At 35.2% G+C, this 121896-nt stretch overlaps 1 protein-coding gene and 1 pseudogene across 3 annotated transcripts; both read right to left on the minus strand.

The window, feature by feature from the left end:
* Positions 1-12200: 12200 nt before the first annotated feature.
* On the minus strand, positions 12201-29991 carry LOC128865748 (protein kinase C, eye isozyme-like; annotated as a pseudogene).
* On the minus strand, positions 29559-121527 carry LOC128865747 (protein kinase C, brain isozyme-like). Of its 3 annotated transcripts, none has more exons than XM_054106063.1 (14): positions 121506-121527; positions 98262-98293; positions 97721-97800; positions 57316-57427; positions 44856-44984; positions 42858-43014; positions 42074-42191; positions 39343-39453; positions 39114-39242; positions 38514-38779; positions 38044-38245; positions 34051-34239; positions 30436-30576; positions 29559-30219 (listed from the first exon to the last, which is right to left on the minus strand). In XM_054106063.1, coding segments are annotated over exons 1-14 (1821 nt in total). In that variant the 5' UTR covers positions 121508-121527; the 3' UTR covers positions 29559-30066. The 3 variants fall into 3 exon arrangements, with proteins under 3 accessions (XP_053962038.1, XP_053962039.1, XP_053962037.1); XM_054106064.1 differs by having other exon boundaries at positions 57316-57446; XM_054106062.1 differs by lacking the exon at positions 57316-57427 and adding an exon at positions 87231-87345.
* Between the last annotated feature and the right edge of the window lie 369 nt (positions 121528-121896).

Raw genomic sequence — 121896 nt, forward strand, 5'->3', positions numbered from 1 at the left:
GGGAGTTGTGAGACACCATGGTTTAAATCAATAAAAATGTCTTATTTTAGTTGTTAGTTCTTTATTAAGATGAAAAATAAAAAAGAAAAGATAATTGTTATAAAAAAGTGTATAAAAAATGCAATGCCATCAATCTGATGATTCGCAGTGAGAACATGTATAATAACCAGTTCGTAAATGGGCGCACTTTAGGTGCACAGCTCGATCGCATACATTGCAATGAATCGAGTTGTTTCTGCTTAACTTTTTCGGCATTGCACCAATAAAAACTCAAATTTAACCAAAAATTTCATGATATATATACAAACAATGCATGAATATTGCGAGGTACTTATGAAAGATGCGTTAAAACGTCGAAAAAAATGGTGTCTTACAACTCCCCAAATCGTTTTTTTATAAATGGCCGCGTAGTCATAAACACATCGAACGTTCATGCCCAAGTGAATGTGTAAATTCAAAGCTTAAAGGACAAGTAATAATTTGTATATATTAACATTTGCAATTCGCTTCAACAGCTGATCGAATGTATCGCAAAACAAATGATGAAAAAAACTTACCGAGAAGTTCCAAAACACAGTAACTGGAGAGACGCGTCGAATGCGTGTAAATATGACCAATGCTAGCTGAAAAGTGAGATCGCATCGAGAACACTTGTTGACACTTAAAATCGAATGTAAACAAATGAATAATGCCGAAAGGTAACAATGTCTCACAACTCCCTGTGTCTCACAACTCCCCATTTTCCCCTACTAACACATAAATTACAAATAGGCAGCTATAGCTTTGAAGTAGTCAATGAATTTAGGTAAAAATAAATGTTACTAAGCGCATACCAAACTGATGAAGTCGAGATCACTTTCGAGGAACCAGAAACTACGAATATATCATACAAAATTGTCATAAGACCAAGTCTATGTGCTGAAATCCAATGAAACCGATGAGTTAAATTGTTTTGAAAGAAGGGTTCTAAGTAAAATATATGGACATGTACTACTTGAAAATGGTACTTACCGCATTCGGTACAAGGAGACAATCCACAAGGTGACAGAAGAAGAGATCGGCCGAGCAAATGATGGAGGGATGACATTTAAGGCGATTTAGGAGCTATGGGCATATCTGGTATCAAACGAAAAGCTGATGACCGAGTGAGTTGGAGACGAATTCTAACGGAAACAATGCTTCACCCCGAACTGTGATGCTATGATGTTGATTATATTAGTACTCAAAATTTTAATTCCCATTCAAATTATTCGCTTTAAGCCTCTGTTAATAATAAATAATTAAATTCGCTCTAAAACTGCGGTTTGTTCTCCAAATGTTAAATTTAGAAAAAAACTTAAATCCATAATAAAAATGTATTTTAAAATAAAGTGATGGTAACCAAATATACATATGTATATAAAACTTTGTATTCTGATTCAATTTTATAATTAAGCTAAAAATCCGCATTTGATGTATATATGTACTAAAAAAATTAAAATAAAACTTAGTACTAAAATTTTGTACTAACATTTAGTTCGCAAACTTAATAATGATAATTTAGCACTAAACTTTTGCTTTAAATTTGATTTTGTATTCATTATTTACTCTTGTACTAAAAAACAAAACATATGCTTAAACATATTAAAATTGTAAACCTCGTTCTAAAACTTAATTTTAGTAAAAATTTTGTTTAATTTGCTATAAAAATATTCTTTAATGTGTAAAACTTGAAACATTAAAATTTAGCACATACACTTCAAGTCCATTCTAAAATATTAATTTTAAGTTAGAAACATATTGTTCGAATATCCGTGTTTGATGACAGAGGTCGTTCCTGAGGGAAATTGGTGTTAGCATCGTTTCCTGCCATCCATCAAACGACAGCAAAACAAACTTCAGATTGACTGATAGGTTGGTTTGGAATTGGAAGCTATTCGTGTAAGACATTTTGGAAAAAAGCAGTATCGTTCGGTAATTCGCTTTTTGTTTTTGGATGGGGAAAAATGCGAGGGGATCAAATCAAAATTGGATACTGCCTCTGGGGACGCTGCGCCATCTATGACAACAGTTAGATATTGGTTCAGCGAATTCAAACGTGGGCGAACATCCGATTTTGTTGAGAAGCAACCAAGACGCCCGGCAGACGTGGTTACCGAGGAAATCATTCAAAAAGTCCACGACATAATTCTCGATGATCGACAAAAGAAAGTGCGCGAAGTAACAGAGGTCAAAAGTGTTGAACGGCAATAAATATTTTACATGATAAGTTGGGGGTGAAAAAATTGTCTGCCTGTTGGGTGCCAGGAGTGCTCACAAGGAACCGTAAGCGGATGCGGCTGTTAACTGCAAAGCAGTGTTTGAAACAATTTAAGTGACATCCGAAGGAATTTTTGCGTTGAATCATGAAGCGTCGTGAATGAAACATGGATTCATCATTGCACACCAGAAACTAAGCAACGATCAAAACAAGGGATTTCTCCCGATAGCAGCTATGCGATTAAGCTTCATACTGTATATTGTATATACGTATACTGTAATTAATGATGAAAATGCGGCACTTAAACTTTACTTTATTCCAATATTTAACTAAGCACTAAAAATGAAATTTGTATTAAAATTTCTTCTTCCTTCTAAAATTTAGTTTTTGTCAAAAATTTTTTAATTTGTCTTAAAACTGTAGTTCGTTGAAAGAAATTTAATTGTGTGCAAAACTTTTAGGATTTTAATCAAATGTGACTTTTTTGTTATAATTTTTGCAAATGACGTCGTATGTCAATCATATTTGACACTTATGAACTTGACAGCTGCAGTATACAAACAGACAAGCAATGGAGCGCTGGAGGTCCAAGTAAAGATTTCCATCAGCCTAAGTAATTTTTTTAACTAGTAAAAATCTTACTAAAAGACAATTAAATGATTATGTAATTCTAAATACTTATGTACTTATTATATTATATACATAGGTGAAAAAAATGTAATTCCCTTCTTCCATATATGTTTAAAATAGAAAACTATTCTACCTTAAATTTAAAATATATATTTTTAACCATTTACACAGTACATATCATACACCCACACACAAACATAATTTCCATTTCAGTTCAGTCGATAGTGTCCGTTTTCCACTTCGTTGACATTTTTGCACACTTTTACAACAGCCTAACATCCGGACTAAACACATACACCGCTACAAAAAGTCCTCACACACAGCCTTCCATAAAAATGTGTCCGTAACCATTATACAAATTTATTTGCATGTGCCAGTGCCTGTGTATTCAGGGCATCACATCTATTAGGAAGAATTCGCGCTGTTGCCATTAACCGTTATATCGCATATACTTACACACATACATACTTATTCACTCGTTAGCACACGATCTAACTATTAATTTGCTGGTGTTGAACACTTGAGTGGGCAGCAAAATTTTCAATTTCCTTTTTGAAAAAAAAGTGGACTGGAATTTTATTTTTATACACAACGGGTTTTATGAGTGCTTTTTAATGAACATAATTGTTGGAAACTTACTTAAAGCGGTAGATGTAGGAGGACATAATTCTAAAAGTATTTAAATATTTCCACAGCATAGCGTAATTTTTGTGAGTACTTTGCACTTAAAAGTGCAGTGATGAAAGTGAATTAAAATGTTTGATGTTTGTTAGCATAGGCTGCTAGTTATAGAGTTGAAGTTTTAAAGTCATGCGAGTCAAGTCAAGCTTTTGATGCATACTTAAGAAACAAAAGTAGCCATTGATTTTGAAATTTTAAAGTTACCTTAGAAGCAGGCTGATTGCGCCATAATGTGACTGTGTACTATATTTAGGTAAAGGGTGATTTTTTAGCTAATATCTTTTTAAACAGTTGGTTTAAACAGCTAACGCACGTTTCGTGTTTTGTTTCACTGTCAAACATCTTCAGTTTGGACTATAATTTAACCAGGAATCGTCTACAAACGAACAACGCTTGCAAATCATTGAATTTTATTATAAAAATTCGTGTTCTGTTAAAAAAGTTTAAAGTCGAAAAATTGTGTTCAGCGACGAAGCTCATTTTTGGATCAATGGGTACGTAAATAAGCAGAATTGTCGATTTTGGAGTGAAGATCCGCCAGAAGAATTAGAAGAGCTACCAACGTATCCAGAAAAGGTCACAGTTTGATGCGGTTTATGGGCTGGAGGTATCATTGGACCGTACTTCTTCAAAGATGCTGCGAATCGTAAGCGCCACCGTGAATGGTGAGCGCCACCGTGAAATGATATCCAACTTTTTTTGACCAAAATGCAAGAGCTTGACTTGCATGACATTTTTTGTGGGGCTATGTTAAAGATCATGTCTATTCAGGCAAACCTGCTTCAATTAACGCATTGGAAGACAACATAAAAGCGTTTATATGTGAGATACCGGCCGAAACATTGGAAAGAGTATGCCAAAATTGGACTAAGCGGATGGACCATTTGAAGCGCAGTCGCGGTCAATATTTGCATGAAATAATCTTCAAACATTAAATTATATGGACTGTACTATCGACTTAAATAAAAATTTCATGGATTTTTCTGAATTTTACGTGTGTTTTTTTGAAAAACTTTCCTATAGCTCTTAAAAAATTACCCATTATGTATGCAGGTATATGCATATTGTATTGAAGGAATATAATCCATCAACTGCTTAAAACCGCTTTAAATTTAAAATGCGGTTTTTATCAAGACAAATTAAAAACAAATTTCAAGTATAATGTTGTACTAAAAGTAAGAAATATGTACTAAAAACACTTTTGTACTAAAAGAGTTTTGTACTAAAATTATACTTCTCACTAGAAACCAAATATTGTTAGGAGGCTTCTTGTACTAAAAATAAAAAATATGTATTACAAAACCGTTTGTACTAAAGGAATCTCGTACCAAAATTATATTTCTCACTAGAAACTAGAAATAAAAAATATGTACTATAAAAATTTTGTGCTAAAAGGGTTTCGTACTAAAATTATATTTCTCAGTAGAAAGAAAATATTGTATAGAAGGTTTTTGTACTAAAAATGGTTGTTGTATTAAAATAAAAAATCTGTACAAGAAAATTGTACTAAAAAAGTTTCGTACTAAAATTGCATTTTTCATTAGAAACTGTTGTACTAAAACTAAAAATATTTACTAAAAAACTTTTATACTAAAAGAGTTTCGCACTTAAATTATAATTCTCATTAGAAACAAAATATTGCTAAGACTTTTGTACTAAAAACGGCTGTTGTACTAAAAATAATATATAAAATTATATTTTTCACTAGAAACAAAATATTGTTAGGAGGCTTTTTGTACTAAAAACGGTTGTTGCACTAAAAATTTATTTTCAGCAAAGAAATGGTTCCCCTGCACTGTTCTACACTATTAAAAATTCCTGCTTATATCCATTCCTCATAATTCATTTTTTTGTTTTTGCTTTAGTTTTTTTTTAGTACTACTAAAAGCACCTGCTGACAAAAATCATTCATAATTATTATTTTTTTTATACAATATTTATTTAGTTTTAATAAAAATACTTACCTACATGAATTTGTCGCATTAAAATTTTGCGAAACCTAACCTTAAAAATTCCTAAATACCAAAAATTTTATCAAGAAGCAAAGGTATAGTTTAGATTATAGACTCAATCGTTCCTAATGGGATTCACTTAGGTTTAAACTCTCTTGTGATGGTTGACAGGTGGTCTAAAATTTCCCCTATCTTCAATAACTAATTTGCCCCTAAATCAATTTCATTAGGCTCTTTATATTAATAAAGCTGAAAACTTCAATTTTTGTTTTTAAGAAGTAAGGCGTTTGAGCGTCATTTGACTCTTTAACCACAAACAAGGTGGCGCAAAATTAATCATCCCATTTAGTTTTTGAATAGCTTACTAAGTAAAAAAAAAATATTTTGAGTGATACTAATCTGTATTTTGACCTCCACGCGCTCCTTTGCTTGTTTGCTTTGTACTGTAGCTGCATTCTTCACAAGTGTGAAATATGAGTGGCGTACGACGTCATTTGCAAAAAATATAAATCTTGATTCATTATGAGCCGGCTTGTAATTTGTTAAATTTTAGTGCAATGAAGTGTAAGTTTGAAGTTGCTGAGAAATGCCTTTGATTTTTTATATTTTTCCCCCTCTCGACTGTGTTGCGCATTTTCTCCATATAAAGAAGATTTCGTGCATTTGTGATCAAGATTCTGTGAAATTTTTCTAATTTTTGTACATATAATACTGGAAACTTGGATTTACCTATGCATTTGCAAAAATTATAAATCTTCCGATAGAGTGATTAATTCTTCTTTGCCACTTGTTGTGCCGAATAGTGACAGAGAAGTATTGTAGGATACAGAAGTCGGTCCTCAGGAATGTCTAATCAAGCAACATACATAGAGGGCGACGCTTGTTGGCCGAACGCCTTGCCTACTAAGAGTGAATAGAGTAATTTATATATGTATATGAGTATATTTTTTATCTATTTTCCTCAACTCGCAAAGTCTTCTCTTAAAGCTGAAGTCTTAAAGTCTTGTTATTTCTGTTTCCTGTTATTTCTGATAAATTTATGTGTTTAGTCTATAAATCAAGACCATCAGTTATATAAAAAGTATATTTTTTAATTAATATTCCGACCTGTATTGAATACCAAAACTTGTCTCCGAATTTCATTAATAAATAACTTTCATTTCGTCCCTACAACTTGTTGCGAATTGACATTGCAAGATTTACCCAATTTAAGCAGAGCAAGGCTGTACCTTCAATGGACAAGCGAGCACGCACTCTTATCCACACCACATCCATATATGTACAGATAACACATATATGGAGATAAACAAATACATACATATACTTGTACGTGTATATGAAAGCACTTACACACTTCCACAATTCCCAAAATGTATATTAGCTCACTGCAGTCTGATGACTTTGGCAGTTGTAGCCCTCACCAACTATCAATATTGCCTTCAACAATTTGCCCAGTTGACTTACAAACCCACAAACCGATATTGAATTTGCATACCAGTGCAGGCCAAGCCATGCTCGGCTGTGGTTTTGGCATTGCATTTGTGAAGTCCGCATTTCTTGCGTTTTCCCCCAATGCAGCTACAAGTTCATACATGCAACTAATTCACAAACAATAACTTGCGCCATAGCTCAAGCAGTCAGGGCGAGCAAGGGCAACCAGTCATCTTAAATTTTTCTCTCTATTTTTGTATACAAACTTCTACATTCTTTAATGGTTTTTAAACAGTTCTTGCTGCTTTAAGAGTTGTATGAAATATTTCTTTTAAAGCTTAGTTACTTTTAGGCTATGAAAAACAAGCTAAAGTTTTCGGCTGAGCTTTTTGGGGAAAACGCCATCGAAGGATGCTCAATAGAGCTTCGACTCTATTCAACTTCAACTTGATGCTCAATAGAGCTTCGACTCTGGTGAATAAATATAAATGTGTGAACTGTCGCGCTCTTTTTTAGTGGTTGGAGGAATTTATGCTTGGGCTTAGTGGGTGTATTTTTATGATGGGGCAATTCACAATTAAGTCGAAGTGGTGTGGATTTGTGGCACGCATTTGAATACATTTGTTATCTAATTTACAAATGTCTTAATGCCAAGAATTTTGACTTGCACCACGCGCTAAAACAAACTTTTGACCAGTTTTTATTTTTATTTTTATTTGTATTTACAATACATTTTTTAATTTTTATTTTTTATTTTATATATTTTTTTATTGTTCATTGAATTACATACAAGTATAATTTATTTTCTAACAAAAGCCACAAAATCTCAATTCCACAGCTTTTGATAAGGGTTTCTAGAAAGTTTTTTGATTTCTAGTTTTAGACGTAATTTTAATCAAATTACTCGTCCAATTTTGTTTTTTAACAACTATTTTCTAAGTAAAAACAATGATTTTGAGTGATGGTAATCTTTATTTTGATCTTTACGCGATCCATTGCTTCTCTGCTTGTATACTGCAGCAGTCTAACATAGCTCACAAATGTCAAATATGATTGACACACGACGCCACTTGCAGAAATTATAAATCTTCCGATAGGGTGATTAATTTTGCGTCACCTTATATTTTGTTAAATTTTAGTGCAAGTTTGAAGTTGCTAGGAACCGCAATTGATTTTGCATATTTTCCCCCCTCTTGACTGCGTTCCGCATCTTCTCCATATAAAAAAGACTTTGCGCTTTTTTGTATAACTTTCTAAACTGGCTTTCGTTAAACGATGAGCGCTACTTTTATAAAAAATAGTGAACATTCAAAGACACCGGAACGAAAATGTTCGTGTGCTATTCTTTTTCCGAGCTAGGATTACGAATTGCCCTATTTCTTTTACAATAAAAATGTCTGTACAAAATGTTTGCATTAAATTTTTTAATATATTTTCCATTTTCGCAAATATCGTAAAATGATTAAATTGGCTTCAAATAACTTCACCACTGCCCACAAAGTAAGACCATAGGTAATTTAAGTATTACTGTGAATGTTTTAGCTTTCCTACGTTTATACTAAAAAAATTTTAACTTGTTTAAAACTTATTGTGGTCACCAAAAAAACATTTTTAAAAGGTGGTTGACTTTCTTCTTCTTCTTAATTGGCGCTATAACCGCTTACGCGATTTTGGCCGAGTTTAACAAAGCCCGCCAGACGTTTCTTTCTCGTGCTAATCGGCGCCAGTTGGACACACCAAGTGAAACCAAGTCCTTCTCCACCTGATCTTTCCAACGCAGAGGAGGCCGCCCTCTTCCTCTGCTACCACCAGCTGGTACCGCATCGAATAGTTTCAAAGCCGGAGCGTTTGTATCCATTCGGACGACATGACCCAGCCAACGTAGCCGCCGGATCTTTATTCGCTGCGCTATGTCTATGTCGTCGTAAAGCTCATACAGCTCATCGTTCCATCGTCTGCGATATTCGCCGTTGCCAACGTGCAAAGGTCCAAAAATCTTACTCAGAATCTCTCTCTCGAACACTCCAAGCGTCGCTTCATCGGATGTTGTCATCGTCCAAGCTTCTGCGCCATACGTCAGGACGGGCATGATGAGAGTCTTGTAGAGTGTTAGTTTTGTTCGTCGAGAGAGGACTTTACTGCTTAGTTGCCTACTTAGTCCAAAGTAGCACTTGTTGGCAAGAGAGATTCTACGTTGGATTTCAAGGCTGATATTGTTATCGGTGTTAATGCTGGTTCCTAAATAAACGAAGTCTTTTACAACCTCGAAATGATAACTGTCTACAGTGACGTGGGTGCCGATACGCGAGTGCGCCGACTGTTTGTTTGAAGACAGGAGGTACTTCGTTTTGTCCTCGTTCACCACCAGACCCATTCGCTTTGCCTCTTTATCCAGTTTGGAGAAGGCAGAACTAACAGCGCGGTTGTTAAGGCCGATGATGTCAATATCATCGGCATACGCGAGCAATTGTACGCTCTTAAAAAAAATTGTGCCTGAGCGATTAAGTTCTGCGGCTCGTACGATGCTCTCCAACATCAGGCTAAAGAAGTCACACGACAGCGAGTCACCCTGTCTGAAACCTCGTTTGGTATCAAACGGCTCGGAGAGGTCCTTCCCAATTCTGACGGCGCTGCTGGTGTTGAGCAACGTCATCTTACATAGCCGTATTAGTTTTGCGGGGATACCAAATTCAGACATCGCGGCATACAGGTAACTCCTTTCCGTACTGTCGAATGCAGCTTTGAAGTCGACAAAAGGATGGTGTGTGTCGATTCTCCTTTCATGGGTCTTTTCCAAGATTTGGCGTATTAAGAATATTTGGTCGATGGTAGACTTTCCAGGTCTGAAGCCACACTGATAAGGTCCAATCAGTTGGTTGACGGTGGGCTTCAGCCTTTCACACAATACGCTCGCTAGAACCTTATAGGCGATATTTAGAAGATTAATCCCGCGGTAATTGGCACAAATTGCAGGATCGCCCTTCTTAGGGATTGGGCAGACCACACCTAAATTCCAATCGGCAGGCATGCTTTCATCCGACCATATTTTGCATAGGAGCTAATGCATGCACCTTACCAGCTCCTCGCCGTCATGTTTGAATAGCTCACCCGGTAGTCCGTCGGCGCCTGCGGCTTTGTTGTTCTTTAGCCATGATATTGCTATTCTCACCTCGTCATGGTCGGGTAACGGAACGATAATTCCGTCGCCAACGATTGGGGTATCGGGATCTTCACATTCTCTATGACATGCGCAGCTGTCACTGTTTAACAGGTTCGAGAAGTGTTCCCTCCATAATTTAAGATTGCTCTGTGCGTCAGTCACCAGATCTCCGTCTTTGTTCTTACAGGGAAATGCCCCGGTCTTAAAACCTTCTGTAAGCCGCCGAACTTTCTGGTAGAATTTTCGGGCGTTGTTCCTGTTGGCCAGCATCTCAAGCTCTTCGCACTCACGTATTTCGGCCTCAGGTTTCTTCTTTCGGATAATACGTCTCTCTTCCTTTTTCAGCTCTCTGTAGCGATCCCACATGGCTCGCGTTGCGCCCGATCGCAGCGTGGCTCTATAGACGGCATCCTTTCTTTCTGCGGCAGCATGACATTCCTCGTCGTATCAATTGTTTTTTCGGGCTTTCCGGAATCCGATTTCTTCTTCGGCGGCGGTACGTAGAGAACGAGAAATGTTGCTCCATTGTTCGTGGATGCGGTTTGTTGGGCAGTACTCTCTGAGAGCAGGAGTGAGAGTCGAGTGACGAATCTTCTGGCTGTCTGTTGTGATTGCAGCTTTTCAATGTCGAACATTCTTTGCGTAGGTAGATGTACGTTTTTTGCTGCACAGAGGCGTGTGCGCAGTTTGGCTGCAACAAGTTAGTGATCCGAGTCGATGTTGGGTCCTCGGATCGTACGTCCATCTAATACACTAGAAGCGTGTATTTCATCTATCACAACATGATCGATCTGGTTTCGTGTTTTTCGATCAGGAGACAGCCAGGTGACTTGCTGAATCTTCTTATGTTGGAATCTGGTGCTGCAGACTACCATGTTTCGGGCCCCGGCGAAGTCGATCAGCCTCTGTCCGTTACCGGATGTTTCGTTGTACAGGCTGAATTTTCCGACTGTGGGACCAAAAATTCCCTCCTTGCCCACCCTGGCGTTGAAGTCGCCAAGCACGATTTTTATGTCGTGGCGGGGGCAGCGCTCATAGGAACGTTCCAAGCGCTCATAGAAAGAATCTTTGGTCGCATCGTCCTTCTCTTCCGTCGGGGCGTGGGCGCAAATTAGCGAGATGTTAAAAAAACGGGCTTTGATGCGGATTGTTGCGAGACGCTCGTCCACCGGAGTGAACGACAGTACTTGGCGACGAAGTCTCTCTCCCACAACAAATCCGACACCGAATTTGCGCTCCTTTACATGGCAGCTGTAGTAGACGTCGCAAGGTCCTATGGTTTTCTTTCCTTGCCCCGTCCATCGCATCTCTTGGATGGCAGTGATGTCAGCCTTTACTCTCACGAGGACATCAACCAGCCGGGCAGATGCACCTTCCCCATTAAGGGACCGGACATTCCAGGTGCATGCCCTCAAATCATAGTCCTTAGTTCGTTTGCAGGAGTCGTCATCAGTATAGGGAGATCTCATCCGAGGCTTTTTCAAACTTTTCATTGGGGGGGATTTTTAAGTGGCGGGTCCCAAACCCAACGCACAACCAGCTTTCCTGGAATGTTTCACCTTCTCACGTTAGCTCACTTCCGAACGGGTGTTCGGAAGCTACCCAGAGGATACGTGGGCTAATCCCGGCCGTTGTGAACTGCTTGAACCATATGCAGAAGAATTGTCCTGGCCATCCCCAAGTGAATGGCGATCAGTATTTTTCCCCACTTGCGTGGGGACTTCTTCACATGGAACCATCCTCCTGGTTGACTTTACCGGGCAGGAAACAGAATTTAGTGCAAAATTGTATTTTAAGATAGTATCCAAGCTCCGATCCTTTAAAGTTCTCAAAAATTTCAGGAGATGCAAAAAGCTAAAGACGAGTTGAAAAGCTTTAAAGAGATGGTCACCTTACCCTACACTGAATAGCAAAATAAATTTAGTACAAAATAGCGAATTGGAAAATTAGCCAAACCCCCAACCCGTTTGAGTTTCCAAAAGTTGTATGAAGAAAGCGAGATATGAATTGAAAAACTGTGAAAGGAATGTCACTCATTAATATGCCACATACACTTTCGCAATTTATTAATAAAAAAACAAGTATTATTAATAACAGAGAACTTTTTTCTGTTTTTCCGCTAATTTTTCCAATATATTTTTGTATTTCATATTACAGAGTTCTCTAAATTTAGTACTTTAAGCATTTTATATGCATTTTAGATAATAGTGATAAACTCCGGATTCATATAGGAGAAGCCTATGAAGTCACTCTGATCCAAATTCATCATGAATAATTTGTCGGTTGGTGTCAAATCTGTTTTTTCACCAACGAAAGCTTTATCGAAGTTCGAGATATCCTTGCGATGTTTCTAAAATCAAAGAATATCACTGTGTTAACACCCAACTTTCCCACGAAAGACCTTTCAATGGGAACACTTACAATTTTCGGTACAATAGGCGGCTCCATTTCCTTCGCCTCAACCTTGTCCCAATCTATATTCCTGAAGAAAGGATGTGTGGTAATCTCAGAACGAGCATAGCGGCCAGCACCTAAGCGATTATTAGGCTTTTTGGCAAGGAACTGTAAAGCAGAAAAATTTATGTTCTATTGTTGAAAACTGTAAACTGTGCACTGCCCCACTTACGCTCGCCTCCTGAGAGAAGTGTTTCGGAAATACTGCTTTTTTCTCTTTGATATTTTTAAATGTGTTCTCCTCATCATCAACCTCGAAGGGGTTTTGTCCGGCTAACATTTCAAAGAGTAACACACCATAGGACCACCAATCGATGGTGTGGCTGTATGTTTCATAGGCGAGAATCTGCAATGATTTGCATTTATTGGAACGTTGAGCTGAAGAAAATTGTAAAAGAAATGCGCCAGTCCCACCTCGGGTGCCATATACACATTCGTGCCGCAGAAGGTTCTCGTAGTGTCGCGATCGGCAATACCATCCTTGCTGAGACGAAAATCAGCAAGCTGGACATGACCCTCACCATCCCGCAGCACATTTTCCAGCTTAAGGTCGCGATTGATAATGTGAAGCCCATGTAGAAAGAATAAAGTAATAGCGATCTCTGCGGCATAGAAGCTAGGGGATGAGAAAACAGAAGGTCAGAAAAGATCAAAAATATATAAAAATTCATTTACACCGCCACTGATTCCTTGAAATGTCCATAGACCTGCATAGATCACCGCCTTTGCAGTACTCCATGACAAAGAATAGACGATCCTGACAAAGATATTATAAAAATGCACACTTTTAGTGTTCACAACCACCCCTCCCTTGTAGCTATATACAAACAAACCGCTCACACTCACCATAGTCTGGAAGCACGAGTGTAGTGAGACCAAAAATGGCGGTTTGCCTGACAACGCCAACACTTGCTTCTCAGTCATGGGCAATTCCATGTCGTCGGTCAGGATGATGACATCCTTGCACAGCACTTTCACAGCATACAGCTCATCGGTACCACGGCGCTCGGCCAGCAGCACTTTACCGAACGAACCCTTGCCAAGTACTTTGATGAAATTGAAATCTGCTGCACGTATCATATCGCGTTTGCTCATATTGTGTGGCATATCTTTGTTGTCCATGCGGCGCCTATTATCGGTTTTTTTACCCATCTAAATGTAAGGCATGAATAAAGTAGGAATTAGAAAAATTGTCTAGGAAAACACTTTAAACACTCCACTCACTCGCACTTCATCGCGCAAGCGCGCTATGTCGTTGACCGGATCCGAGCACGGTATGTTGTAGTACTCGCCCTCAACTTGAGAGAGAAACTTGTACCAGCCGTCGATGGGTTCCTGGTTGGTAAATAAGATATACTTAGAAAAATATTACTCGTTTAGCAGTTTTATTACTTTTTCAGCTGACCTTCTGTATCTCTTCCAAGCTGAATGAAAATGAGCCCATGAAGTCATTACGTGATGTACGATCCCAATCCCAAACCTCAATCAGTAGACGTTTATCGCGATCTTGCGTTGTGAGGTCACTGGAAGAATAAATGAAGGTAAAAGTATATCCAACTGGGAGCATAAAATAGGTGTAAATTAAAGCTTAAGGGATATCTGGCCAGTAAGCAATTTTAATACATAGTTTTATAAACTGATAACCAAAGCGAATCTATTAAAGGTGATATCAGTAGAATAATTTTAAAAATTTATTAGACCAAAACTTATGCAAAAAAAAAGAGGTTGTCTGTAAAGTCGGTTTACTGACGTTAGTTTAACGTGACAACGTCATAAGAAAATATTGATGGAATGGTTGCAATTTTCAAAACAAAATTTTAATTTTATTTGTTTGATAGATATTTTGTATGGATATAGAGGAGGAGGTAAATGGAATTGCAATGGGTCAAGTTAAATTTACACAAACGTGAAAAGACGAAACATTTATCAAATTCATGAAAGATATGTTCAATTTCGATTGTGCATCAGACGTTAATAAGTCAATAACACTAAGAGGCACCATCATCGATTTGCCTTTTTCAAGACACTTTACACTCGAAACACCCCCTTTCATTTCCTACTTTTTCTATCATCGTCCTATTCTCAACAGAGAAATGGTTCATTACCATGCACACAGCAAGAAGGCATATGCAAATACCAGAATGTGAATTTATATACAAATGCGCAGTCACCGACTAACTCTCTTGCCGTACGGTTGTGCGTATCAAGTGATTACCTAAGTTGAGTAAACTCCGCGAGCATTTGTACTATTTCCACGTGCTTTTTGATAATTACATTCTTTTACATTCTTATTTTTATTCAAATTACCTGGTTTGTAAAATATTTAAAAGAATATCACTAAGTGCCTTATATGGGTAAAAGCCCCACGATTCCTTCGGGGAATCGATTTAGCATACTTACCGACGGTATGCTAATTTCCCCGAAGGCAAAACGTAAAAAGGTGAATAAAGAAGCATCTTTTCCACTACTATCAGACGTGACCCAAAATCATAATTGCAATGATCCAAAATTCATTATCATAAAATCTACCGATGTGTCCAACTCTTTATCAAAATACAGCGTTTTTGCTAAAAAGAAGGCTATTGATGGCATTAGTACCGAATACTTATCAGTACGCTTACTACGCGATGGAAGCCTGCTGATTCTAACAAAATCTCTCAAGGTTGCTGAGAAATTTATAAAATGCAAAAACTTTGGCGGCATATGTCCCGTGTCTGTTACTCTTCACGAAGCCCTTAACACTTGTAAAGGTACAATTTTCGACAAGAATTTGGCAAATACGGACGAAAAAGAAATTCTGGAGGCTTTAAATTCACAAGGAGTTGTGAGTATATTCAAATTTACTAAAACTATTAATAATGTAAAAGTTCCTACAGGCAGAATAGTTCTGTCGTTCAACTTGTACAAAGTTCCCCTCACTATTGACATAGCATGGTACTCAGTGAGAGTTGAGGAATACTTTCCTACTCCCATGAGATGCCGCTCATGCCAACTACTAGGTCACACCATAAAAAGATGCAATAATAACACCCCATGTGAAATTTGTAACTTTCCACCCCATTCCACACTGCCAAGTCAACGCACAATGTGTGCTAACTGCTAGAGACTGTCCAAAATACTTATAAGAGAAAGAGGTATTAAAAATAAAGACGCAGAACAAATGCAGTTATGCCGAAGCAAGACGCTTATACAAACAACAAAACCCCATCAACCTAAGCCAAATGCAATCTTACTCGACAGTTCTAAACTCAACACAAGTTTCTCACCACAATATCGCTCACAACTCCATGGATCATACCTCTTCAAACGGCACTGCAGTCGCCACTCAACCACTCAACACCACTAACCAATCCGACACATCTACGAACACGTCTCTTTCAAGCTCTCATTCAATCTCTCAACACTCATTGGATCATACTCATACTCCTTCAATTGCCATCACAACATCGACATCTCAATCTCAATATCTCTCAGCTAACTCAAACGATCAAAACAACATCCACTCAACAGCAAATATCCTCTCTACCTCTCTAATTCATTCTCCAACCACACCAACTATCAGTACCATGGACTGTATTCAAAACAATAACAACTACGAAACTAATGCATCAACAACTCACTCCAATCAATTTTCTCGTCACCACTCAAATCCTCTTACTACAGCCTACAATTCCTACAACACCGCAAACACTGAATCCACAACTCATTCCAACACAATCCCTCAATCTCTACTAACAACAATATCCGAAACGTCCAACACTACTACACCTTGGGAGCTTCAAGAACCAGAGCTATAGGTTATTTTCTCTTGAAAATAACACTAATAGCAAGCATAAAAAGGTATAATATTGATGGTTAACATTCTTCAGTGGAATATTAAAGGTTACCAAAATAATTACCTGGAACTAGAAACTCTAATCAAAGGTCGCAAGCCACATGTAATTTGTTTACAAGAAACTCATATTAAACCCAGTTACTCACCATATTGCCCCAAACTATATTCGCCGTATTTTCATAACTTCTCTAACATTAACTATTCTAAACAAGGCTGTGGAATTTTAATCCACAAAAATCTTCAACACAAAAGAGTCGACATAATTTCCAATTTATCAGCTGTTGCTGTTGAATTTAATGTTAAATATCCAATCACTGTTATTTCTGTTAACATCCCCCCAAGCCAGACATTCTTTCACTCAGACATATTGCAACTTACCTCCTCAATAAGTACTCCTATAATTATATGTGGCGATTTCAACGGCTGGAGTCCACTTTGGGGTTCACCAAACGCTAATCGTAGGGGTACTATAATTGAAGATTTTATTCTTACTTCCAACTTGTGTGTCCTCAACAATAATAGCCCAACACACTTCTCCACCCACAAATCATTCACACATGTTGACCTGACCATTTGTTCACCACAATTAGTCCCCATTGCATCCTGGCACACGCTTGAGGACCTGCATAACAGTGACCATTTTCCGATAGCTTGCTCTTTTTCCATCTGTACCCCAAATACCCCCAGCATTAAAATTACTTCTAGGTACACCACTACCAAAGCTAACTGGGAGAAATTTAATAATTTATTAAATGACAAGCATTTTCCTTACTTCGACAACACCAACCCTAATAAAGAAGCAGCTACAATTCATAAGGCTATAAGGATAGCAGCGAACCTAGCAATTCCTCGGAGTCATCCTCGTAAAGCCTCAAGAAATGTGCCCTGGTGGTCGCCAAAACTAGGTAAACTACGACTTGAGAAAATGGTAGCCTGGAGGGATTATCAAAGGTGCCTAACTCTCGATTCATTGATAATTTACAAAAAGCTGAACGCCCATTTTAACAGGGAGAAGAGAAAGGCTAAGTCCATAAGCTTTGAAGAATTTACGAAAAAACTAAACCCTAGCTCCCCTACTCGATATATATGGAAGGGTATACAAACTCTCACGGGGACATATCAGCCTCATTGTATTAATTCCATAACTGTAGATAACACTGTAATCACAAATCCACACTCTATTTCATTAGAATTTGCACAGAAAATTTCCATATCTTCGGAAACATCCAACTTTCCGCCCCAATTCATAGCCTCTTCCAACAATATGCCTTACATGCGTGCGACCGACGCCACGGACCACCTTGCTCTTTCCCTTGAAAATAATATCAGCATTGATGAAATAGATTCTGCTTTAAAACTATGTAAAGGTAAGACCCCAGGCTTTGATCAAATAAATTAAGATATGTTGCGCCATATACCCATGTCCGTTAAACATAGACTACTCCAACTCTACAACTCAATTCTTAATCTTGGCATGATTCCCCAGAGTTTTAAGACAGCCGTAGTAGTACGTATATTAAAACCACAGAAAAATCCATCGCTTATCGAAAGTTATCGGCCCATTTCCCTAATACCATGCATGTGCAAAATAATTCAGAAAATTATATCAAAAAGATTAATATGGTTTTTAAAGACCAAAAAGCATCTATCATCATTCCAAGTTGGATTCAAAGCCGGTTCCAGCACATTGGATGCCTTACTTTTTCTTGACCACCAATTATCTTCGAATTTTTCCAAAAAAGAACACTCATCTGTACTTGCAATCGACTTTGCTAATGCTTTTGACAAAATCGGATGTCACATAGTTCTCAGCTTCAAGGCTGGAAAGTTGGACCCAAAATCTTCAATTACATAAAATCTTTTCTGAGCAATCGCAAATTTCGTTGCAAGGCAAATAACAGCTTTTCTCCCATTTTTTCTCTTCACAATGGAATCCCTCAAGGATCTCCGCTCTCTGTGACTCTTTTCTTAATAGCTTTTGACGAAGTTAGCAAAATTATGAGCCTACAACCAAACATTAAGCATTGTCTCTATATTTTTAATATGCAATAATAAGAAAATAGCTGATATTGAAACTTCATTTTGTACAGCTTTAAGCACTTTGGAGAAATGCAAGCACCTGCATGTCTGCAGGAAACACAATTGTAATCAGCCTAACATTCAATATAACAATCACACCATAACCAATGTTAAGTTTATGAAAATACTAGGTGTTATTTTTGATAATAAACATAGTTTTAAGCATCATTGTATTAAATTAAGAAGTGATCTAGCTACCAGATTGAATATTGTAAAATATTTGTCATCAAAAAAAAGTTGTATACATACAAACACACTACTTACCGCAACTAAACTAATTATACAATCAAAAATTGACTATGGTCTGCAAATATATGGAAAATGTAGTAAGTCTACTATTAATAAAATCAAAGCACCATTTCATGCTGCGGTTCGGAGAAGTTTACGTGCTTTTAGGACAACACCTACTATAAATATGCTAAAGCAAGGTGGTTTTCAATCACTTGAAGATCGCGCGAAATATCTCAGAAGTCGCATAATATACAAATTATTCTGCGAATCCACTCATATTCTTCACCATGAAATTCGTTTACTGAACAAAAGAAGAAGACCACTTTCACATAAATCAACATTATGCGAGGTAAAAGAGCTCGCCGATAATTTAAACTTGAAGATATCGCCAATGAGAATACCTCAAACCAAGCTACCACCCTGGGCTCTAAACTCTGAAAGCTTTATCGAAGACTTATGCTATTTACGTAAACGGTGCACGAACAACACAACATATCAGCAAATTTTCTGGAGCATAGTGCACCCTCTGAAACGAAGTGGTTGGAATCTCCTTTTCACTGATGGCACCAAGCAAGTCAATGGCATCGCATTTGCTGTTACAAATGAAGCTGGGCAAACCTTTTCTCACGGACTACTACCGCAGGACGCCAATATCTTTGAAGCTGAATTAAAGGGCATAATTTCAGCATTAAATCTTGTTAAGATTAGACAAAAGGTTTTAATATGCACTGATAGCCAATCAGTGTTCAATGCTGCAAGAAACATTCGAATGGATGTAGGCCCAATATATCACATGCAACAATTGTTAATTAAGAAAGCGTCAAACACAAAACTAATGTGGATACCTGGACATTCGGGCATACTCGGCAATTATCATGCTGACTATGCCGCAAATCTTGCCTTAAAATCATGTTTGCACTTTTATAACCCATTTAGTACAACATCAATTAAAACCATATACTCCAGAGCTTTAAAGTCTCAGCTGGGTGCCAATTGGTATATCTACCAGCATGAATACAAAGAAGTAAATCCACACGGTTCCGCTACCATACTGCCAACTTCGACTACTACTTGGATGAACCGATGCTTTGTACGTTTAAGGCTAGGTCATACTCTTTTAACACACCAATACCATTTAACAAAGAGCCCACCGCCAATGTGTAACTTTTGCAACGCGAACCGCTTAACCGTACGCCACATTCTCCTACATTGTCCATCTATCTCCCCCTTACGCACCACAACACTGGATAACGCAGATCCAATCAACATTCTCTCCATCTCTTCTGAAGCAAATATAGCAAAAATGTCAAATTTTCTTAAAGCTATAAACATATTTCAACTTATTTAGTCTTATAATCTTTATTTAATTACATTTACTATCACTTGACTAAGCCAATAGCCCTGGTAGCTAGAGCTTTTATCTTAGATTAATCTATAATTTTAATTATATTTTAATAAATAATAATTATAATACAAATGCGCATATACATACATATACATACATATATACGCTCACTCAAGTAGGACAGAGCCAGATGTCGAACGTTGCCGAACGCGGGGACCGATTGTGCTCTTTGTCGTTCGTTCCGCTCTCTCGCTTGCAGTTCAAGCACATTAGCTTACATTTATACTCTAAATGTGCTGTGCGTTGATTCAGACGTGTTTTAATTTCGATCCGTATTAATAATAGCTTTTCTACTGTGTTTTGTATGCAATACTGCTTAAAAGAGACAGAGACTCACCCATAACAATTGCAAGTGTTACAAACATAACTACAAACAATTTCTTGCTAATAAACAAACTAAGAAATAAAAATAAAAAATAAAAAAATAAAAACAAAGTGTACAAGCAAATTATCAGAAGGCAAGATGAGTGTGCTGCACTCTCCCTCGCGGAGAGGAAAGCAACCCGCGAGTGACAATAACTATTGATACTGTGAGTACTCCGACAATTTCGCGCGCGAATTCAATGCAAAAGAAACCCAACGAAATAGAGACAGCCCTCTCTATTAACTCTGCAGGATTACCGCAAAGCGTAGGGAACGTCAACCTTCAAGCTCAGCCGTTTAATGGCAGTTTCCCAACGTGCGTGAACACAAACGGAATGCCAACAACAACCACAACCAACTCATCATCAACAAGGACATCAATTCTGTACACTAGTACTGCAACAACAACCGTATCAAACAAACCATTGCTTGCCATCTCCCCACCTTCTTATGTACAACCTCACGCTTTAAATGAGCAGCCTCCCATAAAGAGATCACGAAACTCACCTATAAAGTCCTCAACTTTGTCAACCACCAACAAAAAACAAAAAATAACAACGAACTTAAGCCAAAGCAAATTGCCAAACTACTGGCTAAGCGGCGATACAAAGTCCACAAACAAATTTGCATCTCTTGCTATTGAGGACGAAAATGAAAACAACGAAACAAATACACAAGCGAACAGTGGTCAGAACTCTGTTACTAATGCTCAAAATTTAAATAGTGATAAAAATAAAAATATTAATAATAAACCACCACCAATATATGTGCAAGGTGTGGAATGCATCAAGACACTAAAAAATGCTCTAAGTGCAATAGCAAATAGCAATTTTGTCCTAAAAATCCTAAGAAATAATGAAGTACGAGTACAAGCAAATGACATAGGGACGTACACTCAAATACATCAAATGCTAAAACAAAAAGGAACAAAACTGCATACTTTCAAACCAAAAAATGAGAGGGAGTTTAAAGTAGTATTACGCAACATGCATCCTTCTGTGGACCAGGAAGAAATAAAGAGTGAATTAAGAGAAAAAGGTCATAAAGTCACAAATATATTTAATATAACACAAAGAACAACAAAAAAACCATTACCACTATTTTTTATTGAACTGGAAACAAATACTAATAACAAAGACATTTACAACATAGACAAATTAATGCACTGCATCGTATCGTTTGAGGCGCCACATCATAAGTGGATAATTGCACAATGCACGAAATGCCAGAAGTATGGGCATACAAAGAATTATTGCACAAGAGACTCAGTATGTGTAAAATGTGCAGGAAAACATTTAACCAGCGAATGCAACAATCCAACCATTCAAGTGAAATGCGCACTATGTGGAGATAATCATACCGCCAATTACAAAGGCTGCGAAATATATAAAGCCATAAAAATTCAACGATTCCCACCTTTACGCAAAAAGGAAGTCATAACAAACCAAAACACAAACATCACAAAATCAACAGTAATACCAGGTATAAGTTATGCTGATGCAATAGCCTCATCAAATCCACAGGTAAACCTCAAAACAACAAGGATATTGATGAACTCAAAGACATGATAAAAACTTTAATCACCCAAATGACTAATATGATGAACATAATTATAATGTTAATAAATAACTCGAATGGACGAAAGTGATAACACAAAAATTCTTATCTGGAATGCAAATGGACTAACTCGGCAATATTTAGAGCTGAGGCGGTTTTTAATTGACAGAAAAATTGATATTGCGTTAATTGCAGAAACACATTTCACAGACAAAAGTTATTTAACTTTTCCCGGATATAAATTATATGCAACTAATCATCCCGACGGAAAAGCTCATGGAGGAATAGCCATTATCATCAAAACAAACATAAAGCATACTGAACGACTGCACTATGTGTCACCTCACATCCAAGCAACGTCTATACAAATTGTTGACAACAATGGACCCATATCAATATCTTCTATCTACTGTCCACCACGACACTTGATAAAGGCGGATCAATACGATGATTATTTTAAGACATTAGACAACAGATTCATTGCTGGAGGAGACTTAAACGCAAAGCATACTGACTGGGATTCAAGGTTGACTAATAAAAAAGGTATATATTTAATTAACGCAACCCATAAAAAAAATTGCAGGTTTATAAGTACGGGTGAACTAACTTACTGGCCTACGGATGTTAAAAAAATTCCAGATTTAATTGACTTCTGTATAACAAAAAATATTAACCATAACCAACTGAAGCTTAAACCAAGTTATGAACTATCTTCTGACCACTCGCCGATAATACTTAACTATACATCAAAAATTGACCCTATAGAGATAACACCCCAAATATTTACAAAGAAGACTGACTGGGATGAGTATAGAAAACACATCTCCCAACAACTCATTCTAAGTACACCTTTGAAAACACAACTTGACATTGAGCGTAGCATCATACATTTTAATGACATAGTTATTGACGCAAGATTCAGATTCACACCGCAGCAAAAATATAGCGCACAAAACACTTCAAATGACATTTCTATTAAGAAGCAAATCAAGGAAAAAAGAAAATTGAGAAAAAGATGGCAAACAACCAGATCTCCTGCAGACAAACAGAGGTTAAACTTAGCTACAAAAAATTTGAAGGCTTGTTTATGTGACATAAAAAATAAGGAAATTGAAAAATATCTAAAAAATGTAACTCCTACACATGACACAAATTATTCCTTGTGGAAATGTACAAAAAAACTCAAAAACCAGATAAAGCATCAACCCCCACTAAGAAAAGATGACAACACATGGGCTTTTACAAATGATGAAAAAGCAGCGACATTGGGAAATTATTTTGAAAATGTCCTATCGAACGATGAACATAAACAAATTGACACGATTTGTAATGTTAATACTGATACCATCACAAAAATAAGAAAAACAAGCACACAAGAAGTGATAGTATGCATCAAAACTCGAAGTAAACATAAAAAAGCACCCGGATATGATATGCTGACAGGCAAAGCACTTACGGAACTACCAATTGAGGCTTACCTATTTCTTAGAAACGTATTTAATGCAATGTTTCGCTTACAATACTTCCCAAAAGTATGGAAAGTCGCAGAAATCATTGCGCTACCAAAACCGGGTAAAAACCCAACAGCTTTAACTTCATGTCGACCTATAAGCCTACTTCCGACTATATCTAAAATTGCAGAAAAACTTTTACATGACAGAATTACCCCAATACTTGACACGAAAAACATCATTCCAAACCATCAATTCGGTTTTCGAAAAAAACACTCAACTATCCAACAAATACATCGAGTTACACAAAAAATAATTTCAGACATGGAAAATAAACGATACTGCGTTGCTGTATTTTTGGACGTCGCAAAAGCTTTTGACAAAGTTTGGCACAAAGGCCTCTTGCATAAAATTAGGACAATATTACCACTCGACTTTTATTTAATTATCAAGAGCTACATTACTGACCGATGCTTCTACATTAAATACAATGACAAATACTCACATATACATCCAATAACAGCAGGAGTTCCTCAAGGTAGCGTTCTAGGACCACTGCTATATGTCTTATTCACCTCTGACATACCACTACCAGACGAAACTAATTCTACTATAGCAACATTCGCAGACGACACAATTTTATTGTCATCTGACAAACACCTCTCAACCGCAACAACAAAATTACAGATGTACACCAACAATGTAAAGAAGTGGTTTGACAAATGGAGTTTAAAAGTAAACGAGGACAAATCTGATTAAGCTCAACAATAAAAATATACAAATTGAAACACTTGCAAAATATCTTGGAATCCATCTGGACTCAAAACTAAATTGGAAAGATCATATCGAAAAGAAAATAAAACAAATAAAGGAAAAATTCCGACAATTGCATTGGCTAATAGGCAGAAATTCTAAGCTCAATATTTCCAACAAACTTTTAGTTTACAAGGCGGTCATTAAACCAATCTGGACCTACGGACTTCAAGTGTGGGGAACTGCAAAAATAACTCACAAAAACAAAGTACAGCGACAACAATCAAAAATCTTACGTATAATAACAATGTCCGACAGGTACACAAAAAATGATGACATCCATACAACGTTCAATATACCATTAATCGACGAAGAAATAAAAGCGATATCAACAAGGTATTTTAACGAAATAAACCAGCACAAAAATAGAGAAGTCAATACACTCTCACAACTTGAAAGAAGAATTTTACGACGTCTGAAGAGAAACCGACCAATTGACCTATTAAATTAAATATTAATTCTCGTATACTAAAATAACTGTATATATGTATAAAATGTAATTCTTTTCCTAAAAAGTAATCGCTGTATTCGTCTTGGCACTGGCCATGATGAAATATATTTAATAATTTTCCTAACAAATTGTCAAAAAATGTACTAGATGTCAGTATGACAGATGTATGATTAATGTAGGAATAATAAAAAAAAAAAAAAAAGCTTACATTTGCTTGCGTACGGAATAGATTCGTATATTTGATATGTCCATATGACTTGTATGCATCTTTACATATACATTTGTTCGTTTTGAAAATTGCGCGAAATTGTGTATGTATATGCATGTTTATATACAATATATAAGTATACAACATATCTTATAAGGTATATGGTAAATATTACCATACATTTTTTCCTTCATATATAATAAAAAAATAATAATAATAACATTAAAACAACAGGTATTATTAACAAACTTGGTTTTATTTTAAATTCTTCAAGTGAATCAAATTAATAATAATCAATAAGAAGGCATATGCAAATACAAATACGTGAATTTATATATGTGCATTTGCGCATATACATACATATATACGCTCACTTAAATAGGAGAGAGCAAGATGTCGAACGTTGCCGTTCGTTTGCTTTGTTCGTTCCGCGCTTTCGCTTGCAGTTCATTTAAGGTAACGGCAATGAGCAAGGTAACTACAAATGAGCAAGGTAACGACCCATTTTTTCGTGCGTGCAGCCGGCTAAATCGAATTATAAGACGTTATCACGTCAAAAGCTTAAATTTCCCTACAGGCATTTTATTAAAAAAATGCAAAAAACTCTCCAAGCGTGAACACTTTTCAAGCTTTTCGGATCGAAGCGCTCAAGTATTTCAATAAAATCTTCTAGTAAACTCGGCTCGAATGAATTAAGCTGAGAAACTTAAAACTCAAAAGCACTTCTATCAAAGTGAGCAACTTTGGAAAACAGCTTGACAGCTCTATGTTCGATTTCAAACAAAAAAAGAAAATTCAAAGCTCTACATACAATAACTTTCCAAAAAATTTAAAAGTACCTCAATCTTAAATTACTGCAATCACAAAAGGCTTTAAAATTCTATGCTCAAGTCGAAAATTTTCAATGCAAAGGCAAATCAGTGTGAACTCGGAGCGCTTTAGAACTTTCTAATTTTATTTAAAATTTACTACTTTAACACTTAATATTTGTAATTTAATTTCGGGTTCCTGAAATACCAAACTAAATATCTGAAGGTTAAGTCTGCAATATTAAGTGTTACGCGTTTGAATCCATTCGGTGCTAAGCTTCAAAACTCTGTGCTCGAAATATGAGGGCTTGATATGTTAACCCCAAATTGGTATGCAGCTCAAAGTATGTACGCCTCTGAGGTTAAGAACTGCAAAGCTCGTTTGGAAGCTTTCGCAATGTAATGTAAAGCTCCCGCCCTTATAATTTCAAGTTTCAAACTTTAAAGGTTATTTTTTCAATTGCTTTTCCCCAACTCTATCTTTTTTCTTACTACTCTCAAAATTCAAGTTTTAATCTAAGGTCCGCTGCTTCGGAAGACCTGGAAGCTTGGACTTTAAGTTTAGAGGTTAGATTCACAACCAAAACAGGCCGAAAGCTTAATCTATTTGATTCATATAAAGGGGTTTTCAATTGGCGCGGGTCGATTTTGGCGCCCTGTGGCAGCCATTTAGTTTTGGCGCCTTCTGTCAAATCTTTGGTTTATTATTCAGTTGTTTATGCCAAATCATCATGTCAAGTTACACGATTGAACAGCACGTTCAAATGATGAAACTTTATTATCACAATGAATGTTCATTAACGCAAACGTTGCGCGCATTGCGCCCATTTTTCGGTAGACGTGGCGGCACTTCCAATTCCTTATGGCCCATGTTGAACCATACGGACCTAGTCAACATGTGGTTCCAGCAGGACGGCGCTACGTGCCACACAGCAAACGCCATTTTATTCCATTTCAACATCTACCCGCCCTTATTGAAAACCCCTTTATATAACCATCAGAGAGCTGGCAGAACACTTGAACATTATTTATGGATCCGTCAGGACTTTGTGCCGTGTGGCTTCAAAGTTGGTCCCAAAGGATTTGAATTTCATGCAAAAAGTGGGTGGCGTTGATATCGTCACCGCGTTCAAGATTGAATGCGACCCAACATTCAGCAAATCCATAATTACTGGGGACGAGACGTGGATTTATGGGTACGACACGCAAACCAGATATCAGGTGAGTGAGCAAAATAGTACCTTACAAAAGTAATTGTACACATTTTATGATTATCATTATTACACTGTGCGACAGTGATATTATACTTTTAGGGAGACCTAGCACAACTAGTAGGTATAGAAAAACTAAGAAAAATGGTATAGGAGAAATTTCCAATACACCCCCAAAATCTCGTTTTATGGCCAAAAAATCGTTTTTCAGTAGGTTGATGTGAAGAATCACTCCTAACTTCGCCAATTTCCGACCGATTTCAAATTTTTTTTTTAGTACGTAAGAACAAAAACAAGCCTTTCTGACAGTGTGTTGACAATTTTACTGAAATGGTAACTGACGAGGCTGTATACGGAAGTATTTGGAAATTTTTTATTTTTTCTCTATTTTTTCAACTTTGACATAATTTTTACGATATTATCCGATATTGAGGATTTTTTTAGTAAATTATTATTATAGTAAATTTAATTTTGCATCGAATAAGTTATATTTTATTGTAATTGGATGAAAATTCATAGAATTGTGTGAGTTTAAAGATTTTATTTTTTTTACTAATTTTGTATGTACGTATAGCTGACGCTAAATGGGAATAAGGGCGCGTTTGGAAGCATGAAAATGATAACTAGTGTCAGTATGAACACATAATATTTATTGGAGTATATATATACAGTACAGTGCAGCACTGTACGGTATGGTACGGTGCGGTATTGTGCAGGAACTCCTAAGAGAAAAAAGTACATAATATTACTTAACCGGAATAGAACAGTACGAAACAGTATAGGTTTAAAATTTTAAAAGATGTCTGGAAAAGCTAATCTTGATTTCAAAAATGTTTGCTAGACTCTGTTCCGTTTGTAAGAGAACCAGCAATAATCAGCAAGGGTTTCTTAACAGTTGCAACATCAGCATACTTTTTACAATGATGACCGTTTACGTCCGTTTTATAAAAATAACAGTCATCTGGTTTATGATAAGGCTGATGATGATGATGCATCGGAGAATATAAGGAAATTCGACTTTTCTGGCAACATTTTGATTTATATCTCTTGAATTTCAATGAAAACTCAGTACAAGCAAATTCCGGTTCATACCAGCTATCAGAAGTAGTATATGTAAGCTTAAAGAAATCGATGTAGCCATCAACCAGAGCTTTATTATTCTGTAACTTCAAACGATGCTTTTGATCCACCAACAAACCACATATGAAACAAAACTTTTTGCGGTTATTGCACATTTCTTTTTCATAAATTAAAGCAAAACAATAAAATTTTGACGTTTTAATAAGTTTAAATTATAATAACAGACTTCACTGTACAGTGTGAACTTAGGTACACTTGGGAGCTTTTTCATATTTCCATTGAAAAAAAAATGTGTGATAATATGTCAGATATTTTTGAAAGTTCTAACCAGTTCTGTTGTATGCAGTACAGTGTACTCTTATGTATACATATATACTTCAATAAATATTATGTATCTATAATCTATACATATCTATATATATCGGCCGCCGTAGCTGAATGGGTTGGTGCGTGATTACCATTTGGAATTCACAGAGAGGTCGTTGGTTCGAATCTCGGGGAAAGCAAAATTAATAAAAACATTTTTCTAATAACGGTCGCCCCTCGGCAGGCAGTGGCAAACCTCCGAGTGTATTTCTGCCATGAAAAAGCTCCTCATAAAAATATCTGCCGTTCGGAGTCGGCTTGAAACTGTAGGTCCCTCCATTTGCGGAACAACATCAAGACGCACACCACAAATAAGAGGAGGAGCTCGGCCAAACACCTAACAGAAGTGTACGTGCCAATTATTTATTTTATGTATCTATAATAACCCATCAAAACACGCCATAATTCCTATTCAGTGTCAGTTATACCAAATTAGTAAAAACAAAACAATCGAAAAACTCTCACAACTCTATGAATTTTAATTCAATTACAGTCAAATTTAGCTCATTCGACGCAAAATTAAATTTGCTATAACAGTAGTTTACTAAAAAAAATCCTCAATATCGGATAATATCGTAAAAATGATGTCAAAGTTGAAAAAATAGAGAAAAAATAAAAAAATTCCAAATACTTCCGTCTACAGTCTCGTCAGTTGTCATTTCAGAAAAATTGTCAACACACTGTCAACACACTGTCAAAAAGGTTTTGTATTTGTTAATTCCAACTAAAAAAACAAATTCGTAATTGGGTGGAAATTGGCGAAGTTAGGAGTGATTCTTCACATAAGTCTACTGAAAAACGGTTTTATGGCCATAAAAAGAGATTTTGGGGGGTGTATTGGAAATTTCTCCTATACCACTTTTTTAGTTTTTCTATACCCACAAGTTGTGCTAGGTCTCCATAAAGGTATATTTAATTTTTTTTTTCCCACACAGTGTAATATTACGCAGGTATAATACATTTGCTTTCAAAACGACAGTATTGCTTTCCATAAAGTTTTTCTTTAAATGATAAATTAAAAAACAGTAAGTTTTGTAAACGCACAATAACTTTCAATAAAAAATAGTTAATAGAGTTTGAACAAAAAGATTTTTAAAGTATATATATTTTACTTGTCTTTCTTTCAATCTTTCTATGTAGCATTTTTTCAACCTTAAAGCAGAAAAACAGAAAAAAAGGACTAAAAACGTTTGAAAAAAATTTGCATTTCACATTTTTTTCTCAAATTTTCCATTTGCAATATGGATTTCCAAACTCCCTGCAATGACGCTTTAAATTGCGCAAAAATTTATAAACTACTCAATATTCGCACAAACACACACACACGCCTGCAAGTATGCATCTCTCCTGAGAGTATGTGCGCGTGTGTGTGCTTCTTCGCTTTTTTTTGGGAAATTCTTCTGAAAATGTTTATAATGGCACGCGGTTCACACGTTCGCACAGTGCGGTTGAAAAAAAAAACCATCTATACCAACACTCACACGTCCAACAACATCGCAGCAAGTAGACGCTTCATTTTCTGCTTCCCTTCTTTGCTCCTTTCACACGGCGTTCCGTACCTCTCTTTCTCTCTTGTACCCTTCATCTATCAGTTCCTGTGCCACTCCCACGCTGCTGCGCTTACCCAATGCTGGCATGTGTTTGTTTATTTTAACTGTACTTAAACAGGCACTGCATAGTCCGGATTCACGTAGGAGAAGCCAACAAAGTCCGCTTGATCCAAATTCATCATGAATACTTTATCCGTTGGTGTCAGATCCGTTTTCTCCGACGTGAATTGCTTATCGAAGTTCGAGACATCCTTACGATGTCTCTGCACGCATGTACGAGTATGTGTTCATGTGCGTGAGAATTTTAATTACGCATACATTAAAAGTATTTCCATATTAATTTGACACAAGTGTGCAGCAGCAGTTGATGAGAGCATATGAAAGAAAAAAAATTGAGGGAAATAAATAAAAATAATAATAATTAAATATGCATATTTTAAAAAATTTCCATTTATATGCTTTTGGTTGAGTTTACTCACAATCTTCGGCTTAAATGGTGGCTGCACTTCACGATTCTCAATTTTCTCCCAATCGATTCGTCGGAAGAATGGATGAATGCGCACATCCGCTTCACCGGTGGGACCACAGCCGAGCCGTTTGGTAGGCTGTTTGGTGAGGAACTGCAAGGAGAAAATGGTAAAAAAGTGAATTATATAAAAATGCATAAAACGCAGCTAGGTAGGTGTAGTTGCCAGCACTTTTTGCGGCGCATAAAGTAATAAGGAATCAGGTATAAACTGAGTATAATGCAAGTCCCTGCAGATTAGAGGTTTGACCGCAACAAACACGCAGGTAATATGGCCAGAGTCTGTATGATGTTGCCTAGTGATATGAATTTTATATGTCTTTCAGAGTTTCTGTTTAATCTAGTAGTGGTTCAATTATCGATTAGCATCAGAGGATGTCTTCGAAATGTTGCGGTGACATCAGGGTATGAAAGCTAGTGGAAAAAACCTTTATATAACCACAGGAAATACTTAGAGGAAGGAGCTAGTAAGAAATTTGAAAGTGTCCTATAAACCGTCTATCATAAGGTAATATGATTTGGTAAAGTAATAACAAATAAGGATCCTCTGAAATTAAAAAACCAAACTGATTTCGTTAAAGTAATGTTAAATCTAGTAATTAATCGAAGGAATAAGCAAAATAAATTTTTTTGACAAAATGGCGGTTTCTCAAAAAAAAAAAACGATTTTTGACCAGTATTTCGGCCTTAAATTGTTTACAAAAAAAAAATATTTATCGGTGAGAAAAAATCTTCGATTAATTACTAAAAAATATATTTAAGAAGCTCGTTTTAAAATTTAAGACTAATCGGTTTAGCCGTTTTTAGTAATGTTGGTCACCGACTTTCAAAATATCATTTTGAGAAAAACGCATTTAAAGTTCCAAGTAAGCGCTGCCCCTCGGGCCTTGTACTTTCAAGCACTCTGAAACGCCTTTTCAAATTTGCGTGTAACTTAGAAAATATTCACCGGATATTAAACTTTCTGTGTGTATTCTTAAATCTAAGTGCATTAAAAAAAAAATCGATTTTTTTAATTCTAACTGAGTATAACCCCTTAATCAGAATTTGAGAAAATCTTCAAGTATGCAGATTAACGTTTTGCTCCTATTACTAGAGTTGGCATTGAGTTTAAGGGGTTAGGTGGGTTTCAGAGGTTGCAAAAAAGGAGGTTTTGACTATTTTTTTTTAGTATATAGAATCATATATTTTATTTAAGCAATTCACTATATCTAAGATACATATATAGACAGTATTTTGTGAAATTTTTATTTAAAAATTTCGAAAACTCAGCCGGTGGTACCTCATCTTCCTTAACGTCTCAAAAAAAAAATCTCTTGCTGTGGACAGCATAACTCAGTATTGGTTCATCTAAAATCAGAAAACCAAACGGATTTCGTTAGTACATGGATAAATCTCGTTGCTGTACGAAGGAAAAAAAATAATCAAAATTTGAATTTTTGACAGGCTTTGAACCAAAAAACACATTTTTTAGTGAAATTTTCGACATACATTGGCTCAAAAAAAAAAGTTGTAATTAAAAAAAACAAATCCTTCGTTCAATAACTAGATAATGTTATTTCAAAGATTTGTACAAAATTTGAATTAAATCTCTTCATAACTTTTCGAGATATCGTGTCCACCGACTTAAAAAATGGAGTTTTGAGATAAACACGTATACCTGCGAAGCGTTCAACTGACGTGGCCTAATGGGCGGAACTTCTGAAGCGTCTATCTCTTAGAATTTTACTCGGATTGACTTAAAATTTTAGGAGAGTTTTTTAAGCGTACTGTACTATTTAATGAGATAAAAAAAAATTTTGATTTTTTGAAATTTTCAAACCCACCTAACCCCTTAATAAAATCTTTAAAATTATTGAGATAGATTTTACTGCTTAATTGCTTTCACAAACCATCGGCACGCATGTTTTAGTTACTTTGTGAATGAAAAAAATATATATGGGTATATTGGCGGATTGAAAATTATCGCGTTCGAGAGTAAGGGATATGCGCACTGTTTCTGGGCACCTTGCTTCCATTCTTATGATTTAGGAATTTCCAGATGAACACCACGCTGGATATTTAGCACACTAAGCAAGCATGGATTGAAATTTACAACCACTTAATTTTGCTCATCGCATTTGAAATAATAAAGGATTGTAATGGATAAATAAATGCCGGTAAAATATTTATCTTTTATTCGAATTTTTATTAAGGGATTTTGCGATTTCGGTACAAAGCGGATACAATTTTTTTTTAGTTATTAACATTTTAGCGAACATCTGCTTTTGTGTGACTATACATATGAGATTTACAACTCACAGGGAGACTCAAAGGTCAATATTTTTTAAATATATTTTTATGAAATTACGATTGTATGACATCTTGTGAACTATATTATTTAGATATTTTATTTTATTTATATTAATATATTATTTTATTATTTTTTATTTTAGTTTTCCTTAGTTTTTAGAATCATTCACTAAAATATAAACCAAGGTAAAAAGTATACCCCCAACTAACTGTGTTTGTGTTTGTGTTTTATATAGTATACATATATATATATACTAATATATAATATATGTATGAGGTAGAGCCTTCACAGGGTTAAGCTCTCTACTCTCTAAACTTTGTGTTTATAATTATGGAATTTTAGGAGTTATTAAGTCTATTTATTTTAAAATATTTAGTGTTTTTGAAAAAAATTTGCTATTTAAAAATATTATTTCTTTCACTGCAAACAAAATTATTTGCAAGTAAATAAATGACCGCGATTGGTATACATTTTACTTTTTTGCATTTTTCTGGAGTGAGTTATTATCATCGTGTTGTCGAAGAAATGCTTTTTATTTTCAAATTGCGGCCGCAAAATTTTATTTAAATTAATGTAATTTGATTGTTTAAATTTTCTGTTTCGTTCTGAAAAAAAATTGTATACCAAAAAACTAGTTAGAAATTCTCTGGATTATGGTCATTCTCTTTTCATACAGTAAGCCGCTAAATCTATGACCAAGCGACGCGTGAATTATTTCGAAACTTAATTTTGCATCAGCATTAAATTTGTGGCCAATAATTTCTTAATCTACATACATATAACGAAAAAAAAACACAAAAACAAAAAAACAAAAAAACACACACACAAATACTATACTTAACAGCTACTAAACCTACGCTTAACCTTGCAAATTCTCTATATCCGTAACATGCAAATTTTGGGACTTACATTTTAGTGAACTGAAAAGTATACAAAGAGGATATAAAAAAAAGAACAATGAATATCTGGTACACACTTCCCATGTGTAAATTTTATATTGTGTCTATATAATGCATTATTTATTTACGCCCGTGTGTGTGCGTAACTTTGCAGGACATTTAAAATTAATTTATGCCCAACAACACATGTATGCATAATTAAGGATGCCCAGCTTCAGCAACAGACTTCAGAACAAAACCAAAAAAAACAACAAAAAATGCATAAAAGAGCATTTGACAGCTTAAGGCCGTACACTTGAGTGTGCCAGCTACTTCTTGCACAAAATAAAGGTTGGTGTTAATTCAGAAAATTTTATTTTAAATAAATTCAACTCACCCCTTTGCACGCCTCCTTTGCCTCCTTGCTCAGACTCTTCGGATAGGAGACATTGTGATCGGTGATGGCAGCAAACAATTCCTCTTCATCTTCACCATCGAAAGGCGGCTGACCGACGAGCATTTCGTAAAGTAAAACGCCATAGGCCCACCAATCAACCGATTTACCATAGGGCTGATACAGGATGATCTGTTGAGGGGCGATGAAAATATACAAATTATTATGTTAAAGAGAGTAAGAAAAGAGAAACGAGTAAACTTTTGTATTGCATTTTACTCATGAAGTAGGTATTGAATTAGGAGGATGTGTAATTTAGGAAAATATGTATGAGTGAGTGGTGCTTAAACACTTGCAATTTCATTTGGCGAGCACAAGTCTGGACTTCTCAAAAGGCTTATGAAACGGTAAATTGCAAGCGTATACTGCGTACGCACGCCATTTTGTCTTGTACGAATTTGAGAATTGGAATGGAGGGACCTACAATTCTATGCTTTTTCAGGATGGAAATATACTAGGAGGTTTGCTATTGCCTTCCGAGGTTAGATCGCTACTAGAAAAAACTTTTCCAATCACTTCGTGTTTCATGCCTACAGTGGGACCCGAACCGGAACCCTACCCAATGGTAGCCACGCGCTAACCTCTCGGCTATGGCGGCCGCCAGTGAGTTCAGTATTCAGCTGCAGATCTTGGCGAGAAGAAATAACGCTATTCGAATATTTCTTGCCATTCCTAAAACTCTTTATGTTTAACCGTCAGCTGAACTTTTCCTTGAACCAGAGTAAAAAAAGTTCCAAATTTCACTTCTTTTAAATATCCGAGACTTGTTCTGCGACAAATTAATCTAATACTGAAACAGAAAGTAATCTAGGCTTTCCTATAGTTATCCAGAGGTTAGCTTAATCTGGCCGGCTTGAAGCCACACATAGACTTTTTGACACCAGGTGACATACATGGATTAGTAGTTATTTTTATTGATTACTTAGGAGTTTTGTATAACTCGCTCTTATCTGTTTGGCTAACTACTTGCAGCTCGCAACAAATGATAGCACATCAATATTTTGCTATATTTTCACAATTTTTCTTTTTTTAATTTTCATTACTTTTGTAACATTAAAATATATTTCTTTATTTCACAAAAGCCATATAAAATCAATTTTTAAATTTCATGCAAATATTAGAAAAAAACCCACAATTGATTTTTTTAGGTTTTTTAAAAAGGTATTAATTTTTTTATTTTTTTATATATTGTAGAAAGGATGTACAACATAGCCTAGAAAAAAAAAAATATAAAAAATCAACGGGAATTTTTATCAACTACAACCTTGCGATTTATTGTACTAAAATTTAATAAGCTTTAGAGTTGCTTACCAAAAAACCTATCTAGAAATTTTAATTAAAACTGATTTTTATATGGAGAAAATGCGCAACATCGCAAAACGGAGAAATTATAAAAAAAAGTATCAGTAAATTTTAAGGGGTTGGGGTAGACAGAATTTTCAAAAAATTGATTTTTTTTGTAATTTTCTTAAAGTATAATACCCTAAAAAAATTGTGAGAAAATTTGAAGTGAATCCGACAAATACTTTTGCGAGTTATTCAACAATTAGCAAAGGGCGCTCGGGCTCTACATAAATCGTTAGCAAAACTTTAAATGCGTTTTTCTCAAAACTATGTTTTTTGAACTGGTGATCACTGTAACTTAAAAACCGCTTGGTAGATTTCAATAAAATGTATACTGCTTCTGGAAAACATAAAAAACTCGTGCCTGATCGAAGGATTTTTCTCAAAAATTTTGATTTTTTTTTAACAATTAATTGTCGGTTTTTTCTTAAAAATCATAAAAATATTTCCTGAGACCGCCATATTGTTAATTAAAAGCAAAACATCGATCAGGCACAAAGTTATCTATTAATAAAGCTGATTTCCCTTGTCCGATTGATTTTAGATGAATCTCCAAGGGCTTGTAATGATCACTGTAAGGGGCTGCTGGAGAAACGGGATCCACATAAAAAGCGATAACTTTTACTCACGATGGAGAGAATAATGAGCTGGCGCCTATCGTGGTCCCGTTACTTTGCTCTCAGCGAATTTGACAACTAGTTACGTGATTTTAGCTCTAGTTTGGCCAGATTACCATTTTCGTAACTTGATTTAGCATTTTTTTTTGTTATTTAGTCTCGGAGTTTTTCATGACATTTTTCTAGCTGTTCTAATTAAAATGTAATGCTTATAATTTTGTAAAATATACATTTTTTAATAAATATTTAAATAATTCACCCAGTTTTATTTATCTTTACTTTTTTTTAACATCTGGTGGCATTGCCCGCCATTGCAGGTGTTGTTGGTGTTCTTCTGCTTTCGGCAGTCAAATCTCTCTCTCACTACTGCAGTGTTGCCTAGCTTTGGATATACAAACGCACTAAAATGCCCATTCAAAGAAAATAACCCAACAAATTTTTATTGAATCACTTAAAGAACTTTGTATGCGTGACAAATTGTCTTTAAAATGTGAGTTTTTTTTTAATAGATGTGTTATGCTTATGTACAATTTAATTTTTGAGTTTTTTTGTTAAGCGAGACTCTTTTGTTAAGGGAACGACTTTTTTGCTATATTTGAAGTTATGTAACTAGATAAGTTACTGCTTTTGTAAAAATGTCAGTATGGTTTCTTTAGTATTTTCTGGTATTTTGCTGCTTATTTTTACAATGAATACAACTCTTAATGTCCTATGTCTCACTAAGGATTGATGACCGGAAGAAACGATTACACCTCTATGGTTTTAATTCGCATTCAATAAATTCAAAGGCTTTTTAAAATGTGTAAAAAGGTTTTCAATCTTAAAAAGAGTTGAGAGAAGAAGATTTAATATTCTTGCATAACCTTAAATGGAGCCAAAAATAAATTTCCACTTTCAAATTATCAAATTTTATAAGAGTAAAAAAATTTTCATTAGCACTAAAATCTTCTCAGAGTGACTTTTTTTAACCTTTTTTTGTTTAATAATATTGTTTGTTTTTTAACTTAAAGCTTCGGTAGCTTTAAATTAAAAAAAAAGAAACAAACACGAAACTTAAAAATGTTTGCATTTTGGGTATAAAAAAGCATTAAATTTATTGTGAAGAGCAAATGGTTGGCAACACTGCACAACTCGGCAAACGTTACGTCACGCACTCTTGATGGGCGCAATCTTCTTTCTATCATTCTTGACTTTTACTATTGTTTTTTTTAATTTAAATTTTGCTAAAGTGATGTTTTATTCTTACTTTATTCTGTGCAGACAACCACATGGAGACGGCGAAAGGAAAAAAATAAGGCAGCTGATTTGCCGATACAACCTTTAATAGTAAAAAATAATAATAAATTCACCTTGGCTTTTATTATATAAAAATATAATAATTCAAAAAAGAAGAAGAAAAGTGGTGAAAACTGTTCAATATATTGACGTTCTATCGTTTTGTCGCCGGGGGTGAATGATGAATGAAATCAAGTGCTTGTGAAGCAGTTTATTTTGAAACTTGTGGCATATTCTACCCTAAAAGTAATAACAGAATACTCTAACCCTTACCAAATTGGAATTTAGATACGAATTTTACTTAATCACAAAATCCTTTGCAAACCTACTATCATTTTAAATTATACTTCCACACAAATGGCCCACTAGTCTCACCCTCCTTGTACACGTTTAGGTCACATTTTTCAACTAAATTGTTTTGCAGATTAAATACAAATACGGCCTGCCTTTAGTCATTCACTCGCACCTCGCACAAATCCACATATTGGCAACCACGGGTCGGTCGGAACTAATTAGTGTCACCAGAGCAACACACTCTGGTATTTTCTTTCAAGCACACTTAGGGTAAATTTTGTTTATCTTTGAATTGAAATCGGAATTTGCTACCCATTTTGGTAGCTGCAAGTCACAATACAACAAACGCCTATAAACCTTCGTTCTGCTCCCTAAGTATTTATTCGAGTATATCGAGTTTACTCACCTCGGGTGCTATGTAGTCGGGTGTGCCGCAAAATGTCTTTGTTGTCTTATCGCCAATAATATTCTCCTTGCACATGCCAAAGTCGGCAATTTTAACATGACCATCCGCATCCAATAGGACATTGTCCAATTTCAAATCACGATACAAAATGCCTTTGCTGTGTAGAAAAAAGAGGCCGGCGGCAATTTCAGCGGCGTAGAAGCTAATAGGAAAGTAGATAAGAAAAAGTAAATATAAATTCGGAAAAAAAACTTGTTAAATTAAAAGTATGAGGGTCAAAAAATGAGTGTAAATAATAGGCTGCTGAGATTGGCCACTTCAGAAAAGTCAATTCATACGCACAAAAGTCGCTTAACAGAGGTCAGTAAATACGCAGAAATGGTCAGCTGTGATTGTATGTGAGTGTTTGCGTGTGCGTATGCTTGGAAAATTAAGAATTTCCTTTTGCCATTTGCTTTCTCAATACTTACACAGCGACTGGCTCCTTGAATTTTCCGAATTGTTGTATTTGGAACATCAAATCACCACCATTGACGTACTCCATGACAAAGAAGAGGCGGTCTAGCGTTTGGAAGCACGAGTGCAACTGCACCAGGAATGGTGGCTTCTCGCCCAACGCCAGCACGCGCTTCTCAATCATTGTACACTCGACATCATCATCCTGTATGATGACATCCTTTTTGAGTATTTTGATGGCGTAGAGATCTTCGGTGCCTTTGCGTTCGGCCAACATGACCTGAGGGTAGAAATAAGAAAAAAAAACCCAAATAAAAACGAAAAATGTAATATTGTTGCAAAAAACTAGATTGAATTATGTATATACTTGTATGTGTATACATGCATACACACACAAACATATATGAATTAAAAAAAATTTATTTAAAATTAAGGAATTGTTGATAGAAAATAAATAATAAATATATAGAGTATATATGAGCTATTCACACACACATATACAGTATTTTGCTAACACCGACATTTCCTTATATAATATATCCAACAATAACAATATCAAGAAATGTATTCCATTCTACTATTACTTAGATTTCTTTTCTTTTTTCTCCTCCTACCTTTCCAAATGAACCTTTGCCCAGCACTTTGATAAAATTAAAATCTGTAGCACGTATCATATCCTTTTTGGATTGTGTCTGTGTATTTGTATCGCTGCGCATCACCAGCGGTTTCTTCTGCGATGATTTCTATGAAATGCGATATAATACAAAAAATATAAATGTAAGCAATAATATATAAATTTTTCTTCTTCGAATTGACTGCTTGCTTATTTTTCTTTCAATTTACCCGCATTTGACTTTTGAGTTTAAGCAGATCCTGCGTGGCATCAGCGCATGGCACGTTGTAGTATTCACCCTCCTCTTGTGTGAGTAATTTGAACCAACCATTGGCGGGATTCTGGAAAGATTTTAAGTGTTGTTTGAAAAAGGAAAAGAAAAAAAAAATTAAAATTCTATACAGCAAGAAGGGACTAAAGTTCAATATTGTATTCGGCTGAGTTGTAGGCTGAGAACACCGCATGCAAATATCTATCAGCCCTGTTCTCCATTCCAATTTGGGTTGAAAGGCTTGCTCCTTACCAAGTTCGAATGGATTTACTTTATTCCAGTGATTTAAGGCAATAATTTTGAACCCAAAAAGTGGATTCAGTGCCAACTCAATCAAAACCGAAATAGTATTTTTTACGAGGAAGTATAAGCTTCCTACTTTCCAGTCACCCTCTTCGAATGTAGTTCAGCTCAAACTTTTTACCCAAGTCAAATACCTCGGCATGATTCTCGCTACGAAGCTAAAGTGAAATGAAAAATGAGAGATCGTTCGAGGAAAGTTTTGGAAAAGTTAAAGTCTGCAGCTGTGCATGGAATCTGGCTATCCGATCCATCCTTTTCTAAGCAGCCACTGTGAATAGCCCACATTAGTAGTAATGACATTTAGAAACAAAATAGAAACGGCGAAATGGGGGTGCTCCTGCTTTTTTCCGGCTTCACTTCGCTTCACCACACCGAGCCTGACAAGCCACAAGGTAACTACGCAACTAGGTTGGGTTAGGTTAGTCAGGGTGCTTGTCTAAGACCACTGCATTTCATTTCCATCCGCTAACTAACCTTAACCACTAACTAAGCTTAAACCACTCCCCACTCCCTTCAGTGAGACATATTGTAATTTTTTCAGGCCTTCAAAAAAATTAAACGCCAAGATATTCGGCACGGTTTCTCTGAGGAAGTGTTGTACCGAGTCAATTTCTTCCTCATCTCCACACCTCCTGCAGAAGCCATTGTGAAGTACACAAATCCTATTGGCACTGGCTAGGGTGCTAATGCGCAGTAACTCGTTATAACACCTGTGAGAACGCGGGTAGTTGATATGTTGAATCCAACGAGACTGTTTGTCTCTGGAGACCCTGCAGTTAGTAGTCACAGAGTACCTTCTATTGGTTTCCGCGATTACGCTTAAGTCAAACGCAGTGTATAGTTCGTTTAAAGGAATGATTATGTCCTCTACCACTCGCTGAAGGTCAAGCTCAGATCCTTTTCTTTTACACTCATCCGTTCTTTCATTTCAAACGCAACTAGATTGACCGCAACTTCCGAATGGAGGGAGTTTCTTTACTTTTTTCGGTGAGCTGGCTTATCGAAATTTTTTCTCGAATATGTTCTCCACAAGAATCTCTGAATTAAAGGGTTCTACCACAATCTACACTTGTCGCGAAGGCAGACAAAATGGTTGGAAGAGGAATTTAGTCAAAAGAGCTCTCTCTGAGCTGCGGCCCACGGATCACCGATCATTGTAGATTCCTTTAGGCTGAGCAGGGAGAAAGTTCTCATAATTTAATTTCACAACCAGACTGCAATCAAATCGATGCTTTGCGATACTATTTTGCGACACTACTTTGAGATAGCTTTTGAGTGCAAGATCGTCTTAAAAGCGCTGCCTGTGAATTATGCTACGAATGTGGCACACAGGAATATCACTCAGAACTATGGCGCCGATGCAGTAGTAAGGAAGGGAGCCATGGTATAGTTAACAAACTCTGCGTATAGTGCAGACGTTCTTTTTTCGTGCAAGCTCCTGCTCGGACTAGCTTCTATTCAAATGCAGACAAATGACAGCCGGGTCGGAAATCCACGGGCTGGATATTAAGTCAGATCTAGGCAAGATTCCACAAAATAAGACCTGAAGTGATATTTTTACTTGACCATTCCGCATTCGTGCTGTACTGAGCACTAAGATTGGAAAATACTCTTTGCCACCCACATCAGCCGAATGGACTTCCCCACAAATGAATTTTGCCGTAGCTGCAGAGCTTTGCAGAAGACGAGAAGCGTTGCAACCTATCTTTTCCACTGTCTCGCTCTAACAAAAACATGAATATGCGACATCTCCATCTTAGCAAGTATTTCTTTGAATTCTTAGAGCAGACTTGGAGCTAATAGACATTCGGAATCTTCAAAGCTTCTTAAAAGAAACTCAGCGGTTACATAACAAGGGAAATTAAAGGAATTTAATTAAAAACCGCTTGCCTGTTAGCACCTTTCCACACAGAAATGGTTGGTCTAAGTGTGCTTATCTGCATTCTGAGAAAAGTGGCAGCCAAAAACGCCAAACCTAGCCCTACTAACGGAGTGGCATAGAGAACAAAAAATAAATCGGAAACATAGCGCGAAGCAGACGTTCATTATTTTCCGCTCAGTTTTAAAGCTACATCATTATTTTTATCTGAACCTGCCTATAAATTATTACTAATCAAGCCGAAAATAATTTAAAAGAGTTTTTGATAAAAATTTAAAGAATGAATGAAAAAAAATTCTATAGAATCTCATTCAAAGCTATAGACCACTGTAAACGTAAACAACAATGCAAAAGATTGAGGTTGAACAAACATCAGAACCTTGAAAGTATTTCGTAATAAATTCATAAAGATGCCATATCATCTCAAGCAAAACTACTAACTCCAACTCAAAAAAAAATATTGCAATAAGAACCAATAAAGGAATCTATGCCTTATTTGGTTACTCACCTTAATAATTTCGGATATGCCAAAGGATAACGCGCCCATAAAATCATTGCGCGATGTACGATCCCAATCCCACACCTCGATCAGTACACGACGATCTTTGTCTTCTGGTTTGAGATCACTAAAAGTACAAAAAGAAAAAATGTATATTGTACAGAAAATATGAATAGAAAAGAACAAGTAGTTCGAGAGCAAAGTAGAGATAAAAAATAAACTAAGAAAGCCCCACAGCAGCTGAGAAAGCTTTTACTTTAAAACAAACTAAATATTAATTTAACTTTTTCTCTTAGATTGCGTATGAAGACTTCTTTTAGAAATCGTATAACTTCCTAAAAGTCTCTTTTGAAAGATGGAGCTTAAACAGGTGGTGTGAAATTTTTATATACTTTCATTTCAATTTAAAGCTTTCGAAAAGTGAAATCGTGTTAAAAATAATATCTATATTTTCAAATGAGTTTCATAATATGCCATTCAAAAAATATTAAATTAATTAGATTGCTCTCAAAGCATTAATCAAAGCAACGTAATATTCAGCAAAATTTTTAAACTTCAAATAATAGAATTATAAATGAGTTTTTTACATTATTGTCCTACCGAAAAGCTTGTCTTCATATTCAAAAGCTTTCGCTTCAAGCAAAACAGCTTTCACATTGCAGCGTAAGCATTCAGGGTTTCAAATAATTATTTAATAATGATAATAATTTATAATATAATTAAAAGGTAGTGCGTAATTTTAAACAATTTTCCATATTTAAAAAATAGTTTTTATTATTAAATAATTACTCACTATTTGATGGTCTCGTTCCACACAGGATTCAGACATGCCTTAATGGTGCGCGTCTTTTTCTTTGACTTTTCGTGCTCATCTGGAATTAGTTTGACTTTGACATATGGATCGCTGAGACCATTTGGATCCATTGGAATGAGATTGCGGCCTTCTTTGACTGAAGTTGAAAAAAATAATATATTTCTTTTGTACAAAAATATATTTTATGCGATGAATAATTCAAATTAGACTAAGATTAGAAAGAGAAATAAAATTTAATTATCCCAGGACTAATTAAAATATATTTTTTGATTAAAAAACCATATCCTAAATTGAGGTGAATCAATTTTGGTATACAAAAAATTTTTGAACAAATAGTTTCAGTAACTTCCATAGACTCCAAATTTTTTGTAAACATTTATTTGAAATTTAAATTGTAACATTTGTAGAATGAAAATTAAGAAATTTTTCAATTAGAATTTATATATATATGTATATATATAATTGGCGCGTACACCCTTTTTGGGTGTTTGGCCGAGCTCCTCCTCCTTTTTGTGGTCTTGTGTGTCTTGATGTTGTTCCACAAGTGCAGGGACCTACAGTTTCAAGCTGACTCCGAACGGCAGATATTTTTTATGAGGAGCTTTTTCATGACAGAAATCCACTCGGAGGGTTGCCATTTAATTTTGGTATTTCGCCGAGATCCGAATCTACGTTCTCTCTGTGAATTCCGAATGGTAGTCGCGCACCAACCCATTCGGCTATGGCGGCCGAAATTAGAAATTACGTGGTATTTAAAAAATATTAAGATAATTACAGTCTGGGTTTTTAAGAAAACTTACAAACATTGTTTTAATAAACAATTTTAGTAATTTAAAGAGTTACTGATTTTTTGCAGACTGAGCTTTTTACAAAACTTGAATTTGATAATTTTTTACATGAATAAATTTAGTAATGCCAAAGAAACCTAAGCAAATTATTAAAACTTTTACTCAGAAATGCCAATCAAAATGAAACGGCATTCTTTTTCGATAAACAAAAATAGAATAGAATAGAAAAATAACCTTTTCTCCCAGAAAAAGCCTGAAGCTTAGAAGCGCAAAGCTTAAAGCTTTAAGGTGCTTGTAAGCAAGGCACATATTTGCGGAGGAAATTTTAATAAAACTTGTAAAAGGAATATTGTATTCATTACAAAATTTAGAGCTTGCGAAAATTGTCAATTGCATTGACAGGAAGTGCTTTAACGGTTGAAACGAAAGCTCAGCCTCAACTCCAGAATATTAAAAACTCATTCTAATATTTACAAAGGGGGCTATTCGAAGTTTTTAATTTTCGTACAAAAGTTCAATTAAAGTAAAAATGTTTTTCAAAATTTCGAAAACTAAAAATTAAATTTGTACACACATTTCAAAAAAACAAAAACAAAAAAAAAATAATAATAATGAAATTGGAATTAAAACGTTTTCTTTGCAGAATTTTTGAAAATTAAAAGCGAAATTTGTATTCTCATTTAAACATATTCAGAAACACCTAAAAATGTGTACCGCATTTAAATAATTAAACTAGCGCACTTTTGAAGCGTTTTATATATATTTATTTTTTCTTACTTAATTATTTATTATTTCGTTTAGATTTTTATCCACTTTTGAAGCGTTTTAATTTCTATTTTTATTTAATTGAAACATTAAAAGGCTTAACAAGTGGGTTCAAATTTAAATTAATTTAATTGAAAAATTGTTGTAATTTAATTGAAAAACTAAAACTAAATTTTTTTAAGACATTGAAATGAATTAGCTCCATTTTTTCAAATAAAACATTTTCAGACAATCCAACAAAACCAAAACGAACCAATAATCAGTGTGGTAACCAATACCCAATTCAGCTAAGGAACATAATTTTTGCTAATATTTTGCAAAACTTAAACACACCTCTGGCATTATTCGAGCAAAAATATTAACATATTTTGCCATCCAATCTAAATATTCTAGCGTACTATAAGTTTTTATTTAATTTACTTACTTTGCACCGTCAACAAATTCTCCTTCACATTCAACTCCAAATTGATGCGCCCTCGTCGTTCGGTATGATCGCAACCGCATAAGCTCGGCACATTCTCCTTGCATCGGGCATGAACATTCATGTCGCATGCTGCAGCATAGATGCGTAGGTGTGTAAAAGTTGTAAAAAAATTATTGAAAAAAAAGTAATTAAAAATACTATTACTGTGCTTGACATGGAGTCTACAAACTTTTTTGTTTGCAACTTTTGTTGCAATAAAATGAAACTTCATTCGGACGAAGCAGAGCGCCAAGTAAAAGTGTAAAAGTAATAAAAGAAAAGAACATAAAAACAAACATCCGCACGCACACAATAACGCAAGTACACAATATGTACACATTAAATAGAAGGACGCACACCTACACGAACAGAGAAAATGAAATACTTGGAAAGACTGCAGTTCTAGGGTGATTCTTGAACACTCACTCGTAGGTTGAATAATAAAATGTTTTGATGCAAAGGTCTAAAGTTTTATTAGTCTTACCTGTGAATTTTCATTTAAGCTGCTGGGAGTTCGTTGTTTCTTTTGGGAAAACAATATGAACTACAGTTACAGTTATTTACTGAAATATGGATTCAAAAGTTCATACTACCTTCCAAGTGAATTTTAAAGTGACACCTTTAACACCTTTTCGTAAATTTTTTTAATCCCGTTAACTTTTTTAACGCTCTAGTCAGCGCGCTAAACGTACCTTATTCTGAGAAAGCAGCTTTAAGTTCAAATAGGTCACAGCTTCATAGTTTTTTAAGATAGTCAATTTACTTTAAGGTAAGATTTCTGCGAATATCTTTTTTGTTTCTTGTGTTTTTTTTTGTCAAGTAGCTTAGCTCGCTCGTATAATCTAGATTCATAGGTATAGGTGCAGCAGATGATTTGGTATAGCATACAGTGCTTAGTTTGATAGGCTTTTTGAAAGCGTTTTCCTAGTGAAACTCTGGCGGCTTCAAAATTCTCGAAAAAATTGCGAAAATACTTCTCTCAACCACAGATTCTGTTCTTTATTAGAGGCAGAAAGGTGGAAAAGACATTAGTTGCAAACAAATCTGAGTTTAAGGTCATTTAATTTCCGCCTGATAATTTTTCCATATCGAATTCCCAGCTTGACATGATTACCAATCAATTTGCAATCGGCAAACTCTTCAATAATTTTCACGCAACGCGGAAATTAAACCGAAATGCAGTAAATTAGGCTGACGATTGCACCGCGCTTCTGTATTTAACACTCAACCAGCTGGTTTACGCCATTATAAATATATTATATATTAAATCAATAGCAAATAAACTCCATTAAATGCTCAGCAGGGGAATTTCGTTTAAATGGCAAACGGAAATTATAATTCTAGTCAAGTTGGTTGGTTGGTGAGGAAATGCCGATATTATAAGTGAAATTTGTTTGCTGCAAAGATATTGCTGTTATTGTGCTATGTATTTGTGGCATTATTGCAATAGTATTTATTTCAGTCCACAAGTGGGGTTGTTGCTATCGTTGCAACCGACATGAGCAGCAACAATCCTTTGGACATGCAACACGCTTTTGCCATCCGCTAAGGCAAGCCAAACCAAGCCAAACCGAAACGAGCTTTTGCTCAGGCTCGTTGCATTGCAATTCAATTGTCTGCTCGTTTCAATTCATTGCGATTTGATTAGTTGCCGTGCAATGAATTGGAATTTCGTGCGGAAATTGAAAACTCAATGAAAGCACACGCTAAGCGTACTAAGCGAACATGAATGTGTTGGAGGTAACTCTGCTTTGCAAAGTCATATGTGTGCGGAGGATTTGCAACAGGTCGCGCACGTATTCAGACTACATAAAAATCAGTTTTACCTTGTTTTAAATGCCTTGCACTACAGCTGTGCATTCATGTATTGTCATCCGACTTTTTATTATCAACCAAACAGAAGAAAAGAAATAAAATTAAATGTATAGAAAAATATATTTTCTTTCAGTAGCTTTTAGCTGAAGTTATTAGAGCGTGTCTAATGCGCATTCAATGCCGCTCGAGCCACATCACTGGCAACTATGAAAAACACTTTGTGTATAGTTATTATCAGAATGCAAACTTGCCAGAATGACCGCTGTTGCGGTGAGAAGAAGAGTGCAAGAGAAAATTCTGTCACAAAAGGCACAAAGTAGTGGCAGCATAAATAGTTGCTAAATAGCGTGCACATAATGGACAGCGTTGAGATGCTACGTAAAGTCCATCAAACGAATGGCTTTTCACGCGACTAAGCAGAATACCATCGGACGCATAATGCAAGGAAGTGGTGGTAAAAAAATGTGGTATAATAGGAGTAAATAGTAATACAAAATTGGTTGTTGGAGAGTAGATCAAAGACGTGTATAGTGCGAAATTTAAGCAAAGGGTTAGACTGTTGGGTTTAAAAGAGATATGGGTTTAAAAGAAATAATAATAAATTTTCAAACTGATAAATTCCTATTTTTATTATGTATGCATAAATAACTGGCGGGTACACCCTTTGCTAGGTGTTAGCTAGAGCTCATCCTACAATTAGTGGTGCTGGTCTGAATGCTGTTCCTTAATGAAAGAATCTGCTGTTGTATCCCTACCAAATGCTGGCTACTCACAAACTCATTCAGCTACGGCGACCGCCAAAGATAATTACATATAATTGATTCCATTGTTTTTTGAATTCCATGGTTGAAAGCTCAACAACGATTATTGAATTTATACTCTTTTAACGCACACCACAAAAAGAAGGAGGCGATCGGCCAAATTTCTAACGGAAGTGTACGCACCAATTATTTATTCATTTTTATTAAATTCCACAAAAAAACAAAAAAAAAGAACGAAATTCTGCATTATCCTAATTTACATCATACACCTTTATAAAAATGATGAAAAATTGAGTAATAAATTGTTTAACTCATTTTTATACCAGTTTTCTTGTAAAATTTATACCAGTTATATATCAGTGCAAGAGCGGAAATTTAGTTCAGCATTTTTGGTTGAACTATTATGATTTATTAAAACTTATACCAGATTTTATACCAGTTTCTTTTTTTTAATTTCTGATAAAGTTTTGATGAAAAAAAACTCACTATTTATTAAGCTCACACCAGTTTTCAATAACTTTGCTTACAGCTTTGACACTTGTAATATACATATTTAACTACGTAATTAGGTATATTCATGTAAAAACACCGACCCGTTTTTACACAATTAATTTTGGTGTTTTGCAGTAAATAAAATTATAAGTTTTAGACAAGTTTTCTGAAAGATTTTAGATTACAAAATTTCAATTATTTATCCATTTAGGAAATAATTCAGTGACTTGAGGAAAGACGCATTTCTGCGTAATTAAAAAGAGGGTTTACTTTAGGTGCAGGCATATTTATATATCAGATTTTACAATCGTTATTAAAATTATAAAGTTACTTGATCTGCAAATGCAGGTGCGTAATTGGTTCATACCAAATTTTGATTTTTATACCAGTTTATTTGATTTTGCACCAGCCTTCATGCTGCATTTACATAGTTTGCAAGTATGTACAGTGATGTATTTTCTGATAATATTCGATACTTTATATTAAATTTGGGCTTTTATACCACTTTAAAAATAATGTATATACTAGTTCTCATGCTGATTCAAATAAATTTAAATAGTTTTCAAGTACAGTCACAAATTTTTCGATAATGTTAGTTACTTCATACCAAATTTTGGGTTTTTATACCAGTTTCAAAAACACATTTAGCAGCTTTCATGCTGCATTTACATAGTTTTCAAGCACACTTACGTATTTTTTGCTATTGTTTGATATTTTATACCAAATTTTGAGTTTTATACCAATTTCAAAAAACACATACATAAGCTTTCATGATGCATTTACATACTTTTTAAATACAATTATTATTATATTACATTATACATATTTTCTGCTGATGCTCGATATTTTATACCAGTTCTAAGACAAAACTCTCAGTTTTAGTGTCGGTTCAAAGTAAATTAAATAATTTCCAGGTCAAATTGCTTTATCCAGATTTATAATTTTATACCAATGTACCGGTTTTAAAATAAAAAATATCAGTTTTAGTACCGGTTTCAAGTAAATGAAATAATTTTCATGTCAAGTTGCTGTATACCAGATTTGTAATTTTATACCAATCCCAAATCTTTATATCAAATCACAAATAACATAGTTTTCAAGTACTGTCATATTTTTTCTATGATGTTTGTTATTTATACCAGTTGTAAAGTGAAACATTTACCAGCGTTCAGTCCGTTTTACAATAAATTAAATAATTTTCAAGTCAAGCTGCTTTATACCGGATTCTGAATTTTATACCAGCTGACAAATCAAACTTATAGCACTTTTCACGCTGATTAAAACTACATTACATAATTTTTAAGTGAAATTGGATATATTTTTATACCAAATTTTCACGTTCGTGCCAGTTTAAAATTAAACATATACCAGTTTTAAGGTCACTCAAAAACTAATTAAGCTTTGAAGTAAAGTTGCTAAATTCCCTTATACCAGTTGCGGATTAAAACCTATACAAGTTTTATACCAGTTTGAATGCGGATTTTATGCCAATATCAAAATACAACATTTAAAAGTTTAAAACCGAATACTACATATATAGGCAACAAGCACTACATTATGGTTTCATACATTCTAAATGGGCATTCTGAGAAAAACTCCTCCTAAATTATAAATAGAAGAAGGCCCTAACCACTGAACTTGAAATTGTTGTGAATCTGAAGAGTTTAGTAAAGATTTACAATGGCTGAATATTACATACATATAATTTGAATTTACTCGTACTTCAAACCACATCTCTTGGCCTTTATTACCATATACTTAATATTAAATATTTATGAGTATATAAATATTTATAAATAAAACCAATACTTAAGTGAATATTCACTTATGCCTGTATCAACATACCTATGACCAGCATGCAAATCGAAGGACCCCACTTTGATTTTGACTTAACTCAATAGAAAAAGCAATCAAATCAACGTACCATCATCGCCCCTACTCTCTTACTTTCCCACTGACCCTACATATGTATCATATAACTGTATATCTATTTTTGCCCAAACTCACATCATTGCTGTATGGTTTTTCTGACTTTCCTAAGTTTTTGTTGCCTTTTTGCCTGCTGGCTATATTTAAAATGAATTGTTACACACCCACACATCGATGTATGTGCATATTTGTTGGCATATAGGTCATATTAGCGAAATTTCCTAGCCATGCGCAAAATTAGGTTCGTCATATAATGCCACGACTTGTAACGATGATGAGGTTGTTTGTGAGTGAAGGGAAAGATCAGAATGAGCAACAGTGTTTCTTTATGTAACCCAGCTTTGTGTGAGGCAAACTGAAGCACCCGATGAGCCATATATGCACACATGTAGTTAGGTAGGCAGCAGTTTGAGGGGCAAAGTGCAAAAAACAGCAGATCCCTTTGACCAAAATGCTTGGGGCAACTTACTAACCATCCAAACCAACAGATGCCACCCGACGGGCATGCCACACAAACAAAGCAGCAAAATTGAAAGACTCTACCAACAAATAAACCCCTTAACTAACCGCCAACAACACAACATCGCTATGCTAACGGGTATGTCATCAAACCGAAATTTCAAACAACAAAGCACAGCGCCTGCTGTTGCTCGCCAACTAAACGAGGCTCATCAGTCGCTTGCATGTTTCGAAATCACCTCACCCTGCAATGAAAGCAAATAGGCAATGCAAATATTAGTGCTGAGAAAGGACACGCAAGGAAGGCAGGTCGGGTATTGTGGTTATCAGCGTGACAACTCACCAGTCAGCTAGGGGGAACTTGCCAGTGCAAGAAATTCCTCTTGTTTGTTGCCAGTTTTGCCTGGCATTCATGCCATTTGAAGCATTTCACCATTTGTTCAGCTCTTAAGATGGTTGTGCGCAGTTTAAAAATGTGTTGACAAAAGGCTTGAATTGTAAAAAGACGCTACTGTCAAGGTATCTATCAATACATACAAAATATCATACCTTGAACCAGTAGAATAGTTGGAAAAGAATAGTAAAAGGTTGGTGTACCAGTAAAAACAAATTTGTAAAACAATGGGAGCAAATCAGAAGTATTTTGCTGAAAAAAATAAATATAAAAAAATATAAATAAAAAATATAATAACTAAGGCGAAATTAGGTACATATATTAACTATTTTTCGAACTGGTATAAACTCGTGCAAATCTAGTCCAAATTAGAGTAAGTATTTTTACCTGTGAATTGACCTTCAAGGAAAGAAATTTAGAAATAATATGAGATAATCAGATTGTATTTTGCTAAAAATAATATAAAAACTAAGATGAAATTAGGTACATCATTATTTGTTAAACTGGTAGAAACTCGTATAAATCTGGTCTAAATTAGAGTAATTACTATTACCTGTGAATTGTGCTTCAAGGAAAGAAGTTTTTAACCATAGATGGTGGCTTTAGTAAAAAGTGATTGAGAATAAATAAAATTGGTATAAATGTATTAAAAACCTGGTCTAAATATGCATAATAATATAAGTGACAATGAAACTTTGTAAAAATTAGACACCAGAAAATGTCGGTTTAAAGTTACTTTAAAATCTTTTAAGAACACAATAAAACTGGTATAAAAGTAGAGAAAGTAAAATTTGTAAAAACCGGTTTACTAATATGAGCGATATTATACCATGAATTAGTGTTTCAGTTAATTATAAAATATTTTATATACTTATATGAAAACTGGTATAAAAATGAAAATCGTATAAAATTGGCATACAAAGTTATAATAACATAAACTTTCTAAAAGCCCAGTAAAAGGGAGAATTGTCATAACTTAACACAAATTTGTATTGAATATTGAATTAAGCTGGTATAAAATTTGGTATAAAAACTGGTAAATGGTGACTAATAAAAAAATTTTACTAATAAAAAACATTTGAAATTATTCCACTAAAATAAATGAAATTCATGAGACATTTGCAAATCCTTTCGTTAAAACTAAAAAAAAGAATTGGCTAAAGCGAGACTAAATCCGATTGTTACATGCTTGTACTTACAAATTTTCTCACACTCTTTTTCCTTCATATTTTCTTATTAAATTTTCAACACATGCTACGGGTTCTTTGCTGGGCTCAGAAACGGAATTTGTATTGTCCTCAAAAGCGGAGAACAGCGAATGCCTGGAGGGTTCCAAATGTATTCCCATTCGTTTGAATGCGAACCCCAATGAACACTCATACGTGAAGGTATCTACTTGTACCTACAACGATAAGCCAATACAAATGCAAATGTATGCTTCCCTTTGTTTCTTCTTTCTGCACATACATTGACATACCTTTCAGTACTTGCTTAACGCATTACAGCTGTAAAATATACGTTTTGTTATTCCCCTAGCCAACTTTCAGGACGGTGCTCAAATGTGCAGACAAATTCTGAACGAACCTCTGTGCCTATTTTCAGCGTTTTTGTCATTACAAAAATATATTTAATATAGTTGTATAAAAATAAAAAAAAAATGTATGCGAGTATGTATTTTTAGTGTCAGTTTTGCGCTATTTCTTCCTTGTAACGTTGACGATTTTTTCTCATGTTTGCCGATTTTTCTTTGTATTTACATGAAATATTATTTTGTTTTTTGATTAATTTTGCAGTAATATGTATTGAAAACATTTTTTCAACTAACAAGGAAAGCTAAAAATGGCTTAGAATTGCCTTTGAGTAATCGATATGTGGCAAGCAGTCCAAATTTTTTCCATTTGTTCATTTCAATTGCTTCGTATGTTAAAATTGGTGATTTATCATACGCCGTGTGGCACCAGTTGGTTTCTATGTTTCGGGAAAATTGCAAGTTAAAATTTATTAAAAACAGCTCTAAGCTATTTTCTTAGTGAATTGGCGAATATTCGGTGACATGAAAAATTTATTTGATATATTTTCAGAAAGTTTGGAATAAATTCTATTATCAAATTAATATTGCTGCTCAATTGCGAGGAAAAGGAATTGCCGGCGGCACATAATATTATATCAAACAACTTGTTGGCGCAGGTTTGGCATAAACATAGAATTCTTTTCGTTAGGTTTCTAAAGTTATTTGAAGGGTAAAATGTCACGTATACGCCCCCGGCTTGATAGGAGTACATACGGAGAAGTCCTTTAATGTAAACGCTTGCTGGCCTCCTGTTGCACTGTTTTTTTTTTTTTGAAGTGCGCACAAATTAAAATATTCCCAAGGGTGTGTTCGTGCGTACATATAATCAGAGGGAGCTGTATAATAAATGAAAACGAAGGCTTTAAGGTGAAGGTTGTAAAAAACTACGTGCTAAGCTGCGTTTTTCATTCTTTCAAAACGCGTTTATTGCAATAATTTTAATAGAAGCACTATTACAGAGACTATTCCGTGAATATATCGTTATTGTTATTGAAATATTTTTTTCTTATTTAGGGATTTCCTTATATTTTTTGTACCACGATTTCCTTTACAGAACTTTATTTTAGCAAATATTAAAAGGATTTTATTTATTACTTGAAAAAAACTATACAATTCTTATATTATTACACTTTACAACAAAATTTAATAAAAGAAATAAAGAAATACGCCTCTGGTTCACGGAATATGGTTAAGTGAAGCCAATGAGAAAATCTGTCATACATGGTTTTTAAAGTTTACATGTGAGGTGCTTTTTAGTCAAGTCAGAATTTACTTCTTTTTGCCGTGAATCGGCATACAAAATTAGAGGATTTTTGCACTTGAAGTACAAAATATGTTGAAGAATTTCATGTGGAATAAAAAAAAAATTATTAATTAGCGCGAACACTTCTGTTAGGTCTTTGGTTCAGCTCCTTTTCTTATTTGTGGCGAGCGTTTTGATGTTATTCCACAAATAGAGGGACTTACAATTTTAAGCCGATTCCGAATGGCAGATATTTTTTATGAGAATCTTTTTCATGACAGAAATACACTTTGTTATTGCCGGCCTTTAAATATTAGAAAACAACTTTTTCATTTTGTTTCACGCACAGAGATTCGAAACTGCGTTATCCTATTGGTACTCACGCATCAACCCATATTGCGAGGATAATTTATTGTTGACAAATAGTGGCAGCATAAAACATTTCTTTAAGATTTTGGAGGCAGGTTGTAAGAAGATAAAACTTGGGCTGGTCGTTCCGGTGTATTAGAACCGACAGTGGGACTTATTTGTTTCTCAAAAATTAAAAACTGCATAAAACTTTAAAATATGATAAAAAATGGTTAGGTATGCAATTTCAGCTCATAGTTCTAACTCCACTCGACTACTGAAAGTGTGAATGAATCTGAAGTGAACAGCCAATTGAAATATATCCCTAAGCCAGTCGTGCCGATTAGAAGTTACTGAAAAAAGTTCTGAAAAGTACTATTGTACTAAGTGTAGGATTAATCAATTGCTTCAAATCATGAGTAGATTTTTTTGCAGAAAGCCTTTAAAAAGAATAGAGAGCCTTTAAAAAGGAGTTGGAATTTTTTTGTTACCTTTCTGCTTTTTTTTTCCACAAATATTTATCTTCGTTTCTTTTGAATTGCTGCAATTTTTTAAGTCAGTCGTAATGTATGACTTGGTTTTAGGGCAATGATTTGTAGCAAAAATTTCATTTCAAGAAAATATTTTTCTTAATAGCTGCTAAAAACATTTTGGCTGTTGTAGGAACTTTTTGTACAATAAAAGGTTTTGAATTTTTTTCTCAGCAGCTTTAGCAAATTTTTCACTTTCTAACTGGCAACACAATGCCTTTAGATACACATCATCATCATAGCATCCCAGTCCGGTGTGAACCATTGCTTCCATTACAATTCACCTGCACGTCACTCGATCGTTAGCTTTGCGTTTGATATCAGATATGCCTTCTATGCCATCTCTCCATCGTTTTCCCGGCAGACCTCTTCTTCTGTCGCCTTGTGGATTCGTTTCGAATATCTTTTTTAGAGTTCTAACGTTGCTCATTCCATTTGTGGAACAACATCGAGACACACACCACAAATAGGAGGAGGAGCAACGACCATATATACCATATATATAGCGTTGCTCATTCACAAAATGTGACCATACCCGTAAAATGTGATCATGCCATCGAATCCTTTGCGATTTGATGTATCTCATTACATTTGAACCCCTGAGAAATCTATCTAACTCGTCGTTTTACCGAATGCGGTAAGTACCGTCTTCAAGTCGTACAGGTCCATATATTTTTCTTAGAATCTTTCTTTCTTAGGTCTTATGACAGGTTTGAAAATTCGTAGTTTCTTGGTTCTAGAAAGTAATCTCGACTTCATCAACTTTGCCTGCGCGAAGTAAGACTTATTTATCGTTTGTATCGTGTCTTGTATGGCAATAGATGTATCTTTCTGTCCAAGATACTTAAAGTCATTGACCATTTCAAAGCTATAGCTGCCGATTTCTGAGCTATGTGTTACGTTGCGGTCTACACCTTCATATATAGTACATATTTAGTTTTTTCTTTTGCTGTTAAACCCTTTAGATGCACAGTTCTAGAAATTTTTTCACACCAAAAACATCTTTTTATATAAATTTCGAAATTTTCTTATCACAACGGATGCAAATTTTCCGCTAATATATTTCTTATTTTAGAACTGATTTCTATTATTCTTGATGAACGTGAAAACTGCTTCACCTTTACCAAACCGCATTACTCGTTTCTTTCTCGTTCTAACCGGCGCTAGTTGGCCCGGCAAGTGCAGCTTAATCATTCCCCTCCTCCTTTACTACCACCAGCTGACGAGGCGTTGATACTTTCAGAGCTGGAGCGCTTGTAACACTTTGGTCGACATAATCCAGCCAGCGGAGCTCATACAGTTCACGCAACTCACTATACCAACATCCGCGATATTCGTTGTTACCAACGAGCAAATTTCCAAAGAGATTCCTAGCGCGTCGTCAATCTTTTCACTGTTCAAGTAGTCATACAAAAGGCGACCATGATAAGAGGCTTATAAAGTACTAGATTTGTTCGTCGAGAGAGGATTTTACTACTTAAACAGCGCATCTAGTCCCCCATTTTCTGAAAATATAGTTTTCCATTTATAATTAATCAAATTGTATATATTAGCTCGGGGAAAAAGCAATCCATAATATTCGCGTAAAGTTTTTGCGCAAATGGTTTAAAACTATTTCATGGTCGATCCTTAGTTCCTGGGCGATGTTATGACTACTAACATGCCACTCAGCTTCGATGATTTCTGTGTTTTCATCGAAGTTTTCGAAATTTTCTCTAACATCAAAAGTGTTTGAATGGAATCTACGAAAAAAAAAAATTTCACGCTATTAGCTGCAGCAGTATTGGTACCATAACCCCCATAAACACCATTCACAATTTCAATTTATGACTGTGATCTATTGAAAAAATGAGATTTTCCACATGGATATATTGACTTCAGCGCCACCTAGCGTATACAATTGCTGCAAATATTTTTCTTCTGCTGTAATAACTAACAAACATTCTCAGACATTTTTTTGTGTTTTTTTTAAGTGTGCACTAAATTGGATCATAAATATGGGGATTTCGACACATCTTAGCTCCAGTACCACCTAGCGGGTGTACTTTACGCAAAAGTATTTCTTCACAACGAAACATTTCTAGTGAGAAGTAAGTCGGACTATAAATGCGTTTTTTACAAACATTTCTACTACAGCACCACCTGATGGCGACTATTTGGTATCTTAAAGAGGTATGTGGCAAAAATAAAGTCCATCTGTTAATTTAATCAACCGTTTATTATCTATTTAGCAAAGCGCAAATATTTGATTCTCCGTCAGCTAGAAACTAAATGCTTACCTGATCTGGAAATTACCAGCGCATCATTCCTAAAATAATGAAAATATAATTCGCTTAAACTTAGCTTTAACCGCTGTCAGTTTCACTAATTCATTGCATTGTGCTACTTTGAAAATTTCTTTAATTTTAAATGGACTTAACGACGATCGAATAATGTCTTGAGTACAAACGAAATGTGTGAATTACAATACGTAAAAGTTTTAAGTAGAAACTGTGGCAGTGTGGGAAAGAGGAAAAAGTAGTAGACAAGACAGTAGTAAGTAGTTAAGTAGTCAATATAAGAACAGCAACCAAATAGAAAGTGATTGTGCGTAGCGAAAAATAAGTGCATAGTAAAGAGTAATAGGAATAGTTTAAGTAGAGTAAGAAGAAGAAAGTTTTAATAAGAAATCATGAAATTGAAGAACAAGACAGCTACAAGAACAAAGTGCAGGCAGAAAAGCATTACAAATAAAAGGAAAAGAAGTGGAAATTAAGTAACTACCAAACGAAAGAAAACACAAAACAGTAAGTATTGTAGTAGGAAAAAAGCAGCGCCCGCCAGCTGCACACAAGTAATTTTAAATATCGTGCATATTTGGCTGGGGCAGCCACACTTTACCTCGACACTTGAGCCCTTTGTGGGTGATGCCATGCAACAGCGAGCCGCAATGATCGCAAAACATCGGTGACAGGAAGGAGATGTGCTGCCATTTGTGCGGCATCTGATGGGCCTGGGAATAGGTGAGAAAACTGATGGAAAATTAACATAAAGCTTAGCGGAAGAAAACGAACAAAAAAATGCATTGGAAGGTACTTAATAGTCAGAAGGCAGGTGTTGTAATATACTATAAGTAAATGGGGGAAAAGCAAAAAAATCATAATAATAGTAATAATAATAATTAAACATATTTAGTAGGTATGACATATAAAACAGGTGGAGGTGGACGTGAAGGTTCAATGAGCGCTAAGAGATCATGAATGAGAAAGTGAGGAAGGCACTACTTGAATGTGGAAAAATATATAAAAAATATTTCTTTGTAATTTTTAAGTTCAGGTATTCTTGAACTACACCATATTTCTTTTTTGTTTTTTGCTCATGACTACATACTTTTACAGTTGTATTTTCTTAGTGTTTGCTTATTATCATCTGACGTGAAAACTAAGTGTGCCGTTTCACTAGTTTATGTTAACATTTAAGCTTTTTCCTGCCACGTTTTTTGAGCTCTAATTTTTTGTATTGTACATTTTGCATTTAACTTCGAAAATACTAGAGTTGTTGGCACTTTTTTTACTTACAAGTAAGAAAAATGAAAAAAATGGAAAAAATACATGCAGTTCGCATATTTTGCATGCTTTCTTGTTATTTTTTACTTGTCCTTAACTTCTACCGCATTTTTCTACTTTTTTCACTTCTTTTCTACGTTATTTTTCGCCTTGGAAAACATGACAGCTGGTTGAATGTTTTTTATGTTTTAATGTAAACGTTTACTTTAACATTTAAAATACAGATGTAACGAATACTACACGAAAATTAATACCATTCACGCGCTTTGTACTAAGAGAAGCGCACCAATGCGCACATATAGCTGCCAATACAGTTGCCCATATACATACAAATAGACATATATACAAACATATACATTCAGACAAGCGAATGGATGTTTGAAAAATGGCTGAAGTGATAAGTGAAAATCTACAATGGTTTTTGTTTTAATGGCGGGAAAAATGTAAGATTACATTTCTTCTAATGTTGCGTATACGCCACGGTGCCCACTGAGAGTTGATGCTGATGGAATTGGTAATTTGTGTGAAATACACTTAAAGTCGATTGTGTTTGCTTATTTTGATAAATATTTTTTTTGTATAAAAAATATTTCACCGTCAAGGCGGAAAATGAGGATTTTCTCAATTACTCCAACTTATTTTTTTAATAAATATTTTTAGAATAAAAGCTTTCACCCATATGCAGACGGTCCTGCTATTTTAGTGAAAAATAACGAGAAACATTTTTGTGAAACATTCCAATCCTCTAACTCTACAAAAGATGGGTGTTTTTTGTCTCTTTTGCAGTAAAGGGCAAAAAATACTCTTAACTGAGGAACATAGCGGGTTAAAATATACAACAAAAATAGTTTCCATACAATATTGTTATAAGTCTCTTAACGCGCAAAAGTTCAAAATTCAACTTAAATACCAGAAATAAGTCAACACTTTTTTTCCATTCCGCATTCAAAAACTTTGTTATTTTGAAAAGGATTGCTTTTGTCGTGCAGTGTAATAAATTATAGTTGGATCACTAAAAGAAAAAAAAAAGATAAAACTGAATTCCGTCAAGGGAGGAGTGGATGTTTACGTATGGCTCGGATTGGGACGGAAGAGTTGGTGGGTGAGCATTCTGTGAGCAGCTCCCCATCAAGCTAAAATTAAGGCTTCCGAACCACTATAGTGTTTTCCAAACAGAGGTCGCCGCAATTAATAAAGCAGTGGATTAGTTGCTCACTTCTCTAATTATTGTAAAGGATGTAAATATCTACTTCGAGTCATTAAAGCTTTTCGCGTTCGAAATTAGTCGGGCACCAGTCGTAGCGGCATAGACGAATGCTGAGATGATGAGCTGCCTAGGCAGAGGGCGATGAAGATAGTTTTATCGCAAAATGAAAATATTGGGGTTTCATTGAGAACCTGTGGTCTGCTTCAGGAAAGATGGGCCTCGCGTTAACTCAGCGAGCGTAGGGCTAGTGCGCAAACATGCAAAGTCGTGAGATCCTTCTGGCCACTGACAGATCGGAGGTGTTTCTAAGGGAACTTCTAAGACTAACAAACCTGCAACTCTCGAATTTGGTAAGCATCCTTACCGGACATTGTTCCTTAGGTGTCCATGCGGTGAGACTTACGATTGCTTTAAGTCCCTTCTACAGAAGCTGTCTGGAGGACGAAGTGGAATCATCTCAGCATTTTCTTCTCACCTGCCCTGCTTTCGTCGGGAAAAGTTTTAGACATCTGGGGCCTCACTTTTTCGCTACACCAGCGGATATTCCTGCTTTAAATATTACACATCTGAGGAAGTTCCTCAGTAGCTTGAAGTGGCTAATACGAACGTAAATAGCCCCTGTTGGTCGTCATCCTCTAATTCCAAAGCCCCTTCTTCTTTTTTTCGCCTGTCTAGTTCGTTTCCTTCTCCTTTCCCTTTGCAACGGACGAATTTTGAATATTTGTCCAAGTGGGCCTCTTGCAAGGGCCTCATCCTAATCCATATTTAGTGGTTTAATATCGCAAAATTGCGAATTCTTTATTTCCAAGGAATTGCAATTTTTGTTACAATAAGTTTACCACAGATTGTACGTTTTGATGTAGTCTAGTGTTGATCATAAAATAAAACAGAGAAACAAAATTTATATTCACCAATTCTTAAAACACAAGAAGAATACGCTGTTATGAAACTTAAATGCCATTTATAAAAAAGCGAAGGTGGAAGCACATTTTTCCCCTTAGAAGGCTTACTTTGAAAAGTAAGGCCAAAGTAAAGAAAATGAATAACCACTTTCACAACGAAAAAATACGAATTCACGCATTAATAATTAAAGCCAGACGTTTGTGGCATACACATATACATACATACACACATAAAGAGATTCCTGAAATCGTAAATACTATGCTTAGTGGAAGAATGATTGCAAAAATACTGAGCGAGCTGGTATGAAAATGTGTAGTTAGCCGTCTGCCTGGCCGACGACACAAGCCTCAAGTACTATAAATAGTTTGTGTCGCCAGAAAATCAAAAAAAAAAATAAATAAATATCATATAAATACAAAAATTCACATTCATAACATGCGCGCATATTGGCACATACCTACAAAAATTAATGTGTGTTTGTGTATTAAAAATCGCGAACTATATGTTGCATGCACACACTCATGTACACATTCTGATATTTATTCTGCCTGCCTGCGCTTTGACCCCATGGATATTGACACTGGCACACCGTTTCCAACGTTTTCAACGTCTGATGAGCTGACTTTCGCCAGTACGCCCACAATAACCGCTTCATTGCCTACTAATCTTCATATTGCAAATGTCCTCGCCGTCGAGGCGAAGGTAAAAGAAAAGGCACGGACAAAACGAAAGGAATAATAAATCCAAATGCTTACTTTCTTACAGACTTGCATGTGTGTGGGTGTGCCCGTTAAAGTGTTTGTCTGCCGCATTAGGCGCCATTGGAAGCATTTATGAATGAGCGCTGACCCTTCAACTTAGTATAGGCCGAATATACTTCATATATTATTTTATTAATGTAGTACACAACTGCTTATGTAACAATGTGTTCAGTGCAATGAATGTGTGTGGGTGTATACTTATGTATATTAAATATATCAGTTGAAAGAAGTAGATGTAAGTATATAAAACTGCGAAAAAGGTGTTAAATACCAGTAACAGAAAGGCAACTTAAAAGCCAGCTTAAATTGGTCTTTTTGCTGTCCTTTTTCTGCGCAAATATAATATATGTTTAGCGATATCTGAATGTAATAGATAATCGATTTTTTTTTTGTCGGGATAACAAGCAGGTACAGCACTCACACAACATTAAGTCCATTATACCGCAATCGGGTTCCCTTTGTAACTATCTTTAAGTCTACTCGGCCTCCGAAGAAATCTGAGTAGATATTTTGGTGTCAAGGAGCCAAGGTGGCCAGTGCCACATACTTCAAGCCTGATTTGAGCGAAGGCCGAGTAGACGCACAGAAAATGGTCTGCCGTCTTAACCTTCTCTACACGTGCTGGCCGGAGTGCATTGTCTGAAATGCCTACTGTTTAAATATCCTTCGCTGCAGACATCCATACAGATCTGTCTCTCCACCTATTTTCTACAACAAAGTTCATTGAATAATAAATAATGTTGTTTTTGAATGCCTTTTTAATAAATCAACAAAAAAAAAAGATTTTGAGTGATGGAATTTTTTTATTAATTTTGAGTTTTACGTACTCCTTTGCTTTGTCTGTTTGAGTACTGTAGCTGTCTGGTTCACAGACAGACAGAATCTTCCAGTTCGGTGATTAATTTTGCGCCATATCAGATTTGTAACCAGCGTTGCGGATTCCTCGTATTTTTATAGTAATAATATTGAGAGAAGCATGCTGTTCCTATAATTGGTCTGAATCAAGCTTTTTGAACAATGATCTTGAACTTACAAACAATTTTTTTTTTTTTCCAAAAAATTCCAAATGATTTTTAATTTACAATTTTTTGTTTTTTCGAAGAGTTTAAAACACTTTTCAAAAAATTGAAATGATATTTAATGTACAATGTTTTTTCTTCAAAAAATTTAAAAAAGTTTCCTAAAATTCAAAATGATCTTTATTTACAATAATTTGTGTTTTTTTTTCAAAAGGTTTAATAATAATTTCCAAAAATTCAAAATGATCTTTTCTTTACAAATTTTTTTTTTCAGAAAATTAAAAAAAAATTTGTAAAGAAAAGATCATTTTGAATTTTTGGAATTCAAAAATTCAAAATGATCTCTATTTACAATAATTTGTTTTTTTTTCCGAAAAGCTTACAACAATTTTCAAAACATTCAAAATGATTATTAATTTACAATATTTTGTTTTTTCGAAAAGTTTACAACAATTTTCAAAAAATTCAAAATGATCTTTAATTTACAAACATTTTGTTTACAAAAAATTAAAAAAAAATTTTTTTTAATTCAAAATGGTCTATAATTTACAAAAATCGTTTTTTTCAAAAAGTTTCAAACAATTTCCAAAAAGTTCAAAAACATCTTTAATTTAGAAAAACAATTTCCAGGAAATTCAAAATGACCTTTAACTTACAACTTTGTTTTTCAAAAATTGAAAAAAAAACGCCAAAAAATTCAAATTTTGTTTTTTATTTACAATTCATACATGTTTTTTTTCAAAAAAATTTAAAATTCTTTTTTTAATTAAAAAAAATTATGCGAAAAAATCTAAAAACATATACTCGTAAAGTAGTCTTTAAAAAATTTAAAAAAATACGCTCTTAGCGTAGACATTTCTCTTCTCTTCTTAATTGGCGCGATAACCGCTTACGCGATTTTGGCCGAGCTTAACAAAGCGCGCCAGTCGTTTCTTTCTCGTGCTAATCGGCGCCAATTGGACACACCAAGTGAAGCCAAGTCCTTCTCCACCTGATCTTTCCAACGCAGAGGAGGCCTTCCTCTTCCTCTGCTACCACCAGCTGGTACCGCATCGAATACTTTCAAAGCCGGAGCGCTTGAATCCATTCGGACGACATGACCCAGCCAACGAAGCCGCTGGATCTTTATTCGCTGCGCTATGTCTATGTCGCCGTAAAGCTCATACAGCTCATCGTTCCATCGCCTGCGATATTCGCCGTTGCCAACGTGCAAAGGTCCAAAAACCTTACGCAGAATCTTTCTCTCGAACACTCCAAGCGTCGCTTCATCGGATGTTGTCATCGTCCAAGCTTCTGCGCCATAAGTTAGGACGGGCATGATGAGAGTCTTATAGAGTGTTAGTTTTGTTCGTCGAGAGAGGACTTTACTGCTCAGTTGCCTACTTAGTCCAAAGTAGCACTTGTTGGCAAGAGAGATTCTACGTTGGATTTCAAGGCTGACATTGTTATCGGTGTTAATGCTGGTTCCTAAATAAACGAAGTCTTTTACAACCTCGAAATTATAACTGTCTACAGTGACGTGGGTGCCGATACGCGAGTGCGCTTCGTTTTGTCCTCGTTCACCACCAAACCCATTCGCTTTGCCTCTTTATCCAGTTTGGAGTAGGCAGAACTAACAGCGCGGTTGTTAAGGCCGATGATATCGATATCATCGGCATACGCCAACAATTGTACGCTCTTATAAAATATTGTGCCTGAGCGATTAAGTTCTGCGGCTCGTACGATGCTCTCCAACATCAGGTTAAAGAAGTCACACGACAGCGAGTCACCCTGTCTGAAACCTCGTTTGGTATCAAACGGCTCGGAGAGGTCCTTCCCAATTCTGACGGCGCTGCTGGTGTTGAGCAACGTCATCTTACATAGCCGTATTAGTTTTGCGGGGATACCAAATTCAGACATCGCGGCATACAGGTAACTCCTTTCCGTACTGTCGAATGCAGCTTTGAAGTCGACGAAAAGATGGTGTGTGTCGATCCTCCTTTCATGGGTCTTTTCCAAGATTTGGCGTATTGAGAATATTTGGTCGATGGTAGACCTTCCAGGTCTGAAGCCACACTGATAAGGCCCAATCAGTTGGTTGACGGTGGGCTTCAGCCTTTCACACAATACGCTCGCTAGAACCTTATAGGCGATATTTAGAGGACTAATCCCGCGGTAATTGACACAAATTGCAGGATCGCCCTTCTTATGGATTGGGCAGAGCACACTTAAATTCCAATCGGCAGGCATGCTTTCATCCGACCATATTTTGCATAGGAGCTGATGCATGCACCTTACCAGCTCCTCGCCGCCATGTTTGAATAGCTCAGCCGGCAGTCCGTCGGCGCCCGCGGCTTTGTTGTTCTTTAGCCGTGATATTGCTATTCTCACCTCGTCATGGTCGGGTAACGGAACGATAATTCCGTCGTCAACGATTGGGGTATCGGGATCTTCACATTCTCTATGACATGCGCAGCTGTCACTGTTTAACAGGTTCGAGAAGTGTTCCCTCCATAATTTAAGATTGCTCTGTGCGTCAGTCACCAGATCTCCGTCTTTGTTCTTACAGGGAAACGCCCCGGTCTTAAAACCTTCTGTAAGCCGCCGAACTTTCTGGTAGAATTTTCGGGCGTTGTTCCTGTTGGCCAGCATCTCGAGCTCTTCGCACTCACGTATTTCGGCCTCTCGTTTCTTCTGTCGGATAATACGTCTCTCTTCCTTTTTCAGCTCTCTGTAGCGATCCCACATGGCTCGCGTTGCACCCGATCGCAGCGTGGCTCTATAGGCGGCATCTTTTCTTTCTGCGGCAGCATGACATTCCTCGTCGTACCAATTGTTTTTTCGGGCTCGCCGGAATCCGATTTCTTCTTCGGCGGCGGTACGTAGGGAACGAGAAATGTTGCTCCATTGCTCGCGCATGCCGGTGTGTTGGGCAGTGCTCTCCGAGAGCAGGAGTGAGAGTCGAGTGGCGAATCTTCTGGCTATCTGTTGTGATTGCAGCTTTTCGATGTCGAACATTCTTTGCGTAGGTAGATGTACGTTTTTTGCTGCACAGAGGCGTGTGCGCAGTTTGGCTGTAACAAGGTAATGATCCGAGTCGATGTTGGCTCCTCGGATCGTACGTACATCTAATACACTAGAAGTGTGTCTTCCATCTATCACAACATGATCGATCTGGTTTCGCGTTTTTCGATCAGGAGACAGCCAGGTAGCTTGGTGGATTTTTTTATGCTGGAATCTGGTGCTGCAGACTACCATGTTTCGGGCCCCGGCGAAGTCGATCAGCCTCTGTCCGTTACCGGATGTTTCGTTGTGCAGGCTGAATTTTCCGACTGTGGGGCCAAAAATTCCCTCCTTGCCCACCCTGGCGTTGAAGTCGCCAAGCACGATTTTAATGTCGTGGCGGGGGCAGCGCTCATAGGAACGTTCCAAGCGCTCATAGTAAGAATCCTTGGTCGCATCGTCCTTCTCTTCCGTCGGGGCGTGGGCGCAAATTAGCGAGATATTAAAAACTCGCGCTTTGATGCGGATTATTGCGAGACGCTCGTCCACCGGAGTGAACGACAGTACTTGGCGACGAAGTCTCTCTCCCACAACAAATCCGACACCGAATTTGCGCTCCTTTACATGGCAGCTGTAGTAGACGTCGCAAGGTCCTATGTTTTTCTTACCTTGCCCCGTCCATCGCATCTCTTGGATGGCAGTGATGTCAGCCTTTACTCTCACGAGGACATCAACCAGCCGGGCAGAGGCACCTTCCCCATTAAGGGACCGGACATTCCAGGTGCATGCCCTCAAATCATAGTCCTTAGTTCGTTTGCAGGGGTCGTCATCAGTATAGGGAGGTCTCATCCGAGGCTTTTTTAAAGTTTTCATTGGGGGGGGATTTTTAAGTGGCGGGTCCCAAACCCAGCGCACAACCAGCTATGCTGGGATGCTTTGCCTTCTCACTTTAGCTCACTCTCGGACGGGTGTTCGGAAGCTAACCAGAGGCTACGTGGGCTAATCCCGGACGTTGTGAGCTGCTTGAACCATATGTAGAAGAATCGTCCTGGCCACTCCCAAGTGAATGGCGATCAGTAACTTTCCCCACTTGCGTGGTCTTCTACACATGGAACCATCCAGCGTAGACATTTGCCTGAAGGTAATATTGTAGCGCACTTGGCAATGCCCCTTTCTTTTATCTCAGTTAAAGCCTTTACCTAAACTGCAGCAAAACTGCGTTTCATGAGCTTAGATCAATACCTAAAAAACTAGTCTACCAACAAACAAAAGTTGCATTGAAGTTTTCCAAAATTGGTCTAAGTTGATCTAAGTCATCTGAAAAAACGAGTATAAAATTTCATTCGCCATGGATATTGACTTCAAACGTCTATGGTAAAATTTAATATCCCTTCAATATCTCTTGCAAGTATGCGTTATTTCGACTTTTACTTTTTTAAATCTGAAAAATATTAAGTGCTTTGGGTCGATGGAGGATTAAAATGTTCCATACAAATATTGCTTGGAGAATTTTCATAAGGGTCTTCTCAGACGAACAAAAGAACACTAGTACGGGTTGGAGTTGTTCATTAGGGATATCGCTTTGTTGACTTCTTCGCTGGTTAGTCAGCTCTGTTTCTCGATCTGGTTGGGCGACCACTCTTATGAATGTCTAACTGCAAGTTAAATTTCTGATATGGCATGATTGTATTTTTCAGTGTCAAAGCTGAACATGTCGTAGGTCCAAAATACGCCCATGGAAAGCACAATTTCACAACTACACACACATAACCTAATGAAATATCACACAATGTTCAAAGCGAGCTAATAGTAATGATCCTGCCAAGTTGAGCACTTCTAACACTGGTAACTACTTCCTATACCTCCCTGCTATATAAGAAGAAAAATAAAACAAAAATGGCTTATACTTCAAATTTTCCTTCACCAGACACTTGCGAACCACTTTTGTTGCGCTCCAACTCCACATAAATCATTGCGTTTACGCATTAATAAAATACACAGTACGAATTTCTAGTTGCTTTTAGCACAGCTGCGCCGAAATCCTTGAAACATTAGCTCCGGGCCAGTGGCTTTCAAACTTGAAGGATGCAGTGACAGTATACAGGCAAATAAATATTATGAAATATGTTCTAAAAGTAGTGAACAGACAGATTTTGACCGTGCTTTTATGCCTATGTATACATATATATATATACGTGTATATGAATGTTATTGTTGCCAAAATTGCGACTTCAACGCACTTGTGGTCTTTGGTGGCTTTGTTGCTGCCGTTGCTTGTTGTGCTACCTTTGCTGCTCCACTAAGGCTTGATTGTTTGAAATACTTGGTTGGCATTGTGCCACCGGCATGCTGCGCGAAACGGAAGCGCTCATGCTACCGCCAGTGGTACGCTATTGTGTCTTATTTGAATGTTCGTTTTGTCACTGTTGTTTGGCCGCTTTGTTATTGAGTGGAAATTCAGTAGCGCAGAGTCGTTGTTGCTGCCTCCATTGTGTGGTTTGAAGTTACTCTTTCGAAGTTTCGTACTAAGTTTTATTGTTTGAATTTTACGTACATACACACAATACTTTTTGCTTTAATTTTTGTTGCGCGCATGGCAACACTTCCATGTGGATTTGGCATTTAATTGAGCGATTTTATTGTTGCTTTGTTTCAACATTTTGTTGCTGTTGCTGTTTCAGTTAACGTTCATACTCTTCTTCTGCTACACTTTTGAGTTAATATTGGAAAAGTTTTGTGCTGCATGTGCGATTTCAACGTACTTTCATTTCCTCTTCGTTTTTCCATTTCAATATTTTTCTTCACCTTTTCCTTGCTTTTATTGCTATTTTGTTAAAGTTTCCTTTTTATTTGTTGTTATTGCCTTTCGTGCTCTTCCAATTTCCCCATTAACTCTGCCACATTTTTCTTTCGAAATTACAATCACAGTTCTTGTTATTTTTTCCACTTCTCGTTGTTCCTGCTGCTGCTCGCGGCTTTTCTATAAGCGTGAAAATTTCAATAACCATTAACTCAATTTAAATTTGATTTTTCATTCATACTTTTTCAATTGGCATTATGCTGCTTTTTGGGTTTCTCCTGCAACTTTGCTTCGATAATTTCTTTTCAAGTTTATTTGGATGAAATTGTTTGCAATTCGTTTGCAGTCTGATCAATTTCTGGCGCCGAATATTCGTCTTGAAAATTCAGTAAATTCAGAATAACCCAAAAAAAAAATTAATATAACGTACAAATATTTTTGATAAATCTTTAATTTAATAACTTAGCGCAATTTACTCAGCTTACCGATGAAGTGGGCCCTACTAATCAAGTCGTTAAGTTATTTTTAACTTAAAGTGCGCCTTACGTCTGTTCGTTTTCTAATTTCCCTGCTTGCTGGCTCTAGAACTACGGCAGGTGTGTACATTTTTGGTTTGTAATGCCGATTGTTGGAATTAGCGGTCATTGGTTATTGAAATTAGCTGTCAAAGAGGTTTTAGTACTTAAATTTAATTTGACTCAAATTTACATTTCTTGTCGTGGAAAGCTGCGTGTTAAAGCGCTCCAGTGGCCGAATAAAGGCAGAACTTTATCGATTTTTTGGATTTCCCCTGAGTTTTTAAGTACTACAAATGCATCGTGAATACCTTTTTAGTTTTCGCAATACGGCGCTGTAATTAAATTTAGAATTAAACCTGTTGAAAATATTTTTCCACTATACTAAAATATAAAAAGCATTATTTTTTCACTTCATTGAAATATAAAAAAAAATATATTTTTCCCTTTCAGTCCAGTTGGTCTTCGTTTTAGTTATATTATTGCTTATTTTTGTTTAATTTTTTGATATTCAATTCTTAATTTGTAACGCCAAATTAATATTTTTGAAACATTTTTACAATTATTATGAATTTAAAATAATTTTTTAGTTCATAAGATACAGTTTTTGTTTAATTTTAATCCAATTTCCAAGTAATGCTGAGTTGAGTAAATTCCTTTTATGTGTATTCAGTAAGAAAAATATAAATCAGAAATTCATTATTTAAATTTTAATAATTTTTTTTAATTTTTAAATAAATTTCATAAGATAATTTTAATGTATTTTTAATTTTTAACTCTCCAATCTTCAAGTCATGGATTTGGTTGATTGGTTTTATTGGGGATTCTTCCAGAATCCAAAAAGCGCTTCCGCACCATTTTGTTGCCACATCCTCGTTACCAACTTGTTTACCAATTATTTACAGAACGACTGTATCCAGTCTGTGCGGTTCAGGAACCTTTTGACATCTAAACCAGACAGCTGTTCAAGACTCTCGAACAGCGGTTTGCCCAGGCTTATCAATCTGTCCCTCCATAAGGCAGGACATTCGCAGAGGAAATGGAATATTGTTTCCTTTTTCTCCGGTTGTTTACAACTGTGACAGTATGTGTCGTAAGGGACCCCATTTTTCAAGTCATACTTCAAGTCATACTACGTGAACAAAACTTTTTGTTTTCAATTTCTTTTTAAATGTATTTTAGATGACAAGAAGTGATGATTTTGATTTTCAAGTCAAACTGAGTCAAGCAAAAAATTGTTTTTGAGTTAAGTCCTGTTTGTATGTATTTTAGATGGCAAGAAGAAGCATATTAAAAAAAGAGCTCAAGGTCAAGGCTTACAAGTTCCAAAAAGCACACGATCTTTCACCCCAGCAAAAAAAATTATGTGCCAAAGAGCAAAGGAGTTGTTGCGCTGGCACGAACGTGGCGAATTTCCTAACATTGGGTTTTCTGATGAAAAAAATTTTCCAATTGAGCAGTTCATAAACACTCAAAACGATCGGGTTTACTTGACCGAACGCTCATACGCGAATTTGAGCCTACGTATGGCCACTCGAAGCAATTTATCATTGCAAGTAATGGTTTGGGCCGCAGTGACGGCTGATGGACGCTCTCCAATCGTTTTTATCGATCCTGGTGTCAAAGTGAATGCGACTTATTATCGGGAAAATGTTTTAGAAGCTACTTTACAGCCGTGGACACGCAACCATTTCGGTCGTAGACCATGGACGTTCCAACAGGACTCGGCACCGTCTCATAAAGCTCGTGTGAACCAAGAATGTCTAAAAAAACATGTTCCACGCTTCATTTCGTCCACACAACGGCTTTCGAATTCGCCAGACGCAAACCCGATGGACTATTCCATCTAGTCCATTTTGGGGAGCAAGCTGAGGACTAAAAAATATGCCAGTATGGATGCGCTGAAAAAAGAGATTATACGAGAATGGGTCAAAATACCTCAAGATCATATTCGTGCAGCATGCAACTCATTTTTTTACCGTTTGAAGGCTATAGTCAAGGCAAAAGGTGGTCATATCGAGCTAAACTGAATATATAATATGTTAAAATTGTAATCATGTTTGAACAATTTTGTTTTTAAAATCAATAAAAACTAATTTCACACAAAAGAGTTATGTTGTTTTGAATAGGTAACACTTGATATCGTTCACCCTGTATATCTGCCAATATGCCAGGCTTTTTGCACTTAATGGTGAACTGCCCTATTACAATTTACAATTCACGCTTTTGAATCCTTACCAGCTATTTATTTTCAATATTCTAAGCTTACTTCTTTTTTAACATTCCAAATGTATATTTCTAGAATTCTTCCCTCGCCACTCATTCAGTACCGTTTGAGCGGCGCCTTTTCACATTTTCTTAAATGCCGGTTTATATCTTATCGATTGATTGCCATCATTTCATCTTCACCTCTGTTTTGATTATTTGACAGTATTTGTTCAATATTTGATTTCATTTATTCCATCAGCTTTTGTGCCCATGAACGAATGAATGCCTACTGCAGCCAGTGACTGAGAGTTTTTCGGCTGTTTGTTAAATTGATTCAAATTGTTGTTGATTTGCGTAGAAAAAATAACAGATTCAGATCAAATTTATGTGATTCGTCTGTCGTATTTCACTTTTGAACTTTTTAGGTGTAAGCAGTTGTAAAAAGTTACAATGGCAATCTGATTGAATTGGAAAAAGGCACAAAGAAAAACAACAACAATATTTATGTGGAGAAATTTAATACGGGAGTGAGCGCACATCATCATTAAATTGCCATCAAATGCAGACTACTTGGAAGTGGGAGTGCATATAAATTCTGCTGAGAACATAAGAGGGCTTTACTGAAGTCAGGGGGCTTATCTGCAGTTATAGTGAGTTAATGAACTTAAAAAGTAAAATTGCAAGCCATTTGTTGAAATTGTTGAGAAAAATATCTCTACAGCGGGCTGAAAAGCGAGATTCTTGAACTGATTTTTGAATTATAAAGTATTTTGAAATAAATGTAATAAAAAAATAATAATAAGGAAGTATATGGCTTGCAAAAACAATGGCAAAAACAAAAGTTTATTTATTTATATCCGTCCGCAGTCGTCATCGCGAAATCCCAAAGGGTAGGAATTCTTCCCTCATTCAGCATTTGCTTAGATGTGGCAGCTGCGGCATTTTTTTCCATATTTAAGGCAAGCGTTCAGCGGTAGAAGATTTGGGTTAAATGAAGGTGCTGTGCATGAAGCAATTGTTTGCTTTGAAAAGCTTTCAGAATGTTTGTTACTGAAAAGCATAAAAAAATTGGTTAATCGTTGAATAAAGTACAAAGTAAATATTTACTCCGACAGCCAAACGGCAATAAGGGCCCTCAGGTCAGTGACGGTGCATTCGAAACTGATTAGGGAAAGCCTGGCCTCAGTTTCGATTGCTTCCGAATTATTTGACTTAAACCTTATCTGGGTTTCTGGCCACAGCGACATTGCGGGAAACTGTGAGATGGATGAGTTGGCCAGACAATGGACATGTGAGGCGATTTCCCCGCGAAGGGAGAGAATTGAGATCCCCTTACTACCTGCGGTATGCTCCTGGAAAGATGGGCTTCGCGCTAACTCAGTGAGCAAGTACACAATCTTGTAAGGTTGCAAAATCCTTCTGGCCACGTGTGCAAGCTCTCGAATCTCGTGGGTTTTCTCACAGAACACAATGCTCAAGGAATGTATGCTGTAAGACTTGGAGTTACCTTGAGTCTTTTTGCATCGGTTGTATGGAAGATGAGGTGGAATCATCTCAGCACTTTCTCCATAGCTGCCCTGCTCTGGCGGGGTTAAGATCTAGGCATCTTGGCTCTTACTTCTTTGCTACGCCTGCTGATATAGCTGGCGTCGACAATAAAAATCTGGTGAATTTAATCAGCAGTACAAAACGGTTCACGCAAACGCATCCCAGTCATCGTTCATAATCTCCACACTCTAAACCCATCCTCCTAACCATCCCACCACCACTTCTCCGCGCCCTCTCCTTTCATTCCATCGGTTTCCTTGTTCTCTCCACCTCCTTCACAATGGTATCACAAAAGACGAATCCGTTTATCTTTGTCAAAGTGTGCCCATTCCAACCTAACCTCACCTGGATAAAGTACATCGAGCTCAAGGAGGTTATGTCAAAAATTAAACTACTTTTTTGCTGCATAAAGTAGCACTTATTTCCAGTTTAATGACCCAGCCTCTTGTAAGGATTCTATTGCTCTTCAGTTTGAATTTGAGTCTTGCTCATCTTGCGGAAAATCTGAAGATTTCTAGCTCTGGCACCTGCTATGACTTGTTTTTTTTTAACTATAAGTCATAGAAAATATAGTCGAGGTTTACTTTATAAAAGTCAATAGTTTATTAATGTGTTATACAGTTAACAGTGGAGCGGTCATTGAAATAAAAACATCCCCCTTATTTTAAGCCACTTATTTTAAGCCTTCTATTAAAAAAGAAAAAAAAGATCTTATTTTATTTTACCAACCCTTTCTTGCACTGATGTTAATTATCTCGAAATTTGTGACTGCTGGTGATATTGCTTTGCTGGCCTTGAAAGTCAATGGCAACTCGACTAAAACTGCTAATACCACTCTTTCGTAGGCTTGCAAGCTGTTCCAGAATTTAAGGATAAGTTCGACTGGTGGTTAATGAAAAAATACTTAAGCTTGGATAGTCTGACTTAAATGCTTCGAAAATCTAGCGATGTTAATTAGTTCTTCAGCGTCTACAAGTGGGGTATGAACCCGAACTCAGTTCAGTGATGTACACTTATACTAGAGAAAAGGATTTTGGTGGGTAGAGGTATCCATTTGATGCCCTGAGCTGGCTTATTGAGCTCTAAGATACTTTTATAATTTTTTGGGAAACGTAACCAAAACATAAAAAAAAAAAATGTATATAAATACGTAAATAAAAAATTATGAAGGCATGACATGGACAACCAAATGGAAATCAATTTATAAATATAAACCGGATTCCATGCTACCGGATTTTTTGCTAAATTTTCTTCCACTTGTTTCATTCCATTTATTGCATGTCAGTTGCATGCCACACAAATGATTGCCAACTCAGCTTACAATAACTACATGGCAATTTTGAGTTTTGACATGTTCATTTGCCAATAAGCACCAGAAAAAATATCAAATAATAAATAATATAAGTTAACAGAAAAAGCAAAAAAAAGTAGCAAGTTGCCATATTAACGTCGGTATCTATAGTCAGTGAGTTTTACAATTTCGCTGTTGGTTACTCATACGCCACGTATGCGCATTTACTTGCCCTGTAGGTAAAACCGGGAGTCGTGAAAGGAGCTCCCGGTTCAAAACTGGTGCAATTTTTTCAAAAAACAATATTTATGAGACAAACGTTTTTAAATTTTCAATATTTTAAATATTAAATATTAAACATTAATATTTTTAAATATGTATTAAATATTAATATTTTTAAACATTAAACCTAATATTTGTAAATTTCAAAACTAACATTTTAAACATTGTGCGCCATGAACCGAGCGATGGCACTGCTACATGGTATGCCAGTACTCCACCGAGTGACTAACGTTACTGCGCCGGCATCAGCAACTAGAATATAACTTGTGTTTCACATTTATGTATAGCTATATGTATTCTTTCCAATTTTTAACTAATTGAGATGCTTCGCATAGTGTTGTTGCTCTTATCTCTCCTGTTTGGCACTAATTTCGTACTAATGAAATAGGGTGCATGAAGTGGAGCACAATTTTCACCCCCCCTCACATGGCGATGCAAAATTCAAGAGCTGCTTTAAGGAATATATAAGTTCTGCGAACCCACCTCATTTTTAAATTCACCTGCATCGCACCAGTTTGGTACTAGCGCAGTTTCCTGTACGGCTTGCACTATTTTACCAGTACACAAATACGTAGAATGTATACTTTTACATACATATATTCGTAAATTGAGCTTAGTAAAGCGCACTCAACAATACAGTTTCATAAAAAATTCAAAACGCCAAAGGCAACTAGAAAAGCTCACGTTGAGTGGCAAACACACAGTCAGTTAGTTGGTCGGCCCGACATCTTGTTTGCCTAGAAGGCTCGTAGACAAGTCTTTATACGCTTCTTGCTTTCTACCTGACTTCAATTGTTGCTTTTGGGTTTGTGATTTTGTGTGTTGCTGTTTAGTTTTATGTGCAACCAGTTGGAGAGCTGAGGACTTTGTTGACTGTCATTTTGTTATGTTTTTTTTCCACACTTATATGCTTTTTTCTTATACTTGCACACACTTCTATAAAATTTTCATGCGCTTAACAACAAAAATTTACATCCATAAATATTTGATGAGCATTTTGTACGCCATTTAGCTTTTGTCCATTTACTAGTTGTCGGTCTCACTGACATACGTATAAGTAAATTGAGTGGACTATGGTAAAGGCAGCGAAGTTGGCTAAGTCGTTAAACTTGACAATTATTGTAAGTTAGCCAAACAGTTACGTGAGCTGATTACTGCCATTAAATGCATATATTTACTGGTTATTAAATATCGTCTGCTAAGTTGGTGAAAATATCTTCAGGGGTGCTAAAAATTTATTAATAAAATCCATGATCCTGCAGTTGAATTATTTTTCTGTTTTATTTATTTGCTAAGGACGGGCATAATCGCTTACTTATCTGCTTTGCATATGCCTTAAATAAGGGCAAGACGTTTAGTTATAAATAAATTTATTGATTTTTACCGAAGCTTGAGCTCATCAGGCTATATCCGTATATAGATAGTATCAGAGTATATCTTATATTTTATTGCAAATTTTTAATTACTAACATGTTTTTTAAAAAAAAACTGAAAAAAATTTTTTGGATTAATATACTAAGGATTTAGTAAGCAACTTCACCAAATCATTAAACAATTATGTTCTACTGCAATTGCCACGAATTGTGTCATCGTCTCTTAACTATCAAGGAATTTTGAATACAAATTATGTTTTATGGTAAACATAAGAAAATCATTCAACAGTTAGCTCAGCGTGACAAGAAAATTATATTAGAAATGTTATTAAATTTCACCCTAAGATTTGTGTATTTTCTATATGATACGTTTTATTCAAGTGATGCACGCTAGATGTTTTTATTGAACCATAAATCATGATGTATACATCGCCTTGGGTTATACCATATGGCAATTTAAAGGTGAAATTATGCCTCCGAAATGGTTCTTGGTATGCTTTGTATTTGGGGAAGTCAATTCTATGTTTTATCGCACCTATATGAAAATGCTGTAAACTTTTTTAAAATACTACATACATTTCATACTTGGAACATTTAATAAATCTAATAAATTTTTGAAGTTAAAACTTCTTTTAAAATTGTCGCAAATTTGTGCAGAACGTAAATCTGTGTTTTCGTTGATAGCAGACTGTTTTTATTAGCAGAGCATGTAACAGTAACTGTAGCTCTAGTAGTATCATACAACAATGAGTAGAACGATTAGAGCGAACAGAACCGACGACTATCTAGAGAACAAAACTGTGTTAAAAACAGCGTGCAATTTTCGTTAGTAGAGAATGTAATAGTAACAGTAACAGTAATATCTCTGTTCATTAACAATGAATAGAACGTACAGAACCGCCAAGTATGTTATGCTCAGAGAACTTATAAAAATTGTATAGTTAACTGCATGACGTTGCAGAGCATGTAAAGTAACAGTAGCTGTAGTAGTACAACAATGAATATAAAGAATATAACGAACAGAGTCGACGACTATTCAGAGAACTTTGGAAAAATTGTATTACTAATAGCATGTAACTTTTGTTAGTGGAGAATGTAATAGTAACACTAGCTGTAGCAGTAGCTTCTCTGTTCGGCAACAGTGGATACTCGTAAAACGAATAGAACCGACAAGTGTAGTATATCCAGAGCACTTATAAAAATTGTACTTGTATTCTGATTTACCGAAGTTGTGAGTGCGTGACCATGTTAAATATGTAAACAGCGCAAGTGCGTAGGCATATCGGATATCTGCGACTGCGCTGACGAATAAAATTTGCTTCTGTAGGGAAATGAGTAAGCAAAGTGATTGGGAATTAGTTTGTTTTGTGTGCTGTGATTTGGTTGTTACAAATATTTTATTTTTGTACATACATATATGTACATATATTGTAAGTGCATGGCTTTGCATAGAGCTGCATGTCCAGTATTGTTGATTACATGCTTTAATTGTTAAAATTAAAAAAAAAATAGTATATAATAATTTAATTCTAAATTAACTAAATTAAAAAAATTTAAATTTTAAAACTATGATTTCAAGCTTATTAAATTAATTGTTTTATATTTTATATATTCAACTAATAGTCTCAAAAATGCGATATTTCTTACAGACTACGAAAAACAGACTAATGCTAAATAATTTAATCAAAGTAAAATTAATCTCATAACTAAATAGTTCAAATTGTAATGAGTTAAAGAAAAAGATAACATTTGTTATAAGTTACAGAGAAAGATTATTAGATAATACTAAGGATTTAGTTGAACAATTCATTTAGTACCAGTTTGAAGTGGTTCTTTGTTGAAGAGAAATCTAGGCCAGTATGATTTGAAAGCGAATTCAATTCTTCACACTTCTACAAATCGGTGCATTGAAAGCAAAATTAGTTCATACCATCCCTAACCAGAAAAAGTCATGATTCCATAAGCTTCGCTGAGGAATATTGAAATTGATTTTCTCGAGTAGCAATGAGGAGCCAATGACCCCTCTCATCAATACGAAAAGGAAAGTGAGGAGAGAAAAGCCCTACTAATATCTATTGTTTTTAGATTAATGAGCACCGACTTTTATAGGATCGAATTGGATCAGTGAAATTAAAACAACGTAAAGCATAATGCACAATAGATTTCTGGACACGTTCAAGCCTACTAATATGACAAGCATTTTAGAAAGTATTGTCTCATAAAAGTTAAAATTTGTTAAGATGTGTTTTAAATGCATAGAATTTATTGCTTTTGCTTACTTTATGCTTCTTCATTAGGCCGGGTTGATTTGTGGGGAGGCAAAAAAATCGCCCATTGCTCTGTGAAAATCATATTCTAGGGATCAAAATAAGAAACTTTGCCGAAGGAGCCATACCTCTAAAACGAATTCTGATGTCCCCCAATTTGGGTCGAACTTTTTAGTTTCTTTTCTCATGTAAAGGCCAGAAATGGTGATATTTTGAAATGATTGTATGGGTAACCCCCCAGGGGAGTTCCAGGGGGTGTGCCACTGGTATGGGTGGATCGGCCGTCCAAAGTTAGTAGGGGTCGGTCATACATTTGGACTCGATTGGAGCACTCTAAATGGGTCAAAGTGGGATTTTTCGTTCGCCCCAAATTGGGGGACATCAGAATTCGTTTTAGAGGTATGGCTCCTTCGGCAAAGTTTCTTATTTTGATCCCTAGAATACGATTTTCACAAAGCAATTAGCGATTTTTAAATCGACCCGCCCTAGTCTTCATATAACTCTAAAAGTCTTCCCAAATTCATTAAAAGCAAGCGTGGCTTGAGCGCTTTCTGGTGCCACGTGCACTTCTTTCTAATTTCTATGAGAATTAGTACATAATTTAAGTTTTCAGGGTAGTTAAAGTTTTATTGGTATTTTAAGTTTTCCCTTCCAAACTCATGTCTCAGCATTTACTAATTTGCCCATTAAAGTTGTTGAGAAAGAGTTTTCTTACAATTTTTACCACGAAATAATATACACATTTTCTTCTCATCTTCTTAGTGGATCTGCCGTCACCTGCAAAAATATATGCTCATAAATATTCATTAGGGCTGACGAATGTCAAAATTTCAAAAGCAGCGTCAAATTAGGCAAAAACACACAAATCGTTTGGTAAAAGGGTTGGCTGAAGTGACTGATAACCAAAGAGGAAAGGCAATTTCCATACAAAAAATTGTTGCTTTTCTGAAAAGAAGAGTCAGCAAGCAATGTATGAATATCGTCAATCATATATGCACACATACGAACACTCATGCACACACGTTCAAGGCAGTGAAGTGAAGAAGGAATACAAAGAATTTTTTTTATTAGATGACATATATGCACGGCTACCAAGTTATATCCAAGGTATACTTGCATATATATGTATATACATATACGTGTAAGGCTGTGCGCACTACAATCTTCGCTCGCTGGACAAGTATTTGGTTCGTTTTTTAGCGCACATATCTCGCGCATTAAAATGCCAACAAGCGCCAAAAAGTGCTGACATGTGTACGTGTACGTGTACAGCTTTGTGCAGATATGTATCTGCAGCTGCAGGAGGAACATATGCGTATTTGCTTTTGTATGACAATATTTATGGCATAGCAATTTAGCATTTCAAAAGCCGCCTCAGCAGATAAGCGTTGAGAATTTAAAAGAAAGAAAAAATTCAAACGAAGAAAGAGGAACAACTGGAAGTCTAATGGAAAGTAGCAAATTTGGTTATGGAGAAAATTTGTGTGGCATATATAAAGGCTGCGCCTGCGGTGAGAATTTAATGACGAGTTTTTAAGGTGTACTGTAGGGTTTTAGTGAAATGTTTTAGGGAATTGAGATTCAGGAAATATTTTTTTATAATTTTTGTTGAAATTAATTGAAAAATAGATTATACTTATTTCCTTTAGAATAAACAATAATTGGTAGAATGAAAATAAATAATAAAACGTAATGGCCAATTACTGAAATCACATTTGGCTTGAAATTGTGTTATATTTAAAATACAAAAAAAAGTATGTCGCAAACAATAGGAAAATTGTTTGTTTATTCAGATGCTAGGCCACTGTAAGGACGGAAAATACGAGCATATTTTATAACTTTTTTTAAAGCGGGACATTAAAATAAGTCAGACTTCTGAAAAAGGTCCTCTATTGAACTTTTTTAAGCTCCATAAAAGAATTTGTCAGGGTATATCGGATGTTTCTTTAAGAGCTTGAGAACTTAAAATGATAATATAAAACAGAAATATTGAAGACAGAATGATTTGTTTTATTATAATCTAGTAGATAATTTCATGATATTTATTTTTCGAAAATGGTCCTCGGCATATGTCCGCCACGGCTACGAGTTATATAATTCAATCGATCAATTCGATTTTTGACTATTCTTTTCAATTAATCTGAACTATCGAGTCAATGGTGGCTTGTATATTGGTTTCCTCTGCTTAAAGAGTTGCTGATTTGCCGGTATAAGCCGATGACTTCGTAACTGCATAAAGGCAATTCAGAGGCTTCTTCTTCTGGAAAGAAAGTTGTCACCAAACTGATTTTGCAATAAATGGATTCTTAAAAGAGATGTTTGACAAGTTGCGCCGTGTTGTTGGAGCCAAATTCCATTGATGTTTAGCTGATTAATTTTTGGAAACAGAAATTCAGTCAGCCATTCCGCATTTCTAAGGAAATAAGAGCCGATGATGTCGGCAGGGCTCTATGAACTTTGCGAACAGATTTCAAAGAAAATTTCCATAATTTGGAAGCGTTGATTCTCAGCTATGAAGCGATGGTTATTGATATTGATAGTTTTTATGCAGTTAAAAGAACACCCTATATCAAGAAACTATCAGCAGTACGACTATTCTACAGACTTGTTCTGGAGGAACGATTACCGGCTATTTTTGTAATTCTTAATTTACGATGCGCAAAAAAAATGTTTTAAGCATAAATGCGAATAGCTATAGAGTTAAAGAAACAGCTTTTATTCATGGATTTTTGCGAAAACGATGCTTTTTATTAAAAAAAGGCCAAACATTAAAAAAGAATTAAGGCAGAATATAAATAAATAGTTGTTATTATAAAGTTAAGCTTTCGAATCCATAATTTTCAACCTTTTTTTAATTCTTCTCTTAAGGGTTTCGAAAAAACAAATTGTTTTTTAAGATTAAGATTTTCTAAATTTTTTGTTTGAATATTTGGTTTAAAAAGTTTTTCTAAGATTTTTGAATACAAAAGTATTTTTGTAAATATTTTCTTTAAGATTTTGGTTTTTCGAGTTACTAATCTCGCCGACTAGAAAAATAGTTCAAAGTTTATGGTATGGCACACAGCAAACTGAGAGGGTCCGGGCAAACATTCCAAATAGAAATATGTCGAACTGTTTCTCCCTTTAGTTATCTCAGTATGAAATTTTTCTAATATTAAACATTTTTTGAGTTGTTGACTCTTACAATTTCTGCTACATCATTCAGTTCAAAAATTCACCCTGCAAAAGGCTCGTTAAACCTGCCTTTCAGGTTAAATACATAATTATTTTTGTCCAGCCCAAAAACTTAGCATGCCACTAAAGGTATTAAACCAATTTCTGCTAAGCTCTTAAATTTCCACGCTTTAGTAGTCATAAAGTAACAAATGCACCATGCATTTAATTCCAGTTTTGCTCTTTCACACCAACTTTTTCCACATATCCTATCCATGTATGTGTGTACATATGTATGCATGTAACATGCCTAGTAAACATTTTTCATTGCGGAATTTTCGCAGTCATTTGCATTCACAGCCGCAATTAAACTCAAATTAAATATGTAAAAAAATGTTGCCAAAGCAAAAGTAGCCGCGAATCATAGGTATTTAAGCGAGTAGGTAAGTAAGTAAAAGCCTCACTTCATGCACCTCTCTGTATGTAAATGCATGTGTAAGCAAGCGATTTCAATGTAGTCGTAAAATGTTGTTTCTGCTTTTATAGTACTTGTGTACGCATAAATTTGGCTTTAATTAACTGTGGACACCCTCCGGTGATGGTACTGGCTGAGTGGATGGTTGGTAGTTTGGATGACTGCTTCAGTGGTTGGCTAACTGGCTGCATGGTCGACTGTTGCTTTTCATGTTTGTTGTTACTTACATACCTCTATGCATATGTATGTATGTACATGTCTTTACAAGCGTTGGTATGTTATTCATTTGCGCATAGATGCTCGACGCCGTTTTGTAAACCAAGCAGCTGGCGGCGTTCAGTAGGTAAGAAATAAAAAATGGAGAGGAAGTCGAGCGAGCGGCTATGTATACAAGCCAGACATTGTTTTAGCATTTATTGTATGCATATTTATGTCAGTCGTAGCATATCCTTGTGCAGACACAATGCCATGTGTGTAAACAAAGTGTCTCTTTCTCTCTCGCTCGCATTGCTTGTTTGCCTCGTTGCTGCTGACAATTTACAATTGCGAAACAAATGATTTTATTTGCCGTTTGCTGTTTGCTGTTTTTATTGCCTTATCTTCCAGTTGTTGTCTTGTGTACGCAACTGTTTAATCATGGGATTTTATGCGAAAGTAAATATAGTATAATAAAGAAGACGCAAAAAAACAAAAAAAAAAAAGAGAAAAAAAGAAAAACAAAGCCAGGAAACATGAAAAGCATAAAATGGTTTAATCTTAAGATGCTAGAAAGTGCCATGATTCACCAGAAATAATCGACATTAATACAATAAATAAATAACACTGTGCAACAAAGTTCAACTTTTTAAAATTAATAAAATTTTCTCAACGGAATACATATGTTAGTAGGGTTTTAAGAAATAATATAAATTTTTAAAATAAATTAATAACACTGTTCAACAAAACTCAACTTTGTTTTAAAAACAACAAAATTCTCAACGACTCGTATTACAAGGGGTTTACGAAATAATACAAAATTGTAAAATAATCTAATAACACTGTGCAACAAAACTCAACTTTTTTTAAAACAACAAAATTCTCAACGGCTTATGTTAGGAAACAATTGAGAAATAATATAAATTAGTTAACTAAATTAATAACACTGTGCAACAAAACTCAACTTTTTTTAAACAACAAAATTCTCAACGGCATATGTATGTACATATGCTAGAAGGGGCTTAAGAAATATTACCATATAAATTACCAATTTAATTAATTGCATTCTGCAACAATATTCATTTCTATAGAAAACAGCAAAATTATGACGTTGGGGTCTAAGCAATTACATAGATTAATTAAATAAATTAATAACACTGTGCATCAAAACTCAACTTTTTATCGAAAAGAACAAAATTCTCAACGGCATATTTTAGAAAGGGGTTAAGAAATAATATAAATTAATTACACTGTGCAACAAAACTCAACGATTTTTAAAACTACTAAACTCTTAACGGTATATGTTAAAAGTGGCTTAAGGAATAAATAAATTAGTAAATAAATGAATAACACTGTGTAACGAAATTCACCTTTTTGAGAACAGAAAAATTCTCAACGACATATTTTAGAAGGGGTCTAAAAAATTGCATAAATTAATCAAATAAATTAATTACACTGTGCAACAAAATTCAAATTTTTTTCGCAATAACCAGATTTTATCGGTGGTGTATGCGTGAAGAGGTCTCAGAAAAAATGTCTCTTATACACCTTTGATTAAGTTTGTTTCTGATTCTTTTCGGTCAGGTGTAAAATATACTCCAAAACGTTAGATAGAATACTACGAGAACAATTTTTTAAACCTACGTGTATTGTATGACGCTCTCTAATCTAGTCACTCCGAGGTATGTCGTTCGCTGCCCAATCATATCATCGTTAAAAATATTTTTGCTTATGTAACTTATTTTTGTACAACCGGAACATAACAAAAATCGCACCACTAATACAGTTTTAGAGAGTATTTAGAGCGTCACTCATGGAGTACATTTTTTAGGAAAAATAAACTTTCATCTTTTTATGTAATTTCTATATGTATGCCCTGAATATGAAGCCAAGTAATCCAAATACGATTTTCGGAATATTTTAATCTCGGATTTTTCGGAATATATTAAAATCGCCATCCAGAGGATACTCTTGCTTCCCAACAATTGTTTAGGTGGGTAAAACGACAATGATGTTACCTCTTGTTTTCATTTTTTTAAAACTAAGGTTTCTGAGCTCTGTTTGAAGCACATTCCTATTTATCATAAGAAAGTATATAAGTCACCTTGGCATACCAAACGGCTTAGGCACCTAAAGAATCTAAAAAACAAATTCTCTAAACTGTATAAAAGGTCTGGAGACCCAATGCACTTCTCAAAATTTCAATGCCATTTAAAAGAGTTTAACTGTTTGAACAAGTTCTTATATAGAAATTACATCTTGAATTTCGAAAACAATATTATTTCGGATTCGAAGGCCTTTTGGCAATTCATCAAATCAAAAAAGTCTTGCTCAATGGTGCCAAACAATGTTTTTTATAATGGTAAATATGCAAATTCTGCCATAGAATCTGCCAATTTATTTGCTGACTTTTTTTGCTCTAATTTTGAACCCGACCTAGACTCCGATTCTAGTTTGCCCTCTAATAGTTTTTCACCTCTAAATTTTGGGACTTTGTACCTATCTGTTACTGATGTCGTCAAGGGTATTACGAAGCTTAAGTCTACAACGAAAACTGACTCGGATGGCCTTTCGGGCATTTTGCTGAAGAATTGCTTGTGTCTCGCTGAGCCTCTTACAATTATATTCAATAAATCGTTGTCCTCTGGTATCTTTGTTGACGACTGGAAATTTACTTCCATTACGCCTATATTTAAGAGTGGAAATAAAAACGATGTTAGCAATTACAGACCGATTTCGAAGCTATCGTCTGTCTCAAAACTTTTTGAGATAACAGTAAATGATAAGTTATATTTTGCTGTCAAAGGCCTAATATCTACCAACCAACATGGTTTCGTTGCAAGTCGCTCCACTGTCACTAACTTGTCTATTTTCAATGATTACTGCATTTCAGCCTTCCAGAACAGATCTCAAGTTGATGCAATTTATACAGACTTCTCTAAAGCGTTTGACAAAGTATCGCACCGAATACTCTTGTCGAAGCTTGCATCATTGGGTATACACTCCACTTTTTTGTCTTGGATCAAATCATATTTGTCCAACAGACACTGCGTTGTAGCCGTCGATAATACGACATCCCGTGCATTTATTGCATCCTCCGGTGTCCCACAGGGAAGTATTCTAGGACCCCTCCTCTTTATACTCTTTATTAACGATATTGGTTCTTGCTTTTCATTTGCAGAACACTTGTTGTATGCTGATGATCTTAAAATATTTGCGGTGATTAACAGTGTTAGGGACTCTGAAAAGTTGCAAACCGACTTGCACAATGTCCGGAACTGGTGCTATTTAAACCATCTGTCACTAAATATTAGCAAATGCTTTCACGTAAAATATGCTAAATCAAACAACACTTTGCATACTTCGTATAATATTGCTGGCTTACCTTTGCAATCCGTTGAGGAAATTAAAGACTTAGGCGTTATTTTCGACTCTAAGCTGAATTTCACCAGCCATGTTAACCACGTCATAAGACGATCATATGCGATGCTAGCATTCGTTCGCCGAAATTGTTCTGCATTTACCAACCCACACACTCTCAAAACATTGTATTGTGCTTTTGTTAGATCAAGATTAGAGTATGCCGCTATTATTTGGAGACCGTACCAAATAGGTCTGTCTAATCGGATTGAGAGAGTGCAGAAAGTCTTTCTTCGTTTTGCGCTCCGATCTTTAAACTTTTCTGAACCTGTACCATCGTACCGCTCTCGATGTTTACTAATTGACTTAAAACCACTTGATAGCAGACGGTCTATTCTATCGTGCTCATTTATTATTCGTATTATTTCTGGATCTATTGATTGTCCTTCCCTCTTAAGTAAAATTCAATTTAATATACCCAATATGAGGCTCCGACAGTACGAAACCTTTAAAATTGGCTTCTCGAGAACCAACTATGGGATGAATGCTCCGATTCCTAGGGCATGTTCAGATTTAAATATGTTTTTCAATTCTTCTGGTGCTGATTTTACATGGCCGTATGGCATCTTAGTCAATCATCTTAAATCGTTCTTTTCTTAGTAACTAATAAACTATTGTACATTAGCTTAATATAGTCTGTAAGAATGTATCCATTCAAAGACAATAAATAAATAAATAAATAAATAAATAAATAAAACATGTTCACAGCAAAACAATTGTGCAATACGTCGTCAATTAGCAGCTCAATTTTCTGCGAAAATATTTTTTATTATATTCGGAATATGAACCCAATCGGGCCAGAAGTTTTCGCAACATTTTGCTCCAGTGCCATCTGGTGAGCCTGGTTTTGCCAAAAATATTTCCACTGAACCATGTCCTACCCTAAATACGATTTGTTTTGAACATTTCACACTCAGCGCCACCTATCGTATATATTTTTGTTGAAAAGTGCATGTGTATTCTGAAACCATAGATCTATACGATTTGTGAATTTTGAATATTTCCAGATTAGCATCAGCCTTCTAGCATTAGTCTTATAAAAACATTGTTTTTTAAATAGTTAAGATAAATTCCAGTCATGAGGCAGGTAAGGCCTATAAACATAGTTTTTCTATAGCTCGACTCCTACTCCTCTTAACAAGCAAAAATAAATCTATGTGACTCTACAGTACCAAAAAAATGCATCAAAATGGGGCGAACCTACGAATTCACGAACACTGGAATTTGGTTTATATTTATTTTTTCTATAACATTATTGAGCAATTCATTTTAACAACGTGCACCGAGACTATCTTGAATGAGAGCCATGCACAAATCCACTCGTTTATTGCGAGTTCTTAACTCATAAAATTATTTAATTGAAAAACAATTTTAACCCCTCCAAAGGGCTTTTATGAATTCGCCGTGTTTTCCTCGAAAAAATTTTAAAATATTTTTCATGAGCTCAGCCCTACTTTGCGCACCTGGCTATCGCTGATAGGTGTATCCAAGTACAGACGAGTACGAGCGCACATACAAGCTGTCCTTTTTGTCTGTAATTTAATTTAAATGCTTCCCTTTCTGTCTCATAAAAAAGGGATTGTGCATAAAATCCTGCTAGTGATAATGTGCGTATGTGCGCGCGAATATGTATGTATGTGGGCGTAAGTCTAAGGTCACACGTGTTGTTAAGCGGCATTAAGGCACTTGGTGCAATTTTCACGCTTCGCTTTCCACTTCGTCGCCTTCACGCATTTTGCATTCGACAATGGAACACCTCTCAGCCATTGATGTTATACATACCAATCTTGTATATGAGTATGTAAAAAGTGCGGTTATCAAAACTATACTGGCACTTATTTGGTATGCTTGGTGGTAAACTAATTAATTGTGGTACTTAATTAAGCATAAACATAATAAATCTACAGAAAAGGCGTAAGGTGTGAAAATATTATGGATTTATTTTTTCACCAACTTAATATAATGATGCTTCTAGAAATATTGAGGAAAATATTTCAAATTGAGAATAAGATATGTAATGTAGCTGTGCTGATTTCAATTTGGCATGTATGCAGGATTTTTTGCTAAATTTGTATGGTAGAATAATTTTGCATAGTATGAGTAGTTTTTAGTACACCATGTCGTATGAGTGATAAGCCATTTAACTTTATAAGATGATTTTTGCTTTGCAACTATAGCATCAAGATATATTAATATATATATATATATATATTTGACTTTTAGGATAACGGTAATATAACGCATACATAGTCGCAGTCACATTGAGCGCATTTCGACCTCGATGAATGAGCCCAGTTGAGCTCAAGTGGAAGTTTTCCGTTTCGTTATGTGAAGAAAATTTGTGTTACAGAAAAAATATTATCTGCTTTCAACGTAAACCTGTAAGTATTTTTTTGCTGTTTTGAAAAAAAAATTTTAAAATTCACAAAAGCTTATTCTAAAACATACACGCTCCTGCATTTGACGACATACATTTGAATCGTTGCGGAAAAATTTGAGAAGAGTTCTTTTACACACTCTTTCTATGGTTTCCTATATATTTCTAGCCCCAGAAAAGTTGCTATTTGTAAAATTTAAATATATCACACATACTCGTTCATTCAATTTATTATGTGGTTTATGATTCAATGCATGGATATGCTCTAATATTTAGAGTTCTGCTGGGACTCTTGTTTCTAAACTCCGTTTGGAATATGGAAACTCTCCTCTGAATTATGTCATTCATGCAAAATATTACTAAATATTTCCTACTTTTTAATTTAAATAATTCAACATTCCACTCTCGCTTGGCGCTCCTTAAATTTATTATTGTTTTTCCTCATTCACACATTCCCAATTCACGTGCGTTTACCTGAGCATTTGAGACCCTGATGATAGATGCCGTAGAGTAGCGAGCCACAGTGGTCGCAAAAAGTTGGCCCACCAAATGTGAATGGTTCGAAATGATGCACTGTTTGTGGTGAATCCTGTGATGTGCAAGTGAAAATCATAGTTTTTTTGTTTCATATTGAAATTTGACAATTTGATTTTGATTTTTTTTTTGTTTTTTTTTGGATGTGATGAATTTCATTTAAATTATTTTAAATAGATTGGACATTTATTTTTGTGTAATTTTGTTTTGTTTAGAGTTTTAGTAAATCAAAAGAATATTTTTGAACATTTTTTTTTAATTTTTTATACATTTTTTTCGGAAATAATTTTAAAAATTTGTATATAAAGCGTTGTCATGAATTTTTTGTTTTGTTATTACACGAAGTGCAAATTAAGTAAAAATTTTTGAAATTTTTTTTTAAATAATAATTTTTAAAATTTTTTTAAATATTTTTAGTTTTGTTTTGCGGGAATCACAAGAAATTTTTTTTATTTTATACATTGTTTTTCGAAAATATTATTTGCAAATTTTTTATATAAAGCGCCATCATACATTTTTTTAGTTTTGGTGGTATTTCACGCAATGCAAATTAAGTAAACATTTTCAAAAAATGTTAAAAATGTTTAAATATAAATTTTTAAAATTTTCAAAATTTTTTTGAAATAATAAATTTTTTAAATTATTAAAATATTTTTGTTTTTTTATATCAATTAAATTGAATTAAATTTGTTTTTATTATGTTATCATGAAATGTTATCGTTGTTATCATGAAACATTGCATTTGTTGTAGTTTTTGTTGTGAAGATGGTGCATTGTTTGCAATTGCGTGGAGGTGGTTTCGACGTTGATTGTATTTTTATGCGCATGAATGACGACGAAATTTTTTTGAATGCCAAATATTTAGATTTGTGAGATTTTTTGGTCAATCGTAATTTAAGTTTCGTTTTTTGTAATATTGTTTGGCGATCATTTACGTATTAAATTTTACAATTTGAAGTTTGTTTTATAATATTTTTTTTTAATTTGTTTTTTTGGTTTTCATTTTTATTTTTGAAATTCATTTTAGTTAATTGAAGTGACGTTTTTGCGCGCAGTTGTTGTAAATTAAATTGGCAATGCAATTTTGTTCAGAGTTGAAGTAGTCAGTTTTTGTTTTCATTTTTCGTGGCGATGTTGATGTTTGTGTTGATTTGAAATTTTTTTGATGTTATCGTTGGTGAGTTGGTTGATGATTGGTGGTGATGTTGGACGCACAAGACGACACAAGACACGTAAGATATGTTGCAAGTTGCATGCAGCATGTTGTAGTTGATGATTTTGATGTTGAATTGTTGTTGATGTTGTTGTGAAAAAGTATGGAAAACGAGTACAAAAAGAAGACGAAGAAAAAACACATGAGTGAGTTTAAGAATTTCTTTTGAAATAATAAATACTTATAATTATAATAAAAGAGACATTAAAAGCTGAAGATGAATGAGTGAGCGGCCAAGTATGAGATATTTTTGCTCTATATATCGGCGATATTCTTCAGTTTAATTCTAAAATTTCCGCTAGCGTATATAATTGAATGTTTGAAAAAAAAAAAAAATTATTAGAGGCTTATTCTATACCAGTTTTCAATTTTTAATGAGAACCTTTAAAATAAATTTTCATGGCTGATTGAGCGCTTGAGTGCTCTTTTGATTTCTTTTTAATTCTGGTTAAATTTTTAAACTTTTCTAATACTTCACCAGCGCATTTTCATATGAAGGAATGTATTTTCAAATGATATGAAATTATGATGAAAAAGAATTAAAAATTTATTTATTTAGATTGTTTTTATTTTTCTAATTCTTAAATTTTATTTTCATATATTTTTATTAGACTATTATTTTTCTTTACACCTATATTTCTCACTTATTAACCATTTATTATTACTATTATTGTTTTACAAAGAAAATGCATACTAGAAAACATATTTAATTGAGTGCCACGTAATGCGACAAGTCAACAAAAAAGTTTAATTCCCCTTTGTATAGAAATAATGCTTAGGGTTTACCGGTAGCAGTGGGTTAAGGGGGTCTTCTGGTCTCCAGCGAAAAGAAAATCGATTTTTTTTTTGCATAATTTTGTTGTATGTGTATGCGAGAATACGTCACAGAAAGGATTTTTTGAAAATCGCATTTTTTCACATTTTTCTGGGCACCGAAGTGTACCCTCCTCCGGCCGTTTTATCATAAACTTTATCTTTAAACGCGTTTCCCCGAAAATCGTGTTTTTTAAGCATTTTGGTCACACTTTTCATAGTAGTTATACTCCGATTTCAATGGTTTTGAAAAAAAAAAAAAAATTTTTTTTTAAATATTCACAGGATTTGTCACAATCAATCCCCAAAGAAACCCTTCATTTCAGGGCCTCGAGACCAGAAGACCCCCTTAATATGGAATAAAACGAGTTGCGTGAGAGCTTTAAAGAAACTGTTTGTTAATGTCCTTGTATGCTCCTATAACGAATGGACGATGCCTTTTTTATATGAAAGAAAAGGAGCAGCAGCTCGCAAAAAATAATTTGAAAAACCAACACAAATTTTGAGTGACTTTAAACTTCCACTTTATTATACTAAAATTAATTGGGCTATAAAACTGCATATTCAGAAATTCCCATAACAAATTCGAAATATCCTAAATACGCTGGCTAAAAATTTCGAAATGGTGACTAAAATTTGCCGAATTTTTATAAAATAAGTATTGTATAAAGGTTGAAACTTTAAGCTGTATGGTTTTTGTTGTAGTGTGAATAGTAAATTTCCCACTTTTCAAGTCATCACTGTGCGCTCAAAGTAGAAAAAAGTAGGTGCTTGGGCTTAAAAGAAAAAAATATGGGATTCTCTAAAATTTAATAATTCCAAAACATTTCTGCACTTGTGTAATAATTACTTCAATTTTGTAGCATTATAGCTGAAGTATTTAAAATCACTAATCTTCTGAAAAAAGAAAAAAAAAAGAAATTAAAGACGTTTAACTGACCACAAGCTCCTCTCATTTCTTGTTTATTTTGTCTGATGTGGCAGTTTATAGGTTAGGTTAGGTTAACCCAGCTGGTATTAAGCCGCGCATCGACCTTTTGATTTCTAGCAAACCAAATATAAACTAAGTTTCGAGCTTTGTATAAAATTTCTGAAATTCGGTAAATTTTCATCACAATTTCAAACTTTTTACTAAGAACTTTCGCCAAAATTCGGTAAATTTTACTCAAAATTTATAGGAAAATTTCACGTATCCAGATTTATAGTTTAGCAGAATAAAGTACAAGTTGCAAGTAAAACGAATATCACAGTGATTTTTGAGAATTTTTCGATTGCGGTTTTGTCCATTTTTTTATATGGAAGAAAACACCTAACACCGTCAATAAAATTTTTTTCAAAAATCAACGCGAATTTTGAGTCAGTTGAAACTTGCACTTTATTATACCAAAATTCAATGATCTATAAAATTGCATGCCCGAATATTTTCTTATACTACTGTGGGCAAAAAGTAAGGTGAATTTATTTGTCAAACTTCGCGGGATTAAAATGTCGCTCTAGTTATTTTTTTCATGAGTTGGCAGCACTGTTAATAACATCTGGGCCAACTTTCATGTGAATGTCATTATCAGTAATATATTTACGCTTGTGTTTACCAAACGACCAAGAGTGCATTTTTCGATTTTTACAATGTCTGATTTGAGTGAGCAGAGAAGTGCCATCAAATTTTGTTTGCGGAATGACATTTCGGCTGCGGAAACGTTTAGCATGTTGCAGAAGGCATTTGGTGACTCGACCATGTCGCAGAAAAATGTTTATAAGTGGTACAAAGACTTCAAAGAGGGTCGAGAACGTGTTGATGACTTGGAGCGCTCCGGACGACCATCGACGTAAACAGATGATCAACACGTCAATAAAGTGAAGGAGTTAGTGCTCAAAAATCGTCGGTTGACTATTAAAGACTTTACTGATATGATCGGAATATCAGAAGGATCTATGAAAACCATTTTGAAAGACCATTTGGGCCTACGAAAAGTCAAATCTCGTTTGGTACAGAAAAGTCTCAATTTCTTGGAAAAAAGTCGTCGCGTTGATGTGTGTGAAACAATGCTTTCAGACTATCAGGACAAGCTCAAATGCATCATTACGGGAGATGAGACTTGGATTTATGCTTACGACCCTGAAACAACCGACCAATCAAGCGAATATCGTGCTAAAGGCGAGGCCAGACCGAAAAAGGCACGTCAAAGTCGTTCAAAAATAAAGGTCATGATGACAGTTTTTTTCTATTTTCGTGGTGTGGTGCACTATGAATTCCTTCCACCTGGCCAAACTGTTAATAAGGAATATTATTTGAGCGTTATGCGACGTTTATGTGAAGCAATTCGTCTAAAAGACCAGAATTATGGGCCAACAGTTCTTGGTTTTTGCATCACGATAATGCACCGTCTCACACTGCACTCGTTCTTCGTGACCATTTCGCCAAAAATTCCACGCATATCGTTCCGCAACCACCAAAACCCAAGAGACCACTCCGGGGAACGCGTTTCGAGTCGATTGAGGAGATAAAAGCTGAATCGAAGAAGGTGCTGATGGCTATACCGAAAATGGACTATTTGGCATGTTTCGGGGATTGGAAAAATCGTTGGCGTAAGTGTATTTCATCGAGAGGGGATTATTTTGAAGGGGATGAAATTGATTTACAAGAATAAATAAAGATTTTTCATTTTACAACCAAATTCACCTTACTTTTTGCCCACAGTAGTAGCTCTTAATGAAATTTTGAGCAAAAAGTTTGAAGTGTTGATGAATATTAGCCGGATTCTTATAAATTTTCTACAAAGCTCGAAGCTTTGCTGAATATGGTTTTTGTTGTAGTATTTCCAATATTTTTATAACAGAAATAAACAGAAGTTACAAAATAAATAAATAAATAGTCAAAACTTATCAGTATGTGATGCCCGCTTTCTTTTGACGCTCACAGTATGTAGAGTCTATGTGGAAATTTCATTTTATTTCTAAAAAATATTTCAATACTCAGTTAGCTGTTTAAATTAAGTGAGCTATCTTGGATGTATTTACTTTTATTTAGAAGCATATTTAAAATTCTTGAGCCTCTGCAAGTTCCAAATGAAACACAAAAAGTCTTCGAAGGCTTCGAAAAAACGTGTCAGGGAGATGTAAAATGCTTCGTTTTTTCTCGCACATTTATGTATTCGAGTGTACATCAGTTAATGTATTCTTGAGCAAAGTAGAAAGTTATGTATAAAAAATGTGCCACCATTATTGTTAGTGAGCCACATACGAGTACACACAAATATATGTATTCCCTCAGGTAGTCCTCTGGTTAAATTTTTGGCGCAGAATTTGAGAGCAGACAAAAAGAAGAGGCAACAAACTGCTGATGACAGGCGAATATCTTACGCTGTGCAAGTCACTTTATCCTTGCTGTCGCCTTAAAAACGCTTAAGTACAGAGTAAAATGACTTGCTCTATAGCTTTCTCTAAAATAAAAATAAAAATAAAAATTAAATAAAAGAAGTTACGTCAACCGTTCTTGACTCAACTTCCGCCTGCTTGCTTGCCGCTTCACATTTGACTTTGTTCGGCAACTGTTTGTGCCATGCAATTGAAAATTGCACGTGCGCGCCTCAGCACCATCCAACGTATCACGTGTATCACACATGCTAGACTGAACGATGGCGCAACTTTTGTGGAAACAAAAGTCGTAAAAATAAAATTTGAAACAAAACAAAAAAAACCAAATGTGAACGAAATTTTCAACTTCTGTGTGGCATGCAACACGTTTTTGCACTGCACCTGCATGTTTGGGTGTGTGTGTGTGCGTGTGTGCGAATACATTTCACTACACATGCGCATTTTCCAAGCGACTGCGCGTTCAAGTAAGAAATAAAAAAAATAAATAAAAAAAGATTATGAACGAATTGAGGCGAAAGTGCGGCATTGGAAAGATAAAGTTGTACCTGGCAAGGTAAATATGTTTTTGTTTTTGCTATCATTTGTTTCCTAAAATAAAGCCATGCCATTTCCATTTTATAGCTTCATTGCATTTTGTTTTCTCTAGAAAGTTTTTGTCTTCTCCCTGCATCTTTTCGCGTCGACTCACTTGCCGTTGCGCCTGTGGGTAGGCTATAAGCGCGCAAGAAACTTTCGCAATTCATGATGATGATTTAAATAAGTGTTGCGTGGAAAAAGCAATACGGTTTAGAACAAAATAAAACCTTTGCAAAAACAAAAACTCGTTTAAATATAGACATAAACACCTACAGTTATTGCGAATGTACAAGTGTGTATCATAGACACATATTTACACCCGTAATCGAAATAATAGGCGCAATATTTTTAACAGTTTTGACTTTCTCTTTTTTGCTTTTATAATTTTCAATAATTTTTTTATAAAAATATGGTTCATTCTACAATAAATATAATATAAATTAAAATTTCCAGCCCTCTGAAAGATTTGTAAAAATTCGAAAAAGTTTAATAAAATTTTGAATTTTTTAATCAGAATTAAGAGGTTACATACATCCAGAACTTTCAAAAAATCGATTTTTTACAGCTTACTATTCTTTATAGTTTTAGGCGTATTTTGGTGGAAGCCGATTGCAAAAAATGTAGATACAAAGTAATGGTGGAAAATGTAACTGCCCGACGAGAGTTTGATGCGCACAGGTAGCTGTCCTTCGTCTGAGGCAGGTGGCCGTTTAAACTCGTTTTTCTCGAAACTATATTACTTTTTCCGGCATGGTCTGCATGATAACTCATACAGTTTTTAATATTTTTTGATGCGGTTTTTTTTTGAATATTCGTAAGCGTTTTCTCTATAATCTGTCGAGCCGGATTTTTGATATTTTTATTTAAAAAGAATTATACACATAATTAAAGTGTGACAATTACGAGGTAAAACACATACTTTTTTTAAAATACCGTAAATTGCAAAATTTTTCGGAATTCAAAAATTCGGCTCGTCAAACTAGAACTAAAACCTTATTTTACATTTTTTACTTTTTACATATCCATCAACATTTCAAAGAGAAATTATGCAGCCCGCGTAGCAAGATTTTTTTCATTGCACTTTGGGCCACGAGATTTTCTATATACTAATTTTTGTAAAGAAAAATTAAAATAAATTTTTTTGAAACGTTTAAGTACTAATGAACAATGTATTCAATTTTTTTTTATTTATTTCTATTGTTATCATTTCTAAAAATAGTTTGGACGTATGCAACCCCTTAAAAGAAAAATTTCCTACCCACTTCTATGGCTCAAAATTCCGGTTGATTTTTGATAATTTTTTTCCTTGACGGTGTTCCGCATTTTCTGCATATAACGAACACTCGCCATTTTTTTAAATGGCCAAAATATTGGGTATATATTAATTTGTTCAAAAATGTATTTGTGTACCCGTGTGCGGTAAAGAAAAAAATGCACTGGCGAAGTTTTGCGTTTCCATTATCTATACTTTGCACGCAGCTGACGCTTTCTCATGCACTGCACTCGACGAATTACTACATTTGTGTGTGTTGGGATTTATATTGTCTGCTGCACTCGTGTGTGTGTGTATTCTTACTTGTTGGCAGAGTGTAGTAGGCTTTCAAGTGTCATTCTGTTTTTAAGGACTGCAAATGGAAAACTACAAAAATGCTATTTGTACAGGGTGAGTCAAATGCAGATATTGGTTTTGAGTGATGAATTCAATTTGAGAATGAGAACTTTTGCAGACTAAAAACCCTTATTGACAGCCAGTACTATGCCTCTGTGGACGAAATGGGTAACCCCAAATTTTAATTTCGATGAGAAAGAAATTTTCATCGAATGTCAGCTGCTAATTCATCAAGAATATCTCGAATAGTGTTCACAAATTCGTGGAAATTGTTTACATCGATAAAAATGTGGCTGTTGTGGTCACTACTGTACCCGCAGTCTAAGAATAGGGCTCAGCCTTATTGATTCAGCATTTGATGAAAATCTTGAGCAAAATTCTCGAATAATACATAAAAATAGTCCAACTGACTTAGAAATTGCGGCAAGTAAACCTTAGTTTCGTTTTAGCCTGCATTTTGTGTGTTAGAGCCGCTCAAAATGAACGTTAAATTTCGTCTGAAAAATAAAATTTTCTGTCCGTTGTAATTTCTCAACAATAGCTCAACGTCTATGCTATCAAACCGAATTGTCGCACATGGAGATTGCAAAACCTGCAAGTGACTATTTAAAGGCCAATGTATCTGCAAAGAGTGACAGGTTTGATTTTCGTCGTCTTTGTCGAAATACCTTTTTGGGGAGTGGTGAAAAAATTATGATACGAGTTCAAAAACGTTGAAAGAGGAAGAGGAATGTGGCGTTACTTAGCAGAACTTTGCTCCCCTCATAACTACAAACACTCGGTTACAGTAAAGTCGATTGAATACCTTAGTTATGGAGCTGCATAAATAAGTCAATTAGGAAAAAATTGTAATTATGAAGAAATTTACTTATGCACCGTATTTAAATTTGTCACTCACACACAAAAAGAAAAACGCAACAGATGCTTACGGAAGTACAATAGTATATTTTGTTACTATGTACTTTTGGTCAAGAAATACAGTGATTTTCAAGTGCTGTAGTCTATTTTATTTATTTTGCAAAGTTTGTTTAGTCTATTCAGTCAAAATACAGAGTTAGTGAAGACGCTCAGCGCTCAGGTCGGCTATTAAAAAGGTGTTCTGAAACATTGTCGTAGAAGTAAAAGGTTGTTGTGTGAAAGAAAGAAACCACAGAATTGGCTTGGACATCATTTATGGCCTTTTGATTATCCCACTTGCCTTTCTTGCGACTGAAAGAGATTTAGTAGAAGCCCTAAACATATCATTGGGCAGTGTAAGCAATATTTTGATTGGTTTTGATTTTATTGGGTTTCAGAAATCTGTGTGCACAATGGATGCCGCATTCGCTAATAATGGAATAAAATACCATTCGAAGGTTACTTTCTCAGCTATATTTTGTCCATCGATTCTATTATCCTAAACCAAAACAAGAGGCTAAAGAGTGATGTGAACCTGATACATCAGCTCCGAAACGCGTTCGTGTCCAGAAATTGGACAAGAAGGTGTTGGCGTAAGTTTTTTGAGATGTGAAAGGAATTTTGTTTCGGGATTACTTGCAAACTGGTAACACAATAAATTCTGAATATTATTGCAACATTTAGTTCAACTGAAAGGAAAAATTTTTAAGAAAAACTACTCAGTTTGCAAAAGAAAAAAATTCAAAATTTTTAATGCATCATCTCGCAAGAGCATTTTGACAATGGCCATGAATTAAAGTTCGAATTGTTAAAGCATCCACTGTATTCACCAGACTTCGCCCTTAGTGACTTTCATCTGTTTCCTGACTAAAAAAATCTAATCTATGCGTGGACAACATTTTTTAACAAATGCGGAGGTCATAACAGTTGCCGAAGCATATTTTGCAGTCCTTCTAGATTCTCACTTCAGGGATGGATTTGATAAATTGGAATCTCATTGGAACAAGTCTGTTGATGTTCAGGGAGACAATACCGAATAATAAAGTGCATCTCAAACCATAAGTTTGAGTTTTTCTTATCGAACTGCAAAATTTATTGAACAGCCTAGTGTGTAATTCTGTCATAAATTTAATGGACTATACAATTGCATACCCAGGAAAATTAAAAAAAAAATTCCCAAAATTCTTATTAAAAAGGTGACATTTTTTATGGAAATTTGCCAAATAGTTCTAAATTTTGTATAAAGTTTGAACCTTTTTCGTTATATTGCTTTTGTTGTGGTATGAAATAGATTTCTATATAAAAAAAGTGATAATAAAAAATATGTAAATAAATTGTCAAAACTTGTTAATTAAGTATGTGGTGTCCACTTTAGTTTGATGCTGGCGGTATGTATGTATGTACATAAGTTTGTGCTATGTATAAGTACTACAAGTATATGTTGTGAAGTTGCATGTATGCGTGCAAGTGTATAATTGTGTGTGAGGGAGTTTCAAAAGCGGCGTGTGCAGCACAAGAAGAGATTTTATTTTATATATGCGAACTTTTTTTACAACTAATGCTGCTATAACAAATGACTACCTACAAAATTTTTACTCACAAATGGTTGCATAAATGGCGCTAAATCTTTAGTTATTACTTTTCCTCTTAAAACTACAGCTTTTCAATTACTGACTCTAAGAGACTCTAAAAAAATACCTCTAATGAAATACGCATAAAATAAAATTGATTCTAAGTGATTAAAAATGCGCTCATGATTGCGAAAATATTTGCTTTATATTAAGAGAAATGATTATTAATAAAAAATATGTATAGTAATAAAAATAGTATATTTAGTAATTTATTAAATGCTTCTCAAAGAAGTTAAAATAAATAAATTATATATATTTCAGTTTCTGCGTTTTCGTATTTTTCAATTTCTTTTCTTATTTTTTTAGAAAAACTTACGGAATCGATTCCTTTATCCTTGCCCGGGCATATGAATGTGACGTACTCATGACAGCGCTTGTGCACAACATACGAGCAAACTGCAAAAATAGTGGAAGAAAGAGGGAGAAACGACATAAAAAGTTAGTGATACATGAAAAGTTGAAAACGCTGCAGTGCCTGCTGTCCTTCGTCAATATTAAACTGTGGACAAAAGTTTTGCCGCAGGCGTTTCTAAAGTAAAGTCAGTTTGCTGTGACATGTCCTAAACTGTTGCGAGCAACTACTACATACAAATGTACACTATATATACCTATATATCAGTCTAAGTAAGTTTGTGTGTAAATGCGTTTCGGATAGATCTCAATTCATAAGTCCATTATGGGCTATACTGTGCGTGTATTGCATTAGACTGTCAGCGATAGTTGGGTAAAAGTTTAAGTGATAGTTGCACATACCTCTGCAAGGAAACTATTTCAATTGTGTGACTTTTTTGTTTGTTCGTAATCGCTTGTGTCTGTCAGTCAAGTAGAACATTTTGCAATAAATGTTTTGAACTCACCTTGACACTGAAATCCTTGTTTGCCAAAGCCCCTGAAAGTTTAAGAGCGAACGAGAAAGAGAGAAAGGCACAGAGAGATAGAAAAGAAATTATTAGTGAATTTATATTTTGATTCACAATTTAAACTTTGATTTTAATAACTATGACGTAAATATGCAGAAAAAAGATTTTTAATAAAATTTTTGAAAAATATTTGGAATATAGTTGCTGATGTGAGAAAATTGTTAATGTAAAGTTGGCAACGCAATCGTTGGTAATTTGTCGCAGTACGATAAAAATTGAAATAAAATACTTATACAATGAAGGCATTTTAATTTTATATAATATATAAAAATTGATAATACATGGTATGTAAAAAAGAAATCGATTATTTTCTCGGGAGATGGCTGTAGTGGTGCCATCTTAAAACATGGAAATGCTAAGGCTGCAGCTCCCACTCACCCAGATACTCATCCAGAGATGATATCACTAAGGTGATGAAATTCAAAAAGAAGTTCAGAATTGAATTGAACAATAAGTTAAGCTGAAGTAGATCTGCATTTGAAAAGAAACTCAAGGACTGCACTCTGCACTGGTACGCAAACGGCTTAAAGACCCCAAAAGGTATAGGCGCTAGAAATTACGTCCCCAGAATCAAACGGTCTGTGCCGATTGGCATTTTCTCAAGCATCTTCCAGTCGGCGATGTATGCCATTTTCTATGTGCAGAGATAAACTTAGACAGAAATGTCCGAAATGAGCGAATTGCCATTCTGAGTGACAGTCAGTCAAGTGGTTTTCATTCTCACCGGTAATTGAGTGTACCGAGAAACTCAATCTACTAAGAATGCACAATTGCATCCGGCTTATTTGGGTTCCATGACACAGGGAACTGACATAATTGGGAACGTAATAACAGACGCAATGGCGAGAGTGGCTACGGCCTCGGCTTTAATAGAACCCGAGCCCTTCCTTGTTATGGAACAACACATCATCAAGGAGAAGCTAAGGACTGAAGAGCTAGAGCTTAGAGAGGTTTGCTGACACCAAACTATGGGGCTATGCTAGGCGAAATCCTTACTGGGGACACAACCAAAAGAGACTTCTCTCTTTTAGGTCCATACTTCCAGTGTAGCTCGTGAGCTTTTCAAAGTGACTTTTATACTTCGGGTTGAACCAAAATCTTTTAACGGTTTTACTGAACCGATTTTGATGAAATAAAATTTAATTGACGTAGAATTGATGTCGTTATCGTGTGAACTACGACCATTTGGAAAAAAATGTTTTAGTATTTTTTTAAACTTTAACCTTTTTTTTAACCTTTTATGAAAAAAGGGTCAAAAAACGGGGTTTCATCTTTGAACGTCCGCCATTTTGTCAAAGTTTTTTTTTTAACATCGTAGTTCACAGGATAACGAGATTCATACCGAATAAGAATCTTGTTGTTTTTTTTTGATTTCAGACATCGTTGAGTGCCAGAATCCGTGTCGCCAGCGACATACCATTTTTAAAAAGATAATTTTTTGAAGGCAGACAATTTTTTGAACGAACCTCGTATGGCCACAAAATTTTTTTATTTATAATGTTTATTAATAGATCAAGAAATAAAAAGTAAGAAATACTCAAAACAAAAATAAAAAATATATTTGCGTTTCCGTTTTACACGCTTTTAAAGAAACACCATTTCAAATGAGTCGAGGACCTTAAATGATATTAACGTGGGCAACAGGTAGATGTGACTTATCATATATTGCATCAAAACCATAGCGGACGTTGATTCTAATACTCGAACCGTCTTCCGACGAAATATGTACTTGACGGTGCTAGGCTTTCGATGCTGCTTTCTCGTGAAAAAAAGAAAAGCCTGGGCCGCTCTGAAAATGTATTTCTAAAACCATTCCTATGTACTCCGTGCTCATATCTGTACTCGACTTGTGTGACATATTACATGATTTAGAATTTAGAGCTCAAGTAGGGCATATATAGCTAAAATAGTGAGCGGACTATAAAACAAGCGGGAGTTATTGAGCCTTCCCGACTCTGGTTTGAGTAGTCTGGACTCTGACATTAGCTAACCACCTATTCTCAAGAAAATCAGTATTATATTTGAAAAGTTTCGCAAGATCTGAAAGGCCGATCTCGCCAATTAATACTCTAATACTCAATGCAGAATGACAGTTGATAATTTACAGAGTCAAAAGCAAAGTCACAAGCAAAGCAAACTCAGGCCACCAACACTTGTCGTACCTTAAAACTATCAACTGCATAAAATATTAAATTCATTTTATAATTATTTAAAATTACATTTTTCAACCACAAAGAACTACATCCACACTTAGTAGAAAATTCACAAAGCAAACAACGATAAGTGCCTTTCTGAAAGCCAAATAATAAGCACAATAATGACAGGATCAAGAAGGTGGCAAGGACGCAGCCAAGCAAGACTAAATGTGACCATTTATCTGACTCGCCTCATAATAAGCGAGCTACTAGGTGCTAGATGGCTAATAAATATAAATATTCTCAGCTGACCGAAAACTTTGTAGCCGTCACAGCGATATTAAGCCAGCCATGCAGCAAAAGCGAACTCAAGGTCATAAGGCGAAATGATGGTTACCTAAAAGAATATTAAGCAAGAAAATTGCAAAGTGAAATATGTCAGAAAACTTGTTTCATGGCAACACTTTAAAGCCAAATAATAGTTGCGTAAAGCTACACTTTAACGGTCATTGGCACTAAAAATTTAGTGCGTTAATTAACTTTGTGACTAGCCCAGCATATAAATGCGTTTTGCGGCAACAAAGTTTGTTCGCCTAATGCTTGTGCTTGATGTTCAATGAGGCGAAGCGGAAAAAAGAGACAAATTGTCAGTGGAGACAAATTGTTGGTAGTTAGTTTGTTCGTCTTCGTGGTGGTGAGGTTGTGAACTTGGAGTAGGCGGGTCAAGTTCACGCAGCCAAATTGGCGCCAAATCGGCAATGACCTTGATTCATGAACTCGCTGACGCGGAGTTGACTGCTAAAAATGTGTGTTTATTGGAACGCAAAATAAATATGTTTTTACTATGCAAATTTTTCGCATGCGCGTGAGAAAAGCGTTAGCGTTGAGCGATGAAATGTTAGCTGCTTCTGAAATGGTAATTTATTTAATAATATTTCATAAAACTTTGTGCTACTTTGAATTTAGTTGGTATCATCCAATGCTGGAAATCGAGGTGGTATTGAAGAGGGTAGTGGTAAATTGATGTGAGTCGTTCTAATGGAAATATTACGTATAATCCCTTAAGATTAATGTGCGCGTACACTTTGTGAACAGATTTTATGAGACAATCTTGTTCAAAGTGAGAAGGCTTCCCAAGACTTCTAACCTAATAATATATACTTATACTTATACTTATACTTATACTTATACTTATACTTATACTTATACTTATACTTATACTTATACTTATACTTATACTTATACTTATACTTATACTTATACTTATACTTATACTTATACTTATACTTATACTTATACTTATACTTATACTTATACTTATACTTATACTTATACTTATACTTATACTTATACTTATACTTATACTTATACTTATACTTATACTTATACTTATACTTATACTTATACTTATACTTATACTTATACTTATACTTATACTTATACTTATACTTATACTTATACTTATACTTATACTTATACTTATACTTATACTTATACTTATACTTATACTTATACTTATACTTATACTTATACTTATACTTATACTTATACTTATACTTATACTTATACTTATACTTATACTTATACTTATACTTATACTTATACTTATACTTATACTTATACTTATACTTATACTTATACTTATACTTATACTTATACTTATACTTATACTTATACTTATACTTATACTTATACTTATACTTATACTTATACTTATACTTATACTTATACTTATACTTATACTTATACTTATACTTATACTTATACTTATACTTATACTTATACTTATACTTATACTTATACTTATACTTATACTTATACTTATACTTATACTTATACTCTCGGGCAGAGAGCCGCTACACAAATATTTAAAATTGAAATGTGTAGAAATGTTTCACCTTAGTCCTCTAAGTGTGCCATGTTTAGAGTATCAGCGCATGTCTTAAGCAAAAAGCAGAAAAGTCGATCTTTGAATTTTATACAGTTCTACAGTTTTACCCTTAAGTGGCTCGCTTCATGTCTCAACCATTTCGATAAAATGTTTATTTAGCTCAACAATAAAATTTAATTTTAATTCAATTTTGTACTTTTTTAATTTATTTTGTAATTTTTTTAGCTTATTTTTTGTGAATTTTATTTTTAATTTGCTTTATTTTACTTAATTTTTTAATTAGTTTCTTATTTCATTTTATCTTATTTTTTGCATATTTTTTTATTTCCCTATTATTTTATTTTCTTATACTCTTAGTTTTATTTTCTTATTATTTTATTTTATTTCTATTTTTATTTTCTTTTTCTACTTTTTTAATTTTTTTCTCTTTAACTTATTTCTGTGCGCTTTAGTAGTGTAGTGGCCTATGTCTGTGTATTAAGTTTTTTTCATCTCTTCCAAGTGTGGCACTTAAAATCTTATCATTTGGCTTTTTATCACCACCAACAAAAGCGAGCGACACCTGCATTGTGTGCGCCCTCATTTCATTTCCGCTCTTTCTACATTAAATGCTGTCTACCACGTGTACCTGAGTTACTTACGGATGCAGCAACAATGTCAGGCCCAAGAACATTCACGCTCATTCATACGTGTAGAAGTACAAGTGCTGACATTTTCTCTCTTTAATTGCACACTACAGTGTTTATGTTTATGATGTGTGCACTCACATGCACATTGTTTTATTTTCTCATACGTGTTGAGCTCACAGAAACACCTTTCTGGTTTTACAAAAATTGTGTATTTTTGTTGTTTTCCTGGCCGATGGCTCAGTTCTTAAATGAGCGCACCACTATAGGTAATCATGAAGGGCGTACATCGTGAAATAACAAGTAGAATATGTAGAAACTTGTGTAATGTCTACCATCGCTGAAGTAGCTGGGTATGCTTGTGCAGGATAAACTGGTAGTATTTCCAGAGTGAATATAAAATATCAAAAAGTTTTTCTTAACAGCCTAAACGTTTCTTAAAAAAACAAACACCCAGTTGAAGTCTAAATACGCGGATGTAGCTTAGCCAATGATTTGGAAATATGATAATTGTCTTCTTTATATATTTGTGCTCTGAAATGTGATGTAATATTTTTGGTTGAGGCACTTTTTATTGTTAAAAACAAATAAAAAGAAAATATAAAGATTTGAAGAAACTTAAGAAATGGTTAGTTGCCGTATTTCAGAGCACTCATCGGCGACACTTGACCGGAAAAAAATACAAGGTGAGATACTTTCTGAAGAAAAAAAGGTGTCTACTGGTAAATGGTGTCGCTGGTAGGGCAATATTTAATAGATGGGCAAGCAAAAATGCTGCATAGACCTTTTTTAGGGTGCTACAGAAACTGCTAAAACTGTAAGAAAAATTAAATTATTTCACATCTCGGCTTCAAGGAATATAATTTTTAGCCAATTCAAATTCGGTGGCTGATACTGACTTAAAGCCAGTGACTGGATTTTTCGGGGCCACTGGATGATTCAAGGAAAATTCTCAGAAAAATATTCGGCCCTATACGATTCGAAGACGGTACATCCCTTGTACGGCATAACAACGAGCTCAGTGATTTAAACGCGGGACGAGATGTAACGCGGGGACGAGATGTAACGCGGTTTATAAAGTCGCAAAGATGACGGTGGTGTGGACACGTCCTATGAATGACCAGCGAAAGAGTGACCAAAAAAGTTTTTGAATCAAATCCTGAAGGAGCAAGAAGGAGAGACCGGCCAAGGCGACGATGGTTGCAAGACGTAGAAGACGTCGTACGTAAGATGAGAATCTCACAACATAGAGCGAAAGCGGGCAGTCAAGAAGAATGGAGACTTATTGTAGAGGAGGCATGGGTCCACCCGAGATTGTAATGCTAATACATATGAAGATGATGGATGATTCAAGGGGGAATAGTTAGTCAAACTATGGCAATGTGTCTGCACCTCTGGCTAGGAAGTAATATTGACTTCAGCGGCTGCCACATTTACCTAACCTAGCTTAACTCTTCTCAGAATGAAATCTTCAATGTATTGTTTTTTTGGGAAAAATTGTGCTCATATAGAAAAAAGACATGTTCTGAAAGCAAGGCATGCCTTAGTCCTCCTAAGGAGAAGTATTAGGGTTTTTGGGGTTAAAATGCTCGGGTTTGGCATAAAATACCTGTCGAAAAGTTTTTACAACCGCATTTAAGGTCCGATTAAGCTCATATTTAGAATGGGTATTGGATATATGAGAGCAATCAAAATACCTGCAAGGTGGCGCTGGACGCAAATAATTCTAAAAATCGTAGTAAAAGATGGATTTAAATCACTATAAAGAGATGTGGGTATTAGTTGCATGAGAAGTAAAAATATATTCGCTAGAAGGCGCTGAGGCCCAAATAGTAGATTTAGCCTATACTCCATTTATTGTCAAATGCATTTGGAAATAATAAAAAATGGTAGAGTCGTAGAAATCGGCAGAAAGCAATTGGATTGAGTAATACATTGCCTGAAATGTTCCGGACCTAACACAGAGATGTCACTAGTTTTATGGCATTCTCTTCTTCAGTTAGCACTAACCTTAAAAATACAGCTGTTAAAATTTCATGATATTCTTTTCATTAGTTCGTGAGTTATTGTGCTAAGAGTGACGCTACTTTTGTTATTTTGAAAACAATGGATCAAAAATAATTTCGTGTTTTAATTTCACTGCTCTTGATTGGGAAAAATACCGTTCAAGCGAAGCAATGGCTTAAAAAGTATTACAGGGGCTCCGCTGCATCAGAAACAATACTAAAATGATGGCATACTGACTTCAAGAGTACTCGTTGAGACACCGATGATGCACAACGCAGTAGACATCCAAATGAGGCGGTAACACCAGAAAATATAAAAAAAATCCATAATCCAGAAAATATATAAGAAAATAAAAAAAAAACCACAAAATCGTTTTGAGTGATCAAAAAGTGTAGTTGCGTGAGTTAGCTGACATCGCAAATATATCAAAAGAACATCAGCATGCTTTATATTGCATGAGCATTTGACTATGGGAAAGCTCTGTTGCAAGTGGGTGCGTGTTTGTTCACTGTTGACCAAAAACAAGTCAGTCAGAAGTCAATCAAAACAATGGCAAACTCATCCACCGTATTCGGCAGTTTAGGCTTTCAGTGTTTACCAGCGATTTTCGTTGTCCTAACAAAAGCTCGAATGAAGAGGTTGTCGCTGAGTCCTATATTGGGGCAAAAGATAAATCGTTCTACACAAGTGGTATTGAAATGTAAGAGCGACGCTGGAATGATTGCGTTGTTCTTAATGGAAATTACGTTGATGAATAAAGCTAATTTTGAACAAAAAATAGAGGAAGGCTGGTTTTAACTTTGTAGAGCAAACCGTCGTGCCATACCCTGTCAAAAGCTTGGGCAATGTCGAGGAACGCTGCTGTACAGTATTTTTTGTGTTCCAATGCAATGTGAATGTATTCAACAATTCGATGAACTTGTTGTATTGTGCTGTGTTCTCTTTGAAAACAAAACTGATGATTGGGTATTAATTTTCGTTCTTCGTTGATCGAAAACAGTCTTTTAAGAATAAGACATTCCATAAGTTTGGAAGTGATCGTTAGCAAGCTGATTGGACGATACGATTTAACTGAATCTGGTTTTTTGCCTGGTTTGAGGACCATTTTAATTTGAGCCACTTTCCATTGAGCAGGAAAATTTCGAGTTAATATATAATAATTGCATTAAATAAATACATTAACAGCGTAACTCCTACTTGTGGGAGCTCTTTGAGTACTTTGGCTGTAATAAGATCGTAGCCGGGAGATTTATTTGTGTTCAGATTTTTAGTGCAGATTTCATTTCAATTTTAGAAAATTTGTCCATTTGATAGGTTTGTGTTAGTAAAGAATTTACGTCTTCTAGGGTAACGGGTGAAGAGGCCATTGTGAGTGGGGTAAATACTCTTTTTAAGTGCCGGGCAAATATCGCTGCTCTTTCGGAGTCGCTTTTCGCCCATTCCTTAGCTTCCATTCGAAGGGTAGGTAGCTGGAGTATAGGTCTTTTTATATTTCTAGCAGCCTTCCGGAGTGAATCTGCTGTAGTGTAGACTACTGAGACAACGATTAAGTTGTGTGCTTCGTTCATTAACAAAAGCTTCTTTGAGATGCCTTGTAAGTGTGTTTACGTTTTTTTATCTGCCGGATGTCTAGTTTACTGCCACTGTTTTCGTGCAATCCGCTTTTCTTGTAGTTTCTTTTAATACTGAGAGAAATTTGTAGTGCCTGTTTGGGCAACGAGAAAGGTGGGCTGAATGCCATGCTGCTGTAAGTAGCAGTATAAATGTTCAACAGCTTCAGCAATATACCGTTTTTAGTGGGAGTTTTAAATTTATTGTTGAAGATACTAAATATCGAAAGTGATTCCAGTCAGATTTGTTAATTATTATAGAGGTAGCATTGAAAAAATAACGATCAAATTCTAATCTACGAAATCAACAAATGGCTGCTTCTAATGGACGATAAGCCACTTTGCGGTTGCCATAATATTTATTAATGTGGAGATAATATTTTTCCAATGCACTTATTTTTGATGCTCATACTTTTTACGCTCAGTCTAACACAGCACTAAATCGGATTAGATATTTATACATCTCAACTAAATAATAAAAAATAAAAAAATCAAAAAAATAGAACAAATAGAAAACAAAAATAATAGAAATAGCAAAAAAATAAAAAAATACAAAAGTATACCATTGACCTATTTACTCACCACCGACACGTTTTTCCATTCACTCATAATCTCTCACTATACCTCCCCAATGTATATAACTCATATAAAATATAAATTTTGCTCTCTTTTGTGCGCATTTAATTTATTAATCCCCTCTGTTACCACTTAAGCATGCCCACAAGTAGTCAAGCAAGAGCCATCAAGGGTCGTAAAAATGTCTTGAGACTGTGAACTGCAAAAGCAACGAAGCAAAAGTAGACAATCGAAAGAAGAGAAAGCCATAACAAGCAGACATTTGCCACGTATTCTTGGCCACACACGTGCCCAACATGCATACTTGGGTATTTACTTGCACTCAGGCAACTTCAAGAGAAGTTGGAGTTTGTCCGTTAGCCAGTTAGTTGTTTCAAACGCCAATGCAGCTCCTCTACCTACTACACCAACTCCTACTACTACCACTACCACTAGGCCGTCTACCAATTCAATTCAATTCGTTTAAGCAGTTACGGGTTACCAACTTTAATAATGCTAATAAAGGTTGCATACTTTGTGGCGTATAAGCACATATATTCACGCACACACACATATACGCATGCATTTATAACAGCTATAAAAATCATTTTTAGTTTAATGCACATATTTTTTACGCTTACATGCGAATGTGTGTGCGGGTGCTTCCGCTTTGTTTGCTGGTATTTGTGAGTGGTCGCCGCGGATTTGCCGCTTGCCTGGCTATTCGCCTGTAAATGTGCTTTTATTTTTATCGATGCCTACACTCATTCGTTGGTACCCCGGTATAGCTGGATGGCTGGTGCAGGGGCTGAACGGTAATGCGATAATAGCATTATGAAATAAAAGGTATAATGCATTGTAATGCCGGGAAGTATGCAACGTTGTGCTATTTTTTTTTAGTCTAAAGCGAATATTTCCGATGGAGCGTTTGTTGTCTGTTGTGGTTTTCCGCTGCGCTTGGAGGCTGTGCAAATCAAATTTTTTTTGCAAAGGAAAATGTTTGCACTAAGCGTTATTTTTTATTTATGTAATTAATTTGAATAGAAGTATGCGTTAGACCGCCGTGGCCAAATGGGTTGGTGCGTGACTACCATTCGGAATTCAAAGAGAGAACGTCGGTTCGAATCTCGGTGAATGATCAAAAAATTAAGAAAAAGTTTTTTCTAATAGCGGTCGCCTCTCGGCAGGCAATGGCAAACCTCCGAGTGTATTTCTGCCATGAAAAATTCCTCATAAAAAATATCTGCCGTTCGGAGTCGGCTTGAAATTGGAAGTCCCTCCATTTGTGGAACAACATCAAGACGGACACCACAAATAGTCCTCCTCGGCCAAACATCCAAAACGGATGTACGCGCCAATTATATATATATATATATATATGCGTTGGAAATATGTTTTGTTACATATTTAACGTGGGTAGTAAATACTTTGAAAATTCCTAAAAAAAATATTTAAAAAATCTGAGGAACAAAATGAAGACAAGAATGTGGTATAAAAATTATGAAAAAGGAAGACTGCAAAATATTACAAATACACGCCAAAAAATAAAATGAAAGATCTGAATTAGTTTAGAGAACTTAATACTCGTAAATGCAGCACAGCACTGATGAATGAGGACCTAAGGCTCTCGCCTCATTTTAAATTTTGTATTTTGGTTGTTTCTCTAAAAGTGTCTTAAAGGGGCACGAAAAAAGTTTTTTATTTTGGTTTTTTACATGTTATTTTTTCATCTCTTTTTAAAAATAAAAATTTTTTTTTTGGCCGTGCGAGGTTCGTTCAAAAAGTTGTGAGCCTTAAAAAATGGTCTTAAAAAAAATGGTATGCCGCGGGCGATGCAGATTCCGGCACTCACAGGTGTCTGAAATCAAAAATACAAAATGGTTCTGGTTCAGGTTGTTGTTGTGTGAACTACGATCTTAAAAACAAAGGAGAAATGGACAATGAATTTGGACTCAGCAACTCAGAAAATGTATACATGGAGTAATTTTTTGAAATTTTTACGCTGAGTATTCTTGATTTCTCCTTGAAAAAATTTAGTTTTTAAGCTTTTGGGTGGTGAGGGAATGATTTCACTTCTTAAGGGAGCATGGAAATTTGCGTACTTGCCGGAATGTATTACCGTTGAATAAATAACATTTTTTATTCATAAAGTTTTTCTGAATTTATCACAAAGATCTTCTATTCAAATAATGTTTTGATATTATAAAAAAAAATAAAGAAAAGAGGTTGTCTGTAAATTCGGTTTACTGACGATAGTTTAACGTGACAACGTCATAAAAAAATATTGATGGAATGGTTGCAATTTTCAAAACAAAATTTTAATTTTATTTGTTTGATAGATATTTTTTATGCATATAGAGAAGGAGGTAAATGGAATCGCAATGGAATAGGTCAAGTTACATTTACACAAACGTGAAAAATGACGAAACATTTATCAAATTCATGAAAGATATCTTCAATTTCGATTGGGCATCAGACGTTAATAAGTCAACAACACTAAGAGGCACCATCATCGATTTGCCTTTTTCAAGACACTCGAAACACTCCCTTTCATTTCCTACTTTTTCTATCATCGTCCTATTCTCAACAGAGAAATGGTTCATTACCATGCACACAGGAAGAAGGCATATGCAAATACAAGTATGTGAATTTATATACAAATGCGCATATACATACATATATACATATGCTCACTCAAGTAGGACAGAGCCAGATGTCGAACGTTGCCGAACGAGGGGGCCGATTGTGCTCTTTGCCGTTCGTTCCGCGCTCTCGCTTGCAGTTCAAGCACATTAGCTTACATTTGCTTGCGTACGGAATAGATTCGTATATTTGATATGTCCATATGATTTGTATGCATCTTTACATATAGATTTGTTCTTTTGGAAAATTGCGCGAAATTGTATATGTATATGCATGTTTATATACATATATTAGTATACAACATATCTTTTAAGGTATGTGGTAAATATTACCATACATTTTTTCCTTCATATATAATAAAAAAATTAATAATAATAACATTAAAACAACAGGTATTATTAACAAACTTGGTTTTATTTTAAATTCTTCAAGTAAATCAAATTAATAATAATCAATAAAAAGGCATATGCAAATACAAATACGTGAATTTATATATGTACATATGCGCATATACATACATATATACGCTCACTTAAGTAGGAGAGAGCAAGATGTCGAACGTTGCCGTTCGTTTGCTTTGTTTGCTTTGTCGTTCGTTCCGCGCTTTCGCTTGCAGTTCATTCAAGGTAACGACAAATGAACAAGGTAACACTAATGAGCAAGGTAACGACACATTTTTTCGTGCGTGCAGCCTGTTAAATCGAATTATAAGACGTTATCACGTCAAAACAATTGAAAAAAATTGAGCGTAGACAATCTCTTCCAAAATCATTTACGAGCATTTTAAGAAAAACATTATTAAAACCGGTCAATAATTGCCTTATTAAGGATTTATGAATGAAATTAGTCGAAAAATCTTCATTATGTTTTGTAGAATATTAGAATTTTACTCCAAAAGTTCACAAGTTGCCGAAAAATCTGCATTGTGTGCTTTAGAATATTAGAATTCTACTCCAAAACTTCACAGGCTTCTTGCAGTGCATTGAAAGTTTCCTAATTTCCAAGTTTTTGGAATTTTAGTTTTATCGCACACTGCCTTCGGTTGAGAAACCACGTATTGAAATATTTCGAGAAAAGTTTTTGTAAAACATTTTAACTCTCCATCTACCATATAAACTTAATATTTTTCAATTATATATTTGAATAAATACAAAAATTATATAAATAAAAAGAAATAGAGGTTAGGTCAGGTTGACCAGGCTGGCTGAAAGCCATCACATAGACCTATAGGTCCTTAGTGGTACAAGATGGAGCTTGACTCTTACTAGTAGGTTTCTTGTAAGTAAGCTCTGGAGCTCTAACCCCGAGATACATTCTGGCTTCTCATATTCTTGAGTTCCTAATCGTTTCATTCGGGTTCTAGCTAATGCAGGGCACGAACATAGAAGGTGTTCAAGAGTTTCCCTCTCTTATAGTTCATTGCAAAATCTGCTGCAATCATTGTTTGTAGTTCCCAAAAAAAAATAAAAACAAAAAAAGCGTTAAAATGAGCCACACGTATGAAAAATATTAGTTTGGAATTTTCCACAAAAATAAGCGCCATTCAGACGGCACGGATATGGGTACCTCTGTTTTCACTGACGGATCCAAAATGGAATCTGGAGTGGGAGCGGGGGTTTTCTCTAAATCAGCCAGCATTTCGGTCTCCTTTAAGGGGGCCTCTACTGTAAAACTTAAAAAAAATCGATTTTTTACTTTTTGTTGAAACATACTCAGAAACAACTCCAGAATGTTCCATGAAAATCTTAAAAAGAAATCTTGAATAGTTTTCAAGTTATACAAGTTTTAGCAAAGCAGGTATAAACTGAGCGCTCGAGCGGTTTACGGTCATATGCTGCAAGTATGAAAAATTGTTTAAGCGTGTTTTTCTCGAAACCACGTTTTCAAAATTGCCCACATCACAGCTCCGTGAAAAATTAACATATCAAGGTTAAACTTTGATAGTATATTTTTAACAATATTTACTAGTTTTTAAGGCTATGGTGGGAAAAAATTTATTATTTATAACCCCTTTTTTAATAACAAAATGACAAAAAAAAAAATGTCGATTTTTTAAAAAACTTAAACAATTTTACAAACAAATTTTTTTTTTGCAAGTAATAGGCTTAACAACTAAAAATAATGATATATAATAAAAAAAATTTGGTTTTTTTCATTTCAGATTTTTTTAAATGCGCGACAGTGTGGGCAGATTTCAAAAGGCGTTTCGGGGGAGCGGCTGTACAGCTGCCATTTTGAAATGAAAATAAATTTAAAAAATTTTTTTGTACATTCAAGACCTGTGTTTATGTAACCCTAAACTTTTTTTACTAATTAAATTAATACAAGTATGAAAACAAAATCCATGAAAATTTGATTTTTACAGTAGAATCCCCCCTTAAACAACCGGAAACGAGCAGCGTTTTTCAAGCAGAGGTCTTCGCGATCCTGCAGGCATGCCAAATGCTTCAAGATCGCTGTTGGGAGGGAGACATTCATATATTTTCCGATAGTCAAGCTGCGATCAAGGCACTGACGTCGCCGTATTGCAGCTGTCTTCTGGTGAACTCCTGTTAAGAGGAACTCAAACATCTCGATCGAGCAGGAAACATCTCCCTTATCTGGGTTTCTGGGCACAGGAATATAGAGGGAAATGAAATTACTGACGAGCTTGCCAGGAAGGGGTTGACAGAATCGGTTTCAGCTGCCCCCTCTCAGACATCGGTGTCCCTTTGTCCGTTGTTAAAGGGAAACTACACAATTTCTTTCTAAAAAAGCGCAAGACAGATGGAGGTCTGTCTCATCGGGTGCTATTTCGAAAACACTATGGCCCCAATACGATAGAAACAGAACACTTAAGGTGATGGAAATCCCCTGACACTCAATTTCCCAACCCGTTGCGGGTCACTGGGTGATCGGTACGCATGCGGAGAAGCTTGGAATTCCGTACAACCCCTATTGCAGAAGATGTGGGGATCCTACAGAGAAAGAGACTGTGGAAGACTTTCTCTGCAAATGTCCGGCTCTGGTGGCTAGGCGCTTGAGATTCCATAGCGTGCCATTTGGGGATGACTTGAAGAAATTCTCCAGCCTGGATCCCTTTTCTCTCCTCCACTACATCAAAAGCACTGGATTGCTGTAGAAGGTTTTCTCTTCCCAATAAATTTTCTTTGCACAAGTAATGGTCCACATTATGGTATCAAAACGGCACGTAAGTGCTACTTGAAGTGTACCTGTGGCACTCTTGCCATTTTATCTACCTACCTATCATGTGCCATTCAAGTTCATTTTATAGTATTGAAGATAATAGCAATCGAAAATGTAGTTTCGTACAATTCTTTCCAAATAATTTAGTTCAACTTGCGCCCAAATTAGGAAAACTTCTTTGCACTGTAAAACGAATAGGAATATTCAGTTAAAAATCGGCAGGTGGCCCAATAGCCTGCAGCTCTTCCTCTTTCACAAATTCCATACCGCATCCTTGCCTATTTTTTTGTCCCTTTTTGACGCACAGCTTTAGTGGCTAGCTTCCCTTCGCCGTATGCGGCATTTTGCAAGCCAAGACCAGCATTAAACAAATTTCCTAAGTGCTCATAAATGATTTCGCAGATTTATATTTGCGCAGCATGTGACGCATAGTTAAGACAGTTCTTATTAAAAGTAAAAAATAAACTCCCAAATGTTTCCAATTTTGCTCTGCTCAATAAAATACAATAAAAAAAAAGTACATCGTTTAGCTTCAAATTCATGCACAATTTGTGCCATTCATTTCGAACACGTTCTTTTTAAATATTTCACAAGTAAATTACTGAGAAAACAGTTAAAATAATGCCAGAAGTTGTCAATACAGGCAGAGAGAGCTAAGAAATTCAGCAAATTTGCAAAAAAAAAAAAGAAAAACAAAGTGAAAAAAATTAAGGTTCACTCAAATATGCCACACAATATTATTTCCTTTTGAAATTCTTGGAAATGAGAGAACATTTTTGTAACAGTAAAACAGAAAACAGCACGAAAGACATCACCGCCAAATGACAACGTGAGTAATTACCGTTAACAAGTAAATGAGCTTATTTTTTTGCAGCAATTACGCTAAACGTGACAAGCGCATCGAACACGTACATACAACTAAGCTACACTCATATCCACGCATACACCCACACACCTATACACTCGCACACATGTGTGAACAGTACATATTAGCATAATCACTGAAAAGTACTCTACGTAAAGCAGCAGCGTCAAGCCGCAAGAGGTGTTAAAGAAGTTAGACGGATTTCACTGAGCACGGACAGGGGTAGTTGTGTCTGGAGTACAGGTGTAAATGTGGCTGGGGAGAAATTCCGAGAATTTTTTGTAGCACGTATGAGTTGTACAAAATGCGGATTTTTAGTGAGAAGTAAAATGTATGAAGTTTTGGAAGGAAAATCTACAGCTGCAAATAAAATTTATGTACATTTGTGCCAAAGTTATTTAAGAAATATTTTTCCACTTCACTTTTGAGGTAAACTAGTTACAAGTTTGCTTTTATTTAATTTATTTTTTACGTTTTTTTTTATTTTGTGTGCTCAAGACTGGTTTAATTAAAAATATTATTACCGCTTTATTCATGTGCGTGTATTTTTGTACTTCGATTTCACTGAGAAGTCAACTTCAAAATGATAAATGATAAATGATATAGAATTGATGTCGTTATCGTGTGAATTACGAACATTTGGAAAACAAAAGTTTTTTAATATTTTGTTTAAAACTTTAAAGTCAAAAAAAGGCCAAAAAGGGAATTTCATCTTTGAACGACCGCCATTTTGTCAATGTTTTTTAAGGGGTTTGGGGTGGTCAGAATTTTCAAAAAATTGGATTTTTTGTTTACATTTTCTTAAAGTATAATATTTGTAAAGGCGCAGCGTATGCGGTGGCTAGGTCACGTGCTCCGTATGCCTGCTGAATCCGCTGTAAGGAAAGCCATGACTGGAAAGATAATTGGTGCGAAGGCGAAAGGAAGACCGAGAAACCGACGCAGTAGGAAGCGATCTCACAGCAATTCGCTACTACAAAGGAAAAGCAAGCGATAGAACACTTTGAAGGAGTTTTGTGAAGGCAGCTTTGACGCACCCCGCGTTGTAATGCTGTGAATGATGATAATGATAATATCTTAAAAATGTTGTGTGAAAATTTGAAGTGAATCCGACAAATAAATAGTTTTCGAGTTATTCAACAATTAACAAAGGGCGCTCGGGCTCTACATAAATCGATAGCAAAACTTTAAATACGTTTTTCTCAAAACTATGTTTTTTGACCTGGTGATCACTGTAGCCTAAAAACCGCTTGGTGGATTTCAATAAAATGTACACTGCTTTTGAAAAACATAAAAAAACTCTTGAGGCACGAGTTTTTTATGTTTGTTTTTTCAAAAATTTCGATTTTTTTAAACGACCGAAAATGTGAAAAATATTTCCTGAGACCGCCATATTGTTAATTTTGAAAAAAAAAAACAAAAAAAAGCTTCGCTCAGGCACAGGATTATCTTTTAATAAAACTCTCGTCCGATTGATTTTAGATGAATCTTCAAGGACTTGTGATGATCCCCGCAAGGGACTTCTGGAGAAACGGGCTCCTCACAAACTGCGATAAATTTTACAAATATTAACTTTTTTGTTGAAATTTTGCTAAAGTCAAGTCAAAACATGATGTAAAGGGTGATTTTTTAAGAACTATAGGAAAGTTTTTCAAAAAAACACTCGTAAAATTCAGAAAAATGCATGCATTTTTTATTTAATTCGATAGTGCAGTCCATATAATTTAATGTTTGAAGATTATTTCATGCAAATGTTGACCGCGACTGCGCTTCAAATGGTCCATCCACTTAGTCCAATTTTGGCATACTCTTTCCAATGTTTCGGCCGGTATCTCACATATAAATGCTTTACTGTTGTCTTCTAATGAGTTAATTGAAGCAGGCTTGTCTGACTAGATATGAGCTTCAGCATAGCCCCACAAAAAATAATCTCAAGGCGTTATATCGCACGATCTGGGTGGCCAATTGACAGGTCCCGAACGTGAAATAAAATGTTCACCGAACTCGCCTCTCAACAAGTCCATTGTGACGCGTGCTATGTGGCATGTGGCACCGTCTCGCTGAAACCACATGTCATGCAAGTCAAGCTCTTGCTTTTTGCCCAAAAAAAGTAGGATATCATTTCACGGTAGCGCTCACCATTCACAGTTACGTTACGATTCGCAGCATCATTAAAAAAGTACGGTCCAATGATAACTCCAGCCCATAAACCGCAGCAAGCTGTGATCTTTTCTGGATACATTGGTAGCTCTTGCAATTCTTCTGCCTGATCTTCACTCCAAAATCGACAATTCTGCTTATTTACGTACCCATTGATCCAAAAATGAGCTTCGTCGCTGAACACAATTTTTCAACTTTAAACTTTCTTAACAGAACACGAATTTTTATAATAAAATTCAATGATTTGCAAGCGTTGTTCGTTTGTAAGACGATTCATGGTTAAATTATAGACCAAACTGAAGATGTTTGACAGTGAAACAAAAAACGAAACGTGTGTCAGCTGTTTAAACCAACTGTTTAAAAAGATAATAGCTAAAAAATCACCCTTTATTAATGCTATGTTTTAATTTTTGTAAAATAAAGCAATTGACTAGTGAAAAAAAAAATGATTGAAAATCATAACTTTTTCAAGCATCTGACTACCCGTAACCCCATAAAGATCACGAAATTCATATTGGATAAGAACCTTTTTGTGTTTTTAATTTAAGACACCAGTGAGTCTCGGACTCCGTGTCGCTGGCGACATACCTTTTTTGAAAGATAACTTTTTGAAGGCTGACAACTTTTTAAACGATTCTCATATGGATAAAAAAAGTTTTTGTTTTTTAACAATGCTTGAGAAAATAAAATACTGAAAATAAAAATAAAAAATATTTTTTCGTTTCCGTTTTACGACTTTCTAAAGACACCCAAAAAACACCACTTCAAATGAGGCGAGGGCCTTAAATCTACTACTTCCATGCCATTTTGTAATATTTGAAAACAAAAATATAGTCGTGAAGGGCTGAATCTAGGGAATACGCTGGAAGAGGGAGTGAATTTTAATGTTATTCAAGGAATTTTGCTATCGCAACAGCGAACTTCATGACCAGGGAGGGAGACAAAATTAGAGTCGTTCAAGGAAGCCATTTCAGTGTAACTGTCATGGAAAGTTATTATTTAAAATGAAGGAATTTTCTTTCTTAAATTACGTCGAAAGAGAATTATTTTCAACTCTGCGTTAACTTAGTCTATTATAACAGAGTTATATTGAACATTTCACGAAGAAATTATTTCGAAAAACTCCACATTTCTTTGGCCTTATCAGTGGTTTGACCTGAGTGCACCGCATTTTTTATTGTGTGATCATTTGGAACAGACGGTTAAGAAGATTATAAAAAACGGAGTTTGAATAGCAAAATTTATCGACCATTCTGTACTACTGAGTATGAAACTGTAATACCTTTACCTAATCTAAGGCTTGACTTATCCAAAGTCGAAGCTTAATTTAGGTTGGCTGGCCCTTTACTCCCTTTCCGCAAGCTCAAAATGCAGAACTGGTCTTTTTAAGGCACTTTATATATTTTTACCACATTATTATTAGTGTATACTCAAGCGATTTTGCATAATTATTTTTAAGTACACGCACACTTTCTTCCTTCTGCTCTCACTTAGTTCCGCCTGAGTATCTGCCTAACTTCCACATTTCCCTTCTTTGCTTTAATTGCTGTGCTTCCACAGTCTTATCCTTTACTTACTTATCTGCCACTAATTTTGTATGTTTGCACATAACTTAGTGACTTTGCATTTACTTAAGCAAACAATGGAAGCACAGCTGCCGTTGTTTTAAGACCTCAATTAACTTTTGCTTGCCTGTGTATTAAATTATTGAGTCGTGGTTGAATGGCTTTCGGTAGGCAGCCTCTTGTATGTCTCATATAAAGCTGGCTGTGTTGCCATGCTTTTACAAGTATTTGTATATGTTGTTGAAAATAAAGGAATGCCAGCAAACTGACAACAATTTGTCATTCAATGCATGGGAGAGTGGTGAAATATAAAGGGTGGTAAGTATAAAGAAATGAATTAATGCCTTCGCTGAAAGGCAGATTATTTTTATGAGAAACTTTTTCCATGTCAGAAATGTATTTGTAAATTTGTCTTCGCTTATTGAGAATTAGCGAAAAATCTATTACAAAAATCTGTTTTTCATTTTGGTCCGTCATATTTGATGAGTTGCTGTGGAACCAAAGATATGAAAGTGGGCATAGAACGCAGTGATATAAAATATGCTCAGGGTAGGGGGTGCGTTTCTAATTTATAACTTAGATTTCTCTGACCTTATTTTGTATGGGTTTTCAATTCTTTTGACGTTGCTGGATTTTTAAAATTAAAAAAAATATTTTAGCGAGCTGTAGAATGCTTCGGACAGGCAAATAATATTAAAAAAAATTGTATTAAAATATTATTTATTTAAATTTATTAAATTATTATTTTTTATTATTATAGTTGGTCTCAATCGACAGAAATTCAGTTTGCACTGCTATGATCTCACTGCTTTGCAGCATAAAGCTGATTTTTTCTAAAGTCTGGAAGCCAATTGAAACCAATTTGTTTATGAACATATGATTTTGAGATGAAGAGTACAAGTAAAATGAAAAAAAAAATATATATATATAAACGACTCCACAAGGGCTTCGGATTCGACCAAAATCACCTAAAGTATTCTCCGAAATTTTGAAGGTATTTTGAAAAATTTACGTGAAATTTACTAAAGGGTGGGAGTGATCTTTTTGACTGAGATTATCCTTCGCTGTTGGGAGGGAGACATTAATATTTTTTCCGATAGTCAAGCTGCGGTCAAGGCACTGTCGTCACCGTATTGCAGCTCTCTTCTCGTGAACTCCTGTAAGAAGAAACTCAAACATCTCGACCGAGCAGGGAACATCTCTCGTATTTGGGTTTCTGGGCACAGGAATATAGAGGGAAATGGAATTACCGTCGAGCTTGCCAGGAAGGGGTCGACAGAACCGTTCCAGCTGTCCCCCTCGCAGACATCGGTGTCCCTTTGTCCGTTGTTAAAGGGAAACTACACAATTTCTTTCTAAAAAAGCGCAAGACAGATGGAGGTCTGTCCCATCGTGCGCTATTTCGAAAACACTATGGCCCCAATACGATAGAAACAGAAGGCTTAAGGTGATGGGAATCCCCGCCATTCAATTTCCAAACTCATTGCGGTGTTCACTGGTCACTGGGTGATCGGTACTCATGCGGAGAAGCTTGGAATTCCGTACAACTCCTATTGCAGAAGCTGTGGGGATCCTACAGAGAAAGAGACTGTTGAACATTTTCTCTGCAAATGTTCGGCTCTGGTGGCTAGGCGCTTGAAATTCCTTAGCGTACCCTTTGGGGATGACTTGAAAAAATTCTCCAGCCTAGATCCCTTTTCTCTCCTCCACTATATCAACAGCACTGGATGGCTGTAGAAGGTTTTCTCATCCCAATCATTTTTCTTTGCACAGGTAATGGTCCACATTATGGTATCAAAATGGCATGTAAGTGCTACTTGAAGTGTGCCTGTGGCGCTCTTGCCATTTTACCTACCTACCTACCTACCTTCGTTAAAAAACGAAAAAAAATAAATAATTGGCGTGTACACTTCTATTAAGCATTTAACCGAGCTGCGTCTTTATCTGACAGGCATTTCACTTTTACTCTTTTGACCGACAGCTAAAAGTGTCCTCAGGCTTAAGTTGAGGCAAACTATGTTTGCATCTTAAACAGTAGTGGCACAAAAAGAGAAGCTGTGATCTTCAGATCAGGGTGATTGACTTGTATTACTTCTTCTGCATTTACTCTTGCGACAGAAGTGACTGAGAATATGATATGTTTCGAAAACATGGAGACAAATTTTCTCAAGGATCATTTGGTTCAAAAATGAATAATGGAAGAGGATTTGGCGTTTTCCATAAGCAAATCTCATTGCGCCACGATTTCAAATTTCGAATCTGTATATTTCTGGTGTATATTCAAACCAAGCTTTGATCGTAGCTCAAGCATATAGAGACTCGCGCTTTCAATAAAAGGTTTCTTTCTTAATAGTCAGCCTGTGATTAAAATGCGTGGCAAGAGTCTGCGAAGAAAATATCTAAGCCAAGACTTGGTGACTCAAGTCACGGCAAATACGATTTCCTGGGCTTTCTGTTGTCACAAAGTAAGGAGAACTTTATAATAGCTACGTCAGGGTGAGCTTATCTTAATGTCTGCAGCGTGTTCACTTTGACCAACATTTTTTGACTAGAACTGAGGCTTCCAAAAGCAGAATGCGGCTTTTTGCAATAATCTTAGGGGACCTTATGACTATCTGGGTTGGAGGGTTGGAGGTGAGTATATTACATTTTGAAGAAGCTACTGGAATGAGAAAAAGGTAAAGTCCCTTCAGAACTTTCTCTGCAGAGGTCCTGCACTTTGAAGAACGCGTTTTAAATAACTGAGAGACTACTTCTTCGGGACCTAGATAGTTTAGGCACCTTATCGTTAGAGGAGCTGAGTGGTCATAAAACCATAATGGAATATAATTAGGGATATCTCTCCATTGGGTGTACTCTTTTACTTCAATATAAACTTTTTCTGAATATCCTTATCTAAATATATCCTTGCGAAAATTTTGTATTTGCATGACTTGACATATAATTATGGATATCAAAGCATGCCTCTACTACTGCTGCTTTTTTAGATTTGTATAAATTCTTAATATATTAATTTAATAATAAATACAATAACATCACTGACTAAATGTAAGCCTGCATATCTAAGTTGGAGAGAAATCGCCTACACTTTAGTCTACATAATTTGTGAGTTTACCTTTAATTCGATTTTCGATTACTCCTTAAATATACTTGAAACTCAATTCCTTAGTGGACATTTACTAAATAATCTTTTAAAATATCAAAATATGCGTGTACAGCCTCTAGCCGGCATGCATGACTTGTTCATAGGCACTGGGGCGTATACGCAACAAATCATTACTTGTCATTATGCCTATAAATTTATGCTAAAATGGGAAATTCTCGGCGTGAACGCTTGATTAATTACAAATATGTATATACCTGCATGTTTATATGCAAAATTGGAGGTGTGCTTGGGTGTTGCTACTAAAAAATTTTTACTGAAGATTAGTTTGAAAATTTCAATAATTATTTGATATTACATATATAAATAGTTATGTTTACAGTGTGCAGCAAATGTGAGTCAGCCCAGAGGCTCAGGGACTTTAAACCCAAGTTAATTTAAGCCAATTTTCACTAACTTTTTGGTGCAAAAAAAATCCGAAATATATTTTTTTGAAAAAAAAGCTTACAAAATTTGATAAATATTTTTAAAATTTATTAATTGCAAACTGAGAAGAAAAACCACAGCAATAAAAAATGTTTTATTTACCACTTATATTTTAATATCAGTTGCACATACTTTTTCTTTTTGTTTTTATATAATAATATTTTTATCAAAAGCAAGTAATTATAATTTATTTTAACTAAGTAATAAAAATTAAAATAATTTAAACAAATTAAATAAATAAATAAATAATTTTCGAAATAAGTATTGCTCATACTTATAGTATATAATATATAACATATATATATATATATATATATATATATATCTACAATATAACACAAATACCTACATCCATCGATAGCCCACTTGATAACCACTGAAAATAAAAAAATTAAAAATAATTTTGTGAATACAAAATTTTGAAATTTAGTCCAAGAATTGTCCAAACTACAAACCATAGCTCTACCACCGAAAATTAGAGATGAGCGCTGAATACTACGTGGTATGTAGATGAAATTACCGAATTTTTTGAAAAGTTACTAATGTGGACCAACTTTGGAGATGCAATGTGGCAATGTGGTAGCCGAGTGAGTTTGCGCATAAGCATCAGTAGCTAAAGTATGAAATAATCGAGGTGAGAAAGCTTTGCGTGAGAGCCGCCATTTTTTCAGTGATGGCATAAAATTCTGAAGCCAAACCTCACATTGGAGTGAGACTTGATTGAAATATTTAAGAAACTT

The sequence above is a fragment of the Anastrepha ludens genome, chromosome 6 (genome assembly GCF_028408465.1).
Source record: "Anastrepha ludens isolate Willacy chromosome 6, idAnaLude1.1, whole genome shotgun sequence".
Lineage (NCBI taxonomy): Eukaryota > Metazoa > Arthropoda > Insecta > Diptera > Tephritidae > Anastrepha > Anastrepha ludens.

Excerpts from the sequence above, each read along its gene's own strand:
- LOC128865747 (XM_054106062.1), bottom strand. Across the intron at positions 44,985-87,230 it reads TCAGGGTCTCAAATGCTCAG|CATGCGACATGAATGTTCAT; the intron begins GTAAACGCACGT and ends TCTATGCTGCAG. Across the intron at positions 38,246-38,513 it reads TTCAAGGAGCCAGTCGCTGT|CTTCTACGCCGCTGAAATTG; the intron begins GTAAGTATTGAG and ends CTTTCCTATTAG.